Source organism: Schistocerca serialis, chromosome 2 (assembly GCF_023864345.2).
Source record: "Schistocerca serialis cubense isolate TAMUIC-IGC-003099 chromosome 2, iqSchSeri2.2, whole genome shotgun sequence".
Lineage (NCBI taxonomy): Eukaryota > Metazoa > Arthropoda > Insecta > Orthoptera > Acrididae > Schistocerca > Schistocerca serialis.
Window position 1 is genome coordinate 419,978,670 of NC_064639.1, and position 144,179 is coordinate 420,122,848.

Genomic DNA, 144,179 nt, shown 5'->3' on the forward strand with positions numbered 1-144,179 from the left:
ACAAATGCTGGTAAAGCCATCCTATTCACCATATTATAGACACACGTAGCTCCTTCCTCACGTGCAAAGAAAGTTTTAGCTGGAAAAGCTTTGGAGTCCAATGAAGACATGAAAAGATCATGCCAACGGCAGGTGGGTGGATTGCAGGTGTCCCGGAATCTCACTTCAAGGATGGTAAAAAGTCAAAGGACCCAATCCATTGACTTAAAGCGGTTTACGTCGAAAGATACGTGCATTTTTGGCCTGAAAATTGCACCGTTAAACTGCAGACCGCAAACTTTTCACTTTATTCTCACAGTAGAGATGCAAACATCAACAGATTGAAGAAGGCAGAAAAGAACATTGATAGAAATGTACAGTGTATGATCAAAAGTATGCGGACACCTATTAGTGGATATTAGTATGTGTTAGTATTGAAACCTACTGCGCACACTTTCAGTAAGGTGCTCGAATGTCTGTGGTGGAATGTCCGGCCATTTTTCCTCAAAAGCCAATTGCAAAGGAGGTAGGATATTGCTTGATGGGTTCTGGACGAAGCCGATGGTGTAACGCATCGCAAGTGTTTCACTGGGCAGATCGGTAGTCTGGATAGGCCAATCCATTTCGTTCCATATTGTCCATGAACTATAATCTCATACTTGTTCCATTATGACAGGAGGCACTGTAATGCTGGTATAAAAATCATCGTCCCAACATTGTTCCTCTACTGTGCGCATAACAGTGCTTCCGAATGTAGGGTTTTTTAAAGCGCAATAAGTGGACCACACCCTAAACATGAAAACACCCCCCTACCGTAACACCACTTCCTCTGTACTTCATTGCTGACATTACACATGATGGCAGATAAACGTTTTCCAGGCATTCGATAAACCCAAATCCTTCTATCGCATTGCCACACGGTGTATCATCACTCCTAATCAATCGTTTCCACTCATCCAACATTCAGTGGTGTTACTCTGTACACCACCTCAAGTGTCATAAAGCACTGACCACAGAGCTCCTCGACCGTTTACCCCATTACTTTTAACTCCTTATGCACAGTCAGTGTGACAGCTTGACTGCTGGCAGTACTTTGGAGTTCACGAGTGATTCCTTCCGCTGATTTCATGCCGTTTTTTAAGCCATCTACACAATGCCCAATGGTCCATGTCCGTACACTTGGTCTTGGATGGGCTGTGATTGTTCCTTCGAGTTTCCGCTACAGGATCACATCACCAACCAAAGATTCTAGAATATGACGGTAGGGATCACGAAGTGTACACGCTGTGGTAAGCCACACAGCTGATGTCAGAGTGAACCCAACCAGCGCTCAGTAGCCTGCAATTGCCATAACATATTGTGTCGTAATTGCGTTTATGAACGAAAACGAGGTTGTTTACTGGAATGTGAATTTGTATTAATGACTGGCGGTTGAGTACAGAGTTACACCATAATTGCCGGCCGCGGTGGCCGAGCGGTTCCAGGCGCTTCAGTCCGGAGCCGCGTTGCTGCTACAGTCGCAGGTTCGAATCCTGCCTCGGGCATGGACGTGTGTGATGTCCTTAGGTTGGTTAGGTTTAAGTAGTTCTAGGCCTAGGGAACTGATGATCTCAGATATTAAGTCGCATAGTGCTAGGAGCTATTTTTTTTTGAACACCATAATTACTCGTATCAGGTTACTGAGGGACATTTTGGAGTAAGTTCTTAACTGAAAAATAATGGTTTGCTGCGTGATCGCCAATTGTACCAATCACTGCAGACAAGTATGTCACGACTTCAAGATGGATTCAAGATATTCTTGAGAGCTACTTTTCCACAGTGAGAGGACTGGGAAGGTTCTATGACAAACCCTTTGTGCACCACGGTCTCCCAAAGATTTAAGTCTTTGGTTTCGAGCTGTGAAGTCACTGAAATCCTATGTGGTAGTATATGCAAGAAAGAGAGAGAGATTGGTAGTTTAAGTGCTACTAGATTGGTGGAAACTCGACATACGACTGTCATCTTCTGAGAAGTAAGACACTTAGCGTCTGCAGGAAAGTGAACGCAACAAAGAAATTAAAGACTGTTTCAGAGTTGGAAGAAATTTTTAAGAACTGCTCCGAATGTGAGGGGGAAAATGTTCCGATTTGAAGGAAGATGTTGAGCTGTTAGAGACAAAAGTGGTTCAAATGGCTCTGAACACTATGGGACTTAACTGCTGAGGTCATTAGTCCCGTAGAACTTAGAACTACTTAAACCTAACTAACCTAAGGACATCACACACATCCATGCCCTAGGCAGGATTCGAACCTGCGACCGTAGCGGTCGCGCGGTTCCAGACTGTAGCGCCTAAAACCGCTCGTCCACTCTGGCCGGCGAGCTGTTAGAGACGATTACGGTATTTGTTGCGTATAGAGTCAAACGCAAACACCACGAATTAGCACATTGTATTGATTCTATACGTCAGATGAGTGATGATTGCCAAGAAACATTTTTTTCGTTGCTCACTAGAGTAATTTTAGTGAATAAATGGCAACATGCAGTGTACACCGCCGAATATAAAGGAGGTATATTCCTTGAGAGGACAACCAAGGACTGTTACATTCATTTTTCTTAAGCATCTTTTCTTCTTCTGTATGGGCACTATTCAGAGAGTCGAGAAAATATGCAAATAGAGTGGTTTTGATCAATTAATGGATATTTATTTTAACTTATTTTACTACATGGTTGTATTTTAATATCTGGAGACAAAGTCTGATAACACGGAGGAAATAACTGCAAATAAAAGGAGGTTATTACTTAACGACCCACTATAGGTGTTCAGAAGAAGTTTTATTGGTGAAATACACTGGTGTCCAAATTTATAGCAAAATATTGAAAATTTTCAAGGTTGTGTTTATTTTGGCGTAAAACAACATAATCAGTAGATAGTAAAGTAAAAACAAAATAAAGAATACAGAATGTAAAAAAGTGCAACATGCATAACATGCACAACGGTAGACAAAAATTTTTTCGTTTCTTTCCGACTTAACGGATTTACACGCACATTCTGACAACTGATTAATGCGCTCGGTATGGGGGTGTGACCACCTCTGGCAGCAACACAGGCCTGACAAACCGCGAGGCATGCCGTGAATGGTGCCATCAATCTCGGTTGAGGCAATAACGCCCATTCTTCCTGCAGCGCTGCTCGCAAGTCTTGGAGAGTGGTTGGTGGATGCTGAAGTGATGCAGCCCATATATTTAGTGCATCCCAGACGTGCTCCATGGGATTCGAATCGAGAGAGCAAGCAGACCACGTAATGCATGCAATGTCTTCCGTTTCGAAGAAAACATCAACAACGCGTGCTCTATGAGGTCGAGCATTATCGTACATCAGTACGAAGTCTGGACCCACAACTCCTCGCAACAACCGCACATAAGGCACCAAGGTCTCGTCACGGTACCTGACAGCATTTAAGTCTTGGCGATTTAATAGTACAATTTCCCGAAGATGTGTTCGAGTGGTCAACATAACCTCTGCCCACCATTATGGATCATCCTCGATATCAGTATCTTTCCAACATAGTTGGGTCCCGAAATCGTGTTCCACGTCTCTCTCTCTCTCCCCCTCCCCCCCCCCCCCCCCCCCACAGTTGCGAATCCTTCGAGAATCACTGTCTAGACCAAATCCAGACTTGTCTATGTAAAGAACATTGGCCCACTATTCGATCTTATGTGCACCGTTTGCTACTTCAGAACACGTCCAGCGGACGCTGCGAGGTCAGATACCAGTTGTCGTGCGGTACTAAGGCGGTACCGTCGTGCCCTTACACCAAATAACAGTTCTCTCTTTCGGATGATGCACGTGGTGGGCCTAGCCCTGGTCTTCGGGATACAGTTTCGATCTCCATAAAGTGTCGTCACATGCGAAAAACAACAGAAGGACTCACGTTAAGCCATCGGACCACATGAGTTTACGACTGTCTTGCTTCCATTCTTCGTATGGTCCTCCACCGAAGAGAGGCTGGTACATGCCTTATCTGTGTCATACTACACCATCTGTGACAGTGCACACAGCGATTGTGGATGTGAGTCTATTCGACAAACACTACTCCATTTGATAAGTGCCTTGACGTCATCGTTGGCATGGTTTTCCGTTATCCAGAATGCCGTCTTCCGTGCAGAACACGATCGTACGGACATCTGTTGACAGTTTGTATGATTATATCGTGAATTAAACACAGTACGGGGAAATAGTGGTTTGTTGCTTTAATTTGCCCACCAGGGTATTATAAAAATTGTCCACAGGCCTGCTCTGTCTTGGAAAATATTTCATACAAGAAAACAGAATATGCATTACGAACACCTAGGGAACTTACCAACAGCCGTAAATTGTTGTGTTCATCAGAAGTGGAAACCATCACAAAAATTAATTTCCCTCTTTCCACGCTATTATTCAAGAACAAAACACTACACCATTTGTATGGTAAACTGCTCACGAAAATGCTTTAGGAAACAAATGGGTTCAAACAGTTTCAAGAGAATCTTTAATGAAATCAACTGAAAGTTTTACGCCAGTAGCTTTAAACATGGAAAGAAAAGACATTGTAAATGAGAAATATCGTGAAGACACCCACTTTCATCAGAATGAGAGCTATCAACAAGAAAAACAATGCAAAGGTAGCAAGCGAGCTGAGAGTCGACAAATACGGAAACTGAAGAAAATGAAAAAAACTGTTTACATAACTTTCCGCAATTGAAAAAGAAAACCTTTTAATAAACTTACCTTTCCGCTTTCTTGTATTCTGAATTTTATTTCTGTCATACCCAATCCATTTTTGTCAATATATGCCGCTAGATATTTAATGTTTTCTACCTGTTTCATAACTGCTGCTGTGAACAAATTTAGTGTCACTATTCGCTACTAGATATTCGGTTTTTGTCAGACTCACTTGCAGTCCCCGTTTATCATATTCCTGATATAAACGCCGTATCATGAACTCAGAATCGAACTCATCTTGTGCAAGAACAAATTGATCATCAGCAAAACTTAACGAAAATAGCTATACATCGTTAAAAATAATTCCCATTCCTCCACAGCTGTTCTTCCACATTGGAAGACCCACTTCAACACATCGATTTAACAAGATGGATGACATACTGCAACCTTGTCTCAGCCCTTTCGTGACATTAATAGGATCTGGTAATTTTGACCATCTTTGAACCTGTACTTTATTATCTCTCTACATTTCAATAGTAATCTATAAAAGATGGTCATCCATATGTACATCTTTCAAAGCTTCCCGGAGTTTTGCTCCTAGGAACCATGTCATAGGATTTAGCTAAGCTACAGATCATCCGATTTGGGTTTATTTTTTGACAGTAGTAGGCATAAACCCTGATGATGTCTAGCGGCGTGTTTTTCCTTGATGAATAGGGATGATGTATCGTAGGTGTTTTCCGAAGAGGAGGGAGGGGCGGGAAGCATATGGCGATGTGGTAAATGGTGCGCTGTAACAAAGTGGAAGTAATGACGGCGTGAAGCTTTTGTTAGTTTGTAATTAGGAGGAGTCGTGTGTGGTCAGGCGCCTCTCATAAGACTGAGGATAGGTGTGTAACATATCACCTATTTTTGCAATATAGTGCTTAGCGGCTGTAGTATGTTTAATGGAAGACTGCCCCCCCCCCTCCCCCCCCCCCCCCTTCTCTGTGAACTTTATTGAAATATTCGACTAGTTTCGGTCTGTGGTGACCTTCTGGCACTGAACAAAAAGTCGTTTAACACTTCCATTCCGGTGTATTAAATATAGTTTCCTTCATATTCCCTTAAATATGCAGACATGCATATTTATAAGATATGTCACACTTTTGATAACTGAGCACAACTATGACATCATTCCTTACACGAGAGTAGTAACTACACTTTCACTCACAGTCGAGCGGTGTCCATCCCTGTGTGTCCCTTCACTGAATGATAGTACAAGGGTACTTAGGGTTACTCACGCATAGCGAGAAATTCAGATATTGCAGCTGTTCCTGTGTCTGCAGCAGTCTCCTCATAAATCTATGGAGTGATAGTAACAAAGATGTTATTTCGCCTCGCAGTGCATAGTACAGAGCTTCTTGTAATTTGGAAGCTTCAGTGCTCACATCTGCAAGACTATCACAGATAGACTACAGGACTCAAGCAGCAGTGACACGTCGGGTTACTCACAGTGACAAAGCTTTTTTTAAAGTGGCATCCGTCTGCTTAATGTACTACTGCAAAGTAGTTGCAAAGGTGCATAAATTCGTGTTATTCATAATGTCAAGTTCAAGGTTTTCCAGACGGTGTGTATACCTAGTGTAGTAGCTATTTCCTAGCGTACTTGGTTTACAGGGATCTCCACCGTCTCTACGGAGGTAAAATTTATCTCTTTTGCTGGGGAAAGTAGTGCGGTTCGAGCTCCAGAATCTGTCGCAATTGGGGCTGCAATCACGTTAAAGAGATTCATGACATAGGCCACAGTTCCGAATGGATCCTTTAATAAAACCGACACGTTTAGTGTGAGGGCGAGTATCCACTGATGATTGGTCAGTACCCCTTCAGATTGGTGCAAGGAAGTCACGCATCAATCCAGAGGAAGATGTTCGCGGATTCTGTAGGCGCCATGCAACACAACAGTGGCCTGCATCGAGGTGACTGGCGTTGATAGCCCTTGTGACAAAACGAGAGACTTGGCCGGTCTCCTTAGTGCTGTGTAGAGGCGAGCAGCGGAGAACCGGCCTGTTGCTGCGTGTGGCCGGGCAGGTGAGTCAGCAGGGTTGGATGCGCCACAGCGTTATAAGCGAGGGCCGGCAGGCCAACTCAGCTGGCGAGAAGAGGGTGATCGACAAGATGGTATGGCGACTGAAGGAGTTAGACTGAAAACGTTGAATATTCACTAAAATAGTAAAAATGGTTGTAATTCAAAAACAGAGAATATAAGTACATCTTTGAAATCAGAGGAACTCTTAGGACTCAATACAATCGTCACCATAATTGTACAACAGTTTTTTTTTTTTGGAAAATATTGAAGTTTAAATGTTCATTTATTTATTACAAGATAGTAACCATTTAGAGACATTTTATTAATACATGCAACGTACCGACAAAAAGGGCATGATTTCAGCTTCATGGTGAGCAAGATTTGTTCTGTGGTATGCCTGAAATTATATTGTTAAACAAAATATTTGTAATATTTAATTTAGTAGTGATAAAACAAAGAATACCGCACAGGCACACTATTATTTAGCTTCAGCAAGTTCACATTACAATAGGGACTATGAAGTAATAATTTCTGAATAAAGAATATGTTAAGTTTTTTTGGGACAGATGTTGCAGCAATGAGAGGGGGGGGGGGGGGATGTAGGATACCGAAATGCAGTTGACTAGTTTCTGTGACTTTTTCTCAGAACAAATTGAAAAATAATAAATTAAATGGATAAAACATAGACATTTAGATATGGACAAGGGGTAAATACACACTCTAAGACAAAAAAGAAAAAAACAAAAGACGACACACACGAAGGAGTTAAGCAAATTGGGTGCAAATTGATTATCATACAGATGACGACAGAAAATGCAAAACTGTAAACTTTAGCAGCCTGCAGATGAATGCGTGATGCTGAAGTGCAATTTCACTGTGCAGCTGGCAAGCATAGTAATCATTCTTCACACACCCATTTTGCCGTAGCTTTACTGTACTGCCGGCCGGTGTGGCCGAGCGGTTCTAGGCGCTTCAGTCTGGAACCGCGTGACCGCTACGGTCGCAGGTTCGAATGCTGTCTCGGGCATGGATGTGTGTGATGTCCTTAGGTTAGTTACGTTTAAGTAGTTCTAAGTTCTAGGGGACTGATGACCTCAGATATTAAGTCCCATAGTGCTCAGAGCCACTCGAACCATTTTTTTTTTACTGTACTTCTTATTTATTTCGTTCCTAAGTGACCTTTGTTTCCGTACTTCTGATTTTCCCTGAATATTTCTTTGCTTCCTTCTTTCGTCGATCAGCTGAAGTATTTCTTCTGTCGCCCATGGTTTCCTCACAGTTACCTTTCATGTAGCTATATTTCTGATTCATGCTTCTGTGATTGGCCTTTTTAGCGGTATCCATTCCTCTTCAGCTGATCTGCCCACTGAGCAGTATTTACAGCCTCACGGAACTTCAAAAGTATCTCTTCATAACTTAGTATTTCCGTATCCCACTTCTTTGCATGTTGTTTCTTCCTGAACAGTCTCTTAAACTTCATCCTACTCTTCATCATTATTAAATTGTGACCTGAGCTCCAATAATGACTTTATAAACCAACACTTTCTAGAAAGCGTTGGATGTGTTAGTCTATAAAAGAAATGGTCCGCAGCTCGTGGTCGTGCGGTAGAGTTCTCGCTTCCTGCGTCCGGGTTCCCGGGTTCGATTCCCGGCGGGGTCAGGGATTTTCTCTGCCTCATGATGACTGGGTGTTGTGTGATGTCCTTAGGTTAGTTAGGTTTAAGTAGTTCTAAGTTCTAGGGGACTGATGACCATAGATGACCAATAGTGCTCAGAGCCATTTGAACCATTTTTTATGAAAGGAATGACGGAGAACCGTGGCTGCGCGGAGTGGCCGTGCGGTTTGAGGCGTCATGTCTGCGCGGCCCCTCCCGCCGGAGGTTCGAGTTCTCCCTGGAGCATGGGTGTGCGTGTTGTTGTGTTGTTCTTAGCATAAGTTAGTTTAAGCAGTGTGTAAGTCTAGGGACCGATGAACTTAGCAGTTTAGTCCCTCAAGAATTCACATACATTTGAACATTTGGAGAACCGTAAAAGTATTGTGCCGTACTCGTATGCTATCTTTACTGGTATCGATCCTACTCGCGCTAATTACCTCTGGCCGTTGTTTCGCGACGGTATGGACTCTGGTCGCTGGAGGCCGCGCATGAATGGCCGCGTTCGAGATGTGTTCCGGTGCTTGGCTGGCGATAAGACTGGCTCTTGGCAGCCGTAGTTGGCGGTCCGTTCTGATGGACGACATGTGAGCGTTACTCGTTGGCCGAACGCTGCTGGGAGGTGGCGACCTCGCTTTTGAGGAGTGATTGGCAACATCACACTGGTGAGTCTGTTCTATCTGACCTGCGAAGCGAACCTGCTTACGAGTCTGTTGGGTGCACATTATGTGGACCATGGTGAGATACAAGATTACTGGCTCTAAATTCATGCCTTCTGGTTTCTCGTGCCCTTCCGTAACAGTTGTCACTTTATAACTGTCTGACACTGTGGGCCACCGGGTGTTCGTTTGGTTTCATAACTGAGCGCGACTTCGTGATTTGTGGCGATCGCGCTTTAAAGGTATAAACCTACAATTCACTGAGCGCCGTTGCCTTGTGGTGTATGTGGAAGGTTGTTTTCTGCTGCGTGCTTTAGTGTGCTACTGATTCTGCTCTTTGACTCATGTTGCCAATGTGTGGAGGCGTTTAGTATTTGTTTAAACAGTGCTCAAGGCGTAAGCTGTTAAGATCACTTACATTTTGCTGTCTCACATGTTATCCAGCGTTCTGCTTTAATTTGTTTTGCTCATCCTATCAGTGGTCGTTAAACTTACCTTACGCTCTGGCTTTGAATAGCATACTGCCAAGTCTCGCATGTGTGTCACAGGACACATATTCCATTACCAAACGTTTAATATGAAAGACCTCACTGTATACCTCAACCAGTGCTGTGACAGATGTCAAACAGAATTGGTAAGATTGTTCTTTATACTGATCTCTTTTGTTCAGCCAGTTGGTCAACTCAGTACTTTAGATACGTATTACTTGCAGTTCATTATTTTTGAAAAATCTCTGTCTATTAATTATTTGTCAGCTGTTTATTTGGTCGTGTCGTTTGGGCCTTGCTCAGTCTGTCGGTTGTTTGAACGGCTAGTGCCGTTGTCTACCCCATGAAGTTAAGCGTTTGTCTCGCCTAAGGGCTTGTAAAGCTTGTTTAAGTGCCCGACGGCCTTTAACTCAGTGGATGCATGTCTTTTAAAGTCCTGCAAAATTCTTTGCAAATCTTAAAATTGGATTCTAACTACAATTTAAATTTTAGAACATATCTTTAACTGTTCTTGTTAGTCTCACTACGCCGTTTAAGTGACAATTTGTAATTTAGTGCTGCCTATTTTACTTGGGCACTGTGCTAATGAACTTTTGTATCTGGGGGGGATTTCAGACTACCCTTGAAGCAACTCATCCAACAGTAAATTGGTTATCTTGGCCCCCGGCCGTTAATTCAGTTAATCTGTAAACGTTCTCACTTATTCGAATATCACTGAAGCTCAGTGTTTGTGAAAATTTGCATTCCGCTCAATACGTGGAGATGCTTTCATAGTAGTTAGATGGTTTGTTGGGCTAGATATCTTTTGATACAGCTGTCAAGTGTAAATAAGTTCTGGTCTTACGTTAAATCAGTAAGTGGCTCGAAACAGCATATCCAGACACTACGGGATGATGATGGCATTGAAACAGAGGATGACACGCGTAAAGCTGAAATACTAAACACCTTTTTCCAAAGCTGTTTCACAGAGGAAGACCGCACTGCAGTTCCTTCTCTAAATCCTCGCACAAACGAAAAAATGGCTGACATCGAAATAAGTGTCCAAGGAATAGAAAAGCAACTGGAATCACTCAATAGAGGAAAGTCCACTGGACCTGACGGGATACCAATTCGATTCTACACAGAGTACGCGAAAGAACTTGCCCCCCTTCTAACAGCCGTGTACCGCAAGTCTCTAGAGGAACGGAGGGTTCCAAATGATTGGAAAAGAGCACAGATAGTCCCAGTCTTCAAGAAGGGTCGTCGAGCAGATGCGCAAAACTATAGACCTATATCTCTTACGTCGATCTCTTGTAGAATTTTAGAACATGTTTTTTGCTCGCGTATCATGTCATTTCTGGAAACCCAGAATATACTATGTAGGAATCAACATGGATTCCGGAAACAGCGATCGTGTGAGACCCAACTCGCCTTATTTGTTCATGAGACCCAGAAAATATTAGATACAGGCTCCCAGGTAGATGCTATTTTTCTTGACTTCCGGAAGGCGTTCGATACAGTTCCGCACTGTCGCCTGATAAACAAAGTAAGAGCCTACGGAATATCAGACCAGCTGTGTGGTTGGATTGAAGAGTTTTTAGCAAACAGAACACAGCATGTTGTTATCAATGGAGAGACGTCTACAGACGTTAAAGTAACCTCTGGCGTGCCACAGGGGAGTGTTATGGGACCATTGCTTTTCACAATATATATAAATGACTTAGTAGATAGTGTCGGAAGTTCCATGCGGCTTTTCGCGGATGCTGCTGTAGTATACAGAGAAGTTGCAGCATTAGAAAATTGTAGCGAAATGCAGGAAGATCTGCAGCGGATAGGCACTTGGTGCAGGGAGTGGCAACTGACCCTTAACATAGACAAATGTAATGTGTTGCGAATACATAGAAAGAAGGATCCTTTATTGTATGATTATATGATAGCGGAACAAACACTGGTAGCAGTTACATCTGTAAAATATCTGGGAGTATGCGTGCGGAACGATTTGAGGTGGAATGATCATATAAAATTAATTGTTGGTAAGGCGGGTACCAGGTTGAGATTCATTGGGAGAGTGCTTAGAAAATGTAGTCCATCAACAAAGGAGGTGGCTTACAAAACACTCGTTCGACCTATACTTGAGTATTGCTCATCAGTGTGGGATCCGTACCAGGTCGGGTTGACGGAGGAGATAGAGAAGATCCAAAGAAGAGCGGCGCGTTTCGTCACCGGGTTATTTGGTAACCGTGATAGCGTTACGGAGATGTTTAATAAACTCAAGTGGCAGACTCTGCAAGAGAGGCGCTCTGCATCGCGGTGTAGCTTGCTCGCCAGGTTTCGAGAGGGTGCGTTTCTGGATGAGGTATCGAATATATTGCTTCCCCCTACTTATACCTCCCGAGGAGATCACGAATGTAAAATTAGAGAGATTAGAGCGCGCACGGAGGCTTTCAGACAGTCGTTCTTCCCGCGAACCATACGCGACTGGAACAGGAAAGGGAGGTAATGACAGTGGCACGTAAAGTGCCCTCCGCCACACATCGTTGGGTGGCTTGCGGAGTATCAATGTAGATGTAGATGTAGATGTAGATAATTGATTTAAAGTTTTCACGCATTTAATCTGCAGTTGTTGCTTGTATTTCTGTACTTTATTGTACTGTTATTAAGAATATTTCTATTTTGCTTTGTACTGTTATCTTGTTAACTGTATCTGCTTGGAATAGTTTTTTGTCTTTCCGATAAAACATGCCTTTAGTTAGGTCTTAAGCCAATTTTGCTGTTGCTTAGTTTGTCACTTTGATTCTTCAGCCTGTCTATGAACAAAACCGCAAGTCAATTATCTATTTAACGGCAATTTGACTGGTAATTCCTTCTCATATTAGGAGTTTGTTTGTTTGTTGTGCAAAGCAATTCTTATTTCCCCATGAGCTATTAATTTCGTTATTTTTTGTATATGATTTGCTGTTTGCTACTTATACTGCCAGTTGTTTTAAAAACTTCAAAATTTTTCCGTGGGCATTATTCCATAATTCCATTATCACAGAAAAAAATTTTGGTTGTTTTTAATAAAATATTGTTGAAATATACTTTATTTTGGTGGTTCTAGTATCTTTCCATTCCCAACCAACTCCCTACAGCTTCAAGTACCAGTTTCAGATACATAACTTTGGTTGGAAGTTATAGAAGAGAATAAAGAATAAGAAAATTTAGATTGGTCTACAGACAAAATCCATGCAGACATAATTTTGTATTAAGCGCATTTTTCTATTCAACTGGCACGCCACGCTGGATTCACAATAGTCGTTCAATGTGAGGTTATCTATATTCTATGCAGGGATGACTTAGGCGCAGAAATTTTACAGTACCTACTCGAATAACGACGATATGTTTCTAACAACGTCAGGAGACTCTCTTAATCGTCGTCAGGTGGCTGGAACACAAGACGTTTCGTATGAGAAATAGTCCGAAAGTGTTTCTATGACCGTAAATATGAATTACGGACTAATCATGTAGATGTAGCTGTAGATGAGGAGGCTGATGTAAATGCTCCCATAAGATACAAGTAAATTGGATCAGATCAACTGAACTAGCTGAAGCGAAATAGAACTTCTTCCCATCAACCTCCCAGGCAACGTTTAAAGCATGTGTTGAAGGGTTGCCTATCCTACGATGTTAGCAATTACGTGTATAAATACAATTACTTACGTCGTATAAACAACTCTTCCAACGGCAGAATTATCCCATAATACGTTTTGCTTCGTCTTATGGTTCAGTCGTTTCCGGACCAGGGTTAAGTACATCGAATTGATACATGTGCCTATCAGCTCTGAAAGCTTGCGTCATGTGCGTTATGTGCTGATAGCTGCCCACTCTGACTTAGTAAGTGGCAAGACGCTAGTCCCGCTTTCGGGAGAAAGACCAATGATCCACTTTTAGGTTTTCTGTGGTTTTCCTAAGTCATTTGCGGCAAATTCCAGGGTGGTAATTTTGAAAAGCCCCCAGCCACTTTTCTTCCTCTTTGTGGCCTTGTCATAGACTGAGCCTTAAAACGCTAATATTGCTTAATTTCCTCTAGGCCCGACAACTTTTGTTTGCATTTCATATAGGTCGAGGTCATAGATTACGTCAAAGAAGTCCTCGTCCTTGAGAATAGTGCGCACTTGGTGTCTGGCGAATAACAGCCCACGCCCTCTTACTTTGTTCACCTTTCATGTGTTTAATTAGATAAGCTTGTTGCTTTCTTTCCGTTTTACGATCACAATAGTGACATCCTTGCGGGCCATCCTGTTCACCTTGTTTCTAAATCTGCTCTGCCAACGGTTAATGTTCTTTTTCTTTTCAGAACCTGTCTGGCCGCTTTTGTATCTATATCAGTCATTGATCGTATGAGTATCGTAATTAACTGTTACGTTTATTCTATGTTGATTAGCACTTTTGCTTATTCTTATTTCAGGCGTAAACAATGGATACATTTCACCAAGCAACTGGGTTGCGGGCTTGTTCCCATTACCGTTAAGTCTAAGAAATAACTTTTACAGCTTCAGTAGCTTGTTATTAGTATTTAAGATGTTAAAGTTAAGAACAGTGGCAACCTATTGCAGGATATCTCGAATGATCTTGATGTATTACGCAATTAGGGCAAGGGACAACATATGGACTTGTATGAAAGACTAAAAATTTTAATTCATGGCGCAGTACATGATAAAGGGTTGATAAATGTCAAGTTAAAAAGTAGCAATGTAAATTTTTTCAAAAATTTGTCCAGTATCGAATGCTTGTTTTATTACCAACATTATCGATCAATCAAAAATATTAAAGAGTCATGTATTTAAAATACGTCATGATATAAATATGCTTATATAAAACCAGTGTGTTTTCGTTCTTCGTACTTTTTTTGCAACTAAAATAAGTTTATCTTAGCAACCAAGTCTCTTTGGTATTTAAGAATGTGGTAATGGAAGTGTTAAGTGATGGTGTTGTAGCTATTAATGTGCGCCAGACATATAAATTTGCATCAGTAAATTAAGTAAAGACATCAGTGCAATGATTTAAACATACAACTCACTTAATGTATAAACAGAAACAAATAAATACAGGATCTACACAACGTCCAGGAACACTTGTTATTTACTGCACGAGAACCAAACAATGTACAGATATCATACATATCTCCTTTTGAAGAGAAACCCTGAAAGTTTTAGTGTAATTTGGTGGACGTTCCAGTGTGAGTGAAATGAATGCGGAGCATTCATAAGGAGTCCAAAGAAATCGGTGCGTCGTGTATCCCTTTCACTCGAAATGGCTACAATGACAGTGTGGAAAGTTCTGCGGCAGAAGCTGTCTGTGAAATCATTCAAATTAGAGTACCTGAACACGGAGCTGCCTCATCGATGGATCGGCTGTGCTACAGAAGGGGACAGCTGTTTCATGAAATGGTCTCCCCGATCACCAGATCTCACTCCGTGTGACTTTTTCCTGTGGAGACGTATTAAAGATGTATTGCCTCTACCAAGTGATGTAGCAGAACTCCGGGAGAAAATACGGGAAGTGACTGCCACAGTCGATGATGCCATGCTGGGACGGGTATGGCAAGAAGTCGATTACCATATCAATGTCTGCCACGACACTCATGGTTCACATATTGAATGGCTATAAAAAATAAAAAAATAAAAAAAAACATCCGGTGCAATAGACAAAATAGTGTCTTCCGGTTTGTTCGTTTAGTCATGGATGGTGTAACATGAGGAAAGGACTGAGAGTGTATAGCCAGAGCTCGCCGTTTATGATGTGGACAGCCAGAACAAGAGGAGGATCTGGGAAGTCTTCTAGCTACAAAGTGAGTGACAAATTTGTCAGGGAGTAAGACAGGACCATACTGGCTTCAAATATAGCCCACCATGTTTGTTGTACCTAGAATGTGGGAGGCAATGTTCCTACTGGGCTGGAACCAGGTATTGATATACCATTACTCCAAAGTGGAGGTGTTGGAAGTGGTTCGTGTCTTCCAGTGGTCTAACGACTGTTGTCTCCCTCACGGCGCTACAGTCTGGAACCGGGCGACCACTACCGTCGCACGTTCGAATCCTGCCTTGGGCATGGATGTGTGTGATGTCCTTAGGTTAGTTAGGTTTAAGTAATTCTAAGTTCTAGGGGACTGATGACCCCAGCTGTTAAGTCCGATAGTGCTCAGAGCCATTTGAACCATCTTCTTCAGGGAAAAAAACATGTTTATTGTCAATGTCATGACATGGTTGTGTATTGGTCCACGTTGTATGATGGCGCTAAGCCAGTTGTGTTCCACTGACTCATCTACCAACTTCTGTCTCTGAGGCCAGTTTCCACATCACCCGTGGTGCAAGAGAGCATCAGCCAGTCACATCAGTGTCCACCACACATACTTTCTACCTCACTTAGTATGCATTTTATGGCACTGCCATTGACTGAATGTGATGGAAAAGGTGGGAAACTTTACATATGAATTTGGATCCTGTATGAATCGCAGCCTTTAATGAAATGCTGTCCTCAGTTAAACTGCCTCTGCATCGTACGCAGTCATTGGTCGAAGTGGTACTCGCTACATGTACAAGCATGGAAGTGGATCGGAACCTTAATTTGCATCAGCTCACCCTAACTGAGCGTTTATGGAAATTTGGAGTGCCTGTCCAACTGATTTTTGTTGCCAATTGAAAGCAGCCTGCGAAATTTACTTTCAGAGCATAAAGTTGTTTGATGATGTGTGTTTTGGCGGCTTCCAGTTGGTTTTCTATGATGAATGGAAAGAGCACAGCTTTCTGAATGATCAAATGGAGTCTCATCAGAGATTTGCATGTGCTAATTTCTTCTACTGCCTAAGCACTGTTGTGTGTCTGATACCAAAGTTGTCACTGGTTATGTTTGATTCTCATACTTGCCACATGAATGCACAGATCTATTGCATCTACAAGAGAATAGCACAATCACTACGTTACATTGTGCACAATTGTACACTGACTGAAAAAAAGAAGCACCCACATGGACAGGAGAACACGAAATGAAACTTCACGGTTGAGGGGCTACAGGACATCGTTGCAACGATTGCAGAATCGAGTCAAAGTTACGGAAAACCCATTTATCAGTATGGCATTGCACACTCTCTGGATTGGATGCATACACTGAATCCGTTGGAAGGGTCTCATAAAGCCATTGTATCCTTTGCTGAGCCGTGCTTGACATCAACTGTTGTAAGTTGTGCTTGATATCCTGCATACTGGCACTGGGAGTGAATTGATGTCCGACCAGGTGCTACACATGTTCTACTGGACACAGATGTGGGGATCTTGTTAGTCACGGGAATATCCAACATTACGTAGGCATTTCATAGAGCCACTTGCCGCGTGTGAACGAGCACTGTCCTGATGAAAAGTGGCACAACGATATTGTAGTATGTGACATAATACATGAAGAAGCAGGATGTCTGTGATGAACTATTGTACCATCAGAGTTCCCTCACTCATTACGAGCTGTGATCAGAAGATATACCCGATGGCTCCCCTCATCATGACGTGGGGAGTAGCACCACTTTGTTGCTCCAAAAAATGGAAGAATGGAACCTCTCCTCAGGTCGCCGTCATACTCGCTGAGTCGTGCAGAAGCAGGACTCATCACTGAAGACGATATGAGGCCATTCATCAGCAGTCCGTGCTTCCTCGTCAGGTCACCATTACAGTCACAACCATTTGTGTTGTAATATTAGTGGCAGCCTAAGTGTCGGACAGCACTTCTCTTGTCTGGTTGCTTGCCTCCTGCGAATGGTTTATGATGACACAGAATGTTGCAGGGAGCCCAGACTTGTTCTTGGATACATGGCACAGATGTGTACTATGTTCTTGGTTCACAATATGGCGATCCTCCCTTATGGTGGTCAGACATGGTCGACTACAACCTTGATAACCAGTATGCCAGCCGTCACAATCTGATGCACTCGACTATTGGCCCACTGTCACGTTCGAATGCCTGATATATCTGGATACTGTACGATTCGATCTACTGGCCAAATGGAGACCCATGATAATGCCCCGTTTCAATCTCTCTCCAGGTGCTTAAAACGTTGTGTCACACCAATACGCGGCATCTACATGTTCTTAATAGTGATCACTCAACATCTGACGCTGTCCACGCCATCCTTATGTACCCTACAATTCCTGGTAACAACATTAAATTCGAGCAACACTAACGCACTCTGGTGGCGGTTCTACCGTTCTACCTCTCACAGAGAATTGCAACTCTAATCATTCACATACCCATCTATGGTATACGTCTACGAAGTTACGTTGATGGACAAACATGTCTCTGGGTTCTTCATATATTTCGTTAAGAAGTAAACAAGTGTACATGTTATGCAGGAGTGAGAGACTTGAGGATGGCTGACAGAAGTATCACGCGACCTTTGACGGCAGTCAAACGTTCAAGTGATGCATACTTCACTCTTCCATCTTAGCCAGTGCCAATGACCACTAGCGATTCAGATCATACCTTATGCTGCATCCGTCGACAGCTCTTAAGGGTTGTTGTCTTTGGGAATTACCTCTAAATTTTGTCGATGACATTCGACAACAACCCTATTCTCTCTTAGGTCCCAGGAAATGTGTCCCTCTGGAATTTAGTGTCTTATGCTCTCTATAGGGGTACAGATTTGTGAACTCGTGTGTTAGCGCAGTTTTTGATACTTCGTGAACTGAAAGCTACAGCTGTTTCCATTTGTGCATCCCAAGTGGATGTGAAACCTTTATACACAGGTTTTTGCCAATTTCATGAAACGTGCAGCATGGTAGCTGTGGGCTATCATCTACTAATAAAGGATTAGCAGTTTTTTCCTACACCGTTAGTTTCAAACGGTCTTGATTCGGCTGTTGGTGACACTGAAAAGCCAATAAAACGTTTGGTGTCTGGCAGCCAGCGTATTTGTAAGAAGACATCGTCTGGTGTTGGCACGAACGGAACTCGGAGTTTTCCACTCGCCCTGATCGTACTCTGTCATTATGGCTCCTCTTGAGAACCTTCAGACCTGTTCTAAACTACCTTTTAGTGCCATCTAGCGACAATAGATGGTAGGGGATTTTAACGACTCGGGATCGAACAAGAAAAGGTCTGGAGAGACACAGTATCTAGACCATGTAATACTCTGTCTTGATCGCTTTTTTACTGTATAAACCTCACAGTTTTACGCGTTTCGCTTTGATGTCCTGTTCATATGATCCCTAGATGACTTAAAGCCGTGTTGAGTAAAAGTTACTAAGTTTATAAAATAAAATAACGATTAGAGTATTACGTTACGTGAAATGTATTCGCATCTGCGAATATGGACAACTAACAGCTGTATAATGGAATGACTACAATGAAAATTTGTGCCGGACCGGGACTCGAAGCCGGATTTCCCGCCAATCGTGAGCCGTAGCCTTACCATCAAGACATGCGAGCACGACCTACGACTAGCCCAAACTGCCACTTATTGTCAACCATCTGTCTACAACCTGCACTCCAGGCATGCGAGTTCCAAATAAAGTATCTCCCCCGTACGGGAATATACATAATGACATCTGGTTGATCAAATATGGAAGTTTGGGTCTGGCCATAAAACGTGCTCGGGTAGCCTAATCTTAAGACGACAGCTCGTAATAAGCTGGAAATCCGCGTTCGTGTCCCGGTTCGGCACAAATTTTCACTGTCTTCATTCCGTTATACGATTGATGGTTGTCTACATTCGTAAATGCTAATGCATTTCGTGGATCTCGTAACGTCTGTAGTCGCCGCAGTGCCTGTTTCTTCGGACATGCACGCCTGTCGGAAGGAACTTTGCATCGCACTTCTGAACAACACAGTATCGTAAGCATTGCATTGCCTCTTACCCAGCTCTTGCTAATAAATTTAAAATCAAACTGATTCAAATTAATGCGTAGTGTGTAGTGTTGCAACGAATCTAACACACATATATGTCAACGAGAAAACCGGTAAGATTTGGAATTGGGTGACAAAAATACTCTGTATCATCATGAGAACCATCATAAATATGATAAACATCGAACAAATTTTTCGATCAGGTTGAAAATTTTTCCCTGACGCAAATCACAATGCCTATATCCGGCGTGTCGGTCATTTGAATTTGTCGGTTATTTGAAATCGTCGGTTATTTGACATTTTTCTCGCTAAACGCAAGGACTCTGATGCACAGGAACTCGCCGACTGTTTTTGCATTATAATACTTGTGTCTCGAATTTCCTCGAGGAGCCAGATATAGATCGTCTGTCCATAATAATCTAGAGACAGTTTCGCAACTGAAAATGATGAAGAAGAATCTCCATTGAAGCCAGTAATGCAATCAACTGGTAGAAAAAGAGAGTTTTGAAAACTATGCAAAATTAGAAAGAAAATTACTTAAAAATGCAGACTGCTTTGGGACCACATAATTGTGGAAGTGTAATAAATACCAAGTATTGTTTTGTGTAACTTTGACTGGTTTGTAAGTAAAAGCGAAGAAAAAAATATGTGTTTTGCATTCTTCATTTAGTGTCGTTATGTATAAGTGTAGTTAACTTAATTCGCACGAATCACTTTCAACAAAAGAAATTTATTCTACAAAAGAACTGAACAGTGAATCACATGATTAACCTAAATGCTCTTATCACGTTTTAACTTTCGAAAAATTGCACGTGAAATTCGTATTTTGGAAGTAATATATATACTGTGTCTCAAAAAGCACCTTGAGTGAACCACGGTTGGTCTTCCTCATTATCTCATGTGGCATTTACTTCGTGTCCTGACAAATTCCGTCGGTTTCAAAACGTAAATAAACACGAGGAAGGAAGAGCTTGTTGTTTATTTAATTATTTTGTATTATGAGTAATCAGCTTCATTTTGCTTTTTAGTACCCGTTGTAACCATGTCCTCTGTGGCGCATGAATGTTTGGGATGCTTTGCATTGCGTAGTCATCGGTGGTGGTAGGCTATAACGTCTGCTATACAAATGTACCAAAACGGGGTGCACCAAAAGCGAGTGGAACGCTGCTCCAAAGAAGGCGACAGATACAATGGGACGCTAGCTGCCGGTCAGGTAGCAGTGGATTAAGGTGGCCTCATGCATTCAATAATATTGTTAACTAGTCAATATATTTACCGTGTGAGGGTGTGTAATGACCTATTGTGAGTACTAGGAGTATTGACGAACAGTACTGATGGCCCTCAAAATATTTTCAGTATTGTCAAATATACTGAATGTTAGAAGTTAAATATTAGCGATTTCACAATATTCTCGATTCGTATGCTGACAGAGCTTCATGAACCAGCCACAAGGCGTTAGTGTGCGCTGGTTACGTTTTACAATCGCTATTATGCATATGATACATCAAATTCAATTTTTAAGTAGTGTTTTAATGCAAAACAATTATAATAGGCATACGCAAGCGTAGTCAATATACAGATCACTTTAGGATTGTAACGGAGGATGCTTTATGAAGCGCTTTCTGTATTAATTTGAAAATATATCACATATCTGCAATGACTAGTGAGATATCTGCGAACTGAATTTTAATTTCACCGAATTTTTACGAAGCGTAAGAAAATTGTTTTACGTTAATTGCTTGAAGCTGTCCCTGCCTGGCAGGTATAATTGCTTCACAGGTTTCTACAGAATTTTGTTAAATGGGCTTGCTAGTCTTACAAAACTAAACCTCGAGTATTAGAATGATTTGCTCAAAGCCAGAAATCTCGAAGCTACTCCTAACCTCTTGGCGACTGCAACTGCCTCTTTCATTAATGTATTTTCATTCCCTGTTTTATTTCGGATCAATATTAATAATTTGTACGATACAGGTCTCATCCTACACCAACTTATGAAACTTTTCTGGTCCGTGGTTCTGATCTGAGTCAGTAAATTAACGTGTGCCTAGTCACTCCTTTTTCCTTAACCGTTCTCCGACCTATTCGCTCATTTTCGTTGTTTTCTGCTGCTTGCAAGTTACAACTAATATACCTGCAACAACGCATTCTTTAGTTTGTTCAACATATTAACCTTGTAAAGTAGTCACCTGAAAATTTTTGTCAATGTTATTGATAGTGTTAGGTCGGTGATGGCGACGGTTTGACAAACTAGTATTGTCAATAAATACTGAACGTCAGAAGGCCCATTTAAGTTGACAAGAAAAACAGTTATTTGGAAGAAAGCCGGGATTGTCGACTTCCGGGGTGCAGAAAGTCAGTAACCGTTAGCCACGCTTCTGGCATTCGGGCGGCTAAACCGATGGTAAGCAGACGCGGTTGTAATTCACGCTGTGAAGGTCAAGGAGACTGCTCGTTTCTCCTTAAGTGTACCGTCTGGTAGAGATATTTCACTTTCAGCTTTAGGATCTTACTTAATAGAGGAAATAAAAAAATGCGTGAGTGAAATAATTACGGGTGTTTATTTCAAGTTCATTTTCGTGTGAAACCTTGTGTGAGACCATGCTCCCACTCATGGCGAGAAAGGGCATAAAGCGTTTGTAAATTATGATTTATTTCAGGTGGAGATATCAGGCTGTATTGCAATACAAAAGTGTATTTGAAAATATTGTTGCGTGTGGTAATTTTAGGGATGGTTTCGTGTAACTTATAATCAGAGCCAGCAAATAACAGCGACCCAGTGGCTGGAACAGTACTGTCCAATTTTGTATTCTTGTTTCAGTGTGTCTGGCAATGCTCAGTAAGTGATTTCTAAATCAGAGGGGGAGGAGTGATAGTGAGTACTTAAAAGTGAATTTATGTTGAATGTGGGACCCCTGTAGGACTTGATACGCCACTTGGTGTGTGATACAAAGAAACGTTTTCTCTGATGGATATCACGTAAAATTGGGTTTCATACTGGAGTATTCCCTTCAGAATATCAAACTGTGGTAACATAAGGTACTTTTCTTAATACTGTGTGGATGACGGACCGTGCAAAATTAGACTGCCACATGGAAAGCCTTACAGTAGAATCCAATCAGTTAACTTTCCGGGCCAAATAACGTCAATGGCAGCGTTCAGTTAAAACTTCCAGGCTGAGAAGCCTTGGTCGGTGTATAAAATTGCTTCGCAACCTTTCGTCTCCAACTGCGGGAGACATATTCGGAGGTAAAACGTCTACTGCCACTAAGGCCTAAGGGGCTCTCGCATCTACCGGGGGCATAGAGTGCACCACAACAGCGTAATGTGATGGCGACTCTGTGACTACCTAGGGATGGCGTCATCATTCTCGCTTAAAAGCAATCAGTTGTCACTCAGTTGGTGCAAAGTCGACATCTGTATTTTATCTAACTTCAAACCCTCTTTTCTATTAAAATTACTATGGCGTTTATGAATCTCTAGTGCATCTATAGACACGCGTGCGTGACAAAGCGACGTCCTTGCTAAAACGCTCGTCTCACTGAATTTTATTTCGTAGTTCCCATATCGAAAAATATGCTCTGCTCCGGCCCCTATTTCGGGATGTCCTAGACGACAGTTTCTTTTGTACTCGGCTATGTGGCTTTTGACATTTCTTTTATACTACTGATATACACTAGTTCGCAAGTACACGGAATTTTAAATACCCCAAGTGTTTCTAGGGAGTGGCTTGCATCTTTTGCCGTTCTTAAATGTGCATTAATTTTCTTGGTGGACCTGAAGATCTTTTCGACCACATACTTGGCCAAAACTTTCCCAATACGATCCGTAATTTTATTAATCAACCGGAGAAGAAATTTTCCAAATGGCGGCTATTCTTACTCAGTATTTCCTACTTGTTCTCTTTTTTTATGAAGTGCTGGATCAATCGCCTTACTTGTACACTATGTGATCAAAAGTATCCGGACACCTAGCTGAAAATAACTTACAAGTTCGTGGCTCCCTTCATCGGTAACGGTGGAATTCAATATGGTGTTGGCCCGCCCTTAGCTTTGATGACATTTTCCACTATCGCAGGCATACGTACAGTCAGGTGCTGGGAGGTTTCCTGCGGAATGGCAGCCCATTCTTCACTGAGGACAGGTATCGACGTCGATGTCGGTCGGTGAGGCCTGGCACGGAGTCGGCGTTCCAAATCATCCCAAAGGTGTTCTATAAGATTCAGATCAGGACTCTGTGCAGCAGACCAGTCCATTACAGGGATGTTATTGTCGTGTAACCACTCCGCCACAGGCCGTGCACTATGAACAGGTGCTCAATTGTGTTCAAAAATGCAATCGCCATCCACCAATTGCTCATCGACAGTGGGAAGCAAGAAGGTGCTGGCAGATGACATTCACTGGGCATTCGCCATACCCCCCCACCCCCTCCCCATCCCCCAAACGGATCGCCACATTGTGTACTCCACACAACATTTTTCCACTGTTCAATCGTCCAATGTTTACGCTCGTTACAACAAGCGAGCCGTCGTTTGGCATTTACCGGCGTGATGTTTGGCTTATGAGCAGCCGCTCGACCAAGAAATCCAAGTTTTCTCACTTTCCGCCTAACTGCCATAGAACTTGCAGTGGATCGTGATGCAGTTTGGAATTCCTTGTGATGGTCTGGATATATGTCTGCCTGTTACACATTACGACCCTCTTCAACTGTTGGCGGTCTCTGTCAGTCAACAGACGAGGTCGGCCTGTACGCTTTTGTGCTGTACGTGTCCCTTCACGTTTCCACTTCACTATCACATAAGAACAGTGGAGCTTGGGATGTTTAGGAGTGTGGAAACCTCGCGTACTGGCGTATGACACGAGTGACACCCAGTCACCTGACCACGTTCGAAGTCCATGAGTTCCGCGGAGCGCCCCATTGTACTCTCTCACGACGTCTAATGATTCAAAATGGTTCAAATGGCTCTGAGCACTATGGGACTTAACATCTGTGGTCATCAGTCCCCTAGAACTTAGAACTAGTTAAACCTAATTAACCTAAGGACATCACACACATCCATGCCCTAGGCAGGATTCGAAACTGCGACTGTAGCGGTCACGCGGTGCCAGACTGAAGGGCCTAGAACCGCACGGTCACATCGGCCGGCGAAGTCTAATGACGACTGAGGTCGCTGATATGGTGTACCTGGCAGTAGGTGGCAGCACAATGCACGTAACATGAAAAACGTATGGTTTTGTGGGTGTCCGCATACTTTTGATCACATAGTGTATATCCATTTTTCTTGGATGCCGAACATAAGTGATGTAATTCATCCTGCAAATATACCAACTCTGTCCACCAATATTGTAAAGACACCTCTTTTTTGTCCAGAATGATGATTTGATTCCTTGTGGAGATATCGATCAGTGTGTGTGCCCTTTCGTTGTCCCCTATGGCCCAGAATCCCGTCCATTCGTTTAACTACAGATACAGCCAGGAAAGAAAATGGACCATTGCCCTCTGTCTCCATAGTAAACTGTTTCTCTCGATTAATACAGATGAGAGAAACCGAGAAGGCATCTAGCCGTTTTACCTCGAACGATGTCTCCCGCAGTTGGAGACGAAGCATTAGGAAGCAGTTTTTACATTGACTACGGCAATATTAGCAAAGACAGATCGTAAGAATTCGACGTGATCAGGTTATCCACCTCTCGGCATATAACCGCTCCGCTGCTTTCACAGATTTTTGACATTCGTCATAAACGAAAACTTTATCCATTTTTTCAACTGTCGTATAGATTGTGAAAGTCAAGAGCAAGCCATTAAAAAGTATATAGATCCATTCAAAAAATGAAGAACATGTCGTTGCCATAGTTAGGCAGCTATAAGCTGGAAAAATTAGTTACGAACGTCGCAACTCTGTACGTTGTCAGCTACATCTTAGCGAAAACCGCACCTCTTTCTCGTGTACCTGGTTTGGCCGGTTTTAGTTGCCTCATCCTGCTGTGCAGATGGCAGAAGTATCCTCCAGCAGGAGTCGTGCTGTGACCCATCTGTCTTACTGGTAGGCCAGTGTGGGACCTAAGAGCCACGTAGTATGAGAGTGCGTTGACTGCTGCTAAAAGAGCTCTTTCTTTCACGATGACAGATAAGTGTAATGGCGTTGTGGTAAGCGCTACGATTTGGGAGGCTTTAGGTTTAGATTGTGCTCTTGTGATTTTGTTGACTTAACACTTTTTTAACATGTACAAAACGAGACGGACGACGATGGTATTCTCATCCCTCTCTCCATCCCCAGTTATTTTCTCTCAACAATAAAGTTCAAATCCAGACTACTCCCTCCTTGTATCTACAGCTGGAAGGTCCGGAAAGGAACCTTATGAGATATTGTAAAAGGTTACAAATGGATTCACTGCAATCTAATAGTTCCACTATTTCTGTGAAACCACGAAGGATGCAAAATACACTACTGGCCATTAAAATTGCTACACCGTGAAGTAGACGTGCTACAGAAGCGAAATTTAACCGACAGGAAGAAGATGCTGTGATATGCAAATGATTAGCTTTTCAGAGCATTCACACAAGGTTGGCGCCGGTGGCGACACCTACAACGTGCTGACATGACGAAAGTTTCCAACCGATTTCTCATACACAAACAGCAGTTGACCGGCGTTGCCTGGTGAAACGTTGTTGTGATGCCTCGTGTAAGGAGAAGAAATGCGTACCATCACGTTTCCGACTTTGATAAAGGTCGGATTCTAGCTATCGCGATTGCGGTTTATCATATCGCGACACTGCTGCTCGCGTTGGTCGAGATCCAATGACTGTTAGCAGAATATGGAATCGGTGAGTTCAGGAGGGCAATACGGAAAGCCGTGCTGGATCCCAACGGCCTCGTATCACTAGCAGCCGAGATGACAGGCATCTTATCCGCATGGGTGTAACGGATCGTGCAGCCACGTCTCGATCCCTGAGTCAACAGATGGGGACGTTTGCAAGACCACAACCATCTGCACGAACGGTTCGACGACGTTTGCAGCAGCACGGACTATCAGCTCGGAGACCATGGCTGTGGTTACCCTTGACGCTGCATCACAGACAGGAGCGCCTGCGATGGTGTACTCAACGACGAACCTGGGTGCACGAATGGCAAAACGTCATTTCTTCGGATGAATCCAGGTTCTGTTTACAGCATCATGATGGTCGCATCCGTGTTTGGCGACATCGTGGTGAACGCACATTGGAAGCGTGTATTCGTCATCGCCATACGGGCGCATCACTCGGCGTGATGATATGGGGTGCCATTGGTTACACGTCTCGGTCACCTCTTGTTCGCATTGACGGCACTTTGAACAGTGGACGTTACATTTCAGATGTGTTAGGACCCGTGGCTCTACCCTTCATTCGATCCCTGCGAAACCCTACATTTCAGTAGGATAATGCACGACCGTACGTTACAGGTCCTGTACCGACCTTTCTGGATACAGAAAATGTTCGACTGCTGCCCTGCTCACCAATTGAAAACGTCTGGTCAATGGTGGCTGAACAACTGGCTCGTTACAATACTCCAGTCACTACTCTTGATGAACTGTGGTATCGTGTTGAAGCTGCATGGGTAGTTGCACCTTTACACGCCATCCTAGCTCTGTTTCACTCAATGCCCAGGCGTATCGAGGCCGTTATTACGGCCAGACTTGGTTGTTCTGGGTACTGTTTTCTCAGGATCTATGCACCCAAACTGCGTGAAAATGTAATCAAATGTCAGTTCTAGTATAATATATTTGTCCAATGAATACCCGTTTATCATCTGTATTTTTTCTTGGTGTAGCAATTTTAATGGCCAGTAGTGTATATTTAGAGTAGTTTCATTTTAGATGCAGCTGGTACAAGATGGAAGTAGAACACTGGAAACAGACGCGTATATCGCACTCAATCCAAAATAAGCAAAACTACGTGAAACTGAAGTTGCAAAGCTGAGGTACAGAATGGAAACTTCTGTTAAATGTGCGCTGTTGTACAGAAATGAAAAGTCAGTTTTTTTTCTATGGTTCAAATTAATTCAGGTACTTTGTTCATTTTTTCCAAAATGTATGAAATTCGACGAAATATTTGATTAACAGGATAAAAAATAGTAAGCAAATAATTGGAGAACAATATATTTAAAATAGATCCACTTAATAGCTACTCCACATGTTAGGAGATATTCATACAAAATAAACTCAATACAACCGAATTTCAGACTAATTTTTGCCAGGCGAATGAGCTCATTACAAAAATAGGCAGATTTACGCGAGAGGACACTGCATTCCAACCGGTAAGAGGGCGGTGCAATGCGATCGGACGTCACTTCACTTTCAGATTGTGAACCGTAAACATCAACTGACGAAAGTAAATTATTCTTTAGCGAAACATGGCTCCCTATCCTTCTAGAGAAATTGTTGTATGATGTTAATTTTAGGTGAATACCATAACAATTACTCTGCAGCTGAGAAATTGTACGCGGATCGTTTCCCAAACAGACGACATCAAAGCGAAAAAATTATTCGAAATTGCACTCAACGTCCACCTCGTCACCGCGAATACAATGAAAATGACGCCCGTACCCTTACCGTTCTCGCCTGTGTTCAACTGGATCCCGAAATCAGTAGTCGTGCGATTCAGAGACAAAATGGAATACCGAAATCAACTGTTTTGAGGATTTTGAAGGCACATAAATATCATGCATATCATATCACACTGACACAGGCATTAACGCCGAAAGATATGCAAATACGCGTGCATTTCTGTCAATGGGCCTTGGAAATGATAAGAGGTGACAATGATTTTTTTAGATACGTTATGTTCACCGATGAAGCCACATTCAAAAACAATGGCGAATTAAATTCTCATGATTGTCGTTATTGGTCCCCTGTCAATCCACTGTTGACAATCAACACAAATGGTCGTTAATGGTCTGGTGTAGAATTTTAAACGGTTACTTCATAGGACCGTATTTTTTTGACCGAAATGTTACTGGGGAATCTTATTTACAACTTCTCCGCGATGATTTGTTGGAGCTAATGGAAGATGTTGATTTAGAAATTAGTCAACGAATGTGGTTCCAGCAGGATGTAGCAGCTCCCCAGTATGCTAAAAATGTGCGGAGTGTTTTAAATTTATGATACCCTGGTCGGTGGATAGGACGCGGCGGACCAATTGAGTGGCCTCCACGTTCACCAGACGTAACATCTCTTGATTTTTTCTTGTGGGGTTATTTAAAAAATATTGTTTGTGAAAGACAGCCCACAACCAGAAACTATATGGAGCAACGCATTCGAAGAGCGCGTGCAGCCATATCACGGGATGTACTGCTCAAAACTGTGGGCAACTTTCGCAGACGATTGACTTTATGCATTGAAGCAAACGGGGATCATTTTGAACAATTTCTTCGTGGCTAATTTCATTAATTAAGCCCCTCAAATTGTGAAAGGCAAGAGGACTGACACTAATGAAGCATCCCATGCGAACATCATTCTACTACCTCCATGTCGTTGTTCCAGGGTAACGCTAAAAGTAGGATACAGTACATTTTGTTTTAAAGATAGCTTTATTTGGCGTACCTAAAGAATCGGTGCACATTTTTTATCGATTTGATGCGTCTTTCTCGGAAAATTCTAAATAAATAAGAATTCATCCCCAAATTTACTTTTTTCTCGATTTCAACACCATCTGTCAATGGTTTAAAAACATGTTTCAGACAAAACTTGATTAATTTTTTATGGAGAATCCGAATCTGCAATAAAAAATTGGTGTTTCCATTTAAGATTTAAAAGTTGCCCCCGGCCCCACCCAAGGGGGCGGGGGCTAGAGATCACGTGTACTATCATTTGATGTCCCACTTTGAGCTTACGAACTTGTTTTAGCCACTAGTTTTACCCGATGTATAGTTTTCGAGATAATCTCATCTGAAACTTCAGATGGATCACCCTGTATATGAAACTTGAATTCTCACACACACATGCTATCACTACAGTAATGTTCTCAAACACATGTTATCTATGTCTGATACTAATTCAAACATTACTTCATAATTTTTTTTTCATGAAAAGAGAAATGAAAAAAGAGAGATGAAAAAAATATAATAGAGTAATGTTTGAATTGATATCAGACACAGATAATATGTATTTGAGAACATTGTAGTGCTATCAACTAAATCACAATGGCATAAAAAACTTCAAACTCTTTCATCTTGGAACAAAAACAAAATAGAGTAAACAAGTCAATAAGAAAAATCTTGCATCAGAAATAAACAATTTCATACAGCTTTCGTTAAATATGTGAAAACAATGTCCTGTAGTTTTCTTCAAGACATGTAGTACACTTTCAAAGTGAGTTGTGGTGTGACCAGTTTTTTGTGCTTTTAGGTAAATTTTATCAGTTTCAAATGACAATGAAGCTGAATATATATGTCAAAAATCTAAAAGGATTATATGTGTGTAAAATGGGAAATATTTGTTCCAATCAAATATACAAAAATGAAAAATTGGAAATAACATCAATACAGTTAAATACCACTTGTTAATAAAGTATAATATAAATCGAAACTAACAACAAAAAATAAAAACATCTATAGAAAATTTAGAAGTTTATTACAGTACAAATTTGGAAAAGAAATGAACTGAAAATGTTGGCAGCACAAACAGTAACTAGAAAATATGAGGATGCAATAGACTAGAGCAAATGACACACAAATGTTGCAAAGTGTTTCAACAATCTAAGACTCAGAAGTCTCAAATATAAAAACAGATGTTATCATCGTATTTCACGCTGAATTATGTGAGTAAAGGTTTGATAGGATTGTTCTGAAACTATTACAATTGAAATTATAAATGCTACATATATAAATACATTATGAAGCAATTATTTTTGTAAATCATATGCCACATTATATGAATAGCCTATCACTTTGAATCTTAGAGTGATTTACAGTAAAAGATGTTTATGTAATCTGTACTTTATTTCGTAATCTGTGATGATAAGTTCATTGTTTTACCCTTAGTGCATGGAAGGGAAGCAAACATTTTTGCATACATACACATTTCTACAAATAATTTTAAAAATCTAACTATGAAAAACTTTTAATAACTGAGATAGCATCAATTAATTTTTATTATTGAGAACCAATTTTGACAGTTGAAACTGTCATCATCTGATCTTAAATATTTTTTTGGGTATATATCATTTTCTATTATGCATGTAACACTTATGCCAAGTAGCCATTACTGTGGAGAATTTGCATTTGCACCATTACTTCGGCTGAGGAGTATCCATGATGTATATAACATGTCATGTAAATGTAATAATTTGTACAAATGTGCATTTTTGGTCTATATTGTGCACTTGAACAACCAACAAGCATCAGTGGAGTGCTACATGTGACTTGCTCGTTTGCACAAGGTACTTTTCCTCCATATATGGTTTTAATTGTGACAAACCTATGGATAATGTGCTTTATTTTCTCCACCATAGTGACAACAGAATGTGACTAGATGACAAGTGTGATAGATGTATAGTGCAATACAATTTATGACCAAAAATTTTTGGAAGATCAGAAAATGAGAGTTCCAGCAGTCAAAACTGGTCATCAATACTAAAAAATTATTTATGCAATCTCAGCTATGAAAATTTTTTTCTAGTAAATATAGATTGCTCCTTTCAGTTTCTCAATATGAGAAATTCCAATCACACTTTAGTTGAGTACCTATTATACTAAAGGGTGCCTTATGTGTAATGTTTGTTAAAATTATTGAATTGTCAACTGTCTTCAAAACAGTCTTAATCTGAGGTGAATTATGATATGGACAACATATACAGACTAAAAATATTGCAAATATTCTACCTCATAAATGAAAAACTTTGAGATAGTGTTATATCCAAGTTATTTTATTGGCACTCTGTAAGAAATGCAAACTCAAAGTCATAGAGGAATAGAATATTTTTCTGTATAAATATTGGTAAAGACAACTAACTTTATTTTTTCTCGCATTTTAATGAAATTTAATTTAGACTTCACATTTGTATGGGTTTAAAAACAGCAACAGAATAAAAAACACTCAAAAGAATATAAAAAAGAAAAGAAGTACATTATAAATTATATAATCTAGATGTCATTGTGACAATGATTCTATTTGCTTCCATTTCATTTTAGGAACTAGGCTTGCTAAGTCACTTGCTACAGTACAATAATGGCAAAGTTCTTCATAGGAAGACAGGCTTCAGATTGTTAGCGTACTTATTATTATGGCTGTATATAATTTTTTTAAGCCTCAATAAATTTTCCCGTGAAATTGGTCTGCTTTCTTACTTTATGGCATCGTATCGCATTTTATATACTGTTATATTAATAGAAAGACTGAAGGAGGCCTAATAGATGTAGAAAAACTGTGTTGAATGGAATGGACTATACAGACATTTTCTTCTGCACATTATTAAGACATTTCTCGTTTCTTCAATCCTTTTACAAATATTCAAATTTTGTGCGAATTTGCTAATGTTTTTGATATAATTTGCCATGACAGGCAAGTCATCCTTTAGTTGCTGTTGGTGCGATTAAGCGATACAGGTCTTGTCTCGTTATTTGAGTATTAAGATGAAACAGACGAGATGTCTCCAACGAAGTACTCTACTGGCACCTTGTCCAGCAAACGACCCAGAATACTTGTCAGCAAGTCTTCAATAGTTTCTGTGAGCACTGGCTTCAGCGAGTCGAATGCCACCTCCCAGTTGTCATTCAGGTATTTGTTGGTGCTCTCCTCTGAAACAGAAACATATAATAGAGATTCATTTCATAACTGCATGCAGCTGAGATAGGGGATGCAAAGGAGAATTATAGATAACCACTACTGTCCATGTACAGTGCCAAATACTTAATTGCTATACAGTTTTTGTTTATGACCACTGGTATCACAAGACGATCGTTGTAATGTACACGAGTACTATGTTGCAGAGAGCCCACGGTAGACAGACGTTGACAAGTATTTGTTTAGCGGAACAAGAGTAAGCAGAAGCAGAAATGTTGATAAGTCGTGGCGCACGTCCCACGCTACGTCAATTTGAATCATATCTTGGGCGTATTCATGGAGACAATGATTGTTAACGCAATGATTGTTGCTGGTGACAGTGACTAAGTCAGGCAAAGTCGTTGGTGTGTAAACCATGTACCGTTCACCTGCGCGTTACAGAAGTGGGGAACTGTAATTATTCTACAAAACAAATTGTTTACTAGAAGTCTTCTAGAACAGTCGTCTGCGATTTCTTTCTCCACTTGAAGACAATATGTGTTGGGCGGAAGATGGTACGGATGAAAAACGATGTATTCAGCTCTGTATCAATGTTGGAGAAATATTCAACGGCCCGCACTGGAAAAATCCGAAAGGACAGCGTCTACCGTGTTTCGAAACTTCTGTATGGTAATCTGAAATTCTCTGTTAGTGAGTGACTAAGACAACTCCCGTATAAAAGTACATAGTCTTCAGTGTAGGCTGTATATATCAGAAGGGCTAAGACATAGTAGGTTCGTTCATTAATCGGTGCGCTCGTGGAGTATGCTGAAAAAATAACAGTTCCACTTCCTACCACCGGTGAAAATATGGCACTGTAAGGAAAAGGGGAGCGACGATCAAATACATGATTCAAATGGCGGTTCGGCACGTTTATTAGGACATGGTCACAAGTTACGACTTGTGTTCAATATAGTCTCCCGACTCAGCAAACATGCTGCATCCGTCGACATCATGGTCGACAGCCACTCGCAGCATATCCGTTGTAATGGGAGGGATACGTCCGTCGGGAGCGATATGCTTCAGAACAGGAAGAGTCCTAATAAATCCCTGATAGACCTGATCTTTCACATTCCCCTCATCCAGAAGTTACGTGGACTTAAGTCAGAGATCCGAAAGGCAATGCATCTTGCAGTTGCTAGAGATGATGCGGTCGATACCAAAGGTTTCTTACACGAAAATAGTCGTGTGTACTCAGTTGCGTTCTTGCAATGCTGGAATCAGGAGGTCCTTATTACGTGGAGATGATATTGTGCACGTAACAGGCCCGCGAGGCATCATCTCTTAGAAGAAAAGCGAACCGAGAATAAAGAAACTTGTGAAACTACACCACACAGACACAGGCTGCATGCACATCAAGTGGAGAAGTAGAACCCTATACGCGGCAGTTCTGTGAATTCATGGCACCGTTGAGCGTAAAATGTGTCCCGTCTTTCCAACTAATATTCCCTGGCCACATGTCATCTATTTCCATGCTTGCCAAAAAACGAACAGCAAAGTCACGGCGTTGTGATCTAGCTTGGGGCTTCAGTTGGTGTACATTGTGAATCTTGTAGAGATACCAGCGCAAAATATGTCACAAAATCTTTTGAACAATTGACCAGGGGAGAGACGATTCCCGTGATAAACCACGAGAATGGCTGCAGAATTTGAAGCATGTGCTGCACGGTCGGCTACAGCTACAGAAACTTCATTAACAGTTGCCCTGGGAATAGGCTACCTACTTCTTCGTGCTGCAGCACCTAATTCACCCATTTCTTCAGCCAGCCGGGGTGGCCGTGCGGTTCTAGGCGCTACAGGCTGGAACCGAGCGACCGCTACGGTCGTAGGTTCGAATCCTGCCTCGGGCATGGATGTGTGTGATGTCCTTAGGTTAGTTAGGTTTAATTAGTTCTAAGTTCTAGGCGACTGATGACCTCAGAAGTTAAGTCGCATAGTGCTCAGAGCCATTTGAACCTATTTCTTCAAATTCTTGACCATCTTCTTTAGCCCATTTATTGACATGGGGCCTCCTCCAGCTGTTTCTGTCGGCGATATTCCAGAAATGCAGAGCTCCTGTGGCCGCTGTTCTGATGAAAGAACTTTATTAGCAGTGTACGGTCTTTCTTCTCAATAGCTACTGCGTTTCGTATGGAAAACTTGTGAAACTTCAACCTTCGTAATCATTTACAAACAGTCACTTTACAGAAGAAATCAACACGCGACGCTAAGCGACAAATGGCATACTGACGTAAAAACAGGAAATATTTCACATTCTGATTGCCTTCTGCTCCATATTTTCATCTGGTGGCAGAAAGTCCAACTACTATTTTTTCAGCATACTCCGTAGCATACAGATTAATAAACATCTGTACGATGTTTCAACGACCTGTGACGTATACACCTCACAATGCAGCAATTGGAACACCGTCAGTTTAATTATAATCATCCAGTATTATAAAAGTGTGTACGTATGTTTTACTTCTCCGCCTAAACCACTGGATCGATTTTAAACAAACTTGGTACACATACGAATAACTTACAGTTTGGAAAGAACTACTCTGGTGGTTAGGACATCTTTCCTCTCATAGGGATGGGGGTTGGGAGCAAAAAAGTATTGCAGTTCTCGGCGAGCAAATAGCCATACTATATTCATCAAGTATTTGAGAATGAGACTACTCGGTGACTTACAACAAACTTCACACTTAATTTCAAAACTTTAAGAGACTTTTTCTTGCTGTCAGCTCCCCCTCCCCCCACACACGCACAAAATCATGGAAGGAAAAAAGTTTACTACGTTTTCGCTGTTCAAAAAGCAAAACTACCACATCAAGCGTGAAGGTTTAATTTATTACTTCTTTACTACTAACTCTATTCACAACACGCTTTACAGACGTTATACACATATAGCATTGAATGTAACATCAAAAATGTATGACGGTATTCACATGTAGCATTCAGTGCATCTGCAAAAATGTGTGACTGTACGGCACATAGTTGAGGAGATATAACGTCATAAACACTGAGATGCTTCGAAAACAACCGTGTCATACACGACGTTTTAATTTATTATTCGTTTACTACTGGCTCTATTACGAACGCAATATCCAAACATACCACTGGATGTACCTGCAGAATTATGTCATTGTACGATGTGTAGTTCAAGAGATATTAGGTGATAAACATTGTGCTACGTGGAACGAAACTGCAGGGCGCTAGAGATATGGGTGAAATATGTCTACAAATATGAGTGAAACACGGGTCAAACTTCGCATGCATATTCTTAATACATGGAAAAAATTCTATTAGGTTAAAAACAGCAATTTCGTATTGGTGTGGAGTTCATTAGGTGGAATAAGAAGGGGAAGAGGAGGTGGATAGACAGAGAAGAGGAAAGATAAAATAGACATGGCTAGTTGGAGGACACGATGGACAGAGAGGGTGAGGGAGAAATGGACAGAGAAAGGGAAGACGAGGAGATGGACAGGGAGAATGGGCAGAAGAAGAGGGACAGAGAGAGGGGGGATGGCAGAAGATGGTCAAAGAGAGGAGGAGCAGGAGATCGACAGAGAGAATAGGCAGAAGAAGAGGGACAGAGAGAGGGGCGCGGCAGAAGATGGTGAAAGTGGGGAGGAGCAGGAGATGGACAGGGTGAAGAGAATATGGACAGAGAGAGGGGGAGATGAGAATGACAGAGTGGGGATTGGAGGAGGCAGACTAAGAGAGAAGGAAGGAGATGAACAGAGAGAAGGGGGAGTAGGTGATGGACAGAGAGAGGGAAAGAAGGAAATGGAAGGGGGAGGGAGAAGGAGAAGTTGGAGAAAGAGAAGGGAGGATGATATGGCCAGAGAGATGAGGAGCAGCAGAATGACAGAAAACTTGAATTGGAGGAGGGCAGAGAGCAGGGGAGGAGCAAATAGACGGGGCAGGGTGAGGAGGGGGGCTGAAGGAGGTAGGTAGGTAGAGAGAGAGAGAGAGAGAGAGAGAGAGAGAGAGAGAGAGAGACAGATGAAGGGGGGATGAGGAGATGGAGATGGGAAGGAGAGTTGGACAGGGAGAGGGGGCAGATGGACAAGAACAGGGAGAGGAGGAGATGGACACAGAGAGGGGCATGGAGGAGATGCAGTAACAGAAGATTGAATAAATACATACACAGGTAATGCCGAGTAATCAGATGGTTGTTGTTGTGGTCTTGAGTCTGGAGACTGGTTTGATGCAGCTCTCCATGCTACTCTATCATCTGCAAGCTTCTTCGTCTCCCAGTACCTACTGCAACCTACATCCTTCTGAATCTGCTTAGTGTATTCATCACTTGGTCCCTCTCTACGATTTTTACCCTCCTAAATTGGTGATCCCTTGATGCCTCAGAACATGTCCTACCAACCGATCCCTTGTTCTAGTCAAGTTGTGCTACAAATTTCTCTTCTCCTCAATTCGATTCAATACCTCCTTATTAGTTATGTGATCTACCCATCTAATCTTCAGCATTCTTCTGTAGCACCACATTTCGAAAGCTTCTATTATCTTCTTGTTCAAACTATTTATCGTACATGTTTCGCTTCCATACATGGCTACACTCTATACAAATACTTTCAGGAACGACTTCCTGACACTTAAAACTATACTCGATGTTACCAAATTTCTCTTCTTCAGAAACGCTTTTCTTGTTATTGCCAGCCTACATTTTATATTCTCTCTACTCCGACCATCATCAGTTATTTTGCTCCCCAAATAGCAAAACTCATTTATTCTTTTAAGTGCTCATTTCCTAATCTAATTCCCTTAGCATTAATTCGACTGCATTCCATTATCCTGTTTTTGCTTTTGTTGTTGTTCATCTTATATCCTCCTTTCAAGACACTGTCCATTCCGTTCAACTGCTCTTCCAAGTCCTTTGCTGTCTTTGACAGAATTACAATGTCATCGGCAAACCTCAAAGTTTTTATTTCTTCTCCATGGATTTTAATATCTAATCGGAATTTTTCTTTTGTTTCCTTACTGCTTGCTCAATATACGGGTTGAATAACATCGGGTATAGGCTACAACCCTGTCTCACTCCCTTCTCAACCACTGCTTCCCTTTCATGCCCCTCGATTTTTATAACTGCCATCTGGTTTCGGTACAAATTGTAAATAGCCTTTCGCTCCCTGTATTTTACCCTTGCCACCTTCAGAATTTGAAAGAGAGTATTCCAGTCAACACTGTCAAAAGCTTTCTCTAAGTCTACAAATACTAGAAACGTAGGTTTGCCTTTTCTTAACCTATCTTTTAAGATAAGCCGTGGGGTCAGTATTGCCTCACGTGTTCCGACATTTCTACGGAATCCAAATTGATCTTCCCCGAGGTCGGCTTCTACTAGTTTTTCCATTCGTCTGTAAAGAATTCGCGTTACTATTTTGCAGCCTTGACTTATTAAACTGATAGTTCGGTAATTTTCAGATCTGTCAACACCTGCGTTCTATGGGATTGGAATTATTACATCTTCTTGAAGTCTATTGGTATTTTGCCAGTCCCATACATCTTGCTCACTAGATGGTATAGTTTCGTCAGGGCTGGCTCTACCAAGGGTGTCAGTAGCACTAATGCAACGTTGTCTACTCCCGGGGCCTTGTTTCGACTTAGGTCTTTCAGTGCCCTGTCAAACTCTTCACGCAGTATCATATCTCCCATTTCATCTTCATCTACATCCACTTCCATTTCCATAATATTGTACTCAAGTACATCGCCCTTGTATGGATCCTATATATACTCCTTCCACCTTTCTGCTTTCCTTTCTTTGCTTAGAACTTGGTTTCCATCTGAGCTCTTGATATTCATACAAGTGGTTCTGTTTGCTCCAAAGGTCTCTTTAATTTTCCTGTAGGCAGTATCTATCGTACCCCTAGTTAGATATGCCTCTACATCCTTACATTTGTCCTCTAGCCATCTCTGCTTAGCTATTTTGCACTTCCTTTCGATCTCATTTTCAAGACGTTTTTATTCGTTTTTGCCTGCTTCATTTAATGTATTTTTATATTTTCTCCTTTCCTCAATTAAATTCAATATTTCTTCTGTCATCCAAGGATTTCTACTAGCCCTCGTTTTTTACCTACTCGATCCTCTGCTGTCTTCACTACTTCATCCCTCAAAGCTACTCGTACTTCTTCTACTTTATTTCTTTCCCCCATTCTTGTCAATTGTTCCCTTATGCTCTACCTGAAACTCTGTGCAACCTCTGGTTTAGTCAGTTTATCCAGGTCCCATTTCCTTAAATTTCCAGCTTTTTGCAGTTTCTTCAGTTTGAATCTACAGTTCATAACCAATAGATTGTGGTGAGAGTCCACATCTGCCCCTGGAAATGTCTTACAGTTTAAAACCTGGTTCCTAAATCTCTGTCTTACTATTATATTATCTATCTGAAACCTGTCAGTATCTCCAGGCTTCTTCCATGTATACAACCTTCTTTTATGATTCTTGAACCAAGTGTTAGCTATGATTAAGTTATGGTCTGTGCAAAATTCTACCAGGCTGCATTTCTTACCCTCATTCCATATTCACCTACTACGTTTCCTTCTCTTCCTTTTCCTACTATCGAATTCCAGTCACCCACGACTATTAAATTTTCGTCTCCCTTCACTATCTGAATAATTTCTTTTATTTCATCATACATTTCAGCAATCTCTTCGTCATCTACAGAGGTAATTGGCATATAAACTTGTACTACAGTGGTAGGCGTGGGCTTCGTTTCTATGTCGGCCACAATAGTGCATTCACTATGCTGTTGGTAGTAGCTTACCCACACTCCTATTTTTTATTCATTATTAAACCTATTCGAGCATTTCCCCTATTTGAGGATTGGGTTGTTTTGGGGGAAGAGACCAGAGAGCGAGGTCATCGGTCCCATCGGACAAGGGAAGGACGGGGAAGGGAGTCGGCCGTGCCCTTTCAAAGGAACCATCCCGGCATTTGCCTGGAGCTATTTAGGGAAATCACGGAAAACCTAAATCAGGATGGCCGGACGCGTGATTGAACCGTCGTCCTCCCGAATGCGAGTCCAGTGTGTAGCCACTGCGCCACCTCGCTCGGTCCTCCCCTATTTGATTTTGTATTTATACCCCTGTATTCTCCTGACCAGAAGACTTCTTCCTCCTGGCATGAAACATCACTAATTTCCACTATATCTAACTTTAACCTGCCCATTTCCCTTTCTAAATTTTGTAACCTACCTGCCAGATTAAGGGATCTGATATTCGACGCTCCGATCCGCAGAACGCCAGTTTCCTTTCTCCTGATAACGACGTCCTCCTGAGTAGTTCCCGCCCGGAGATCCGAATGGGGGACTCTTTCACCCAAGGGGATTTCGTCATCATTTAACCATACAGTAAAGCTGCATACCCTCGGGAAAAATTACGGCTGTAGTTTCCCCTTGCTTTCAGCCGTTCGTAGTACCAGCGCAGAAAGGCCGTTTTCGTTAGTGTTACAAGGCCAGATCATTCAATCATCCAGACGTCCCTACAACTACTGAAAAGGCTGCTGCCCCTCTTCAGCAACCACAGGTTTGTCTGGCCTCTCAACAGATACCCCCTCCGTTGTGGTTGCACCTACGGTACGGCTATCTGTATAAATGACGCACGTAAGCCTCCCCTTCAACGGCAAGGTCCATGGTTCATGGGGGGTAGGGGGCTCAGAGGGTACTTATGGTCAAATAAGATTAATTACAGATTATGGGTATATATCCAGCCCTCTTTGGCTGTTTATGAGTGGAGGAACATAACCCCCTAGTGTCTAAAAGTTAAACATATTCGGGAAAATAGAAAAAGGAAAGCGGAAAAGTGAACTTTTAACGAAAATGACTGTCAAGATGTGCACTCAGGTGCACTGAATGTGTCACAAGAGATAATTTCAAGGTTTTGACAGTGAATCCGAGACACACGGCCAGTGTTGAGGTTGACCAAGGGTAACCACTCGACAACAGGTCCGAGATCTGAATTTGACGTCTCGACGAAATGCAAGGATGCATTACGAGACAGTAGCCTGGAGAATTTAGAGCTGTGTAAGGAGCCGAAATTTCTAGACAAGAAAATCAGTCGGTGATCACCTGCATGGCTTGTCTGGCACTGTGTGGTCCGACAACGGCAATTTCTTGTGGAGAAACGTTTAAATCGTACTATTTTCACAGGTGAATTCCGCTTTAGATATCTGAATCATTCGCTTTGCACATTTATCTGGAAAGATCAGCCACAGGCACATCGTGGGAAGAGATCGGTGTAGCAGTATTGAGTTCCTGATATGGACAGGCATCACTTTGGATGAGTATATGGTGTTTCGCATCTCCACTAATGATCGGAGGAGTTAGGGCCAGTGGGATGGAAATCAAATAATAGAACTACACATGCAATTTCTCAGAGCTGCTGTTGGTGCTTATATCCGCTTCAGTAGTGAGAAGACCTGACCCTGTCTAAGTGCTGTGTTGGGGGATATCTAACTTGTATAGATGGCTCAAATGGCTCTGAGCACTATGGGACTGAACTGCTGAGGTCATTAGTCCCCTAGAACTTAGAATTAGTTAAGCCTAACTAACCTAAGAACATCACAAACATCCATGCCCGAGGCAGGATTCGAACCTGCGACCGTAGCGGTCTTGCGGTTCCAGACTGCAGCGCCTTTAACCGCACGGCCACTTCGTCCGGCTGTATAGATGGCCACTGCTCCACTGCTTGGACTGTCATGCGAGGCTGCGATGAGAAAAGGAAGGAGGGGTGATTAGAGTTTAACATCCCGTCGACAGTGCAGTCATTAGACACGGAGCACAGGCTCGGATTACGAAAGGACGGTGAAGGAAATCGGCAGTGTCCTTTACAGAGGAACAACACGAGACATGTATCTGCCTGGAAAAATTAAATCTGGATTGCCGGAAGGGGATTTGAACCGCTGTTCTCACCACTGCCCCACCTCACAGAAAAACTGTGCCCCTCCAGGCGCCACTAAGGACTCTTCCAGAATGCCGCACAACTCTTTCTTAGAGCTGGGGTCGTCTGTAATTGGAGTCACATCGCATACAAGGTTGTGTTTCGTTGCAATGAAAAAAAATTTGCTCTGTATTTTTTATGTCAAACGTTATTTAACTAAACTTTGTACGTCAAATGCATTGTTATTAAGTTCTGTCTTGTTCTGTACCCTTCCGACATGGTGTTCGGGAAATATGTTCTCGTCTCTTAACCAAGCTGAAGTTTTAGAGTGTACTGTAATAAGAAATAGTGAAAATTTCTATCTCTTCTGCAGTTCAAAGCACGTCGCAGAGCACAGATACAGATAAATTCCACGAAGAAAATAAAAGACTCGACCAACGACAGCTCATATGTTGCCACTCTTCTCAATCTCCAGTTGCCAATGGATACGAATCACACTTAGAAGAATAGAAAAATAAAAACTGTCATCATCCTTATGTGGATAAAAAGTGTAACCTAATCAAGGAAGTATTAACAGTGTTTCATAATGAAAATTCCTTGCAGATTAAAACTGTGTGCCCTCAGAGACTCGAACCTCGTACCTTAGCCTTACTCCATCAAGTGATCTACATACTTTCTTTTTACATAGTGAATAATTACATCTTTGGACCGACAACAATGTTTTTGAAACTTCCTTGCAGATTGAAACTGTGTGTCATTTAAATCTGGGGCCTTTGTCTTAGGCGATCAAGTGAGCTACAGGTTTTTAAACATAAAAAACACTTCAATCTTTGAGACAATAACAATGTGAAATAATTTAAGCCACTCAAATGCTAAGCTCTTAAACTTCACATATACACAGCATATAGATTCAAAAGATTTGTAATGGTGTACAAAAATCACAACAACAAACGAAAAGAAAGAGAGAGAGAGAGAGAGAGAGAGAGAGAGAGAGAGAGAAGACACACCAGGCAGGAAATATCTGAATGGGACGGACATCGGTAGATGTGATGTAAGAGTAGAGACAAACAAATTATTACAATTTCAGAAAAATTGGATGATCCATTCAAGAGAAAGAGCTTCACAAATTGAGCAAGTCAGTAACGCGCTGGTCTACCTCTTGCCCTTACGCAGGCAGTTAAACGGCTTACCATTGATTGATTGAGTTATTGGATGTTCTTCGGAGTGCTATCGTGCTAAATTCTGTCCAACTTGCACGTTAGACCGTCAAAATCCCGAGTTTGTTGGAGAGTCCTGCCCATAATGCTCCAAACGTTGTCAACTGAGGAGAAATCCGGCGACCTCGTGGATCAAGACAGGGTTTGGCAAGCACGAATACGAGCAGTAGAAACTTCCGCCGTGTACGGGCGGGCTTTAACTTGCTGAAATGTAAGTCCAGGATGGCTTGCCATGAAGTGCAACAACAGGGGGCGTAAGGCTGTAGTGTAAGGGTGCCGCAGATGACAACCTAAGGGGTACCCCCCCCCCCCCCACCCCTCCCCATGAAAGCCTGGACCATCACCCCTGGTTCTCTTGCCATATGGTGGGCTGCAGTCAGTCTGGTATGCCAACGCTGTCCGGTGCAGACCTTTTCACTGGTCGTCGGGGCTCAGTTCGAACAGGACTCATCACTGAAGACAATTTTACTCCAGTCAAGGAGTTTTCAGGCCGAATATGCTCGACGCCACTGCAGACGGGCTTGTTGGTGGACAGAGGTCAACGGTAGTCGGTGCAAGGTGCTCCATGAGTTCAATCGCCTTCCTGTGAGCCACCTGTTAATGCTCTTGGTAACTAAAGCACCAGTTGCCCGTCGGATCGATATAATGATGTATGTGTGGCTCTGTGCGCGTCTCTGACGATTGCTGGGCCCTTGAGTTCTGTCCTCTCTCTAGGCCGACTGCTTCGTTCTTGAAGCTGTGTTCGGCCATGGTTCACCCGTTTCTGCCAACATCGTCGAATATTGGCATCGATCCCATTCAAATGCCGAACGATTTGCCGATTATTTCCTCCGGCTTCTTTAAGCCCAACTCCACCTCCTCTCTCAAAAGCTGACATCTACTTATACTGTTCAAGCGCCTGTTGCGAGCCATAGTTACTTTTCAAGTGAGTACACGGAACAAACTTCGCAAAGAATTTGTTCTGTGGTATCGGTGTGTCCCCCGTTAACAATGCTTGCCAGCTGCGTGGTGGAATTGCGCTGCAGCATTACACATTCAGCCAATTTTGCACTTTCCGTAGATACCAGAATGAATCTTAGTTTGTGACCAATTTTCATAGCTTCTTCGTGGTCTATTCCAGATTATCACTTATGGAATGTATTATAAATTAAACTTATTCCACCAATTAGTTCAGATACTTCAAAAAAATATTAGCACCGTATTTCATAGATGATATTACCTACGTTCTCTGTAGCTGAGCCATTTTATAACATCGTGGTCTGAATAATGCAGTTTTGGTTCAAACACTTCCAAGTAACGAAACCCCACAGAACTTCGGAGAGGATATAAAGGATAAAAGGTTCACTTTGGACCATTAGACTTCTTAATTACGGATTTCGATGAGGCGTAGGTATGTTGTAGAGAGATCTGTTCCGAGTACCTGGCTAGCGGCTTTTCACGCGACGGCCCCTAGTGCCAAGAAAAATTTGAAAAATTAAAAAAGTTTTACGCGTACCTCACATATTCGTTCCGTCAGTTATGTTCGTCCAACGGCTATCACGCTGGTGGTACCGGTTCGAGTCCTGCCTTTTTACTTTAATTTACATTACTAATTCGTTGGAAGGGCAGACTGACCAGACACTTTACGATCAGATTTTTGTAGCTGAAAGAAGAGTATCCTCCTGCACCGTAAAAATTATCCGAACAAAACGTACTCCAGGTCATCAACCCTGTGATATTTATTTTTACAGGTAGGTAAAAATTTTCTCGAAAACCTTCAAATTGTTCCCAACTTGTTAAAGGCTAATATGGAAGTCGCTTCGACGGAAGATTCCACAAAAGCACATTCTTTAATTTTGCATCAATATAATTAATTTTCTTTTACAGGAATGAATTAATACGAGTATTTGACATCAAAATTGATTGAAGAAACACCAATGATTTTGAATGTAAACGTACTTTGTATTCCGGTATCGGTTCGGATAAATCCGTGTGCCTTCAAGGCAATAGCTACAGTTAAATGTGGTGATAATCTACAAATTTGGTTTTCTGTTGTTTCTACGACAAATACCATCGGCAATTTGGTTCTAGGATAGAAAGCGATGCAAGCGATAGCAGGTAAGACGATTCTGTAATCCATTGTGTAACCAACGGAATACACATTTGAAGAAAATTTGCTTCAATGATTGACTAATTAATGCTGGTACTACTACGGAAATAACTATTCTTGAATAACTTTGTATGACATACACTATGTAATGATACTCTTTACTACGAAACTGAAAAGAATTTGAACTTGCACTGCCAGCTTAGTAGGCGTAAATCTTACCCGCTGTGCTATGTTCGGTCGAAACATGACAAGAGTTACGGCTATTGGAGGTAGGCATACAACTTCAACAGCGATTTTCTCGGGATCTAGTGGCCGTATCTAGACAAGCGCCAGCCAGGAGGTCAGAACAGGTCCCTCTACAACATACTTAAGACTCATGGAAATCCGTGATTAACAGCACTTATTATAGATACCACGCGATAATTTTGTTTTCTAAGTACAGAGGTAAACCCACCATCATGTGGTCTTTACTTTTGTTGTAAGTACAACTGTTACACTAAGTGAGTATTCTGGCGAAGAACGAATTCTGAAATGGTACTTTAACCAGTTTAAGTTTTTCAGCTATGAATTTTCTTCGCGGTGAAGAGTACGTCAGATAATGTACATTTTATAACTGCCGTAAGAAATTATGTTTCTATTTCACCTCATACGGATAATAGCTATTGCCTCATACTACGTTTATTTTTCGTATAAGCCAAAAGAATTGTTTTACCCTGATCTATTTACACTTCAGAGTATCGGTGAAGATAAACCTGCAACCAGCCACGCTTGTTGAATGAATGATTTGTTATTAATTTCGGCCCTCAGCCCATCGTCAGATGTCAGTGATATTTCTTTCACAAATTTCACAGTTTTGTCTTGGGGAAAAATGTTCCTTTACACATTGCAGCATCGGGGACTTTATCATTGAAATGGAGCATTCTGTATGGACCCGAAACCATTCGTTCAAAAACTGTGGATTGTTGCAGCTTTTTCTTCAGTGATATTTACGAAAACAGCTGCATTGTCCTCGAACCATCATTGATAAAATAATAACTTCAGAATACTATCGACCTATGTTCGTCTCACACACATGTTAATCGTCTACGTCTACGTCTGCGTGATTACCCGCTATTCACAATGAAGTACCTGGCAGAGGGTTGAATGAACGACCTTCAACTATCCACTCTCGAACGGCGAGCCCTGATTTCTCATATTTTATCGTGATGATCATTGCTACCTATGTAGATGAGTGTCAACAGAACGTTTTCGCAACCGGAGGAGAAAACTTGTGATTGAAATTTCATGACAAGATCCTCTCGCAGCGAAAAACTCCTTTGTTTTAATGATTGCTACTCCAATTCACGTATCGTGTCTGTTGCACGATCTCTCCTTATACGAAACGAGCTGACCTTCATTGAACTTTTTCGATGTCATCTGTCAGTCCCGTCCGATGCGGATCCCACACCGCACAGCAATACTCCCGGATAGGGCGGGCAAGCATGGTGTAAGCAGGCTCTTTAGTAGACTTGTTGCCCCTCCTAAGAGTGCTGCCAATGAATAGTAGTCTTAGGTTTCCTCTATCCACAACAATGTGATCGTTCCAATTTAAGTCATTTGTAGTTGTAATCCCAAAGTATTTATTTGAATTTACAGCCTTCATATTTGTGTGACTTATCGCGTAATCAAAATTTAGCAATTTTCTTTTGGTGCCCATGTGAATAACTTCACATTTTTTTAAAAATTCAAGGCCAACTGCCACTTTTCGCACCATATAGATATCTTTTTCTAAATCATTTTGCAATTAGTTTTGGTCATCTGATGAATTTACAAGGCGGTAAATGACAGCATCATCTGCAAAGAATCTAAGAGGGCTACTCAGACCGTCTCCCATGTCGTTAATAAACACACATCAAAAAAAAATTTTGCATCACCCCGGTCCCCAGAACTCCTGAAGACAGACGTTCCCTGTGGATATTGTATCACAGACACAGTCTGTTTGACTGTTCAGAGGTGTCACTAAACCCGCCCAAAGATGTAAACAACCATGCATGAGCAGTACCTATTACATGGAGGTGGTCCGACAGCCGATCAGTTCCAATCATTCCACCAGGAAAGAGGTTCAAATGGTTCAAATGGCTCTAAGCACTATGGGGCTTAACATCTGGGGTCATCAGTCCCCTAGACTTAGAACTACTTAAGCCTAACTAACATAAGGACATCACACACACCCATGCCCGAGGCAGGATTCGAGCCTGCGACCGTAGTAGCAGCGCGGTTCCGAACTGAAGCGCCTAGAACCGCTCGACCACAGCTGCCGGCCAGGAAGGAGGTACATGGCTAGTGTTGTGTGTAGTTCAACCATGCCCAGACGGTCAGTACCACGGTCCGATCGCGTCCGCATTATTCCTTTGTGCCAGGAAGGGATCTTAACGAGGGGCGTCTCGGAGTGAACCAAGGCGATGTTGCTCGGACATGGAGGAGATACAAAGAGACAGGAACTGTCGATGACATGCCTCGCTCAGGCCGCCCAAGGGCTGCTACTGCAGAGGATGAACGCTACCTACGGATTATGGCTCGGAGGAAATCTGACAGCAACACCACCAGGTTGAATAATGATTTTCGTGCAGCCACAGGACGTCGTGTTAACGACTCAAATTGCGCGCAATAGGCTGCATGGCACGCAACTTCACTCTCCATCTTTGCAACCACGACACCATGCAGCGCGGTACCGATGGGCCCAACAACATGCCGAATGGACCGCTCAGGTTTGGCATCACGTTCTCTTCGCCGATGAGTGTCGCATATGCCTTCAACCAGACAATCGTCGGAGACGTGTTTTGAGGCAACCCAGTCAGGCTGTTCGCCTGGTGCACACTGTCCAGTGAGTGCAGCAAGGTGGAGGTTCCCTGCTGTTTTGGGATTACATTAAGTGGGACCGACGTACGCGTGGTGGTTATGGAAGGCGCCGTAATGGCTGAACGATATGTGAATGCTATCCTCCGACCCATAGTGCAACCATAATAGCAGCAAATTGGCGATGCATTCGTCTTCATGGACGACAATTCGCGCCCCCATCGTACACATCTTGTGAATGACTTCCTTCAGGATAACGTCATCGCTCGACTAGAGTGGTCAGTATGTTCTCCAGACATGAACACGATCGAACATGCCTGGGACAGATTGAAAAGGGCTGTTTATGGACGATGTGACCCACCAGACACTCTGAGGGATATACGCCGAATCGCCGTTGAGGAGCGGGACAATCTGGACCAACAGTGCCATGATGAACTCGTGGATAGTATGCCACGACGAATACAGGCATGCGTCAGTGCAAGAGGACGTGGTACTGGGTGTCAGAGGTACCGGTGTGTACACCAGTTTGAACCACCACCTTTTAAGGTCTCGCTGTATGGCGGTACAACATGCAATGTGTGGTTTTCTTGAGCAATAAAATGGGCGGAAATGATGTTTATGTTGCTATGTATTCCAGTTTTCTGTACAGGTTCCAGAACTCTCGGAACCGAGGTGATGCAAAACTTTTTTTGATTTGTGTTGATAAGGAACAATAGAGAACCTAGAACACTCCCTTGGGGAACGACGTATATTACTTCTGTTTTACTCGATGACTTTCCATCTATTACTACGAACTGTGACATTTCTGATAGGAAATCACGAATCCAGTCCCACAACTTAGGCGATATTCCACAGCACGCACTTTGGTTAGAAGACGCTTGTGAGGAACAGCATCGAAGGCCTTCTGGAAACCTAAAAATATGGAATTAATTTGACATCCCTATCGATATCACTCATTACTTCATGAGTATAAAGAGTTAGTTATGTTTCACGCGAACGATATTTTCTGAATCCGTGCTGACTACGTGTCAATAAATCATTTTCTTCAAGGCAATTGATAATGTTCGAACACAGTATATGTTCCAAAACCCTACTGCAAATCGACGTTAGTGATATGGGCCTGCAATTCAGCGGGTTACTCCTACTTCCCTTTTTCAGTAGTGACGTCTTTAGGTATGGATCTTTCTGTTAGCGAGCGGTTGTATATAATTGCTAAATATCGAGCTATTGTATCAGCATTCTCTCAAAAGAACCTGACTGGTATACAATCTGGATCGTAGGCCTTGGCTTTATTGAGTGATTTAAGCTGCTTTGCTATACCGAGGATATCTACTTCCACGTTTCTCATCTTGGAAGTTGTTCTTGATTGGAATTAAGGAATATTTACATCTTCTCCTTTGTTCAAGGAGTTTTGGAAAACCGTGTTTTACAACTCTGCTTTAGTGGCACTGTCATCAATGTAGGGACAGGAGTCTTTAGAATGTGCTGCACTGTGCGCAATGAATTCAGTTGTTGACTTACGCAACGGTTTTTCCCGGAGGCATTACTTGATAATTGTTTGCACCTTGAGACACGTTAATTTTATGACTGAGCTGTGGGAGTCAGTTAGGAGTGCCAGCCTTGATCTTTCCGCGTTGTTCACTGGCACTATGTCATCTACACCACTCTTATGGTCGCAAGAAATCTATCTATATTTTACATTGCTCTTTGTACTCTATTATTTTAGAATTTGTCATTTACAATTTTAACAATCCTTTCTCACCCAGATTAGCGACTGGTGAGACACTGAGTGATATAAGTGGTATACAGTGACTGTAACACATTCCTGATATTCCACAAAAAATATATTTCAGCATTTGCCGTGCACGTTCCAGAACTTTCCGTTCTCTAGATTAATGTCGGATTCGGAAGTAAGATTAAGAGGTGGAATTCCAGTTAGCAGACAAAAAGTAATTTTCGTACGTGACAATGAAACTCGCTTTCACTAAATTGCAAATTATTCATTATACTCTTAACATATATTCTTCCAAATGGTGAAAATACGGCTACGACGTAACGTGAAGACGTGTACAACATGCAGCATTCATTCCAGGTTCGAGTTCCTGTCCGGCACACAGTTTTATCCGTCAGGTATTTTCAGAATTAGCTCACACTGCGCTGCAGAGTGACAGTAAACAATTCCGAGTGTCCTACAATATTTACGACGATGATGCACAGGCACATATTATTTCGAAAGGGAGCAACAGCGTAAACTGCCCGTCAGTAGGTTTGCTGGTAGTGAAGAAATAAAATAGAACAAGTTTGAAGAATACGTCTTAGAGAGACGAAAAGATTAGGACAACAACAGTCTGCCTCGTTTATTGAATTAAAAGATAATTGATATTAAACAGTAACATCAGACAGTAGTACCCATAAGCAAACAAATAAAACATTGATTTACGGCGTTTCTGAATACTCATGTATATTACTGGACTGTGAGACAAAGTGTACATTCAGGCGACTTGAAGCACAAGTTAAGATGATTAGAGCAAAACATCAACGGCTCTCTTTGTAGTACTGGAAATTGGATGACGTAAATATACGAGAGTGAGCAAAATAAAACTGACTCTGAGAATTTTTTGTGTACCTTAAGAGAAGCAACCAAAGTTATGTCATCTGCACAAATTACATCATCAATAACGGTTCAAACGGCTCTGAGCACTATGGGACTTAACTTCTGAGGTTATCAGTCCCCTAGAACTTACAACTACTTAAGCCTAACTAACATAAGGACATCACACACATCCATGCCCGAGGCAGGATTCGAACCTGCGACCGTAGCGGTCGCACGGTTCCAGACTGTAGCGCCTAGAACGGCTCGGCCGCTCCGGCCAGCTTACATCATCAATCCCAGTGCAGATGATATAAGTTTGGTTGCCTGTCTTAAGGTGCATGAAATATTCTCAGCGCTATTTTTATTTTGCTTGCGTTGTAGAAGTGGAAAATTGTACTAGAATGTCAAATTTCTTGTATCGCACTGTACATTACCGATTATTGAGCTAAATAACGTTGTATTATATTCTTTCTCTGATTACACGTGAACGTAGATTAAACACATCTATCGTTATAGAGGACACGAATATCAACCCTGAAATGTTCGCAAAGTTCAGATACTCGAAGCGTTGTTCACTTGTAAAAAAGAACATTCCATTGTCTACATTTGTTGCATCTTTCTTGAACCACTCCACTTTAATCTGTAAAACACATTCTTTTGAATGTTGCCTTCATTTGTTGGTCTTTCTCAAATCACTCCACTTGAAACTGAAGACTAGTTTCACATGTTATGTGAGATGATTTTCATCGTGAAGGTAGATTGTGTATATAGCACACTGATCGGACAATAATTCAGTGGAAGTAACGTCTTATCAACCGTTAGTCTCAATTTTATTACGATCGTGTGCGGAGAAAACAACAATATTTATTAGCTGAAAACAATAGACACAATCTTATGCGACAGAACCAACTTTAATGAAGAAAGTTGGCTACCTGTGTATGTGAGTTTTCCTCTCATAAAATTATGACACCTCGTAAAATTAGTGAGTGGTGTTTAGTCGAAATACTTGACGTGAGAAAGCAGTGTGGGCTCGAGCCCAAATGTTAGTACGTGCAGTACAACAAATAGTGGACAGTCCACTACATCCACCTGATACCCATCCTATGCCTACAGACATCTATCTTAGCCTACCCAGCATCAGCTCTTCCTCATATCAAGAACGGCACCCTTCCCTTTCTTCCTTCAGAGGTACTAAACTATACCAACAGACGACTGAAATGTTTGTCATAATTTGTTCGTGTAATAACTAGCCAATGTCATAAACTTCGTTGCTACATCAATCCTACATCACACTCTTCACACAATTCAGCCTTTCTAAAACGATGAAACTTGTTGCATGTTCTTTACTTCAGTATAACATTTCTTTTACCACTATCGCCTCCAACTTTTCTTATCATTTTACCAAATCGCCAAAAACAACTACCTCCAATGCACTCAATGTCGACAATGACGTTCATAATTTAACGTTGTTTTAAAGACATGAACGTAATTTATCTATACTGAAGAAAATTATATTTCACTGAGAATCGATGAGCTCCATTTGCCAAACAATATTTCTTCTATTTTCGTTGCACAATCCATTTAAAACACTATGGACACAATTTTAATGCTAATTGAAATTAAAATACAGTTACATGTTCACGCTAAAGCATTTCATCAACTAATGCCAAAGTTCTTACATATAGTGTGCTATTTATAAGACACTTTAACTAGTCTTACGAGCATCTTTGTGTCGGTCTTCAGGTCGAAGACTGGTTTGATACAACTCTCCACGCTGGCCTATCCTGTGCATATCATCGGCTCTGTGTAACTTCTCCAACGTTTGGGGTGAGCCAAAAGTCGTTAAAATTTGAAAATTAAATACTTGACGGACTGACGTAGTGAGGTAAGCATTGAAACACATACTTAAAGTGACAGGTTTTTTTATTAAAACCAAAGAAAGTGCACAAAATGTCCAAAAGACGAATTCCTCTCCTGTGCCACCCTCTTCATCTCAGAGTAGCACTTGCAACCTACGTCCTCAATTATTTGCTGGATGTACCCAGTCTCTGTCTTTCTCTACAGCTTTTGCTTTGTACAACTCCCTCTAGTACCATGGAAATCATTCCCTGATGTCTTAACAAATGTGCTATCACCGTGTCCCTCCTCCTTTCCTCTCCGATTTGGCGCAGAACCTTCTCATTCCTTATTTTATCAGTCCACTTAATTCTCAGCATTCTTCTGTAGCACCACATCTCAGACGATTCGATTCTCTTTCTGTTCCGGTTTTTCCACAGTGCATGTTTCACAACCATACAATGCTGTGCTCCAAACGTACAGTCTCAGAAATTTCTTCCTCAATTTAAGGCCTATGTTTGATACTAGTAGATTTCTTTTGGCCAGGAATGCCCTTTTTGCCAGTTCTAGTCTGCTTTTGAAGTCCTTCTTGCTCCGTCCGTCGTTGGGGTTGGGTTGAGTTGTTTGGGGGAGTAGACCAGACAGCAAGGTCATCGGTCTCATCGGATTATGGAAGGACGGGGAAGGAAGTCGGCCGTGCCCTTTCAAAGAAACCATCCCGGGATTTGTCTGGAGCGATTTATGAAAATCGCGGAAAACCTAAAACAGGAGGGCCGGACGCGGGATTGAACCGTCGTCCTCCCGAACGCGAGTGTCCGTTGTTAGTTACTTTGCTGCCCAGGTAGTAGAATTCCTTAACTTCATCTACTTCGCCACCATCAGTCCTGACGTTAAGTTTCCAGCAGACCTCATTTCCGCTGCTTCTCATTGCCTTCAATCCGTAGTCATTAGACTTTCCATTCCATTCCATTCAGCAGATCCTGTAATTTTTCTTCATTTTCACTCAGGATAGCAATGTCATGAGCGAATCGTATCACTGATAGCTTTTCACCTTCAATTTTAATTCCACTCCTGGACCTTTCTTTTATTTCCATCATTGCTTCTTCGATATACGGGTTGTACAGTAGTGGTGAAAGACTACATCTCTGTCTTACACCTTTTCAATCCAACCACTTCGTTCTTGGTCGTCCACTCTTATTACTCCCTCTCGGCTCTTGTACAAGTTGTATATTACCCACCTCTTCCTGTAGCTTACCTCTATATTCCTTAGAATTTTGAACATCTTGCTCCAGATTACATTGTCGATCGCTTTTTCCAGATCGACAAATCCTATGAACATGGCTTTAGTCTTGCTTCCATTATCAATCGCAACGTCAGAATTGCCTCTCTGGTGCCTTTGCCTTTCCTAAATCCAAACCGATCGTTATCTAACATATCCTCAATTTTCTCTTCCATTCTTCTGTATATTATTCTTGTAAGTAATTCAGACGCATGAGCTGTTCAGCTGATTGTGCGATAGTTCTCGCACTTGTCATCTCTTGTAGTCTTCGGAATTGAGTGGATGATATTTTTTTCCAAAGTCAGACGATATCTCACCAGACACATACATTCTACACACCAACATCAGCCGCGCGGGGTAGCCGTGTGGCGTGAGGCGCCTTGCCACATTTCGCGCGGCTCTCTCCGTCGGAGGTTCGAGTCCTCCCTTGCATATGTGTGTTTGTGTTGTCCTTAGCGTAAGTTAGTTTATGTTAGATTAAGTAGTGTGTAAGCCTAGGGACCGATGACCTTAGGAGTTTGGTCCCACAGTTTTCCACCAACGTGTATAGTCGTTTCGTTGCCAGTTTCCCCAATGAAATTCTGATGGAATGTTATCTATCCCTGCTGCCTTATTTGATCTTAGGTTCAGGTCACCCTACAACCAGCAATCACACGGACTGAGGCTGAGGACCTGGGAGACCAAGAATGACAGAAGCGACGGCTCAGCACGCGATCCTCACCAAACGATGTGCGTAAGAGATCTTTCACAATATGTGGTGGAGCACCATCATTAAAAATCGTACCTTCCAGCAGGTGCTTATCAGCCAAGCTAGGGATGATGTGACCCTATAACATATCGCCATACTCCCAATATCGGCGTACCTCGCGCCCGTCACGCTGACAGTATGAAAAGCAGCATCCTGCATTTCCTTGAAGAAATACGGGTCCGATCACGATTGATGACGTAGATCCAGGCCATGTCATGACTTTCTCATCATGTAGTGGGTTTCCAACGACAGATATAGGGTCTTCGGTAGCCCAAATTCTGCAGTTTTGGGTGTTAATAGACCTACGGAGTGTGACATGGGTTTCGTTGGTCTACAACACTTTAGCAAGCAATCGTCTTCTCACCACACTTTCTGAAGCGCCCACACCGCAAATTCTCTCCGTGTCGCGAAACAGGCGGCTAAAAGTTCATGATGACGCCAGATTTTGTACAGATAGCTTTGGAGGGTACATCTTATTGCCCTCCAAATAGCAGTGCGTGAAATGCGGGTGCGACGTCAGAGTTCATGAACACTGACTTCATTATCCGGAGATGAAACTGCGAAAGTCTCCATTTCGTCCTGAACTGTCCAAGCAACTGTAGCCCACTACTGGGTCGATAGTATAAACAACCCTTGACTTCGAATCTCGTGGTCGATTCCTTCACAGCGACATTTGTCACAGGATTTTCATTGCAGTAGCGGCTACTCCATTCCATAGCAAGGGATCACTAACAGTGCTTTTTCTGGTAAAGACAACTTGTTGCGATTGCTTGCGCATCTGACTCCCTCTCTCGCTACACCTCATTTTGCATACGATTCTCATGCGGCGTCACTGACGTGTCGCTGTCCAGTGCTATCTACTGGCACTCGTCTCTGGTTTCAATAAAACCTCATAACATACTTTCGGGTCACCCTGTACACTATGTGATCGCAAGTATACGGACACCTGGCTGAAAATGAATACGAGTTCGTAGCGCCCTCCATCGGTAATGTTGGAATACAATATAGTGTTGGCCCACTCGCAGCCTTGACGACAACTTCCACTCTGGCATGCATACGTTCAATCAGGCGCTGGAAGATTTATTCACGGAGTGCTGCACTGAGGAGAGGTGTAGAGGTCAGTCGGTGAAGCCTAGCACGAAGTCGGCGTTCCAAAATATCCCAAAGGTGTCAGTCAACAGACGAGGTCGGCCTGTACGCTTCTGTGCTATACGTGTCCCTTCATGTTTCCACTTCACTGTCACATCGTAAACAGTAGACCTCGGGATGTTTAGGAGTATCGAAATTCCGCGTATGACAAGAGTTACATCCAGTCACCTGACTGCGTTCGAAGTCCGTGAATTCCGCGGATGCTCCATTCTGCTCTTTCACGATGTCTAATGATTCCTGAGGTCGCTGATATGGAGTACCTGGCAGTAGGTAGCCGCACAATGGACCTAATATGAAAAACGTATGCTTTTGGGGGTGTCCGGATACTTTTGATTACATAGTGTATATCCATTTGGATCTGCTTCCTGTAGTCATGTCTCAGTTTCCCTCTACAATTTTTACCCTCTCAACGTCCCATCACTACCAAACTAATGATTTCTTGAGCCCTGAGGATGTGTCTTGTCAACCGATCCCTTTTTTTAGCTGAGTTGCAGCATAAATTCCTATTGTCTTCAATTCCATTCAGTGCCTCTTCATTGGTTATCCTAACTATCCATCCGACCTTGAGCATTCTCCTCTAGAATCAAATTAGAAAAGCTTCTATTTCATTGTTGTGTGAACTGTTTAATACTGCGTCTCACTTCCATATAAGCAAAATAATTGCTGACACAAGTTGATTTTCGATGCCAACAAATTTTTCTCTTACTCAGAACCTCTTTTCTAGTTATTGTCGACATACAGTTTAAGTTCTCTCCGCTTCTGCTATCGTCAGTTATTCTGCCCCCAAGTAGAAAAACTCATCTAGTACTTTTAGTGTCTGGATTTCCAAATCTGACTGCCTCAGCATCGCCTGATTTAATTCGACTACATTCGATTCCTCTTGTTTTACCTTCAATATTCTTTGCCGTCTTTAACAGATTTAGTTCACTGAAAAGCTTAAGAGATTTATTTCTCCTACCTTAACTTCAATTTCCTCTGCAAATTTGTCCTTGGTTTCATTCACTGCTTGTTCAATGTACAAATTGCACTGTTTGAGAATTGCTGAGGAACAAGTGACACTTGTTAGGGAACAACTGCCAATTGCAACGGAATAACCGACTAATGAGACGAAAGGGAAATATAGAGAGTGGGACGTGATAACTGCAGCAAAGCCTGTGCACGAAGGTTCTGGATGCGTTCGATAGTCCATACAGTACGGTATTTGACGAAGGTTGTTGTGTAACCGATTAATGCGACATTCCGTATGGTACGCAGCATGTCTGCAAGACATTTGAGTGTTTACGATCGTGGACGAGCGACTGGACGGCTCGAAGCAAATAGCTCTGAGCACTATGGGACTTCACTTCTGAGATCATCAGTCCCCTAGAACTTAGAACTACTTAAACGTAACTAACCTAAGGACATCACACACATCCATGCCAGAGGCAGGATTCGAACCTGCGACCGTAGCGGTCGCGCGGTTCCAGACTGTAGCGCCTAGTGTCAAAGTGGCACTACTGTGGGCACAGTGATTTGTGTTTCCAAAAGTGTCATCTCGCGATTAAAAAAAGTCCGCTCAAGGTGGAAATGTATGCGAAATCATGCCTGTGGCCGTAAACTGACCACCACACGGCAAGAGGATCGGTACGTAGTTCTAGTGGCAAAAAGGAGCAGAAATCTCACTTCCAGGCAGATTTCTGGAGAACTTGCAGCCGCTACCGGTACACGCGTTTGTACCAGAATCATTTCGTGGCGATTAAATCATGCTGGTTTGTACGTTCAAAAGCCTTTTAAATACATCCCACTTCAACCATGCCACGATCAAAAAAGAGTTCTTCGGTGTAGGAGGGATGTTGGTTAGGGTCAGCAACAGTGGTCCAGAGTGATGTTCTGCGACGAATCCTGCTTCACTATGGCAAGTGAGTCTGGCCATCAAATACGAATGTGAAGACAGAGAGAGAGAGTAGAATAATAGAACACGTTACAAAACACTGAAGGTTCATGAACGTCATCAGTACGGCCCACGCTTTATGGTGTGGGCAAGCATTATGAACAATGGTCGAATTTTTCTGCATTTCTTCGCTCGAGGTACCGTTACAGCACAGCGGTATTCCAGGGAGATTATTCTGTATCATGCCGTCCCTTTATGAGCGCGATAGGTCCCGATTTTCTTTTTGTGAACGATAATGCCTCTCCACACTGGACCACTGAGGTGTCGGACATACTGGAAAGTGAAGATACTGAACTAATGGAATGGCCTGCGTAATTGCCAGACATGGGATGCTCTTTACAGAAGTGTTTCTCTACGAACCCCCCACCCTCCCCTCTCTGAACCGTGCAATAACTGAAAACCTCCTTGAGAGAGGAGTGGGGCAACATCTCCCAGAGACTCCTCAACAGTTTGGTAGCAATTATTAACCACAGGTGCAAAATATACCTTAGTCCCCGAGGAGGGCATATTCCTCATTGAAAACCCGATATCGACCGTTACGTTGTGAGTCTGACCAGTGCAAAAAATGAATGATATTTTTGTCTGTTATCGTGCTTTCCAGTGTGGTGAAATCTGTATCATTTTTCGTTATAAATAAAGGATTACACCTATATCAAGCATGTACTGTATTTCGTGTCGTCCATCATTGTGTGTGTTTACTCCTGTCCAACAATGTCTGTGTTCCTTAGAAATTGTTGAGCTGCGTAAATAACATCGGCGATAAGCTAAAACCCTGTTGTAGGGAGGCAGCCTACTCACGCCGTAGTAAATTCACAGCAGTCTTTCCATTGTGTGCCAGCCAGTCCGCTGTAACTAGCTCTGACGTCATAAATGTTGCACAATACTTTAAAAATCAAGTGAATAACCTGAAATGTTTCTAGCATGTCAGGAGTAATACTAAATTAATATGTGTTGAATATCAGTTCGATAACTTTAACTATTTTCGAAATTTGGACGTTTTTCTGTAAAAATCATTGGCGCAACAGAAAAGAGCTAGAGATCTAAAAATTTATACTTAGATTCCTTTTCAATAATAATTTAATAGAAACAGTACTTTGGATCTCACAAATTAAGATTTTAGTTGTAATTCATAATTTTCTGGTTTTTGTCTTAAAACTTAAGGAATCAATAATGATTAAGTAGGCTAATAAATAAGGCTAGGATGTTTAGATTTAAGTAGAATGGAGATCCACTATAACCATAAAGATGTGAGAAGTTTCATTTGAATAACTATAAAACTATAGCGATAGCGTATCTCAAAAGGGCAAGTTCAGAGCTCGTCTACTGCGTGCAGTGTAATTAAATTAATTCTCTCACCCAAAATATTTAACTTAGCCACGTCAAACTTTTATTATGATTACTCACCTGTGTGCTGAATGCACATTTAAATTGAGAGCTTCATCGGCCATCAGCAAAAGAAGCTATGATTTATTCAATGACTTAAAGTGGTGCATTACTAGCCCAGCGGCTAGTCGGGAGAGCCGATTTGATCAGGCGTTCCCCTAGCCGTCCGCACCGCGGCTTTATATATAAGAACGCTGCGCGAGGAAGCAAGGCCCCTGTTCTCGCCAGACGCTGAATAGCACGCCATCTGTGTCGGGAGTCGCGTCGCGTCGCGTCGATATCATTGCTACAAACAGCCTCGGATGCCGTATTAAGTTACTCGGGATACGCGTAACCATGAAATCATTTTCGAGTGAAGTGTTAATTCTGGGATGACTTTAATTATCGATCTTCAGTTTGCGTATTGTCGTATTTTCACGTGCCGCCGCGGGACAAACATTCTACCATTATTTAGCGTGGCGTTTGATGAACCTAATCATCAAATTATGGCGAGCATTCATTTAAACATTTAATTTGGACATTTATAGTTGCATCAGCGCATTAGACTCTGAACAGCTCTGTTAGTTAGATTGTGTGGATTCTTTTGTTTTCATCTGTGACTTTCAGAATACAGAACGTTTTTTCACGACCGTTTTTGATTATAAATCCCAGACAATCTCCTAATTCATTAGAGCTATAAGCTGTAACTATAAGTGTATTCTCAGATGAAGTGGGCACTAGGAATTCTAATTACAGGCTTCACGTTTTGCTAATCACTTTCTGGTTGCCAATATTGTAGTTAGAGAGCCAGTGTTGAGAATGGCGAAAGACAGCATAAATAACCTTCTAAATAATAGGAACTGGTTTTACATTCTACAAACCTAACATTTATATAAACAACATAAAATTGACATAATTCCACCCGCCGACCCACACTGTCTCACTCTCTTTTCAACCACTGCTTCCCTTCCATGCCCTTCAACTCCTGTAATTGCAATCTGGCTTCTGTTAGAAGTCGTAAATAATCTTTCGCTCCCTGTGTTGAATCCCTGCTATCCTCAGAATTTCGAATAGTGTGTTCCAGTCACGATTGTCAAAAGCTTTCTCTAGATTTACAGATGCTAGAGACGTAGATTTACGTTTCTTAAACGTGTCTTCTAAGATAAGTCTTATTGTCAGTGTTCTTACATTTCACCAGAACCCAAACTCATCTTTCCCGAAGTGTGCTTTTGCCAGTCTTTCCATTCTTCTGCAAACATTTTGTGTTAGTATCTTGCAAACACCACTGACTGAACTCGTATTTAGATAATATTCACGTTTACCAGCACCATGCGTCTTTGCAGTTGGGTTTATTAAATTCTTGAAGTCTGAGGGTATTTCACTTGTGTCACATATCTTGAATATTACAGGGTCCAGCATAAAAAACTCCCCGATTACAAAGTAACGTGCAGCGGACAGTAGAAGGAGCAGAGTGGTGGGGGGCGCGTCGTTAAGTAGCTGCCTACGTGCCGTTTTCAGTGTACGCCATGGCGTGGTCTGGTGGACATCGTGCCTTCGTAGTGGAAGATTTTATTCAAAATGGCGAATCGCCTATTAATACTCAACGTGCTTTTCGCGTTCGCTTTGCGCTCGGACGACGGGACCCTGTTCCCGATAAGAAAACAATTTATTCTTGGGTTGCTAACTTTCGTGAGACAGGTTCCGCATTAAAAAGGAAACCACCTGGACGACCACGGACTGCAACAGGCCCCGGAAATGTTGATGCAGTTAGAGCTTCAGTTCAACAATCTCCTCGACGATCCGCTAAAAAGCATGCGGCAGCATTACGGATATCTGATCGAAGTGTGAGAAGAATCTTGCATCGAGATCTTAAAATGCATCCTTACAAACTTGTAACTACGCAGGAACTGAGTGAACGAGACTGTGGTGTCCGTGTAAGTTTGTGCCAAGACCTTCTTCGGAACATTCGTCCCAACGATATTGTGATCTTTTCTGATGAAGCACACTTTCACCTTGCCGGAACAGTGAACAGCCAAAATTGCAGGTACTGGTGTGAACACAATCCCCAAGAACTTCATCAACGACCACTTCATAGCCCTAAAGTAACAGTATGGTGTGCTGTTTACAATTCCGGAGTGATCAGTCCTTACTTTTTCGAAGAAAATGACAGGAATTTAACCGTCGACAGTGAACGCTATTGTGTCATGCTCCGCGACTTTCTCCAACCGCAACTAAGGGAGCTTTTTGGTGAAATAGAGAACGTATGGTTCCAGCAAGATGGTGCTACAGCCCACACAGCGCGGCAGTCACTGGCATTGGTGAAGGAAATGTTTCCTGGACATGTGATCTCGTTGCGTGGAGTCATTGGCTGGCCCCCACGATCGCCGGACTTAACGCCCTGTGATTTCTTTCTTTGGGGCTATTTAAAAGCAAAAGTTTATGAACAACGTCCACAATCTTTACGAGCCCTGAAAGAAGCAATTACACAAGAGGTTGAAGCTATTCCACCTGAAATGACTCAAAGAGTAATGAATAACATCAGGGAAAGACTCAATCAGTGTGTCGACAGTGCAGGAAGCCATTTAAGGGATTTTTATTTAAAAAGTAAGACCATAAGAGTATTTTCTAAAATGGCATAATATGTACTTTTATTTAGTATAAATAAAATTGTTCTAGCTTATTTGTTTTTGTTTTTATTAGCTTTCCTTAAAGGGGAGGTTTTTCTGCCGGACCTTGTATATGGAACAGTTATGTCACAGTATGTCCTCCCAAAAACAATAATCCCGAGGGACTGTCGTCTACAACAGGTACCTTGTTTTAATTGAGGTCTTTCAATGCTGTGTCAAATTCTTCTCGCAGTATCATATCAAGCATCTCATCTTCATAGTTTGTTCTTTCCTTTCTGTAATACTGCCTTCAACTTCAAATTCATTTTCCATCTTTCAACTTCACCTTCTATGCTCAACCTTGCTTGCAGTCTGAGCTCTTTCTCCGAAGATTTCCTTGATTTTTTTAAAGCGACATCTGTCTTTCCCATAGGCTGGCATACTTTTATAGCTTTGCTTTTCTACACTAGCCAATCTTACTTCACCGCATTGTGCTTTCTCTTATTTTACATATCTGTATCTTCTTTTGATTACTTCATTTTTGTGTTTTTATATCTTTTCCTTTTGTCAATCAAATGCAGTATCTCGTGTGATACCAAAGATTTATAATGGACCTTGACTCTTTGCTTAGTTGCTGCTCCGTAGCTTCCACTATATCACCTCCCAAATTTACTCATTTGTCTACTACGGTTTATCCTCTACATACTCCAAACAATAGTTGGCTAATGCTCTTTTCGGATCTCTCAACAACCTCTAAATTCTCTCAGTTTATCCAGGTCTCATCACCTTAAATTCCTACCTTTCTGTAACTTCCTTAGGTTTAATCCGCAATTCATGACCGTTAAGTTATGGTCACGGTCTACAATTTGCCCCAAGAAATGTTTTGCAGCTTACAATTTGATTTCTAAATCTCTGTCTCACCATCTTATAATCTACCTGAACTCGACCGGCGTCTTTAGGTCCGTTCCTCATATACAACAGGCTTTCATGATTGTTAAACCAAGTGTTACCAATGATTAGATTGTACTATGTGCAAATTTCTTATAGGCGGCTTTCCGTTTTATTTCTTTCCACCTGTACACCTTCTATTTTTCCTTCTCTTGCTTTTGCTGCTGTCGATTTCCTGTTCTCTGTCACAATTCAATTTTTGTCTTTCCTAACAATCTGAATAATTTCAAAAAGATGAAGGAAGAATGCTTAATAACTGAAGGAGCTTTAAATTTACACTTACTAACATCACCCGATGGTATGCTCAGCAAAAGAAAAATTGTTTTCATTCCCATAAATATTATTACCAACCTGGAATAAAGTTAATGATGAAACAGGAATATCGAGTAAAGTTCATCTCGAAAGTAATCTTTTCAAAGGAGTTCCTCCAAAAGGGGAAAATCTGTGCAGCAACTAGTTGCACTATCCGTTTTGTCATGTTTATTGAGTGCAGCAAACGACTACCAGAGGCAGGTTTGCTCTTGTGGTTGTTTCAAAACAAGGAAGTACATTTTTTGTGTGAATCAGAATCAAAGAATGGGACCGAGCAAGCGTACCCTATGTACCGCACTATGATCGTGCATTACTCACCCAGGGCCTTCTGGCCATTGTAAAGGTTCGTGAACTCCATCTTGAGACCACCGACAGTGAAGTTGACCTTCGAGCTGTCGACGTGGAAGAAGCGACGACCTTCTCGCTCTACCAAGGACATTTTTTGGTGAACCCTCACGTCCATGTTCTCTGCGGAACGAAGAAAAAACAGATTATCATTACGAAAGTGATGTATGTGTTCGCGCTGCGTAACTACTGACTAGACACTTGTGGAAAATAATGGAATCCGAATGCTTTACGTAGAAACACCAAATTCACATGACTCACTGATTGAAGACCTTGCTAAGAGCGGCGTAGGAGGCACGTACCGAGCAAGGATCACTGAGCGTTTTGCTCGATGAAAGAGCTCACCATTTTTACCAGCGTCGTAATGGGACAAGGACAAGGCAGGACTGGGACGATGAGCACATTCCGTGTACATTCCTGCGAAATCAAAAATGGTTCAAATGGCTCTGAGAACTGTGGGACTTAACATCTTTGGTCATCAGTCCCCTAGAACTTAGAACTACTTAAACCTAACTAACCTAAGGACATCACACACATCCATGCCCAAGGCAGGATTCGAACCTGCGACCGTAGCAGTCGCGCCCTGCGAAATCGTAACGTGCATGGTCCTTTCGAAGAATTGTAGCATGGATGCCTCGAAGCGCCCCCTTGACTTCTACGTCACTCCTTACAATCGTCCGATCGAATTACCTAGGATACTAAAATACCTCGAACTAAAGCTCGGCCGTAAACCGACAGCGAAACTGGTTAATTAGTTAGTTTCGTATTCTATACATCATTTGACGATTAGTCGTAATCACGTGGTACGAGTCATTTCAAACTGACACTGACGTACATGTGTAAATGTAGCTACATGCTGATCATTGCAATTGATTTATTTTTTAAAGACAAAAGTGAGTTAATAATTCCTTCAGACCCCATTTTACACATTACAAAGAGAGAAATTCTTCGTTTGTGTTCAAAGTTAACTTTGCTATCTTTTCAGACATTGAATACCATTGAGTAAGCGGTGAAAAATTTTGTTGCAGAATTTTGAGTCCATTTTTAAGCTAAAGTTAACGTTAATGTGGAGTAATAATGTCATTTTTTTCTATTGATGATGCAATTATGTCCATCATTGTTCTTATTGAACTACAGTTGATTATTTACAACAAACTTCATAAGGGAATAAATGTGCTGTGAGACAGTAGTCAAAAATGCCTTACTCTTTAAACAAATATTTCCACCATGACCGTCGGTGGGCACAAAGTATATGATTCTTAGAATACGTTCTTGACCAATGATGAGTTTATTTCTCAAAGATGAGTTATCGCGGAACACTATTCCATATGACATCGTTGAATGAAAATACGCAAAATATATCTTTTTATTTGTCTCTTTCCAAGATTTGCAATGATTCGAATCACAAATGTAGTTGATCTAAGTTGTTCTGGGAATTCCAAAATGTGTTTTTCCCAGTTTAAATTTTCATGAACAAGGCCATCTAAAAATTTAGAACTTTCCTGCCCAGTTATTAAATCCTCACTATGTGCTACACTTGCCACTTGTATAGTACCTTTAGATGTGCATAGCTTAATATGTTGGGAGTTCCTGAAATTGAGAGTGAGAATGTTTGCATAAATCAACTCAATAATACCTTTAAGAGCATTATTGTTCATTTCTACTACGAAGCACAGAACAACAAGCCGACAGTGTTCAATGAATAAAGCTACTAAGCGTACGAACGTGGGAAATGTATGCCTTCGCCTTACGCCACACTCAAAAAACTTTTATCCACCAACTCTCTTTTATGCCAGTTCATTCCACCAAATTGTACGACTCCTTCCACGTCCTCGAACGCCGCCTACACCGCCTTGCCTTCCGCATCCACGTACTATCTCCCAGTAGGATTTTGTATGAACTTACTAACTTTCCCAGCTCTCCTCTCCCACACAGAACAGTCGGCCGCGGTGGTCTAGCGGTTCTAGGCGCTCAGTCCGGAGCCGCGCAACTGCTACGGTCGCAGGTTCGAATCCTGCCTCGGGAATGGATGTGTGTGATGGCCTTAGGTTAGTTAGGTTTAAGTAGTTCTAAGTTCTAGGGGACTGATGACCATAGATGTTAAGTCCCATAGTGCTCAGAGCCATTTGAACCATTTTGAACCCACACAGAACACATTCAGATTTCTTACATTTCCTGCAAGCATGATGCTAAACTCTCTTTAGTTCCGTTTCTGGTTATCAGCCCTCGTATTCCAACCTCGTATAGCCCTCTAGAACTTAAAGTTAACCATTTCCGCAAAGAAATTACGGTTAAAATCTGTTATTCTATCGGCTAGAGCACTGCAAATGCTTGTATGTATCTGGATGTACAACATCCATTCCACCACATTTTTAAAGCAGATCGAGATTTGAATGGAGCTTTATAAACAATTTTTTTTCAAGTGTCTCCCTTAAACGGTTTCGATTCTGACGTTATATCGACCAGTACTCCAGCGTATGGCTGCTTTCCATTGTTAATTACAGAAAAAATGCTAATATCTTCCTGTGTTTAAAGCAATACATAAACCTTGATTGCGCACGTGAAATAGCTTCTTTTTTTCAAACTGCGGTTTATTTGCAGCTGTCTCCACCATATACTCCAATTTTTTGTTTGTTTACTTCGATGTCCTCCATTTACGGTTTTCTTTTTTCGATTACATAACGCATTAACCGTGTTTATCGATTTATTATCCCAGCGGACAAATTATAGACCACTGTTAACCACCACACAGCAGCTGTTCCACAAGTTATTCGTTAAATGAGGCTACGTGTAAGTAGTACATCTGTAAATATTGTTTGTTGGTCTTTGGACAGAGACGAACACATGATCCATTCTGTTCCTAGCTATAATATTATATTTTGGTGCCCATTCGTTTGCTAAAGTGCTGTCTCTATGCATAGGACGATGAGTACAACACGGTGCATTGCGGCTTCCGTTGTCCATTACACCTACTACGTGCATATTATTTGTGATTCCCGTAGGGGTTCGAATAATATTTGTGCATCGGCACCTAAACATATCCACTATGTGATCAAAAGTATCCTGACACCTGACTGAAAACGACTTACAAGTTCGTGACGCCTTCTATCGGTAATTCTGGAATTCAGTATGGTGTTGGCACACCCTTAGCCTTGATGACAGCTTCCACTCTCGTAGGCATACGTTCAATCAGGTGCTGGAAGGTTTCTTGGGGAGTGGCAGCCCATACTTCACGGAGTGCTGCACTGAGGAGAGGTATCGATGTTGGTTGGTGAGGCCTGGCAGAAAGTCGGCGCTCCAAAACAGCCCTTAGGTGTTCTATAGGATTCAGGTCAGGACTTTGTGCTGCCCAGTCCATTACAGGACTGTTATTGTCGTGTAACCACTCCCCCACAGGCCGTGCATTATGAACAGGTGCTCGATCGTGTTGATAGATGCAATCGCCATCCCCGAATTGCTCATCAATAGTGGAAAGCAAGAAGGCGCTTAAAACATCAGTGTAAGTCTGTGCTGTGATAGTGCCACACAAAACAACAAGGGCTGCAAACCCCCTCCGTGAAAAACACAACCACACCATAACACGACTGCCTCCGAATTTTACTGTTGGCACTACACACGCTGGCAGATGACGTTCACCGGGCATTCGCCACACCTACAACTTGCCATCGGATCGCCACATTGTGTACCGTGATTGATCACACAACGTTTTTCCACTGTTCAATGGTCCAATGTTTACGCTCCTTACACCAAGCGAGGCGTCATTTGGCATTTACCGGCGTGATGCGTTGCTTATGAGCAGCTGATCGACAATGAAATACAAGTTTTCTCACCCCCCACCTAACTGTCATAGTCTGGAATTCGTGTGTGATGGTATGAATAGATGTCTGCCTACTACACATTACGACACTCTTCAATTGTCGGCGATCTCTGTCAGTCAACAGACGAGGTCGGCCTGTATGCTAATGTGCTGTATGAATCCTTTCACGTTTCCATTTCACTATCACATAGGAAACAGTGGACCTAGGGGTGTTCAGAGGTGTGGAAATCTCGCGTACAGACGTATGACACAAGTAACACCCAATCACCTGACCACCTTCGAAGTACGTGAGTTCCGTGGAGCGCCCCATTCTGCCCTATCACGATGTCTAATGACTACTGTGCTCGCTGATATGGAGTACCTGGCAGTAGGTGGCAGCACAGTGCATCTAATATGAAAAAAGTATGTTTTTGGGGGTGTCCATACACATAGTGTACCATACAACCGTGGCTCTCTTGTATGTTAACGTAACCGAGCGTTGGTTTCTACTTAATTTTCTGAAATGGAGGAAGGGGGAAGAAAAAGGAAGGGGTAGTTGGGAATTCATGATTCTCAGCCGAACAGGACATCAAGAATTTGCGAGTGGGCGGCGTAACTGACAAGGGACGCTGCAGTGCAGTGTGCGCTAAGATCAGAATTTGGGTTGCCAAAGCGGAGTATCCTGGTGGTCGGGCTGTTAAGGCAACTGTTCTAGAGAAGCTGAGCATCTGGCTTCAGGGCTGGTCGGACACAATATTTTCAACTTCCGCCATTGCAATACCCTGTGCGCCTGTGAGTAATGATTTTCCGCATACCCCTTTGCCCTTCCTCCCGCTTCCTCCATTCCAGAAAAAGAAGTTGAGGGTGTACCTTCAAGGATATGGAACTCTTAGAGTTAAACGTCCAGTATGTTTGTTCTCCGAGCTGACAACTTTCTCTAATGCATACGCTGAAAACACTCACCCTCAGTTCCCCAACCACTTCTGCGATGCAAAATTATATCTCGTGAGCACTTTAACATGTTAATGCAATGTGGCATAGAAAATGAACAGAACGTTGTCACTAAGACTGGGTAAAAGAGACGTACGAACAGAGAGAGCAAGCTTAGGACTAGGTTGCGTTCTATGGCGGGAGTTGCTGCCCCACTCAGAGGGCTGTACTTACCGGGCTCTATATGTACGTCGCCGTTGCCGTTGATGGGCAGCACCAGGAGGCGCCCGGACAGCTTGTACTTGGAGTCGATGCTCAGCCGAGGGATTTGCAGCCGGCTGTCCAGGCTGAGCGTCTTCGGATTGAACCTGTCACCAACGAGCACAAATCAGTAGTTGGTACATCGCAGAAGAGCACTGCAGCCAAGGCCAGTTTACACTGAGGTGACAAAAGTCATGGGATATGGTTATGCTCATACACAGATGGCGGTAGTATCGCGTACACAAGGTATAAAAAGACACACCATCGGCGGAGTTGTCGTTTTACTCAAGTGATTCATGTGAAAAGGTGTCCGTTGTGATTACTGCCATACGAAAGGAATCAACAAACTTTGAAAGTGGAATGGTAGTTGGAGCTAGACGCGTGGGTCATTCCATTCTTTATGCCTGCCACCTCAAGTGCCGCTTAGCTTTGACTTCATTAAGTTCCTCCGCCCGCAGTGGCCGAGCGGTTCTAGGCGCTTCAGTCTGGAACCGCGTGACCGCTACGGTCACAGGTTCGAATCCTGCCTCGGGCATGGATGTGTGTGATGTCATTAGGTTAGTTAGATTTAAGTAGTTCTAAGTTCTAGGGGACGGATGACCTCACGTGTTAAGTCCCATAGTGCTCAGAGCCATTTCATTAATTTCCTCTAACTTAATAAGTAATGAGCTCAGTCTTATATGTAATGCATTACTGGCACAGGGAATTTATACAGACAGATTAAAATAGAGAACTGCTGAACCGCTTTATAAGAAAGACACCAGATATATTTAAATAACTATCGTCCACATTTTTACGAAAATTCTCGAACAGTAGTGTAGTCAAGAACAGTCTCACATTGAAGTACAAATAATGTAGTTCGCATATCACCGTATGGACTTCAGAATGGTGGCTCGACTGAGAATGCTATTTATACGTTGATCCACCACATCTTACAAGCCTTAAACAATAAAATATCATCAGTTGCTATTTTTTGTGGTCCTTCCAAAGTGTTTGATTGTGTAGGGTATGTTACGCTGTTACAAGAAAAAAAAACTTTATTACCCATTATTAAAGCTGTCAGTGGCTCATAAAGGAAACCAATATGCATAAAAAAATGATCGTTTGTCCAATAACGTAAGATATCTGACAGGTAGCAAAGCAAGTTTTAAATCTAACCTAAAATCATTTCTCGTGGGCAGTTCCTTGTATTCCATGGACGAAATTCTATTTGATACCTGCTAGAGTGTAAAAAATTTGTTTTTTAAGTGTTGTTGCACAAGAAGCATTAAAATAGTATGTGTTACTTAAAGTTAACACTATACATTTACACACATACCGTAACCTGACTCGTTCTACATCATTTCTGTAACAGGATCGTTCAAGTGGTCGATGGAAAATGTAAGTAACTAACGAAGTAACTGAGTAACAGAGATGTTACTGTTTCTCTGCTGACAAAACATTACTCCCCGCCTCCTTTTAAACTGGGGGGCTCCGAGTCGAGTCAGATATAGTCGTCAATTCCTCATTGCAAAGGGATGTTCGGATGCGTTTGATCAGGAAACGTACATGAAACTTTCACTCATTGCTGAATTAACGTGGACAGGAGGAATTACAGGTCATATAGGTTTTTATTTAATTAAAGAAATGGAAATGTGATACAAAGGAGACACTTGTCGTGACTAGTCTGATAAACTAAAGGAAACGATAATGCATATAATTCAGAATTATATAAGTCCGAGATACACAAGTATCTGCAAGATATTCCCACCTGAAGAAGTTAACTCTTCATAAAAGTTTAAACATGAGAACTGTTGCAAGGTGGAGCTATGAGCTGGTACTTCAGACGTGGCAGAGTCGCGTACTGCCCACGAAAGACAGGTCTCCTGGTTCAAGGTTTGGAACGCACACAATTTTTGCCTATCGGTTAAACTGCACGAAAAAGTTTTTGTCTACGCTCATGGCTTGAAGAGTTTTTTATCGGAAACTTCTTTCCGAGTGACCTTTTCCCCTGTACAGTGGAAGTGAAAATAATGTTGCTCTTGAGAATGATATTGCGGGTGGGTACGAGAAATTTTGAAGATTTTCCCTGGCCGGCGACAATGCCAGAGATGGAGCCAAGGCTGATTGGTGTGCAATATCTACATTGGAAAGTCAACAACGAAGAACATCCAATATTGCATGAGCACATCACAGAGTGAATTGCCACACGAGGTGCATGACCAAGGTGGCATGCAACAGAATGACCTCGAGTGGAAAGGAGCATAACGTCATTCTGGCGATCATGCATAGTGACATACCAACATCGAAGGCACATGCAAGACTGGATTTACATCAAACAGACGGAGCAGAGGTAATAAACCTGAAATCCTGAAGGGAAGTGTTGATAGTTTCAGAAAACTAGGATCCATTCAGTTATTCTTACCACACGATAACATCATTGGCATAGACAAGGCGTACAAATACTCTGATTTCCAAAGTCTAGTTCTCAGTTTACAGTTGTTACGATCTGGGACCTATGACAATCAATCCACTGTCGACCTACACTAAGCGCCAAAGTAACTGAATAGGCAAGCGTATTCAAATATAGAGATATGTAAACAGGTAGAATATGGCGCTGCGGTCATCAACGCCTATATAAGACAACAGGTGAAATGAGTTTGAGGGTGGTGTTATAGTCAGCGCACGACCGATGGTACACAGCATCTCCGAGTGCGATGAAGTGGGGATTTTCCCATGCGACTTCCTCACAGGTGTACCGTGAATGTAAGGAATACGGTAAAACGTCAAATCTTCGACATCACTGCGGCCGAAAAAAGATCCTGCACGAACGGGACCAACGACGACTGAAGAGAATCCTCCAACGTGACAGAAGTGCAACGCTTCCGCAAATTGCTGCAGATTTCAATGCTGGGTCATCAACAAGTGTCAGAGTGCTAACCATTCAACGAAACATCATAGATAGCCGATGGCCCACTCGTGTACCCTCGATTTTTGCCCGACGCAAAGATTTACGCCTCACCTGGGCCCGTCAACACCGAAATTGGACTGTTGATGACTGGAAACATGTTGCCTGGGCGGATGAGTCTCGTATAAAAGTGTATTGAGCGGGTGGGTGTGTACGGAATGGAAACAACCTCATGAATCCATGGATCCTGAATGTCAGCAAGGGACCGTTCAAGCTGGTGCAGGCTCTGTAATGGTGTGGGGCGTGTGCAGTTGGAGTGATATGGGATCCCTGAACGTTTAGATACGGTTCTGACAGGTGACAAGTACGGAAGCATCCTGTCTGATCACTTGCACCCATTCATGTCCACTGTGCACACCGACGGAGTTGGGCAATTCCAATAGGACAATGCGACACCCCTAACGTCCAAAATTGTAACAGAGTGGCTCCTGGAAGACTATTCCGAGTTTAAACACTTCAGATGGCCACCAAAATCCCCAGACATGAAATTATTGAGCATATCTGGGATGCCTTGCAACGTGCTGTTCAGAAGAGATCTCCACCCCCTCGTACTCTTACGGATTTAAGGACCGCCCTTCATAATTCATGGTTTCAGTTCCCTCCAGCACTACTTCAGACATTAGTCGAGTCCATGCCACGTCATGTTGCAGCACTTCTGCGTGCTCGCGGGGGCCCTACACCATGTTAGGCAGGTGTACCAGATTCTTTGGCTGATCGGTGAGATGACCTGGATTTACAGTGTAACAGCCAGTCCAGCTTGAAGGACTTGGCTACCGTATGCTGCTGCCGTCTTGTCTCCACCGTCATTGAGAGTTGGGTGTCCCCTACCATCAGGTCCCTGGAGGCCTTGCCAATGGTATCTGGTGAGCTGTCACACACCCATCATCCCAGGGGAGCTCGGTATCAGTTGCCCCACGATCTGCACTATGAACAGACATCAGCACTGCTGACGGTTGTCTAGCTGAGAGACCATGGCGCAGCTCTTCATGACTATAGCAATCTCATGCAGAGCTGTTGTGTGCCTTTCTCGGTACGCCATTTATGACGTAAGCCCTGGTAATCAGCTATCCAAGCTGCTGCGACTGGGACATGTGGACAACATCTGCAGTGCATCGGGTCAGCAACATTCTGTGTCATAGCTGCTCGTTATGTGTGCATCATCATAACTGTATTGGCTGAGTCTGCAAGCCGCACACGCATCAGCACTTGCCAATATTGCTAGCATCTTTCTGTTCATCTGGCTACTGACAGCCTTTAAAGAAGATGACTGTAACCATGAATAATAAATGTGTATGCTGTTAACAATGTCTTATTAGAGCCTTTGGGCATTCGCCAGATCTTTACTGCCGCACTCCACGCTATGGTAGAGACCATAGCTCTGGCCCTCTATAGTAAACACTTGTCATTATAGTTCAATGGGATGGGCTGTGACTCCAATCGTGAACGGGACAATACGGCTGTACTCTATTTAGTCTATAAACATAGTCGTACCCAGAAGGACCATTTCAAGCTGAGTCCCTGTGCGCATTGTCACTGTATGCAATAACCGTAATTGTAATCATTTCGGACAGTTGTGCAGTAGCACTCAGTGAATCACTGGGTTTTGTTAGTGTGTCTTTTGCTCGGTGATGCAGGCATGCCTAAGAAAAACAAATCCTTGGTATATTTTGGTGCCTACGATCTAGTGTTGTTGAATTGCCGCTCTGTTTTCTTTTGTAACGAATAGCTACGAATCTCTCATATGTTTGCTCATGTTGTCGCACATAACGCTGGTTTTGAGTACAAGGCCTAAAACTATTTTGGGAAGTATTTGGAAACATTTTGCCATCTTAAAGTTTCTAACTATAATGAAATTCCTTACGCCTTGTTATACTCTCGATTTCTTATCACTGTGTTATTTGGCAGAGACTGTGGGCATGATTACTCAATACAAAATTTCATGTATATGTTTTCACTGTTATCGTAAGTTGATATTTGGTGCTCTGGACCGTGAAAGTCAATTCATTTTTGAGTCTGATATGCGTTTTTAAATTGCTCTCATTCCGTGGACTGCCCGAGCGTAATTTTATTGCGTCTTTTGTTTTTGATATTACGCAGCCACTTGTATTTTAACGCATTGCTCTTATTAGGTTCTTGAAAGATTGGTGGCAATATGAAATATCTGTGATACTGGTGAATAGAAGTTTTAAAATTCTGATTACTCACCGCCAAACCTAGCCCTATTACTTCCCCTTACGCGAAAAAATATACTGAAATTATTTTGGTTACTGTTTTTTTTTATTTCATAGTAAATTTGTTACTTTAATCTCATAAGACTTAGTTTTCGTTTCCATATTCATCTTGAATCTGATACTACATATCTACTTGGTGCCAAACTTTTTTAGCAGTTTATATTCAGTATAGCATATGATGCGAGTATCTTTAAAAATCTCTACTATGGCTTTAGTTTCACTCAGGAGGCCAGAAGAGCGGGTATGTCATTCTTGGTGCTTGGTGTTACGGCCCGTAATACTGCCACCAACCATATACAGGTAGGCCTTCCGATACTGGGCAGGCGCCATGAAAGGCAGGCTCGCTTCCAGTACTCGCACTGGTATTACTTTCACATCCAGAACCTGCAGATGAGGGAATTACAATCAAATCGCAGCTTTTACCGTGAAAGCAATCCGTCGAACCATGTATGAAAGGACACATGCGTAATTTTCAACATTCAGTAATTAAAAGTACCACAATAGAGCTCAGTGACGCAGAAACCTAGGATCCAGTTAAAAACTAGATCCAGATCAATACAGGAAATTGTTTTTGATGCTAAATCCTGGAGCCAGTATGCTTCGGTGCCTCAGCTTGTCCGTCATCGTGGGAACTACACATTGCTGAACGGTTACGCTGAGCCATTGAGTGACTTCCTATGTTAAACTTAGACAAATGCGAAATTGCGTTAAGCGTCAAACTGACTTGATCTTCTGAGGAACGAACTTTTAATTACTGCTATAACCAGCTAACAAAGGGAGTAATTAAGTAATATATGATCAGTATGCTACTTTAAGAAAGATTATATCTTAAGAAAATTCTTTTTTGTGCTATATTTATTTAATTTCATTTTTATTTTCAGTGTCTGAGTGCTCAGCTGGGATTGTTTGATATCCGGCCCATTGTGGAACGTGATCCCCATTTCACACAAATCCCAGAATCTGTAACGGGGATGCAAATTTTTCCAAATGGAAATACTTGGGAGGGAATTTCCTGTTCCGGAATTTGAGTTGCAACCAAGGAAAACCTCCTGAAAACTGTGATCAGATATAGGGGATTTAATTTCGATGGTCAAGAAGTATTCTACTGAAATTACACGTGTTCCTGGAATAAATGAAGATTATGAGAGTTGAGAGCGTCAAAAAGTCTGTGGCAAAAATACTCAACCCCTTCCAGAAGCATCGGTGAGTGAAACTATGTGAGATCGCTGGGGTTGAAGGAACTCAACAAGCCGTGTTCACCCCATTTCCCACGAATGTCGTATGTTTGTGTGTCTGCCGCATCCATTAGCCACCGAACAAAAGTACTGCAGAAAGGATATGAGAGTGTTTTGATCCGTTTGGACACAATTCCAGTGAGGTTCTCGGCAGGTGCGTAACAGCAGTATATGGGTTAATTATCATAAATCGAGGTACAGTCGAAACAAGAAGAGAAGCTGTAGCAAAGAAAGCAAAATTCATGGCTACACTTTTCTGGGTCTTGCACTGTGTGATGCACTCTAACCATTTCCCAAAACGTCGACCCATTAGTGAATAGTATTACTGCCATTTAGGGTAAACATTGCCTTCTCTCAAAGAAGTAAACTCCCAGATCATTGTTGCAAAACTGCACGAAATTCTCTTCGAAGTGCTTCCACATGAGAAGAAATCTCTGGATTTATCTCCTAAAACTTGAGAAGAGGGCTGTTTGTGCAACGGTTTATATGTAATGAAGATTTTGAAGGTGCGAGTGATGCATGTTTTACATAATTCGACAAAATGTATTGATTTATAAAACGTTTTGTATGTTAAATCTGTCTCTCTGTTGCCTAGATTGTAAATGCATAATTTATTTGTTATTAGACTGTTTTGAAATTTACTGAAGGTTTAAAACTGCATGCAGCACCTGGACTCCAACTTGAAATCTTAGTTTTCACGGCCAGTCAGTATAATTACGAGAGTGATCAGTGATATTTCTGTGCCGATATTTGTGGTTTCGCGTCTACCGCGCCGGCATCATTTGGATTGCAGTGTTGGATTGCAGTGACTGAATTTGCGTGTGACAATAATGAATAGCGAGGAAGCCGGTGCTGAGATTAGCCGTTATTAAATATGTATGACGAAGGCAGTGGCTGTCTCCTTCTTTTTGTGTTTTTGAGACGAATATAGGTTCTTGATTAGTGAAGCTGTGTTGGCGTTTCTTCTTGTCACCGGACATTTCATTATTACAGCATTTGAGAAGGACAAAATGGAATGTAACAACTCCGTAGCAGTCAAATCCGATTGCCAGCCCCATTAGGTACAAGGTCACATTAATTAATAATTATTTGGGCTGCTATCAGATCCGGATCGGATCGAGATACATAAATCGGACTTGTTACACCCTTGGCTTACCGTGACAGGACTAGTGCAATTTTCGGACGAATCGTAAAGAACAATAGGTAATTTTACCTTGCTTAACGCAAGAAAATATTTTTCAATGTTGGATCGGGACAGAGCATAAACTTTAAAATCGCGACAAGAATCAGTGCATTTTTGAACAATACGAAGTAATAATATCTTACGATTGTGACTAAACTGTTTCTTCTCGCCATATTTGATAAGAATAATAGTGTCGATAAACTGTGTTATAATGTGCAAATGCGTAAATCCGCGCGAAAAACTGTGAAAAGTGGACATTAAAGAAAGACACGTGTGAACATTAAAATAGCAAAACGAGCCAAGAATTCGTCACAAAAGTTTTAAAGAAGTGTTTAATAGTAATATTGTGACTGGAATTGGTTTTTAAATAGTGAAAATCGGACAGCTTCATGGGGACCCATAAACTGTTATGCGGACCACAATTCATGTGGCGACGCAATTGTTGAGTGACGTCACGCAGTCCCTTGTAGCAGTTGCGCCAAAGAGCTTCGATCTGCGAAGTGATTTCACACGTCATCCCAACTACCTGTGCAAGGAGTAGTTCAAGCACAGATGCACTACACCGAGCGCCAACCCGGCATCTAGCAGCCGAACTACAACTACGCCCGCCTGCAGCGCCACGGAGCGGCCGGCTGAGAACTACGACGTCCCGCCACAGCGAGCAGCGCGACTTCAAGACACCGAGCGCCAACCCGGCATCTAGCAGCCGAACTACAAACTACGCCCGCCTGCAGCGCTACAGAGCAGCCGACGGAGAACTACGACGACTCGCCACAGATCTTCAGCGCGACTTCACACGGCTCCGGCGGCAGTACAGCGCCACGCCCACTTCAAACGTCAAAACATCGCGATTCGTGGTAACGTCAGTTGGTGAGTGAAGACGACTGGTTGACATAACATTAAATTGTAGTGTGCAGTCTTTGCAGTAAATAAACATTTGTAAACTGAGTTTCACGATAGGAAAAGTGCCCAATTACAGTAATTTCCGAAAAGTTTGCGAAACATACTGTGGAATATAACATACTTATTGATGCATACTGTGCTGTCTAAATGGTAATTATACAGATGTGCTCATTGTTTTTGGGGATTTTACAATCATAGATTTTATAAGTGGTGTGATTTATCTTATTTAAAACATTTTACATAAACTCTGTATATGAGAAGTGATATTTGAAATTATTAGGTTTTGAGGGTTGTTATGTTCGGAATTCATATGTATTGTATCAATTTTGGGATTAACTGAAAATACTGCAGGTACTGTTTGATTAGTTTCATGATAATTAGGAGTGTTTTGGGTTACTAGAGGTTATTTTATATTACTTGCCTGTGTATTAAAAATAAACCAAACATGTCTACTGAAGATAAGCAGGTTTGTGAGGCAATAGTTGAAAGGAAAGGGATAGGACAGGAAGACAGAGATGATTCAGGAATCAGTGATTATGGATTGTCATTAGATAGCCCATTAGCACATTCAACTAGTTATCCCGAGACACCGGGACAAAGGACAAGAGATAAGCCAGTTTCAGAGGATGCAGATATACGATCGATGTTGGCAGCTTTGCTAAAAGAAACTAGAGAGAGGGAAGAAAAATTCCACAAATCAGTAGAGAAGGGTTTACAAGAAACAAGAGAATCACTAAAGGGTTTACAAGAAAATAACGCATCATTAGAGAAAGGTCTCAGAGAATCATTAAAGGAAGATTTACAAGAAGCTAGCGCATCGTTAGAGAAGGGTTTACAAGAAACTAATGCATCGTTAGAGAAGGGTTTACAAGAAACTAGAGAAACCTTAGAAAAATCATTTAAGGAAACCCTAACACAAGAGATCAAAACATCGGAAAGGAAGATCGAATGTAATCTGAAGAAGGATATACCAGAATTACAAGAACGACTGAAGATGGACATCAACGAGAGAGAGAGTAAGCTGCAGAAGAATATAGACCAAGTCCAGGGAGACGTGGAGAAGATGGAAGGAAAGTTAACAAAAAAGATAGAAGACAATATTGAAGAAACGAAAGCTGAATTGGGAGAAAGAATCAACGAAGTGGAAACAAATTGCAATCATCGAATCGCCGAGGTGACGCAGATGCAGAAACAATGCAATGATGTGGTTAAGGGGATAGGAGATAGGCAAAACCAAGTGGCTGTCAATCTGAGAAATGCTATAGCCGTGCAACGAGAAGAGGATAACAAGAGGGTTGCAATGGAGGTCAGGCAATTACAACAGGGAGTGCAGCAATTGAAGAACAAGATAGAAGAAATCGATAAACGAATTAGCAATGCCACTTTAACCGTTGGGGAAGGTAGAGTCGTTACCTCGATGAGCAATGATAATCGGTACGTCGAAAACAATACAGGGCAGAAATTTAGACCGAAAGGAGGGTTGCACCCAATGATATTTATGAAATGGTTAAAAGGAGTTTTCCCAGCACATTTTAAAGACTCAGACAAGATTCAATTTGCAATAGATAGAATGGAAGGTGAGGCCTTCACTTGAGGAGTCAGGAAGAAGGAAGGGACTACTAGTTATAATCAGTTTGAAGAGGAATTCTTGAAGAAATACTGGTCCAAAAGTCATTAGTGTGCAGCAATTGAGGACCTACTCCACTGCAAGTCACTTAGTACATGGAGAGGAACGTTGAGAGAGTTTGCCGAACATTTGTAGGAATTGAACGAGACCTTGGAACAACCCCTGAGTGATGACGTAATGATATCAGCAATAAAAAGAAGAATGAGCCGGAGAATGCAAGAAACTGTATCCAGGAGCCTAATTACAGATAGGGAGGCCTTGATGGAAATACTGGAACAGTTGGAATCTGTTCGATCACAGGAACAGAATCAAGCTAATGATCAAAACCGAGGGGGAAGTAATGACCTAAGGAATCATTTTGGTAATTCGTCTAATTATAGAGGAAGAGGTGGGGGCCATAGGTACAGGAACCATGGTGGTGAACGGCAATGGAGAAATGATTGGAGAAGGAGTGAAGAACCAAGAGATCATGAGAGAGGATGGGATACGCGAATGAATGACACAGTGCATATAGAAGAGGCGGAGAGACCGGAAAACTGAATGACACTCCAGATGAGGTCCGGTCAGGAGTGAGAACTACAAGGACCAGAGTAAACCTACTAAGACACGACAATGGTGGAGGTCTGAGAGAAGATCTACTGGAGGAAAGAAGTAGGATTCCCAAAGAACCCATACTACCCATGATAAGGATCAAGCTATGTGGACTGAATATCGAGGCATTAGTCGATACAGGAAGTGAAGCATGTGCAGTATCCCAGAGGTTATATGAACAGGTACTAAAAGCAAACATTAGCTTGCCTAGTTTCCCGGTGAGTGGAGTGAGAATTGTGAATGCGTTGGGTGCAAGGAGTAAACCTATTAAAGAACAAGTGTTGATTACCTTCGAGATAGAGGGAGAAGAATACGAAGCAACATTTTTGGTGGTGGCTGGATTGAACACATCAATTATTTTAGGGATAGATTGGTTGAATGAAGTTGATGCAGTAGTGAGTTTTGATGAAGGTACTATCAAGGTCCCCCCATGAACCATGGAACTTGCCGTTGGTGGGGAGGCTTGTGTGCCTCAGCGATACAGATAGCCATACCGTAGGTGCAGCCACAACGGAGGGGTATCTGTTGAGAGGCCAGACAAACATGTGGTTCCTGAAGAGGGGCAGCAGCGTTTTCAGTAGTTGCAGGGGCAACAGTCTGGATGATGGACTGATCTGGCCTTGCAACATTAACCAAAACGGCCTTGCCGTGCTGGTACTACGAACGGCTGAAAGCAAGGGGAAACTACAGCCGTAATTTTTCCCGAGGAAATGCAGCTTTACTGTATGATTAAATGATGATGGCGTCCTCTTGGGTAAAATATTCCCGAGGTAAAATAGTCCCCCAATCGGATCTCCGGGCGGGGACTACTCAAGAGGACGTCGTTATCAGGAGAAAGAAAAGTGGCGTTCTACGGATCAGAGCGTGGAATGTCAGATCCCTTAATCGGGCAGGTAGGTTAGAAAATTTGAAAAGGGAAATGGATAGGTTAAAGTTAGATATAGTGGGAATTAGTGAAGTTCGGTGGCAGGAGGAACAAGACTTTTGGTCAGGTGAATACAGGGTTATAAATACAAAATCAAATAGGGGTAATGCAGGAGTAGGTTTTATAATGAATAAAAAAATAGGAGTGCGGGTTAGCTACTACAAACAGCATAGTGAACGCATTATTGTGGCCAAGATAGACACAAAGCCCATGCCTACTACAGTAGTACAAGTTTATATGCCAACTAGCTCTGCAGATGATGAAGAAATAGATGAAATGTATGACGAGATAAAAGAAATTATTCAGGTAGTGAAGGGAGACGAAAATTTAATAGTCATGGGTGACTGGAATTCGTCAGTAGGAAAAGGGAGAGAAGGAAACATAGTAGGAGAATATGGATTGGGGGGAAGAAATGAAAGAGGAAGCCGCCTTGTAGAATTTTGCACAAAGCATGACTTAACCATAGCTAACACTTGGTTCAAGAATCATAAAAGAAAGTTGTATACCTGGAAGAATCCTGGAGATACTAAAAGGTATCAGATAGATTATATGAGGGCCGTTCAGAAAGTAACCTCCGGTTGATTTAAAAAAATACACCAAGTTAAATAAAAATATTTTAATATATACATCTTACAACTACATCTTTGCACTATTTTTCTACATAGTCTCTATAGCGATTGAGGCACTTATCGTATCTCTTCACAAGCTTTGAAATTCCTTCTGCATAAAAATCACCCGCTTGTGCCTGGAGCCAGCCTGTGACCGCATCTTTGAGCTCTTCGTCGTCATCAAACCGCTGTGACCCGAGCCATTTCTTCAAATGCATGAAGAGGTGATAATCACTTGGCGCCAGGTCTGGGCTGTAAGGTGGATGGTTGATAACGTCCCACTTGAAGGACTCAAGAAGGGCCGTTGTTCTGCGAGCAGAGTGAGGACGGGCGTTATCGTGCAAAAAAACGATACCGGAAGTCAGCATACCACGGCGTTTGTTCTGTATAGCCCGTCGTAACTTTTTTATTGTTTCACAGTACACGTCTTGATTAATGGTCGTACCAGGTTCCATGAATTCAACCAACAACACCCCTTTGGCATCCCAAAACACCGTTGCCATCAGTTTTCTGGCAGAAAAATCTTGCGAGGCTTTTCTTGGTTTGGTAGGCGAATTTGAATGTGCCCACATCTTTGATTGTTCTTTTGTCTCAGGGTTCACGTACTTAATCCAGGTTTCGTCACCGGTCACGATTCTGTTTAACAATGGTTCTCCTTCGTCCTCATAACGTGACAGAAAGTCTAATGCAGAGGCCATTCTTTGAGTTTTGTGGTGGTCGGTAAGAATTTTGGGCACCCATCGTGCACAGAACTTTCGGTAACCCAATCTTGCTGTCACTATCTCGTACAAGAGAGTCTTAGAAATCTGTGGAAAACCAGTAGACAACTCCGACATTGAGAAACGTCGATTTTCACGAACTTTTGCATCAACTGTCTGAACGCGTTCGTCAGTCACCAATGATGGTCTACCACTCCTCTCTTCATCATGAACGTTTTCTCGTCCACTTTTAAATAAACGTACCCATTCACGGACAACTCCTTCACTCATAACTCTTGGTCCGTACACGGCACAAAGCTCACGATGAATAGCTGCTGCAGAATATCCTTTGGCTGTAAAAAACCTTATGACAGCACGCACTTCACATTTGGCGGGGTTTTCTATTGCAGCACACATTTCAAACTGCCACAAAAACTAACCTAGCGCAGGTACGACGTTCACTCGACCACGGCTTGATGCAAACTCACCTGTTGAGTGCGTGAACGCACAGATGGCGTCGCTACTCCCCCCACAACCCGCACTGTGAGCAATCGGAGGTTACTTTCTGAACCGCCCTCGTATAATGGTAAGACAGAGATTTAGGAACCAGGTTTTAAATTGTAAGACATTTCCAGGGGCAGATGTGGATTCTGACCACAATCTATTGGTTATGAACTGCAGATTGAAACTGAAGAAACTGAAAAAAGGTGGGAATTTAAGGAGTTGGGACCTGGATAAACTGAAAGAACCAGAGGTTGTAGAGAGTATCAGGGAGAGCATAAGGGAACAATTGACAGGAATGGGGGAAAGAAATACAGTAGAAGAAGAATGGGTAGCTCTGAGGGATGAAGTAGTGAAGGCAGCAGACGATCAAGTAGGTAAAAAGACGAGGGCTAATAGAAATCCTTGGGTAACAGAAGAAATATTGAATTTAATTGATGAAAGGAGAAAATATAAAAATGCAGTAAATGAAGCAGGCAAAAAGGAATACAAATGTCTCAAAAATGAGATCGGCAGGAAGTGCAAAATGGCTATTCAGGGATGGCTAGAGGACAAATGTAAGGATGTAGAGGCTTGTCTCACTAGGGGTAAGATAGATACTGCCTACAGGAAAATGAAAGAGACCTTTGGAGAGAAGAGAACCACTTGTATGAATATCAAGAACTCAGATGGAAACCCAGTTCTAAGCAAAGAAGGGAAGGCAGAAAGGTGGAAGGAGTATATAGAGGGTTTATACAAGGGCGATGTGCTTGAGGACAATATTATGGAAATGGAAGAGGATGTAGATGAAGACGAAATGGGAGATAAGATACTGCGTGAAGAGTTTGACAGAGCACTGAAAGACCTGAGTCGAAACAAGGCCCCGGGAGTAGACAACATTCCATTAGAACTACTGATGGCCTTGGGAGAGCCAGTCATGACAAAACTCTACCATCTGGTGAGTAAGATGTATGAGACAGGCGAAATACCCTCAGACTTCAAGAAGAATATAATAATTCCAATCCCAAAGAAAGCAGGTGTTGACAGATGTGAAAATTACCGAACTATCAGTTTAATAAGTCACAGCTGCAATATACTAACGCGAATTCTTTACAGACGAATGGAAAAACTGGTAGAAGCGGACCTCGGGGAAGATCAGTTTGGATTCCGCAGAAATGTTGGAACACGTGACGCAATACTAACCTTACGACTTATCTTAGAAGAAAGGTTAAGGAAAGGCAAACCTACGTTTCTAGAATTTGCAGACTTAGAGAAAGCTTTTGACAATGTTAACTGGAATACTCTCTTTCAAATTCTGAAGGTGGCAGGGGTAAAATACAGGGAGCGAAAGGCTATTTACAATTTGTACAGAAACCAGATGGCAGTTATAAGAGTCGAGGGGCATGAAAGGGAAGCAGTGGTTGGGAAAGGAGTGAGACAGGGTTGTAGCCTCTCCCCGATGTTATTCAATCTGTATATTGATCAAGCAGTAAAGGAAGCAAAAGAAAAATTCGGAGTAGGTATTAAAATTAATGGAGATGCAGTAAAAACTTTGGGGTTCGCCTATGAGATTGTAATTCTGTCAGAGACAGCAAAGGACTTGGAAGAGCAGTTGAACGGAATGGACAGTGTCTTGAAAGGAGGATATAAGATGAACATCAACAAAAGCAAAACGAGGATAATAGAATGTAGTCAAATTAAATCGGGTGATGCTGAGGGAATTAGATTAGGAAATGAGACACTTAAAGTAGTAAAGGAGTTTTGCTATTTAGGGAGTAAAATAACTGATGATGGTCGAAGTAGAGAGGATATAAAATGTAGACTGGCAATGGCAAGGAAATCGTTTCTGAAGAAGAGAAATTTGTTAACCTCGAGTATAGACTTAAGTGTCGGGAAGTCGTTTCTGAAAGTATTTGTATGGTGTGTAGCCATGTATGGAAGTGAAACATGGGCGATAACTAGTTTGGACAAGAAGAGAATAGAAGCTTTCGAAATGTGGTGCTACAGAAGAATGCTGAAGATTAGATGGGTAGATCACATAACTAATGAGGAGGTGTTGAATAGGATTGGGGAGAAGAGAAGTTTGTGGCACAACTTGACTAGAAGAAGGGATCGGTTGGTAGGACATGTTTTGAGGCATCGAGGGATCACAAATTTAGCATTGGAGGGCAGGGTGGAGGGTAAAAATCGTAGCGGGAGACCAAGAGATGAATACACTAAGCAGATTCAGAAGGATGTAGGTTGCAGTAGGTGCTGGGAGATGAAGAGGCTTGCACAGGATAGAGTAGCGTGGAGAGCTGCATCAAACCAGTCTCAGGACTGAAGACCACAACAACAACAACTATCAAGGTCAAAGGAAGAAAGGGAGAGGAGAAGAGATTAAAGTTTGCTGAGGGGAGTGCAATCGAAGAAGAGGAGGAATTCAGAAGGATAAATTTGTGTCATGAAGAGGGACCCACCACGGGATACGGGGAAGAGGAACTAGAAGAAGAAGTGTTGATATACCTTGAGGGATTAGCACGAAAGAATAGACATAAAGAGAATAAGATCAATAAAAAGTTGGAAGAGATGACACACCTAGATGAGGGGACTAAGAGGAAATTAGCCACAGTATTATACAGGCGTTGTAAGGTATTTTCTCAATGGCCAGACATCATGAAAGGGGTGGAGTGTAAGCTAAAGATAAAGAACCATAAACCGTTCAATATAAAACAGTACTCCATTCCCCAGGCGAAACGAGGAGCAGTAGATGAAGAGATACAGAGGATGATGGACCTTGGTGTTATAGAAAGGGCCAACAGTCAATATAACAACCCCCTATTTGTTGTTGATAAGAAGGATGGAAAGGTGAGGATAGTTTTGGATGCACGAACAGTGAATAAAATCATCGAGCCAGAGCGGGACAAACCTGAGACTATAGAAGAACTGATTCAAAAATTCCGAGGAGCAAAGGTGCTTAGTAGTATCGACTTAACTGCTGGTTACTGGCAAATACCATTGGCCACAGAGTCCTGGCAGTATACAGCATTTACTTATGGAGGGAGGTGCTATCAATTTAGAGTGTTGCCATTTGGGCTTAATGTGTCAGTGTCTGAATTCATAAGAGCGATGGATAAGATACTAGGCGAGGAGTTACTTAAAAAGGTCACCGTCTATGTGGATGACCTCTTCATAGCAAGCGAAACATGGGAAGAATGTTTGAATAGATTGGATGCAATCTTGGCAGCTTTTGAAACCGCAGGGGTAACTGTAAACCTGGACAAGTCGGAATTTGGCAAATCAAAGATAAAATTCCTGGGCCATATAATATCCGAGGAGAGTATCTATCTTGATCCTAGTAAAATGGAGGTTATTAGAAATTTTCCGACCCCCCATAGTAAGAAACAGTTGCGAGCATTCTTTGGGGTTTGTGAGTTTTATAGAAAATTTGTCAATGGATCTGTACTTAATGCCCCGAGTATGAGGGAATTGACCAAGGCGAGGATGCCATGGCATTGGAGTGCAGAGTGCCAAACCGAGTTAGAGAATATCAAGGAAGCACTATATAGTGCAGACATATTGTACCACCCAGATTTTTCCAAGGATTTTTATTTAGGAGCAGACAGCTCTGACTATGGACTAGGAATACATTTGTACCAAATGGAGAGGGGCGAAAATGGTGAGAGTGTAAGAACAATAGCGTTCGGTAGCAGAAGTTTAAATGCTTGGGAGAGGAAATATTCGATTACTGAAAGGGAGGCATTGTGTGGGGGTATAAGCGTTTCCGGTATTATTTGGCCGGGAGGCATGTGAAAGTAGTGACTGACCGTAAGGCCCTTACATTTCTGACCACAAGCAAGTTGAGGCATAACGGACTAACGCGGTGGGCCCTGGCATTACAGGACTCTGACTTCGAGATAATTTATGAACCAGGAGCAACACATATAATACCTGATGCTTTGTCAAGATTACCAGCTGACTCGAGAGGAATGGTGGACAGGCCAGAAGGAGAAGGAGTTAGAATTAACCTGATGAAGGAGTACAGTATGAAGAATTCATAAGGAAATTCCTAAAGAATGTGCGCAGGGAACAGAATGAGGACGAGAAATTAAAGACAATTAAAACCAAATACAGGTGTGCAGGAGAGGAAAGAATTCACACATTTTATTATATTCATAATGGGATACTTAATAAAAGAAACAAGGAGAGTGAGGAGAACTGGAAACTCTGTGTGCCTGAGCATGTGGTAGAAAAATTAATTTGGTATACGCACTATAGTAATGCGCATTATGAACCGAAGAAGTGTCTGAAAAAGTTGAAGTTAGATTGTGCATTCAACAACATGGGAAGGCGTATACGTAAGATACTGAGTACATGTGACACTTGTCAAAAATCTAAAACGACTACAGTACAGCACAAATGATATATGCATCCAATTGTACCAACAGCAATTAAGGACATAGTTGCAGTGGATCTCTTTGGGCCACTTCCTGCCTCACGAGGGAATTACACACAAATCTTAGTAGTGGAAGAACTGGTTTCCAAGTACATAAAATTTTACCCGTTGAAGAAAGCTACTAGTAGAGCCATCATTAACCATTTTGAGAAAGACTATTTTCAAAAGGTGTGTATTCCTAAGCGAATTTTGAGTGATAATGTGTCACAATTTAGGTCAAAGGAGTGGACAGAGATGCTAAATGAGCACAGGATAGAGCAAATTGCCACTTCGAGGTATAGGCCAGCTTCTAACCCTGCAGAATGAACAATGAAGGAATTGAACCGTTTATGCCGAACATACTGTCATAGGAAGCATGGTTCATGAAAAGAATATCTGGAAGAATTTGAGCGGGCCAGGAATCACCTCCCACATGATTCTACAGGGTTTGCACCATGTGAAGTGTTGCTCAATCAAGAACCCGACAGTATTTTTCGTGAGTTGCTAGTCTACCCACCAGGAAGTTCATTGACCCGGGAAAGGAAATTGGAGCTAGTGGATTTAAGTATGAAGGAGAAGGCTAGGAAAAGACAGGAAAGACACGACAAGCTAGTGAAACCGATAACTTACCGAGTGGGAGACTTGGTACTAGTAAAGGTTCATGCAAAATCAAAGAAAATAAACTCTTAAATACATAAATTCAACCACGTTTATAAGGGACCATACAGGATTATAAAAATTGGTCATCCTAACACTGTGGAGTTGGAATATGCACGGACAAAGAGAGTGCATGGTAAGGAACATGTGGAAAACATAAAAAGGTACTACTCACACGAGAACAGGGATAACCCAGATGAGGAAGGGGAACTCGATTAGGGCAAATGTCTGAAATGAGAGTGTTCAAGCTCCTTGATGTAGTTGGGTAGGACATGTTTAGAACATTTGGTTGTTAAACGAACATTTGAAAAAGGGGAATGTTTATTTGCATTGTATTTTCTGATGTATTGTAACTAGAACTTCATATTTCATATCGACAACTACCTGAGAATGGGTGTAAAAACCTGTAACAACTAATTTGTAGCGTAATAATTCATATGTCATATGTTCACGTAATAATTTTTGATTGTATGTTGTGTGTTACATTCAATATGGACTATAGAGGACTACTGCTGTTTGATATAAAAAAATTGTAATTTGGACAATGCCATGTTTATGAGATGTAATAACCTTTTTGTAGAAATTATTGTGGAGGCAGCCCACTAGCGGAGTCGGGGGATTATTTGGCGAATTGTACTTTCATTAATTATTTACACTATGTGTTTAGTTCAGATGTAGCAATGTCTAATTCCCTTGCCGATTCTTTTACGCCAGTGGCTCCAAAGAAATTTTCGAGGGCGGGGATGTAAGGGGTCCGTAGGCCCTTACTATAAGTCTGCACTCGGCACAGGTCGATAGGGCAAACAATCGATAGTGTCGGGTTGCGAGAGCGAGTGTAGAGTTGAGTGAGTTCCCAGGTTGCGAGCCGAGCCGTGCGGAGGCCGGTTGCTGTAATGCAAGGGTTTACCGTCAAAGGGAGTGGCCATCGCCGCGGTTTAACCCCTTTGTGTTAGAACAATACGGGAAAGTGAAAAAGTATAATTACGAGAGCGTTCAGTGATATTTCTGTGCCGATATTTGTGGTTTCGCGTCTACCGCGCCGGCATCATTTGGATTGCAGTGTTGGATTGCAGTGATTGAATTTGCGTGTGACAATAATGAATAGCGAAGAAGCCGGTGCTGAGATTAGCCGTTATTAAATATGTATGACGAATGCAGTGGCTGTCTCCTTCTTTTTGTGTTTTTGAGACGAATATAGGTTCTTGATTAGTGAAGCTGTGTTGGCGTTTCTTCTTGTCACCGGACATTTCATTATTACAGCATTTGAGAAGGACAAAATGGAATGTAACAACTCCGTAGCAGTCAAATCCGATTGCCAGCCCCATTAGGTACACGGTCACATTAATTAATAATTATTTGGGCTGCTATCAGATCCGGATCGGATCGAGATACATAAATCGGACTTGTTACAAGTCCCAGAGTGGCCCATTGTGCAGCAGTCTGAAAGATTAATGCTGGTACTAGACTATTAGAAATAATAATGGTGCAACAAGTTCCAATAGAAGCGAATCCTTCTTAAATACATTCACAGGAAAATAGACCAACGCGAAGAAATTGTACAAATGGGACCGAAATCGGTACATGTGATGTACATGTATAGAAAAACAAATGATTAAATGATTACAGTAATTATAAAAGTCAATAGCGCATTGGTCCACATGCAAACAATTATTCTCCTTGGCATTGATTCATAGAGTTGTTGGATGCCCTTCTGAGGGATGTCGTGCCAAATTCTGTCCAATTGGCGTGTTAGATCATCAAAATCCAGAGATGGTTGGAGAGTGCCGCCCATAATATTCTAAACCTTATTGACTGGGGGGAGATCCGGCGAACTTGCTGGCCAAGGTAGGATTTGGAAGGAACAAAGACACACAGTAGAAACTCTCGCCGTTTGTGGGCGGGCATTATGGTTTGCCAAGAAGGGCAACAAAACGGTGAGTAGAATATCGTCGACGTACGCTCCGCCGTATCGCTGCCACGGATGGCAACCAAAGACGTCGTGATATGAAAACAAATGGCACCCCAAACATCACTCGGTTGTCTGATCCGGCGGGCGACGTTCAGGCTGGTATCCCACCGCTGTCCTAGGTTTCTCCAGAAACGTCTTCCACCGGGAATCAAATTGACTGGAGAAGAATTTTCAAAGGTGATTCCCTCCTCGAATTGAGCCCCCATGACCAGCGAATACGTGTCTGGAGATGCCTCAGACAATGGTGGGACAGCAACTTGAGTGTCATCCGCCATATGGCCCAGAAATCACTAATGATGGTCTGGGGTGTAGTGATCGTCTGGGGTGGCATTTCTTCCTGCAGTAGGGCCCCTGTGGTTATCATCCGCGGCTACGTCCAGTGTTGTTGCTCTTCCTGGCAAGCCACGCTGGGCTTACATTTCAGCAAGATAATACGCTTCTGCATACGCCGAGAGTTTCTTCTGCTGGTCTTCGTGCTTGCCAAACCCTACTTTGGCCAGCAAGGTCACCGGATCCATGCCCAGTTGAGAAAGTTTGGAGCATTACGGGCAGCATTCTCCAACCATCTAGGGATTTTGACGATCTAACTTTCCACTTAGACAGAATTAGGCATGATGCCCCTCAGAAGGACATCCAACAACTCTCGAAATAATGCCAAGCAGAATAACTGCTTGGAGGACCCAGGTGGACCAGCGCTTGAATGACTTCCTCAATTTGCAAAGCTCTTTCTCTTGAATAAATCATCCAATTTTTGGGAAACTTTAATTTGTTAGTCAGAACATATACCTCACATCTACCGATTTCCGTCCCATTTGGATAATTCTTTCGTGGTGCGTAGCTCCTTTTGGCTTAAGAGTGGTTTTGTAAAATGTTTGTATTGGTATTATTCTGCCTGTTAGAGTTATATTTGGAGGTTGGCCATGCCAGCGAAGTGCTACCTGTGCTGGACGGCCTTTGCCTGCGAGAGTCCGCGGATCTTCATGCCGGTGAGCGTCGAGTTGACCGCCACTGGTCCCTCACCGTCGGCCAGCACCGCGACCTGCGTCACCTCCAGGGGGTCCAGCGGCAGTGCGCCGATCTCGGGGAACCCTGCAACACGGCGCGCCAGCGCCTTACACAGAGTCGCCCACAGCAAGGGTGCTCCAAGGCAGCTTCTCTAAAAGAAGAGCAGACAAGCTGCCCGTGGAGTAGAAATCCGCGGTATGAATCCAACTTCTCACCCAGTTTCTCAAGAAAACCTGCTACTCTTTCAAATCACATTGTAGACTACTTACAGCGATCCCCAACTTTTAGTTGTTCTTATTGGGTATGATTTTATTTTGCTTTCATTTATACCACTAATCTCTCAGGACTCATGATACGTAAATGCTCTCTCCACATTGTCTTATTTTCATTTAACTTTCCTTTTACACTGCACATGTTTAGTTCACTTCAGATATCAAAATGACTGATTCTATCCTTTCTTTTAGATCCTTTGCTGTTGTAACCTCCTCTTCGCGCTCTAGATAAGTATTTCTTGCTTCTTGTTTACTACCGATTGTAGTGCAACAGTCCAATAAACTTCTATCTTACGTGTTTCATAGATTTATTTTTCATATGCTGATTATTCCGCAAATATACTACACTTATTTATTTTCTGTGTATTTGTTTCAGTCATATTATACATCGCAAGCACGATATTTAAATTACTTTAGTTCTCAATATTGAGACGAAAGTGACACCAATTAGTGGCAAAATCGGACGTTTGTTGGAGCAAATCTGAATTTTGACTATTGCGTAGTCAGTTACTTCCAGCGTGCTGCTTGGTAATAGGTGGTAACTTACTACGATTCAATAGAATTATAAAACCGTCACAGTTGCGCCGAGGTTATTTTTTATCTAAATGACCTGCGTGCAGTAGTGGACAGTCGCACACAAATAGTATTTTGCTGTCAGCGAATTATACAAACAATGGGGCCAGCATACACACGTAATGATGTTATGATAGAACTTACGTGGATCTTTTGATAATGGACTACATAGGTCCGAAACCAGCCACCTATTAAATAAAAACAAACTTCTGTTTTCGGTTTCGTAGTTTTTTAGTAGACGTCATGGGGGCAGTTGCCAACGGGTGATACAGGTCCCAATGTGTCGGAATGTACATATTAATAAATGACATGAGCATGCATGTGACTGATGTACTCGTAATAGTCAAAATCTATATCTACTCCAACAAACGACAGATTTTACGATTAATTGCTGTCATTTCCTTAATATGGAGAAATAAAGTAATTTATGTATCTTGCTTGTGATATTTCATATGATTAAGACAAATACATGCAAAATAAATAAGTGTAGTATATTTGCGGAATAATCAGCATGTGAAAAATAAATCTATGAAAGACGTAAGATAAAAGTTTATCGGACTGTTGCGCTGTCAACACTACTATACGAAAGTGAAGGTGAAATAGGTAGTAAACAAGAAGCAAGAGATACTCATCCGGAGCACCAAGAGGAGGTTCAGCCAGGGATCTAAAAGAACATAATACTTCAGTTCTCAACGTCGCTGCTCACAGAGACGTCTAATAAATTCCAGTTAACTTGATTTAATCTACTGAAACTCTGTTAACGACAATTTTACCGCTAATTTAGCCATATCAACTGCTTCAAACACTTAAAGCTGCTTGCATATTGATCGCTATCTTTTTAATAAAAGAAATTGAAAGTGGAAGGAATTTATACTGTCCGAGAGAGGGGGAAAGCGAAGCAAAGGGAACAGAATACCAACAAACACTGAAACAGGAGGGAATCCATCAAGAACTGCCTGAAGATGGAAACCTTTTGGTAACAATGAATTTATATGGCTGGCACAGGTATTTCTTAAAATAATGAAACAAACTGTCAGTGATGATACAATGTAAGCTTTCACGGCTGGTATTGACAGCACATAAAATTTCCGCGCTGTTCGGTGAAGCGATGCAAACTGCCAGTGTTTATGAAGAAAACTCCCTAAATTTCATCAGATGTTATGAACATACAAGTTCTGAAGCAGAGTATTGTTGGAAGTGGACGATGGATTGTGGGAAAACTGGAAGAGAAAAGAATCGAAGTGTTTGAGATGTGGTGCTGTAGAAGGACGTTGGAAATTAAAATGGACTGATAAAATAATAAGTAGGTTCTTCGCAGAATCGTACAGGAAAGGAATATATGGAAAACTCTAACAAGAAGAATGGTCGGGGTGACAGGACACGTCTTAAGACATCAGGGAATAACTTCCATTGTACTAGAAGGAGATGTGTTGGATTAAACTGTAAGGAAAGACAGAAATTGGAATATATCCAAAAATTAATTCGCTAGCTGCGAACTCCTTGACATCAGCTGTATTAGGTATAGGTCTACTTCCTTTATAGTCAGTCAGCAGTCAGAGATTAACGTCGCAAATATTTCATGCAAATGTGGATATTATTAGCAACGACTATTCTTTCAGAAATGCAGGTAAAAATTATGAATATAGGCCTATAGGGATCTGTTGGAATGCTTGAAGAAATAGCGCGAAAAAATGATGTACAAACTGCAGAAAGAGACCTAATTTACTTTAAAGCTAACTACGAAATTCTTGTCGCAGTAGCATTGGCATAGCATGTAAGGCAGTAAATACCTATCAGTGTTAGTGTTATGGTTGCTGATGTTTATGACGTAATAAACGTAGCAGAACGAATGTGAGCAATTTTTAACTACCATTAATAATACAGCAGCACGTAGCATAGTTTTATGCTGTACAGAAATGTATACAAAGTATCTAGCAATTACATGCATATGAGTCCTAAATATAAGCAGAAACATTTCTGTTTTAACTATACTTGGGGTTCACAACTGCCAAAAATCTATATTTTCTACAGTTTACAACATAAGTCAGTAATAGATTTTTTGACTGAGCGCACTGTGAATGCCTATATGTCGTAGTATCGCATATATTATCCACAGACTCACCGTCAACAAGCCGTGCGAAGATTGATTGCAGCTGCTTCACGAAACAGTCTTCGAACTGCGGGTCCTTGAGGTAGCATGTCGTCAGAAAAGCCGCTGAAAGCAGAAAACGAAAAATATTTGAGACTCAAGTGAGATATATTGCTTTCATATCTGACGGAATAGCCTGCACTATCGGTATTGCAAGATTGTGTTGTACTGTCTAGTATGTTATTCTTGTGATATTAGATCGTTCCCATAGTAAATGGATGACATTTGATGACATTACAAATTAAAGGAAGAAATACTCCTTTCTCTTCAGTTCCTATCTACTAATTGGTTGTAACACTTTGTCAGTAGCAAGTCTCAGAGAGAAATTCAATTGCTTTATATTTTCATACTTATTTCCACTAACTTCTTGTAATACTTTGTCAGTAGCAGGACTCATAGGGAAATTTAGTTGCCTTACTAGTAAGTATTTTTCACTGATAAAAGGATTCCACCGGTACATTTTAATAAAACTAAATACATGTAAATGAATATACAGTGGCAGTATATTTATTTGGTTCTCTTGATCGCAAAATTTTTTGACTAAAATTACCGGTTTGGCTATGGAATAGTCATTTTCACCATCTGCAATAAAAGTAAAAAAAGTAAATTACTTGCTACTACATTAAAAAATTAAAAACAAATGACAGCAGTTATTAAAAACACGATATACCTGTATTACACTGAACTGCAACAAGTCGTTAGGTGTAAAATAATACTAATCAAACCTGCCATGCATGATTCAACTAGCTAAACAGGGTGTAACGGGTGTAAGCGCACATATTTTTATGTGTGTTACCTTAACATGTGTAGAAATCAGAGTGTTCGTTGTTTTTCCTTCGTGTCAAAGAGTCTTCCCAAAAACACGTCACAAGCCGACTTGATGTTTTCTGCATGGTCGTAATACACTGGTAAGTATAGACTACCCGTTTTGCGTCCATGCGTCAACACTTGAACACCTTCTCTGCTACCTCATGTACTTGGTTGTACTAACCAAGCTAAAAACATATCACTTGTTATGGCTGCAATTATTAGTCTGTAAATGACATAACGTTGGTCAGTACACCGTCCTCAGTCACGAATAGAAATATCTGTACTTGTACCCTGTATATAGGATAGAGATCCTAGAGGTCGTTGATGCGTGCATAACGTACAAATAATCATCCAAAGTAATTAAGAGGAAATTGATTTGACAGTAGGGATCTCTAAAATATTTTCAGCTATATATAAGAAAGCAGAATTTTTTTAAAAAATTGTTTAAACCTACGAAAATTATATTCGTCATCTGACAGCTTAATCCTGGTCAAAATCAAATGAACATTCAAAAAACAAAGATTAGTAACAGAAATCAATCTAAAATTTAATACACCTACATTGCGATGGCCGTAATATTGCTCTTATAAAGGATGAAGACGGAATAAAGATCGGGAACGTGCTTATTGTTTCTCGTACGGAGTTTTATGATTTGATTCGAAAAGTAAGCAATGAAAATGAAAATGATGCAGGAGCAGACACCAAGTAACGATAAGAAGTAAATTAGAAGAGTATTTCATGAAAATAAATAACAGATAGTATAATTTATAGTGGAAACGTAATGAAGTGCAGCGATCGTCGCTAGATCACTTGTTACAGTGCAGCAGAATGAATGATACACTCCTGGAAATGTAAAAAAGAACACATTGACACCGGTGTGTCAGACCCACCATACTTGCTCCGGACACTGCGAGAGGGCTGTACAAGCAATGATCACACGCACTGCACAGCGGACACACCAGGAACCGCGGTGTTGGCCGTTGAATGGCGCTAGCTGCGCAGCATTTGTGCACCGCCGACGTCAGTGTCAGCCAGTTTGCCGTGGCACACGGAGCTCCATCGCAGTCTTTAACACTGGTAGCATGCCGCGACAGCGTGGACGTGAACCGTATGTGCAGTTGACGGACTTTGAGCGAGGGCGTATAGTGGGCATGCGGGAGGCCGGGTGGACGTACCGCCGAATTGCTCAACACGTGGGGCGTGAGGTCTCCACAGTACATCGATGTTGTCGCCAGTGGTCGGCGGAAGGTGCACGTGCCCGTCGACCTGGGACCGGACCGCAGCGACGCACGGATGCACGCCAAGACCGTAGGATCCTACGCAGTGCCGTAGGGGACCGCACCGCCACTTCCCAGCAAATTAGGGACACTGTTGCTCCTGGGGTATCGGCGAGGACCATTCGCAACCGTCTCCATGAAGCTGGGCTACGGTCCCGCACACCGTTAGGCCGTCTTCCGCTCACGCCCCAACATCGTGCAGCCCGCCTCCAGTGGTGTCGCGACAGGCGTGAATGGAGGGACGAATGGAGACGTGTCGTCTTCAGCGATGAGAGTCGCTTCTGCCTTGGTGCCAATGATGGTCGTATGCGTGTTTGGTGCCGTGCAGGTGAGCGCCACAATCAGGACTGCATACGACTGAGGCACACAGGGCCAACACCCGGCATCATGGTGTGGGGAACGATCTCCTACACTGGCCGTACATCACTGGTGATCGTCGAGGGGACACTGAATAGTGCACGGTACATCCAAACCGTCATCGAAACCATCGTTCTACCATTCCTAGACCGGCAAGGGAACTTGCTGTTCCAACAGGACAATGCACGTCCGCATGTATCCCGTGCCACCCAACGTGCTCTAGAAGGTGTAAGTCAACTACCCTGGCCAGCAAGATCTCCGGATCTGTCCCCCATTGAGCATGTTTGGGACTGGATGAAGCGTCGTCTCACGCGGTCTGCACGTCCAGCACGAACGCTGGTCCAACTGAGGCGCCAGGTGGAAATGGCATGGCAAGCCGTTCCACAGGACTACATCCAGCATCTCTACGATCGTCTCCATGGGAGAATAGCAGCCTTCATTGCTGCGAAAGGTGGATATACACTGTACTAGTGCCGACATTGTGCATGCTCTGTTGCCGGTGTCTATGTGCCTGTGGTTCTGTCAGTGTGATCATGTGATGTATCTGACCCCAGGAATGTGTCAATAAAGTTTCCCCTTCCTGGGACAATGAATTCACGGTGTTCTTATTTCAATTTCCAGGAGTGTACATTGTATTTTTGTTATAACTACTGTCATTTGCTTTTAATCTCTTAAAGTAGTAACTAGTAATTTATTTTCTTTTACTTTTATTGCAGATTCTACGGAAGGCTGTTGCATAACCGATACCTGTTATTTTACTAAAAAAGTTTTGGTATCAAGAGAATCATATAAAAATTGTGTAAAATCGTTGTCATTTTATGCCAGATTCTATGCAGTAGTATACGGATGCATGTAAAATACTACCATAACTCAACAGAACATACTCCTGACCGCCTGGTGTATTTTTAGTTTCAGTGAGGTAGGTACCTGATTTGTGTGTTTGCGGGACTGCGAGGACAGCAAGAGCGGATCGAATCGCCGCGTCAGGTGAGTGAGTGTCAGCCTGGCGCAACCGCACCGCCGAGGGCATTTTCTAGGCGGTTACTCACGCCAATCAAGGCAAATGTCGAGGAGGTTCGCGACCTCCACCGCGCAAACATAAGCTTTAGACAGCTAAAACACTTAAACACAGTCAACATGATGCCCACGATTTACGTGCGGCGTGCACGACTTTACCACCTATTACAGGATAAGTACCGACCCAGAGCCAGGAATTGCATCCAGCCATTGACATGTAATAACTCGAAACACCAGAGAGACAGATACCTCAGTAAATATGTCCATGGTAAAGAATATAACACCCTGGAAGGACATATTTTATTTGTAACTGAATTAACATTATGGATGGTCAATAGATTGATGAAAACAAACAAATGAAATAAGATTTATAGAAAGAAACATGTTTTAAATACTTAGCGAAACAAATTCACGAAAGGGAATGCAATTACTCTTTATCGGCAAATTGGTAGTCCTGAACAACAACAAAAACATTGCATTGATGCTGCATGGTGTTAATCTAATCGGTTAGAGGAATACAAGGAAGAAATAGTCGCTAGTTGAATACTTCAGGATATCTGGGATTGGTGTGGAAATGCTCTTTTAATTCGCAAGTTACAAAGTAATAGGAAGAGGTCAATATGGTTCTGAGTTTCACTACCTTGTAATCAGTACACGTTTTCGTGACACTCGACAAAATAAGCGACTGACACTTAGGCTATCGTACAGTGATTCGGCTGGTTTGCTGGATTGGGAACCGCGAATTCGAGATATAGCGTATTTAGTTCTTGAAAATCATGTTTACATAAGCTGAGATCGAAGACTGAATGACTTGCCAACACTAGCAGCCGCGGAAGCATTACCTGAATTATTTCACAAAGCTTCACTTAACATTGTGGTTTTGAAGGTCACGAAATCGAAAGGAGGTATCTTCTCGATCTTATCGTAACAGCGAACAAATCTGTATCATCGAACAACAACTGCAATAATACTTGCCCACAACATATTTCAATGAATTATTCATTTATTTATCGGATTTCGTAAGACCATGACTATTTCAATGAATTATTCATTTGTATAGCAGATATCTTGAGACCATGCTAGCCGATGCTACTTCGCCATGGTCCGAGTCATAGTTTATAGAAAGCTGATTAGAAAATTTATGAACAAAACAATTAATAAAACGAGCAATAAACAACACATTAGGGAGAAAAGTTGTGAACTATGGCGGAGGACAACCATACAGAATATGAATATGCCACATGGGACCTTTCCAGCTTCAGTTTTAATACTTTAGGTTTAAGTTTTTCTGTTAACATCCATTGTGCGCACAGTTCTTTTTTGATTCTTCTCTATACCTCCCGTCAAAGCACTTTGGTAAACGGAAGAGATTGAAGACAAGTACTTAAGAGTTGGTCGAACGAGGGCTTTATACGCTACTTTCTTGGTGGGTCAATTACAATTCCTTGGGAATCTTCCCACAAATCTCAATCTGCTTTCCTCCATGGCTATGTTCATTTTTCTTTTCCCGTTAAGTCTTTACACACCGAGACTTCGAAATAGCTGACGGTGATGACTGATTCCAGAGACTGATCACAGACTATGTTATCAAATTATGTAGGGTGTCTTCATTTTTTTTTCGTGTATTCAATTTATTTTTGTGTGCATGCTGCTACTCTAAACGAAACGATGACTATCTGCATGTTGGAAAATTTTTGTAGCTACTGCAACTGTCAACAGAGAGCTAAATACGTTGTTGTCAGATCACTTATACCGTTACGTATAGTGGGTCGTAACGCTCCAGTCACACCTCTTTGAGGTACGTCGTGGTCGACTTTAGCTTTTGATAACAAATCCTCAGTAATAATGGAGTACTGTCCTCTGTTAACTATTCCTGAAGCACGTGTTTTCTTTAGTAGGCTACAGTGGAACAATACGTATTGAAGTCTTCTTCAGCAGTCGGCTCATCTACTGTATTCTGGATCTCGTTGACGAGTAGAAAAAATGTTAGGTTGGCGCTTGCGGAATAATAGTTGAATACTGCAGGCAGACATTCCTACTTAGGCAAAAGAAGTGAACGGACGTTCGAATTTCCGTCCCTTCCTAATAAGGGTCCAGCGCCTTAACTGACAACTTCGCTCACAAGAGGAAGGACTCACACGCTGACAGCCGATTCGTCCTCTGCTTGGTAAGACCCTTACGTGCGGCATAAAATGAAAGGCTTTAAGATATCTTGGCTTAAGAGCCCTCCTCCGTTTCTGAGAAAAAAGCTCCTAAAGTTCATGACGTGCAGTCGACTCAAAATTTACGGGGTCCGTAGATAAATGAAGATTGAGAATTTTGCATCAACGCATATGGTGTAATGTCCCCACAGAAAATACCCTCTACCACGCACCAATTAATCATTGTCAATCAAACCATCCACATTCATTCACTTTGGAAAAGTATCTGATCTGATTTTCTCGTAACATATGCGGCGACAGCTAGACGACGCCAAAGTATTTTCTAGCGCGTTTATTCTTTGAAATAACAGAGATGCATATATGCATTCTCCATGGTTGTTAGAGTGGTAACTAGGACAGTTTCTGGAGTAGGGATTGAGGCATTGACGTATTTCTGAGAATTACATATTCTGATTTTCTTCTCGCTAAATCGAGCGAATTAACTTTTGTGCCACTAGCGGTTTGTTTGAATAGAAAGAGAGTGTAAACGGAAAATAATTAAGACATGGAATCACCGGAGATCTGGACATGTAACGGAGATGGATTTAATACACAATTTCCTTCATAAATAAGGTTTGTGACTTTTTGTTCCGGAGTGAATGAACGAATGAGTTTTTTCTGAACCATTTGATGATCACGTTGGCCCTGTAATTAGTGGGGAAGTTTCAGCTGTGTCGAAGGGAGCCTGCTATCACTGAGTCTGTGTTAAATCGTCCAAAAAGGCTTCGTACACATCTGGAATTCGCAATCTTTCGTAAAAGGAACAAATTGTCCACACGATTGATTCTCCCGACTGAATACAGTGTTTAATAGTAATAATAAATGTAAAGATCTCTTACAGCAAGCCAGCCGCTGATTACCAAGAGGAAGGACTCCACCAAAGATCCTATTTGGCTAATTTCACGTAAAAACTGTACATAGATAAAGGAGAGAAAGAGAGAGAGCGAATAAAAATAGAGATAATACTAATAATCCTCCATCAGTCTAACCTTTCGCCTGTCTTATCACGGATCAGCCAAGACACGGGAGGCCCTTACATTACTGTGTAGATTTATGTGTAAAGGTGAAAGGGTCTTAAAGGCAACAGATACACGTCTATACCGACAAGACATTACACAAAGTTAGCGGCTAGCTGCATTCATCAGCTATTCATAGAGAAGGAGACGACAACGTATTATTATCTTGTTAAAATGGTATCCGGAAACGTACATGTTCCTAGAAATGGAAGAGACAAACTTTTACGTCTGTCTTTTGTGTGTTCACAAAGTAAATGCAATTCAACAAAAGCACCCAGTGCATATGACTGGGGAGCAAAGAACCTGTGGTCGTTTCCCAAATTCATTCCGCAGTTTTTTCATTTTTATTTGTTTCCGTATTATAAATGATAACACTAGGAGGTTTAATAAGGTAAGTAAATCAGTAAGGAAAAATAGAAAGGTAGAAAAGTAAATTTCGCAAATTTCTTATGTCAGTAAAGAAATAAAATTTTAAGTCTCGTTGTACGAAAACAAGTCCAACTAAAACCGCACAGATGCAATAACAATGCATGGCATAATTCATGATCAGCTTTCAGCACCGATTTTTCAGACCATGTTATCGTATGCATCGTACACACAAATATTAGTCCCCAGAAAATAAATGTTTTTAAACGCAAATCATGCCTATTTCTGCCGATTCTTCGGAAAGAACGATCTAATTATGCGAAGATTACTTTCATTAGATGTTCTTGGTGCCGCGAGAATATTTGATTCGAATGTTTATATCAAACGTACCATCCATCTAGTTGTCCAAAGGAAAGTGGGGGCATGTAGCAGAGTGAACGAAAGCGTCATTGTAAAACTATCAGGATGAAAATTTTAATTCATTAGTATAGTCAGCGATAGCGTTAACGGTTTCTGGGCACACAGCTCATAAGGGATGCTGCGTTGTCAACTCGGCTGAAAGTACAGAGACAACAACTACGATACAGACAGCTGCAATAGCGGATGGTTAACGTACCTCGCTACAGTCTCGTTCATTGTGCTCTAAAAATCGTTTACGATAAATTTACTGAGTGTACCCAATAAGTATGAGATACACATTACAAAACGGGATGTGTATTCAGTCCTTACCAGCCGTAATGACATGGAAAGAAACCAATGATACTGATTTTCGCACTGCACAATGGATTCTATAATAAAATGCATCTTAAAAAGCGGATTATACTTTCAATTGCCTCTTACTTTATTAATGAAACGTCGAAAGAGTCAGTTCTAAAATATCCACGGTACCTGAACAACATTTTAAATTACGTTGTGTTGTAGTCAGAATAGCGAGATAAGCAAAATAAAATTTCCATTACACAACAGATTGTGTTCTGAACTACTTTCCGTCTGTGCAGGCAGCTTGACAAGAAATTAAATGTTCCGTGAAGATTCGCTGGTTGTGGGTACCAGACTGACAATTAATGAATACATTGTTTAGTCTCTAACAACCAAGAATCTCCTTCTTACAGTTTGTCAGTGTGACGTACAAGCGCTCCCCAATCAGCAACGGTGATTTTGTCTATTGCTTCATGGTTCAGTCTTTCAATGTCAGCTACCTTAAACGTAGTATTTTATCCGCCACAAATCTCGTAACCTGTGCCCACACCAACTTTGCTGGATGATATTGGCAATGATAAGGAGGTGCTCGTATCTCACTGTCGGTATGTTGCAGAGCTATGGCATCAGTGCCGTATTTTTACCGCTGCCTTTTGAAATCTCAACGAACTCCGTGAATTCATTGTCCCAGGAAGGGGAAACTTTATTGACACATTCCTGGGGTCAGATACATCACATGATCACACTGACAGAACCACAGGCACATAGACACAGGCAACAGAGCATGCACAATGTCGGCACTAGTACAGTGTATATCCACCTTTCGCAGCAATGAAGGCTGCTATTCTCCCATGGAGACGATCGTAGAGATGCTGGATGTAGTCCTGTCGAACGGCTTGCCATGCCATTTCCACCTGGCGCCTCAGTTGGACCAGCGTTCGTGCTGGACGTGCAGACCGCGTGAGACGACGCTTCATCCAGTCCCAAACATGCTCAATGGGGGACAGATCCGGAGATCTTGCTGGCCAGGGTAGCTGACTTACACCTTCTAGAGCACGTTGGGTGGCACGGGATACATGCGGACGTGCATTGTCCTGTTGGAACAGCAAGTTCCCTTGCCGGTCTAGGAATGGTAGAACGATGGGTTCGATGACGGTTTGGATGTACCGTGCACTATTCAGTGTCCCCTCGACGATCACCAGTGGTGTACGGCCAGTGTAGGAGATCGCTCCCCACACCATGATGCCGGGTGTTGGCCCTGTGTGCCTCGGTCGTATGCAGTCCTGATTGTGGCGCTCACCTGCACGGCGCCAAACACGCATACGACCATCATTGGCACCAAGGCAGAAGCGACTCTCATCGCTGAAGACGACACGTCTCCATTCGTCCCTCCATTCACGCCTGTCGCGACACCACTGGAGGCGGGCTGCACGATGTTGGGGAGTGAGCGGAAGACGGCCTAACGGTGTGCGGGACCGTAGCCCAGCTTCATGGAGACGGTTGCGAATGGTCCTCGCCGATACCCCAGGAACAACAGTGTCCCTAATTTGCTGGGAAGTGGCGGTGCGGTCCCCTACGGCACTGCGTAGGATCCTACGGTCTTGGCGTGCATCCGTGCGTCGCTGCGGTCCGGTCCCAGGTCGACGGGCACGTGCACCTTCCGCCGACCACTGGCGACAACATCAATGTACTGTGGAGACCTCACGCCCCACGTGTTGAGCAATTCGGCGGTACGTCCACCCGGCCTCCCGCATGCCCACTATACGCCCTCGCTCAAAGTCCGTCAACTGCACATACGGTTCACGTCCACGCTGTCGCGGCATGCTACCAGTGTTAAAGACTGCGATGGAGCTCCGTATGCCACGGCAAACTGGCTGACACTGACGGCGGCGGTGCACAAATGCTGCGCAGCTAGCGCCATTCGAGGGCCAACACCGCGGTTCCTGGTGTGTCCGCTGTGCCGTGCGTGTGATCATTGCTTGTACAGTCCTCTCGCAGTGTCCGAAGCAAGTATGGTGGGTCTGACACACCGGTGTCAATGTGTTCTTTTTTCCATTTCCAGAAGTGTATATCACTGTTTAACACACAGTTTATGTGATATGACGTGACAGACATTGAGCTGCGTGAAAACAAAGCTGCAGGGTGAAATTCGCTAGAGACACAGGTGAAATATGTGTACATATGTGTGTGAAATATGTTAAATACATATGAAATGCGTGTATGTGAACAAAGCCGTGGGTGAAAAGCTCCTTCTAAACCCCTGGATTGAGTTCAACCAAACTTCGTACACATATTACTTGCTATCTTGAAAGAAATACTGTGGGCATGTGGGGATAAGAACGACAACCTCCTATTAGGTTTGAGGTGAAGACGTGGAGAGAGAGGGGAGAGCAAGAGATGGACTGACAGAGTGAGAGGAGGATATGGATAGTAACATGCGGGGGTTTGGGAGAGGGGGAGATAGACACAGGTGTGGGGGAGGAGGAAATGAACAAAGAGATGGGAAGGGGGAAAATAGACAGAGGAATGAAAGATGAAGACACGAAGAAGAGGAGTAGTACTGATAGAGGGAAGAGGAGAAGATGGACAGAGAGATTGGGAGGAGGAAATGGACAGAGAAAGGAAAGACGAGATAGACAGAGCAAGGAAATAGTAGGAGATGGACAGAGGCAGAGGCAAGGAGGAGGTGGACAGAGAGAGGGGGTGGAGGAGATTAAGTAATGGAATTGGAATAAATAATACCTCAGCAACGTCGGATTCTCAGAGACTGTAAAATAAAATTTATTATTATTTACCATAGTTTGGTGTTTCTTTTCAGAATGCAGATGTAATAATATGTTCTCGAAATTGGTTACGTAACATTAATTCTACATGTAACAATTTATAAGTTCAAACAAAACGATCAACACGAAATACATACTTCTAACTTAGCCAACGTCTGATAGCGGATCCAAAAAAAGGTTGCCGATATACTGTATGCACTTTATTTCGTGGTGTCTAGTCTCATGACTGACGTCAGTTCGCAGAAACATCACTTCCGTCTACAGCGCAGCGGACGATTCGCTACCTCGTGAGATCACACCATGTGGCTGTCCCCGGATTTAGAGGGTTAATCATATTCATCACTTTCCGAATGGACGAGCAGATGAAACCATGATTTTGGTAATTTGCTTAAAAGCGACCTTGAGTTTCTATGAGCTTTCTGAAAGCAATTACTCGTTGATACTTTCAGCACGATACGAGACAGCACTTAGTTGTGAAACAGTAGTTTCTTCACTGGGCAATAAGAACACGGAAAATTGCCCTCTATGTTAACTTCACGGGATTCCGTTATGTAACCATGAAAAAGCCGCAAACGATTCGCAAGGCTTTCTGCCGCCTAAATTACGCGCCTGAGACACCGCATCTGTTTCGCGAAGGTCAGATAGTTGCTCTCTACCGTTTTCTTTTTCCGTTCTTTATCTCTACATCTTGCTGCACCTCCCTTCTTCTCACCCCTTTTTCCCATATTTCTTCCCTCTCGTAATCTGTGAAGAATCTCTCTCTCTCTCTCTCACTCTCTCTCTCTCTCTCTCTCTCTCTCTCACACACACACACACACACACACACACACACACACACACACACACACGTCTCCTCTCGTGCGAGCTAACTCTCTTTTCTTATCAGATGTTTTCGTGAAATCTGAGTGTTTTGATTGGCTTGCAATTGATTAACACATCTATCTCCGCGTTCATCATTGACATTTACTGCATCCAGTGTACTGAATTATGTGTGACATACGTCGTTGTCCTCCACGCAGCTCCCCTTATTGTCAAATTTACTGTCCCTGTACGTAGTGACAAGTGTCTCTCCAACCTAGACTTTCTCCTGATAAGGCTTCACCATAGATTCGGTTCTCCCTTTATCTGTCTTGGCTACTTCTCTTTTGTTTCAGTTTGTTTCACCACATATTTAATAGCAATACAAAATATCACTAACGAGGAATATGGAACGTATACAAACAGAGTGCTACAATTGGTCACAGATGTGCATGACTGACACCTGCAGCGTCACGGAAATGTTGGAAAACCAGAACTGGCAGACTCTTGAAGATAGAAGCAATTTGTTCTGCGAAAGCCTAGTTGCAAGGTTTCGAGAACCGATATTAAGTGAAGAATAAAGAGATATTTTTCGGCCCTCTACCTTTTGCTCCCATAGCGACTGTGAAGGTAAGATTAGACTAATTACAGCAAGCACGAACACGTTGAAGCACTCATTCTTCCCCGCACCATACACGATTTGAATGGGAATAGACCCAAAGATGTGGTAACATGCTAAACGACCTCTGTCATGCACTTCACAATGGTTTGTTAAGAATATACAGATGTAGATGTAGAAGCTACAAATGCATGAGTTGAAATACAACGGAAGTCGTACTCCATTGAACTTCTTTGTCCGTTAAAATAAAGCCATAAGTAGCTCTTTCAAATGGACGCAAAATTTCTCGGAAACCTTCATGTGGAAGAAAGAATGAGATCATTAATGGACAACGTATGGAAATTGATAACAGCAAGTCTTTGTGAGCTTAACGTAAGAAGAAGAAGGAAATAACTAAGAAGAGACTGGAAACGTATTTGTGTTTATGAAATTTGTACTCTTTTTCTCTGGAGCATTTTCGTCGTCTGGTACTGGAGAGTATACCGCCATCAATCAGCAGCCTCTTGGCATGCATTGTTCGTTCGAAAGATACCCACATGGTGTGACTCATCACTGCAAAATATTTCACTGCTGCAAAGACCAACGGCCATCTTATGTGTTTCTCTTTAATCGATACAGTGCACTCGTTCTATTTATCACAAGGTTCTGAGCAGCTGCATGATGCAATACGCGACTTTATCGCTTCTCAACATTTCGTCTCATTACCCATGTTTGTATGAGGTGCAGTAAAACTAAAGCTGAACCCCTGCCACAACGGCAACGTGGAATGGTTTCATTAAAAAGTAATCACCGCACGCGACCCGCCCTCTTAGCTAAGTGGTCAGCTTGTCTGATTGCCATACAGAGACCCGATATCGATTTCCAGCCGGGTCGGAGATTATCTCCGTTCGGAGACTTGTGTTTTGTTGTCCCCATCATCATCGACACGCAAGTAGCCCAATGAGGCTTCAATTGAAAAGACTTGCAACTCGGTGGCCGAACTTCCTCAGATGGGGACTCCCGGCCATCATTTCCATAGAAACTTTTCATTTCATTTCACCGCGCGCATTAAGACATTTATCCTACTGGAAGATGAAACGATCAATTGCTGTTTGGTAGCATGCGGTCGGCCGCTGATAGATCCACAACTGCACCTACTCTTTCATTTCCTCGACTGACTGAAACCGACGTGTTTCTTCAGGTCAACAAATATGTGAAAACCATACGGCAAAATATCTGGGCTGCAAGGAGGATGTTGCAGTGTTTCGGAACCAAATCGCTGAGTCGTAGCCTTAATTCAGTTGTCAGTGTGTGGGGCAGGCGTAGTAGTGCAACAGGATGATTCCACACGACAGCATTCCGACAGCCCGAGGGCAAGCGGCATAGGGAACAGTGGAAAATCTCACAAGGAAATCCAAAGCTATTCACACAAGCTCCGGTATGGCCATGATGACCTTCATCATGGAACCTCTGCTCGTGGAACCACAATCAATACGCAGCGCTATGAAGACACTTTGCAGAAACTGCGATGCGCCATAAAGTGAAAACGCCCAGGGTTGCTGTCGGAGGCAGTCTTCCTGAGGCACGATAACGCCCACGTCCACTCTGACAATGAGATGTAGACTACGCTTCAGCGTTTTGGTTTGGTAGTTGTTGTGGGTTGGCAGGAGAGCCAACACCGTATTATTAGAGGAAGCCGAAATGCACGCGTTTTAGCTCACGCAGGCTGGCGTGAGGTCTGGAACAGGACAAGGAAATTAGACTTTAGCAAAAAACGGACGTGGCTGGTGGAATACCTAACTTTAATCCATAAATGGTGAACGTCGCTCTTGACGGTACATGTTTTACAGTATCAATAGTAACTGGTAGTGGTGCCTTGCTAGGTCGTAGCAAATGACGTAGCTGAAGGCTATGTTAACTATCGTCGCGGCAAATGAGAGCGTATTTTGTCAGTGAACCATCGCTGGCAAAGTCGGTTGTACAACTGGGGCGAGTGCTAGGAAGTCTCTCTAGACCTGCCGTGTGGCGGCGCTCGGTCTGCAATCACTGATAGTGGCGACACGCGGGTCCGACGTATACTAACGGATCGCGGCCGATTTAAAGGCTACCACCTAGCAAGTGTGGTGTCTGGCGGTGACACCACAGTAGTACTGCAGAATCCTTCGTATAGTTCGGATCTTTCACTGTTTGGTTTTCATGTTTTTGGCGACTTGGAGAAAGACATGCGTGGATGTCGGTTGTAATAGGACGAGGAAGTGCAGGAGTGGGTGAGGTTGTGGATTCGTCAGAGGCCGACTGCGTCCTGCGAAACAGGTGTTGATCATCTCGTCTCCCAGCGGGATAAGTATCGTAATGCGTGTGGTGATTAAGTTTGAATGGAACCATTCCATGGTGCCGTTTTGGGGGGTGTTCGATTTTCATTTGCTTCTCCTTTTTAACTACAAGGCTCTGCAGTAGTTGACATTTACGTATGGTGTTTGGAATGTACAATACACTTTAGCGTTCGCCAATCCCTGTCAGTCCATTTTCCAGGCCTTATAAGAGCGCTAACTGGCTTTAGTACTTCCTTGACGCCTGCACAATCACGTTTCTAACAACGAGCCTAGCCCCATATATCAAAGGTAAAATCTCTCTGTCGACACACACACTGGCGGGAGCTGCAATCAGAGTCCATTCTGTCTCTTTGAGGTTAAATACGTGTAAATGTCGTGTGGATAAGGCCTCTCGTCGGGTAGACAGGTGCCCGGGTGCAAGTCTTTCGATTTGACGCCACTTCGGCGACTTGCACGTCGATGGGGATGAAATGATGATGATTAGGACAATACAACACCCAGTCCCTGAGCGGAGAAAATCTCAGACCCAGCCGGGAATCGAACCCGGGCTCTTAGGATTTACATTCTGTAGCGCTGACCACTGAGCTACCGAGGCAGACCTCTTTGAGTTGACTCACTCTGACAGAAAAACGACTATCATGTCAACACAGCGTCCACACAGACATACATGAGCCAAAACTTATGTTCACTGCCCAGCGAGATCGAATGCCGCCCGCTGACTTAGTGAGTATGCGACGCGGTAAGCATTGGATGTAAGAGGAGCAGAGACGGACTGAGAGTCATTCGCGGATGACATCGGCTAGAAATGTGGAAATTCATTGACATAAGCGAATTTGACAAAGGTGTGACTCTTACGTCACGGCGCCTGGGAGTGAGGATTTCGGAAACGGCGGAGCTGATTGAGTGCCAGTGTGCTCCCGTTGCGAGCAGCCATGGGGAGTGGTTGAAGGAACGTGCAGGGAATTCATGGAGCACATTGCGATCTGGCATACTGGCTAGGCTTAATGTGATTTGCTGGTGGTTCCCTGAATTCCACTTCACAGAATACTAATAGACGAGAAGGTACTGAACATCCACGCCTCATCACAGAGTGTGGAGGTCGGAAGCTTGTCCGCTCTGTGAAGCAGGGTAGGCGGCGTTCTGTGGCAAATCTGACGACGGAGTACAATGCTGACGGGGACACAAGTACTTTGTGGGGTTCCACGGCAGAAGACCCCTACTTACATCAGCAATGAGCATCGGATTATCGAATTTTCGCCCAATGCAACTAACAGATATTTTGTCTATGGCATTCTCGTTTTCGAATGTAGTTAATCGACGGCAAAACTCTGTTTTACAGAGCAACATCATCTGCGAAGGGTCCTAGAGTTTCGCTCACATTGTGTGACCGCGATTGTTCTTGTTCACATCATTTAGAACTCTTAGTGAGCGCTTACCAGATAAATTTCTGAGTAAAAGTATACGACTAGCAGAGTATCGTTTCCCTGCTTTAAATACAGTAAAATGAGCTCAAGTGTTTAAATCATCCGCTTCCAGTGTCTGAGCACTTAACTCTTGTTAACATTCTTGTGAGCAGAGCCTCCTCTGCTTCGGGTGAGAAAGGCTTTATGAATTAAATGTTTGTAGTTGCCCGGTGGATGCCTTCGAGCAAAATTCAATGCGTTGTATGGGAAACTGAATAGTAGATTCTATCAATTATTTCACATGTGTTTGATGGAAAAGAACTCTGTATGTACTTAATACGTGTGATTTGGTTCTGTTGAAATTCCAGCAGAGAAAAAGGGAAATTTTGCGGAGATGTGTTCTTATTCAGAGTGACGACTGCTCAGTGGTCTCTGTAAACGCCAGTTTGTTACAAAGAGAGGTCGTACGTACGTAATCTCACAAGTAACACCAACATTTCACGACCGGTCCAAGCTATTGACAGAATGCTACCGTCGAATGGCAATACGCAGGAGACCCCATATTGGTGAACAGTTAACGCTCGTACCATCGTCGTCTGTCGAAATACTTAACTACCAATTAGAAAGAAAAGGTTATAGTGTTGGTTAATGTATCCAGTAAAACATCGCCAAAAATAGCACAGAAATGTGAAATGTTTGACCCAAGTTACACATCTCAGTGTTGTTTGAGTAGTGAGATTTCTGGTGTTTAATTATCTATGGAGGTGGACCTGTGGTGCCAGCTACAGTCTCCACGTACAGGATGTATCTCTTAGCAGTCATCAGTCGCATTTTCTCTGATGTATTCGGCAGATACTTGCAATTTAGTTTTTGCAACGTCTAGATGGAGTCAGCGTAAACGAATCCTGTACATCACGTCTTTCATGCGACGCTCAGCAAGGATGCAAAGCATAAGCTTGTTTCCTGTTATCAATTAAATGATTTTTTAAGCGGATTTTTGCGTGCCCATTCGACAGAGCGGTCCCAAATTAGTGTAGTGCAAAATTCGTTTTATCGATATACATTAAGAGGGACAGTACAACACGAGGAATAATCAGTACCGTAGCAGCGACTGCACTACTCAGGCCTTTGCTGACTTCTACAGCCGTAAGCAGCGCTGCTCTGTCACTCCTGGAGTAGTGCTTATTATTCGTGTTGTACTGTCCCTCTTAATGTATATCGATAAAACGAATTTTGCACTATACTAATTTGGAACCGCTCTATCGAATGGCCACGCAAAATTTCAATTTACAAACAATTTATTTCGTAACGGGAAACAACCCGACGCTTTCCGTCCACATTGGGTGTCATACGAAAGATGTGACTGCAAGATTTGTTCGAGCTGACTCAGGATACTCGTTGCAAAACTGAAATTGTAAAAATCTGTCGAAAAACCAGAGCACATGCGACTGACGTCCCACAGGAGACACACTTGGTACAGGAAATGTCAAGGCTGTTGCTAAGTAGACAAGAGCTGTATCACTGGACTTGCCTTCCCAAGAAATCTTGACTACCATCAAAGAAGGCAAACATGCCGCTTAAGAAATGTCATAGTGGTTCCCAGTTACTGGCAGATTTCAAGTTACTAGTGTTAACAGCACAGCTTCCGTTGTTCAAAAAATGGCTCTGAGCATTATGGGACTTAACATCTGAGGTCATCAGTCCCCTAGAACTTAGAACTACTTAAACCTAACTATCCTAAGGACATCACACACATCCATGCCCGAGGCAGGATTCAAACCTGCGACCGTAGCAGTCGTGCGGTTCTAGCCACAGTCCGAAGTACAAGAACAAGCTGTAGAATATATTACGAAAAGTCCTTGCTGCCTGAGAGGCCGACCGGAAGACGAGCAGGCCAGCGAGTATCCGAAGGCTCAAATGGCTCTGAGCACTATGGGACTTAACATATGAGGTCATCAGTCCTCTAGAACTCAGAACTACTTAAACATAACTAACCTAAGGACATCACACACATCCATGTCCGAGGCAGGATTCGAACCTGCGACAGTAGCAGCCGCGCGGTTCCGGACTGAAGCGCCTAGAACCGGCCGGCCACAGCGGCCGGCTGAGTATCCGAAGTACTTAGCACTGTCCTAATTTGCAAATGTCTGCTGTCTGATGCAGTCTTTGGTTTAAAAAAAAAAGGTTCAAATGGCTCTGAGCATTATGGGACTTAACATCTGAGGTCATCAGTCCTCTAGAACTTAGAACTACTTAAACCTAACTATCCTAAGGACATCACACACATCCATGCCCGAGGCAGGATTCGAACCTGCGACCGTAGCAGTCGCGCGGTTCCAGACTGAGCGCCTAGAACCGCACGGCCACCGCGGCCGGCCTTTCGTTGTTGTTCAACGACTAAGCGAGCAGCTCTGTTGTCCTATAACGTAGCATTAGTTATGAATATGACTATTACAGCACGCGGTAAGATTTCCGCTTTTAATTTAGGCGCTTGGACACTATATGCTCGCATTTGGATCGGCTCTATTGACGAATTAATAACAGGATAATTGCGCCACCCACAGACACCTATTGTGCTTGAAAATGGGCCAGTTATGCAAGATATACTAAACTAATTTGTTGTCAGAAACAGCCAAGATGGGAAAACTTCAAAATGTCCATTAGTATTGAAAACGTCTGTTGCATTTCTCGTATGCTCTGAAAACTCGATGTGCATCACAGCTATTGCCAAGAATTACGATCGAGTAATATTCACAATATGCAAACAAATTCAGAATTACAAACAATGTAATAACGTTGTGGCGTGCGGAAAGACACCTGGTACGAAGAACTATTCATGTCAAGTAGTCATTTCTCCAGGGGGACATCAAGCGGAGTGATATACTTTGTTGCGGCTCCACAGCCGGTGGAGCGGCGCGCTGTCGTACTCACGTTTCTCCTTCAGGTAGGCAGCGCGCACGGCGACGAGCGCCGCGGACAACAGTAAGAGAGCTGCGCCCCGTGCCGGCATGGTATGCTGCCTGCTGCGTGCCGTCTGGTGGTGGACTACCGGGTCGCCCGGCCGCCGCAGTCCTATAAGAGCTGAGCCGAGGTAAAGCTCGCCGGCCTTGGGCCGTCTGAGAGTACGGCTGCAGCTACAGCCCGGCCCCCCGCATTATCACTGCATCTCGCACCGGCGCCTCGCTCCCAGCGGTCTTGACAATGGCCGCCGTCAAATGGAAACCGTATTTCGTAACATCGCAGCCATTGGTTGGATTCCTGCACGTTCTTCCTGGTGGAAGTAGAGTGGAAATTGCAGGTATAGCCTAAAAAACTCATAGACACTGCTAATGGAGCTAAAGTTTGCATTAGACTTCATTGTAAATCACAAACGGAGGATATTGCCGTTTGGGTCAGGGGTTCTCCTCGTCTTATTGTGCCACAGAGTCTGATTTGGGTCCGCTTGTTTCCTTGTTTTGTTATTTATTTTTGTTTTTTAATTCAATTACGCATTTCTGTCAAGACCAGAAAGTCGAACATTATGATTTGACAGACATGGAACATCTTTTTCGGAAACGAAAGTAATGTAGTAACAATGACAGGAGCGACAACAACAATAATAAATATGCAGTAGAAGAACTTGTTTCATTTTAGAAACCTTATAACGCGGAACGAAAGGGGACAGTGTGGACCGTGGACCGCTAGTGGGAATCACTCTAGCATTCATCTGGAACGGTTTTTGTGAAAAAAACACTTTGGACGGCTTGGAGAACGTCAACAGCGTTTATCCTGTACAATGGTATTTGCACTTTTATGTCAGTTTCAGTGCCTTCAAAGTGCAATAGTACGACAAAATAAGCATAAAGTACATTCCATTACTAGTTGAGTACTTTGCGCTGCTCATGTTCATGCAAACCTTCTACAGACCATTTCCTCCTTCCCCACTCTCTATGTCCATTCCCTCCTTCCCTCTCTCTCTATCCAACTCCTCCTCCCCCTAGCTAAGTCCAACTCCACCTTCCCCTGTCCTCCTTCATTCTCTCTGTACACCACCTACTCCCCCTTCTCTCTGTCAATCCCCTCCTCCCCCTCTTTCCGCCCATGTCCTCCACTCCCCTACCTGTCCATCTCCCCCCCCCCCCCCCATCTCCGTCCATCACCTCCTCTCTCTGTTCCATCACGTCCTCTTCACTCTCCATCTACTCCTCCTATCTCTTTCGACCTCCTCCTCCCCTTTCTGTTCGTCTCCTAGTGCCCTTCTCTATGTCCATTTCCCCCTCCCCTCACTCTGTCCATCGACGACTCTCCCTTCTCTCTGTCTGCCTCCTTCTGCCCCCTCTCTCTGCCAATTTCCTCCGCTCCCATGTCCCTGTACATCTCATTCTCTCCCCCTTTCTCTGACATCACCCCCTCTTCTCTTTCTCTATCCATCTCCTCCTCCTCCTCCTCCTATCTCTGTCCATGTCCTCCTCCCCTCCTCTCTGTCCATCTCCTCCCCCTGCCTGTTGTCATCTCCTCCTTCTCTCTCTCTGCTCTTTCTCTCCATCTCCCATCTCCTCCTCACCCACACACCAATAAGAGGTTGGTGTCCCCCCCCCCGCAATGAGACGTTGGTGCTTCTTCCCCCACGGTATTTCTGGTATTTCTTTCGAGATAGTAAGTAATAAGTGAACCAAATTTGGTAGAAATCTATCCAGGGGCTTACGAGGACCTTTTTTCCCACATATTTTTACACGTAGTTCAGACGTATTTATACCGAACTTCGAGCTGTAGTTTCGTTTGCATGCAGTTCAGTGTTTATCACGTCATATTTCCTGAACTATACGTCGTACAACGATATAATTTTGCGGATACATTGAGTGGTGTATGTGGACACTATCTACAAAATTAGTCGCAAAAACACTAAGTAGTAAAGAAGCTCTTTCACCGCATGAACAGCGAAAACGTATAAGCGTTAAACTTTTTATTTCTCATAATTTTGTGAGTGGTATAATATTTTGGGGTAACTCTTCAAATCAAACAAAAGTTTTCAGAGTCCAAAAGCGTGTAATACGTATTATTTGTGGAGTAAATTCACGGACGTCATGTAGAAACCTCTACAAAGAACTGGGTATACTAACCACTGCCCCTCAGTATATTTACTCCTTAATGAAATTTGTCCTAAATAATATATCTCTTTTTCCAACAAACAGTTCAGTTCATACATACAATACCAGGAACAAAAATTATCTGCACATAGACTTAAAAGCACTTACTTTAGTTCAAAAAGGGGTCCACTACTCAGGAACACTCATCTTCAATAATTTGCCAGCAAACATAAAAAATTTAGTTACAAATAAAGATCAATTTTAATGGAGCCTTAAAGACCTACTAGTGGCCAACTCCTTCTACTCAATTGACGAATTTTTTAATGGAAACAAATGAAGTATTGTATATATTCATACTAATAGTATTGTTATTTCAGCTAAAAAAAGGTTGACATGTTCCACATCCACGTGGATCTCCTCAGCATGGATCTATGGAACGAAAAACTAATCTAATCTAATCTAAGAAGAATTTTCGTAAAGCTTTGAAATTATGTGTACAGTATGTGGGAAGTCACCAAGTTCTCTTATTCTGGATGAATAAACACGCGGTATTAGCGCGCCGTGGGCTAATCTGCATTTTCACCCCAACCTCTTTAGCTCCACAGAGCTTCTATGCAGACAGTAAGCGATATGTCAATGATATGACTCGCTGATGACATTGCTATACTGAGTGAAAGTGCAGGAGAATTACATGATCTGCTGAACGGAATGAACAGTCTATGAGTACAGAGTATGGATTGAGAGTAAATCGAAGAAAGACTACAGTCACATAGCAGTTTTGGTAACGTCTTTATTTTAGTGTTTGTAAAACACAGATTGATTTTCAAAGCTACTGTGTTGTACCTTATTACAGATAACAGGTGGAGCTATTACGTGTGTTTTTAGGATTTCAGAGTGTTTTGCAAGTTATCAGCGCCAAAACTGACGCGTATCCTCTGCTGTTGCTTGAAGGTGGGTGCAGCTCTAACGGTATGCTTTTAGATTTGTTGGATTCTGCTGGTGTTTTAGAGTCGGATGATGACTGATGCACGGGTAGGTACATGTGGATTTGATTTTGCCTTCAGCTGTTCTGTCTTGCGCCTGTCGTAAAACTTGTTACACTTGTATTATTGCTAACCACTTACTCTTCTATTGACATCAGTAAACTTGAGTGAAGCGCCATCCAGTCAAACAGTTCTTGAAACTTCCTGTCAGATAAACCTGCGTGCCGGACCGGGCGTCGAGTCTTACGTCAGTCAGCACCTAATGTCCTACCTTCCACACTACTGGAAACATATAATGTAGCTTTACACAGCCGGTATTAGCTTCCGGTAGGTCATGCGGGATTGGCATGAAAGTCAAGAAGAATTACAGGACCTGCTGGATGGAGTGAACAATCTAATGAGTGCAGAATACGGATTGAGAGTAAATCGAAGAAAGATGAAAGCAATGAGAAGTGGAAGAAATGAGAACAGCCATAAACTTAACATAAGGGTTGATGGTCACGAAGTAGATGACGTTAAAGAATTCTGCTACTTAGACAGTAAAATACACAATGACGGACGGAGCAAGGAGGACATAAAAAACAGACTAGCAACGGCTAGCAAGGGCATTCCTGGCCGAGAGAAGCCTATTAATATCAAATATCGGCCTTAATTAGAGGAAGAAATTTCTGAGAATGTATGCCTGGAGTACAACATTGTATGGCAGTGAAACAAATACAGTGGGAAAAACGGAACACAAGAGAATCGAAGCATTTGAGAAGTGGTGCTACAGACGAATGTTGAAAATTAGGTGGACTGATAAGGTAAGGAATGAGGAGGTTCTGCACAGAATCGGAGAGGAAAGGAACATGTGGAAAACACTGATAAGGAGAAGGACAGTATGATACGACATCTGTTGAGGCTTGGTTCAAATGGCTCTGAACACTATGCGACTTAACTTCGGAGGTCCGCCCACAGAGTAACAGAGAAGCAGACAGAATGATGTGAATTCCCAAGTATCAAATGAACAAATCACCAGAGGAGCCAGCAACAAACGTATCATTGAATCTGTTCCTTTGTTGGCATCAGTCACTAACATTTCGTAGAAAAGGTCTTGCAGGGATACTTCATGGCAGACCACCAAAATCGTAACCTCCTCCGCCCCAACGTGCTGCATCCTACACATCAATAAGCTCTTATTTTGTACTTAGTACTCAATTATTGCCCTGCACGTTTAACCTGTCGGAAGGGTGGTCTCTAGCCACAATCAAGGCCATCCATGGCAGCATGGCAGCTACGTGTGGTGCTACCAGAACCAGCTGTGGCTATCAGTGGTCCAATAAGCCGCCACCACTGTCAGCCAGAGGTCAATAAAACCACCAAAGAGCGTTCAGTGTACAGCAATCCGAGACGCCGCTAGCCATCAAAGTCGACACCAGCTCACCGTCTTCACAACCAAGGGAAACGCACCAACAACTAAAACGAGGTTTCGCAACCAGACTTCCATCCACTGAGGCATGCATCTGTTTGAATCCCCTGATGAAATCTCGATGCGTGCCTTTGGATAGGAAATGTCAGAAAGATATTGCAGATGTGGGCACCCATACGGTGGCCTCACTATCAGCCCGCCAGAGTCACCATCTCCCGTCTCCTGGATCACTTTCGAACCAACGTGCATCCATAGAGGGGAGAGAATTAGTGTGCAGTTGTACTGTCGATAACTAAGCCGAGTAAGGGCTAGTGGTAGAGATGGAGACGGCTACCATCGACGAAACACCAAAGACGGACGAGACCGCCGCTCCCACACCCAGTTCCTCTTGCCCCTTGGTGACACCGGCATATAAAGACTGCATCGCCGGCCGGTGTGGCCAAGCGGTTCTAGGCGGTACAATCTGGAACCGCGCGAACGCTACAGTCGCAGGTTCGAATCCTGCCTCGGGCATGGATGTCTGTGACGTCCTTAGGTTAGTTAGGTTTAAGTAGTTCTAAGTTCTAGGGGACTGATGACCTCAGAAGTTAAGTCCCATAGTACTCAGAACCATTTGAACCATTTTTTTTAAACCAAAGACTGCATCAGACAGCAGACATTTGCAAATTAGAACAGTGCTAAGTACTTCGGATACTCAGCCGGCCGCTGTGGCCGAGCGGTTCTAGGCGCTTCAGTCCGGAACCACGCGGCTGCTACTGTCGCAGGTTCCAATCCTGCCTCGGGCATGGATGTGTGTGATGTCCTTAGGTTGGTTGCGTTTAAGTAGTTCTGAGTTCTAGAGGATGGATGACCTCATATGTTAAGTCCCATAGTGCTCAGAGCCATATGAGCCTTCGTATACTCGCTGGCCTGCACGACTTCCGGTTGATCTCTCAGGCAGCAAGGCCTTTTCGTAATATATTCTACAGCTTGTTCTTGTATTTACTGTTTCGGACTGTGGCTTTCTCAATGAGCTCTCTTTAGTGCCTAGTTGATCGGGATTACAACCTGCTCATGACATAATGAAATAAAGTAGTAGCTGTGTCCTTCCTACGCTGTTCCACAGCGTTTTTAAATTAGTAAACGCCGGCACTCCACCAAAAGAACCCACTTCTGACCTCCCGACTAAAAAATTTAAATATTTGGCAAAATAACAAAAACAAAACAATACTTAATAAGATAATGATATTAGTATGTTTATGTCATAATAAAAGAGCTCCATAGTGATATAACCATCCACTAATCGATATTACCATCGAAAGGGCACAGTTCAACGATTCAACATTCTTCATCTCTCGATACTCAAGAAATCAACAAACAGTTTATGCACGATATACAGAAACCCTACAACAAGAAACGCAGCTACGTATACTACTACAGTCCTATCATTAAGTGGTAAATAAGATGGCAATTTCAGTTAATTAATATACAGACTGAACAGCACACTCATGCAAGAATTATACGTGTGTGTAACGAAAGTAATTAAGCAAGACAGGGAGCGAGAGAGAGAGAGAAAGAGAGAGAGAGAGAAAGTAGAGTGCACAGAAATGAACGCCAGGCGTTAATGGAGGGCACATAATGACATATAACGACTAGGTTACACTTCCGGGCAACATATGAAAAATGAGATACACATAGCACGCCACACGAACAACATAGAGCGAAAAAAAAAATTATCTTTGAAATCAGAAGAAAAAAAGAAAATTAAATCACTTTCTTGTCTAACAGGAGAAACTGTAACGGTATATCTCCTTTTACACTATCAATACAAGGCATCAGGCAGTATTATGCAAGGACTTATTTCTAAAAGCGGTTTGTCAGTCTAATCGTATTACTGAACTTTACATACAGATGTACAATACTACGTAACTTCGCTGCCTAACATTTGACACAACCGTTAACTGCATGTTCAGGTATGAATTACAGTTATTATACTTATTTGCATAAATACTAACGAGTCCCATTCATATGATTTATTTCAGAAGCTTTTATCTCCAGACAACAATGTGTTACGAGAAATGGACCTAATATGATATTAACAGCACTAACGTTACTGAAATACCTATGTTGCAAAGCAAGCAAAATATCTCTGGTTTTTTTGTCGTTGTCATATCATCTATGGCTTACAAGAGCCGCATTGCAAACAAAAATTGATTAAGGCGTTCCAGCAGTTTTCTCGTATGCTCTCGCAAGGTGAATTTATTATTAAGTTTGAAATCCAAGAATTTAACTCTGTCATTCTCTTCTACCTGCGTGACGTTATACATTATGGATATGGTATGGGGAAAACACAAGTGTCCCGAAATTGACCGTTACGAAGAGGAGCACATCCCATCACAGAAAACAATGGGAATCGTATTTCCTTACACCACGTGTCTGCGCATTCGCATCTCCCACGTGCTCTGTCCCGTGTACTTCGCTGAGGCATTACGTCTGAGTGAGTGAGAGGAGCAGACGTAGGCTATTTAGAGAAAAGTTGAATGCAAGAGAAGATAGTGCTCACGACACAATGGCGCGTGTTTAATGTCGATTGTTATATGGAAAACAATTCGTGAAAAAAAGTGTGCGAAACTGTTTGCACCAGAGTTTAAGACTAGAAGTGTTTTGCCAAACACTGCAGCAATGTCCACAATGCAAAACGTAGAGGCAAAATGGCGAGAAAAAGGCTCGGTAGCAAATGAAAACCGCAACTATTGGAAAGGTCTTCAAACACCGGAAAACATTTCTAGAGTGAAGGAAAGCCAGGAGCACAGTTCGACGATCTTTTATCGTCGTATATCTGTGAAAGCGGGAATTAGATCATCGTGTCGGAACAGTGTTAGAAAGAATCTACACCCGTATCTTTGCAAATTCACTGTTGTGCTTGAGTTAAAGCTTCCAAAAGAACTTTTGCGTGTTGAGTTCTGCCGATGGTTTCTGAATGATGTGAAATCAGGACTTTTGGATCCTCAGTTTACATTTCTTCATATGATGCCGGATTGCCTGTCTGGGTATCTACATTCGCAGAACATGTGTTATTATTCGGCCCAAAATCCTCATCTGTACTATTAATAGCCGTTGCATAATCTGAAGATTGTTGTTTGGTGTGAAATACACTATTGGCCATTAAAATTGCTACACCAAGAAGAAATGCAGATGATAAACGGATATTCATTGGACAAATATATTATACTAGCGCTGACATGTGATTACATTTTCACGCAATTTGGGTGCATAGATCTTGAGAAATCAGTGCCCAGAAGAACCATATTTGGCAGTAATAACGGCCTTGATACGCCTGGGCATTGAGTCAAACACAGCTTGGATGGCGTGTACAGGTACAGCTGCCCATGCAGCTTCAGCACGATACCACAGTTCATCAAGAGTAGTGACTGGCGTATTGTGACGAACCAGCTGCTTGGCCACCATTGACCAGACGTTTTCAGTTGGTGAGAGATCTGGAGAATGTGCTGGCCAGGGCAGCAGTCGAACATTTTCTGTATCCAGAAAGGCAAGTAAAGGACCTGCAACATGCAGTCGTGCATTATCCTGCTGAAATGTAGGGTTTCGCAGGGATCGAATGAAGGGTTGAGCCACAGGTCGTAACACATCGGAAATGTAACGGCCACTGTTCAAAGTGCAGTCAATGCGAACAAGAGGTGACCGAGACGTGTAACCAGTGGCACCCCATACCATCACGCCGGGTGATACGCAGTATGGCGATGACGAATACACGCTTCCAATGTGCGTTCAGCGCGATGACGCCAAACACGGATGCAACCATCATGATGCTGTAAACAGAACCTGAATTCATCCGAAAAAATGACGTTTTGCCATTCGTGCACCCAGATTCGTCGTTGAGTACACCATCGCAGGCGCTCCTGTCTGTGATGCAGCGTCAAGGGTAACCACAGCGATGGTCTCCATGCTGCTGCAAACGTCGTCGAACTGTTCGTCCAGATGGTTGTTGTCTTGCAAACGTCGCCATCTGTTGACTCAGGGATCGAGACGTGGCTAAACGATCTCTTACATCCATGCGGATAAGATGCCTGTCGTATCGACTGTTAGTGACACGAGGCCGTTGGGATCCAGCACGGCGTTCCGTATTACCCTCCTGAACCCACCGATCCCATATTCTGCTAACATTCATTGGATCTCGACCAACGCGAGCAGCAATGTCGCGATACGATAAACCGCAATCGCGATAGGCTACAGTCCGGTGTTTATCAAAGTCGGAAACGTGATGGTACGCATGTCTCCTACTTACACGACGCATCACAACAACGTTTCACCAGGCAACGCCGGTCAACTGCTGTTTGTGTATGAGAAATCGGTTGGAAACTTTCCTCATGTCAGCACGTTGTAGGTGTCGCCACCGGCGCCAACCTTGTGTGAATGCTCTGAAAACTAATCATTTGCATATCACAGCATCTTCTTCCTGTCGGTTAAATTTCGAGTCTGTAGCACGTCATCTTCGTGGTGTAGCAATTTTAATGGCCAGTAGTGTATCTGATGCCCGCATCAGAACATGATTATTTTTAGCGAACTATTACTGCTAACCTGTATATTCGGAGACTGCTTAATCCATATGAGGATCAACTTACAGAAGATGCAGAATCTATGGACATCGGAGCAACTGCATACATACGAGTAGGCCCGACAGTCTTGTTAGGAGTGCATCAGGTGTTCGCTGAGCAGAGCACAATCAGCAGAGGCAGTGCAGTCTCCTGGCCACCTCGATCGCCTATTCTCTCTACCTGTAATTTTTAGCTGCGGGACAAATTGGAGAATCAAGTTTACTGAAATAATTCTCACAGACCGGGAGAGCTACAGCAGACGCCAGAGAACGCTACTGCAGCTATCACTCAGGCAGAGCTCCTACGCGTGTCTCACAGTTTGATATATCGAGCGCAGCGCTGTGTCGACGCCAACGATGGCCATTTCCTGCTTCATCTGTGATGTTCATTAACGAAGGTCAATTACGCGTCAGCGTTGTTGATTTTAATAACTTTCATAAACATTTTAATGTAAAGAGCATTTACAGCCAAATAATGAACCTGCCTTCAGGTTGCACTCAGCAGAAACCGTCCATAATGCACGATACCAATGGAGATAACATCGAAGACAGTGCTGCCTAAGCAGAGTTAGTAAACACAGCCTTCCGAAATGCCTTCACAAAAGAAGACGACGTAAATATTCCAGAATTCAAATCGAGAACAGCTGCCAACATGAGTAACGTAGAAGTAAATATCCTCGGAGTAGTGAAGCGACTTAAATCACTTAATAAAAGCAAGTCTTCTGGTCCAGACTGTATACTAATTAGGTTCCTTTCGGAGTATACTGATGCATTAGCTCCATACTTAACAAGCATATACAACCGTTCACTAGACGGAAGATCCGTACCCAAAGACTGGAAAGTTGCACAGGTCACACCAATATTCAAGAAAGGTAGTAGGAGTAATCCACTAAATTACAGGCCCATATCGTTAACGTCGATATGTAGCAGGATTTTAGAACATACACTCCTGGAAATTGAAATAAGAACACTGTGAATTCATTGTCCCAGGAAGGGGAAACTTTATTGACACATTCCTGGGGTCAGATACATCACATGATCACACTGACAGAACCACAGGCACATAGACACAGGCAACAGAGCATGCACAATGTCGGCACTAGTACAGTGTATATCCACCTTTCGCAGCAATGCAGGCTGCTATTCTCCCATGGAGACGATCGTAGAGATGCTGGTTGTAGTCCTGTGGAACGGCTTGCCATGCCATTTCCACCTGGCGCCTCAGTTGGACCAGCGTTCGTGCTGGACGTGCAGACCGCGTGAGACGACGCTTCATCCAGTCCCAAACATGCTCAATGGGGGACAGATCCGGAGATCTTGCTGGCCAGGGTAGTTGACTTACACCTTCTAGAGCACGTTGGGTGGCACGGGATACATGCGGACGTGCATTGTCCTGTTGGAACAGCAAGTTCCCTTGCCGGTCTAGGAATGGTAGAACGATGGGTTCGATGACGGTTTGGATGTACCGTGCACTATTCAGTGTCCCCTCGACGATCACCAGTGGTGTACGGCCAGTGTAGGAGATCGCTCCCCACACCATGATGCCGGGTGTTGGCCCTGTGTGCCTCGGTCGTATGCAGTCCTGATTGTGGCGCTCACCTGCACGGCGCCAAACACGCATACGACCATCATTGGCACCAAGGCAGAAGCGACTCTCATCGCTGAAGACGACACGTCTCCATTCGTCCCTCCATTCACGCCTGTCGCGACACCACTGGAGGCGGGCTGCACGATGTTGGGGCGTGAGCGGAAGACGGCCTAACGGTGTGCGGGACCGTAGCCCAGCTTCGTGGAGACGGTTGCGAATGGTCCTCGCCGATACCCCAGGAGCAACAGTGTCCCTAATTTGCTGGGAAGTGGCGGTGCGGTCCCCTACGGCACTGCGTAGGATCCTACGGTCTTGGCGTGCATCCGTGCGTCGCTGCGGTCCGGTCCCAGGTCGACGGGCACGTGCACCTTCCGCCGACCACTGGCGACAACATCGATGTACTGTGGAGACCTCACGCCCCACGTGTTGAGCAATTCGGCGGTACGTCCACCCGGCCTCCCGCATGCCCACTATACGCCCTCGCTCAAAGTCCGTCAACTGCACATACGGTTCACGTCCACGCTGTCGCGGCATGCTACCAGTGTTAAAGACTGCGATGGAGCTCCGTATGCCACGGCAAACTGGTTGACACTGACGGCGGCGGTGCACAAATGCTGCGCAGCTAGCGCCATTCGACGGCCAACACCGCGGTTCCTGGTGTGTCCGCTGTGCCGTGCGTGTGATCATTGCTTGTACAGCCCCCTCGCAGTGTCCAGAGCAAGTATGGTGGGTCTGACACACCGGTGTCAATGTGTTCTTTTTTCCATTTCCAGGAGTGTATATTGTGTTCGAACATTATGAATTACCTCGAAAGAAACGGTCTATTGACACACAGTCAACATGGGTTTAGACAACATCGTTCCTGTGAAACATAAACTAGCTCTTTATTGACATGAAGTGTTGATGCTATTGACAAGGCCTTTCAGATCGATTCCGTTATTTCTGGATTTCCAGAAGGCTTTTCACACTGTACCACGCAATCGGCTCGTATTGTATTGAAATTGCGTGCTTATGGAATATCGTCTCAGTTATGTGACTGGATCTGTGATATCCTGTCAAAGAGGTCACAATTCGCTGTAATTGAAGGAAAGTCATCGAGTAAAAGACAAGGGATTTCTGGCGTTCCCCAAGATAGTGTTATAGGCCCTTTGCTGTTCCTTATCTATATAAACGATTTGGGAGACAATCTGAGCAGCCGTCTACGGTTGTTTGCAGATGACGCTGTCGTTTATCGACTAATAAAGTCATCAGAAGTTCAAAACAAACTGCAAAACGATTTATCAGAAATATCTGAATGATGCGAAAACTGGCAGTTGACCTTAAACAACGAAAAGTGTGAGGTCATCCACATGAGTGCTAAAACTTTAAACTTTAAACTTCGGTTACACGATAAATCAGTCTAATTCAACTAAGTACCTAGGTATTAGAATTACGAACAATTTAAATTGGAAGGAACACACAGAAAATGTTGTGGGGAAGGCTAACCAAAGACTGCGTTTTATTTGCAGGACACTTAGAATATGTAACAGACCTACTAAGGACACTCCCAACACTGCGCTTATCCGTCCTCTTTTAGTATACTGTTGCGCGGTGTGGGATCCTTACGAGATAGGACTGACTGAGTTCATCGAGAAATTTCAAAGAAAGGCAGCACGTTTTGTATTATCGCGAAATATGGGAGAGAGTGTCACAGAAATGATACAGGATTTGGGATGGACATCATCAAAAGAAAGGCGTTTTTCGTTGCGACGGAATCTTCTCACGAAATTGCAATCACCAACTTTCTCCTCCGAATACGAAAATATTTTGTTGACACCGACTTACATAGGGAGGAACGATCACAAGATAAAATAAGGGAAATCAGATCTCGTACGGAAAGATATAGGTGTTCATTCTTCCCGCGCGCTATACGAGATTGGAATAACAGAGAATTGTGAAGGTGGTTCGATGAACTCTCTGCCAGGCACTTAAACGTGATGTGCAGAGTATCCATGTAGATGTAGATAATATAGAAAGCATTAAGAACAGGATGCATATTCTCCAAACGCACAAAACGGTCATACGCTCGATTTGTCGTAAGAGCCTAAAATTTCTAAAGTAATTAAAAAAACAGTAGTCAGCGAGAGTGCCCAAGCCTCTTTTGCTTTCTTTGACTATGTTTGACACTGATATTTTTTCCTTTAGTGTTATTTCATTCTCCCTCACGCCATATGGGGGAGGAGAGGAGGGCTGTCAGGTGTACAGCCAACCGCTCTTCAGCGAACTGACAAGAAAAATCTAAATGAGATCAAAGAATGATAAACAGAAAGGTGGGGTTGCTGCAATTTTGTCATATGATGACATGGTTGCAGACTGTGCCTCTTATTTGAAGACAAATGTTGAGGGTGTTGAGACAGCAACCAGCCACAAATTTATTTCAAAAATGGCTCTGAGCACTATGGGACTTAACATCTGTGGTCATCAGTCCCCTAGAACTTGGAACTACTTAAACCTAACTAACCTAATGACAGCACACACATCCATGCCCGACGCAGGATTCGAACCTGCGACCGTAGCACCTAGAACCGCACGGCCAAAAATTTATTTCAAGTTCCTTTATTCAAAAGATATCGTTACCGGTTTCGTATCATTACAGTTCATCGGCAGACGACTGTCATGCTTTCATTAGAACATATGGTGCGTTTTTTACTGATTAGTTGTCCTAAAATATAAATAAGACATAATTATAAGCACGTCACACAGATGGTTGTGTTACAGATTTGCATTGGGATGTGACTCACGTGAAATGTCGGTTTGGAGTATATGTTTTCATAGTTTTCGTCCAGCAGACGACGTTCGTAGTTTTCGCCACATTACCATCATTGCACACATAAACTTGTATAATTGAGCGCATCAGATTTATCACTGAATACATTTCCACCACATTCCTACCGTTGCACACGTAAATTTGTATCACTGAGCACTTCATATTTGACACAGGACAGACTTTTAACGTTCACCGCACGTTTTGATAGATACAAAGTGTTTACAAACATGAGTGTCAAAGATGCTATGATATATCGTAACATTATAAAGATAAGCCATATTTGCAAAAAGATCATATTTCCACTTATGCAGCTGAAACGCCTTTTACACCGGTACAGAGAGACATTGACTTTGTGAATATTAGAGCGAAGAGATGAGGTATTTACTATTAATTGTATAACTTTTTAACGTAGAAAATAAAATGGAAGTGTTTATATATAAGTGACACGATTTTTTCGCTTTTAGTTAAAAACAGTTGCTAGAAAATGTAAAAATCAGAAAACACAATAAGATTACTTTTAAAAACATTTAAGGAAATTTTGACGCAGAACACCGTTGCTAAAAAGCATTACACTGGCACTAAAACTGGAATGACCTGCTCTGGGAAATCGAAGGGGAAATGTGGGACATTCAGGAGGGTAGAAGCTAGATGACGTAGGGTGGAGGACTGGCGCGGATTTTTCGAAGGGGTTAGGAGTGGGTGTTGGGATATAAGAGGAGCTGGAGTAGAGGGGTATTAGTGAGGTAAAAATTTGCTGAAGGGGCTGGGAAGAGAAGGGTGGAAGCGGCAAAAATTATGGTAGGGAAAATATGGGGACGCGAGGGAGAAGGTCTATTCATTTCTGAAACCTCTCTTACATCGAAGCGCCAAAGAAACTGGTATAGGTATGCTATTCAAGTATAGGAATATGTAAACAGGCAGAATATGGCTCTGCGGTCGGCAACGCTTATATAAGAAAACAAATGTCTGGCGATGTTGTTAGATCGGTTACCGCTGCTGCAATGGTTGGTTATCAAGATTTACAAGAGTTTGAATGTGATATTACAGTCGGCGCACGAGCGATGGGACACAGCATCTCCGAGGTAGCGATGAACTGGGGATTTTCACGTACGGCCGTTTCACGAGTGTACCGTGAATATCAGGAATTCGGTAAAACGTCAAATCTCTCACATCGGTGCGGCTGGAAAAAGATCCTGCAAGAACAGGACCAACGGCGACTGAAGAGAATCGTTCATCGTGACGGAAGTACTAACCTTCCGCAAATTGCTGTAGATTTCAGTGTTGGGCCATCAGCAAGTGTCAGCATGCGAATATCATCGATATGGGCTTTCGGAGCCGATGGCCCACTCATGTAACCTTGATGACTGCACGACTCCTTGCCTAGGCCAGTCAATACCGTCAATAGACAAATTGTATCGAGCGGATAGACGTGTACGGATATGGAGACAACCTCATGAATCCATGGACACTGCATGTCAGCAGGGGACTGTTCAAGCTGTGTGGAGGCTCTGTTATGGTGTGAGACGTATCCAGCTGGAGTGATATCGGTCCCCTGATACATCTACACACGACTCTGACAGGTGATACGTACTTAAGAATCATGTCTGATCATCTGCATCCATTCATGTCTATTGTGCTTTCCGACGAACTTTGGCAGTTCCAGCAGGAAAATGCGACACCCTACACGTCCAGAATTACTACAGAGTGGCTCCAAGAACACTCTGCTGAGTTTAAACACTTCCACTGGCCCCCAGACTCTCCAGACGAGAACATTATTCAACATATCTGGGATGTCTTGCTACATCCTGTCCAGAGGAAATCTCCAGACCCTCGTACTCTTACGGATTTATGGACAGCCCTGGACGATTCACGGTGTCTGTTCTCTCCAGCACTACTTCAGACATTAGTCGAGTCCACTCCACGTCATACTGCGGCACTTCTGGATGCTCGCGGTGGCCCTACACGATATTAGGCAGATGTACCTGTTTCTTTGGTTCTTTAGTGTATACACATATATCTTGCCCTGTCGTTACCTACTAGATAGTGCATTATATATTTGTTTCACTTTCTTACGTTGATCGTGTTAGCCTTGTGTTTGCTTGTCCCGTTTCTGTTTATGTAGTGTATTTCGCTGATTACCTAATCTTATTAATTAACTGGTACAATATTTTACTCTCCTTTTGTTGACACGACAAGTCACGGGAACCGAGAGACTCTCTGACAGTTAAGTTCCTCCAATAACTTCTCGTCAATACTGAATTCCGGCGGCTACGCCAAGAGAGGGCGCTAATTACTTACTTCAGTCTTTTATTTTAGCCATTTGTCTTCTTTCCCTAGTTATTTTATTATAATATTTTGTTAGCTCCTTTAGCTTCTTCTTGTGCATATTATTATTTTTAATCTAAAGTCACCATAAGAGGGTCACAGAAACACATTACGTCGCTTAACCATGTCCTTCTTAATAATTTAAAATTTAACTTGCTGTTTTTAATTTATCACATTTTATCACTATAATAACTTATATGTTTGATAAACCCATTACAGATATTGTGTTTTTCATTTTACAAATACGTGTGTGTTAACAACAGCGACATCTAACGAATTTATGACAAAAATATCGTAGTTTAATGCGCATGGTTTCCAAATGTATGAAAGTATTACTTTTTATTATGGCGTATTTTATTGTTTTAAGATGTAGAATATCCCCTAGTTGTATTTTATTTTCCCATGTTTTGCTGGAGATCTGAAAATCTACTGAAACCGATAACGTAAGGGCCACAAGTTTCGTGATCATAGACGTTAATGAAAAATGTTTATTAATGCAATTTTTTTCTGGGACTGGTTTATTTTATACGCCTTGTATGCCGCGTGGAAATCTCTTGCATGTTCTGAAATACACCTAACGAAAATTTTAAGTTTAATGAAAATCGACTAGGAAGAAACCACTTATTAATGTCCATAAAAATTAAATTAGTAGCTCTTTCTGAAACCTTTGATTTTGCAGTTATTACAATGTTTGCATCATCTGCAAACAAAACAAAACATATCCCACTCTTACTGCTGAAAGGGCATTAATATACACAAGAAACATTAAAGGTCCTAAGATGTAAACTTTTGGGTTGCTACAGGCTTTAGTAGCGAGTCATATGAGCGATAAGAGCTTCTATCGACAATTATTGGTGCCTGTCAGCCACACGTGGCTTAAAACATATCGTGGGACTTTTTGTAACAACTCTTTTTTTCTAATAGAGTGTTGTGATTAACACGGTCAAATCCGCTTGAGAGATAAAAAAATTGTAATACATTGTCTAATGAATTACATGTGTTCTCATTTTAGATATAATTAGCCCTGTCAATATCAGAACCGTTTAGGAATCCAAACTGTGACTTTGACACTACATTTAAAGCCAGATGGTTACTAAGGCCCTTTAATACAAGTTTTCGGTATTGTTTGAGAATTCTGACAAAAACGAAATAGCCTAAAAATTTTATGGTAGTCCCTTATTCTATTTCTTACACAGTGGATTAAATTCAGCGTATTTCAGCTAAATAGGAAATGTTCCCTGATAAATGATTGATAGACAAGTAGCTATTATTAAGCACAGGATAACATACTTAAACTAATTTTGTTGATATTTTAACGTACTTTTAGAATATTTGACTTTGAAGATTTTATGGAAGTCATTACTTGTTCTGCTGTAGTGAAGTTCATTTTTATGTTAGTGTAGTAACTCGTAAAGATTGATCTCAGGTATTCAGTGATAACATTTCTTGAGCCTTACCGATATATAAAGCTTTTAAAGAGCTTTATGACACCACACATATCTGTCACTAAAGTATGATTCGTTCTTAAAGGCGTCAGTTCCTCTTGACCCACCAAAGAGGAGCTAATTGAGATTTTCAATAAATTCCAAGTAGTAATAGCGAATGCATTATGCAAAAATTACAAGAGGCAGAGGTACACCTGTGAACACGGAAAGCTCCCACATAGATTACATCAGTGTAATAAGAAAATTGAAAATCAAGTAGTGGATTGTAGGGGTATCCAGGAGGAGATTTATGTTCAAATCACAGTTTAGTAATGATGAAAAGTAGACTGAAATTTCAGAAAATCAAAGTCTCAGTATGGAAAGAAGTAAAATACTGATCTACTGAGGAATGATAACGCACGTTTGAAGTTCACTAAGGCTGTAGATGCTGCGATTATGAATACCACAGTAGGTACTTCAGTTGAGAGGCAGTGGACAATTTCAGAAGTTCCACAGACAAATATAAGTACAAGCATGGCAATAAGGAAAAAAATTTGCGTAACAGAAGCCATACTTGAACTGATCGACGAAAGATGGAAGTATAAAAAGGCTCAGAAGAGATAGGAATACAGAAAAAAGCGAAGGGAAGACAAAACGGAATGGTTGCAGGAAAAATGTGAAGAAATCGAAAGAGAAATGGTCATCGGAGGGACTGTTAAAAAAAACATAAAATAACTTTAATTTAAATTTGAAGCAAAGGGGAATTCCATCGTTAAACGATGTTACTGGTGACACGACAGAGGACGAAATGGGAGACAAAAGGGACCCAGCATTCGAGTTGAATAGAGCTTTGACGAGGGAGGGATACATTGTGTTGTCGTGCAAATTAGTCATACATAGCACTCTTAATAGATCAACAAAGTGTACATTCACCATAAACATTGTAACTGCTATGGACTATTAGAACAGGAGATACCAGCTGTCAAAGTTAAGATGAGAATGTTGTAAATGCGAATGATTTATTATGCAAATGGATTATTTGAGACACATAGTCAATAACATGACATGAAACACTCTATCACAGAGTTACTTATTTGACAAAAAATATACAAGCTAGGAATAACAGCATGGTTAGTACATACATAGTTCTCGCAGTGTGCAAATATTATGGAAGCAGGTTGGTCACAGTTTCCATGGAAACACTCTTCCGTTAATCCTTCATCGAAGCTGTACTCGAAGGCTATTTGAAATACACCAAGAAAGTCCTTGATGTAACTGCATTGAAAAAATGCAAGTTTGATAAAGTTGGCAAATCGTGCCTCCGAGAACTGGAAATACGCATACGATAGAAGGTGTAAGAGTGAGTATCTATGCCATATTTTAATGTCAGTATCAGAAGGTACCATAATTTTCTCTGTGATAAATTTCATACAATTTTTGTATGGAATGTCAGTACACTTTGCCGGAACCAGCTTCTTAATGAATTCAGCGCCTTCAGGAACTGCAGAGTTGTTTGCTTCGTTATCTTGAGTCGAACAAAAGAAGGGTTTTAGTTTTTTCTTGTGTATCTGACCATGTTAATTGTTCTAGGAAGAGTTTTAAATTCTTGTTAGTCATATTAGTAGGTTTGCTAGCAAACGTCTTGATGGTCGGTAGATTTATGTTGATACGTGGAGGAAAATGGCCAATGGGCTCCACTATAAAGAAACACAGATGGGGTAGCAGCGTACCATCCCAGGCATTTTCATACAAGAGTGTGTTTGTCACTATGAATCCAACCACACCAAAGACCTGCTTGCCTCCCTTCACTATGAGAGTCTGTCCTGTTCGTAACTCTTCATTAAACCTCAACTGATCGGCATTCATAACTTGACCTGGTGACAGACGGTTTTCCTCAATGAGAGACCTGATTTCTCCCTCGAATTGACACACTTTTTGTTGGATATCGGCATGCCCTTCAACCAGCTGCTTGCTAACTTTGTGGGTTATTTTGCTACAGATAGTCTGTTTCTTGCATTTAAATTTCTTTGCCCACGAGTTGGAATGTTTCAACTGCAGTGAATTGTAGGGGTTAATCCTCTTCTTTATTTTCAAAGCCTTAATGTGCAGTAATGTATTCTTGTGTTTTCATGTCTCTTCGCTATAAAATGATCACTTAATTCACAGTTTATTATGCCCTAAACAATTTTTGGGTTTGAGCAATGACAATGTTTTAGCCTGTTTTCAGGGGTTTTGTAACACAGTCTTGCTCTTTATTTCCTTTTCTGTGCCAACATTGCTGCAATTTTCATAATTATAATTTCAGTTGCTAAATCAGGACACACGGACATGGAGGATCAACGTTTCCATCTTTTCCCTTGGTTGTTACGTCCATATCTTACATGCGTCAACCATATATTCTTCTGGAAATTTCGTTCCTTTTCTTGGAAGTAAAGGCTGATAAGATGAACTGCTGCTTCCCTGGAAATCCGCCACTGATGACACTGCATCAGCCCTCACTGCCATGGTACTATAATTTTCTTCATCTGATGCCTCTTCAGCTATTGAAAGTTTAGTAACCTCTGATATTACTTAATCCTCTTCTGCCAACTGTTGCTTTATTTGTTCATAAATAAGACGATCTTCTCTTGTGGGTAAAGCTGATGGAATACCAAAGTACTCGACCAAGAGTTTCACAATTACTGCTTGTCTCATTGTCCAGAATGAAACATATACTAAATCTGTAAACACACTTCCACACCACAAAGACGGTCTGATCTAATCTAACAGCAAACACAAACCCATCTGACCGGTTGCGACCACCTTCCCACCTGTTCCTCCTTCTCATGTGAATACCGTTACAACGTAACAGTTAAAACTTTATAAAGAGTTTTTCCTTTTAATCAATAACCAAACAAAAATATTTTTGTTCTGTTCTCCGCTACAACTACCGTGACCTTCCCCTGTGAGATCAAATAAACCGGAAGATATAAATAACATTTCGGAATCCCTAAAATAACTGAGGCGAGTGGCCACAAAAGAATTAATCGTAGAAAAATGTGTAGAACCTATGAGAGAGCAGATATACCATCATACTTCAGGAAAAATATCATCCACATAATCCCGTAAATAGCAAGAGCGGATAAGTGCGGAAATTTAACAGCGCATTTACCAAAGTTTCTGACAAGAGTAATTTACAGAAGAAAGAAAAAGAAATTCGAGAATATTTTAGATGATGACCAGACAGACTTCAGGAAAGTTAAAGGGGGCAGGGAGACAGCTTTACAGTTACCCTTGAAAATGAAACAATACTTAAGAAAAATCAAGACACGTTGGTAGGATTTGTTGACCTAAAAAAGCATTCGATAGTGCAAATGTATCTTTTGAGAAACGTGTAATATACAACATGGGTAACGAAAAAAAAAGAAACAATACTAATGGAATTCCAAAAATGGCATACTCAGATTAAAAAGTGTGAAGGCAGAGATGCAGTCTTTCGCCCCTACTATTCAATCTATAAAACTGAAGAAGCAATAACAGAAGTAAAAGAAAGTTTCAAGGGTGGGGATAAAATTGAGGATGAGAGGATATTAATGATTCGCTGATGACACTACTATCTTCAGTGAAAGTGAAGAAGAATTACCGGACCTTTTGAATGTAATGAACAGTCTAATAAGTACAGAATATGGAGAGAAACTCAAAAAAGACGAAAGTAATGAGCAGTAGTAGAAATGACGTTAGCAGTAGACTTAACATCAATCGGTAACGACGAAGTAAATGAAGTGAAGGAATTCTGCTACCTTGGAAACAAAATGATACCTGCTGAACGAAGCAAAGAGGTCCTAAAAAGCAGACTAGCACAGACGAAGAGGGTATTACTGCTCAAAAGAAGTTTTCTTCTATCAAAGAGAGGCCTTTAAATTTCTGGGAATGTACACTATCTGATCAAATGTATGAGGACACCGGTTAGTGGACATTAGTATTGGGTGTGTTCACTCTTAGTTTTTAAGACGGCTTGAACTTTGGTGGGTATACCATTGCCTCACAGATTCTGCTCTGTCACAGGTTGCACTTTCGTGCTAATATAAACAATCGGCTCAGAACTATTCTTCTGCTGTAAACAGGACAGAATGCTGTAAAATGTTTTTACATCCTTCCACTATTCAAATTGTTCATCACTTGCAGGGTGCCTTTCATTTCCTCGATAATATCCTGCTCTTATGTTTCAATCGCTTTTATATCTTGTCAGATCTTTTACTCTTCAGCAACCCTTAGTACAGGTTTTGGTCCCTCTCGCTGTCTTCCTCGAATTTCTGGCTGAATATATCTCAAGAAATTGACGCCAAAGTCATTGAAGTAGAGGAAGAACAGTATCCAATTTCTTGGGCAAAAACAGAAAATGACCTAAAATAGATGAAAGACGGGATGGTGGAAGAATTGAATGAACTGATAGCGGATATGACTAAGACAGCTGGAATCAAGGAAAACGATAGTTGCAGCTGTTGCTGGGGGTGACACAGAAAGAGAGAAAAGTCCCGGATATTGGAAAAGGAGAAATATAATACCATTGTCTAAGAAAGGAAGTAAAAAGAAGTGCACCGACTAGCGAGGAATCTCATTTTTATCCCATTATCTTAAGATAATGGAAAATATAACAGAAAAGAGACAATAACATGGGTTAAGAAGTAACAGGGGAACGTTAGACCTCATTTTTTCCCTTCGTCAGTTAATAGAGAAATATTGGGGGAAACGAAAGGACCTGAAAACAGTGTTCCTGAACTTGGAGAAATCATATGACGGCGTACTAACAAGGGAACCTCCCCATCGCACCCCCCTCAGATTTAGTTATAAGTTGGCACAGTGGATAGGCCTTGAAAAACTGAACACAGATCAATCGAGAAAACAGGAAGAAGTTGTGTGGAACTATGAAAAAAATTAGTAAAATATACAAACTGAGTAGTCCATGCGCAAGATATGCAACATTAAGGAGACCGCGAGTCAAGGATCGCCGTGGTCCCGTGGTTAGCGAGAGCAGCTACGGAACGAGAGGTCCTAGTTTCAAGTCTTCCCTCAAGTGAAAAGTTTAATTTTTTATTTTCAGTTTATGTGACAAACTCTTATGTTTTCATCACTTTTTTGGGAGTGATTATCACATCCACAAGAAAACCTAAATCGGGCAACGTAGAAGAATCTTTTTACCCATTCGCCAAGTGTACAAGTTAGGTGGGTCGACAACATATTCCTGTCATGTGACGCACATGCCGTCACCAGTGTCGTATAGAATATATCAGACGTGTTTTCCTGTGGAGGAATCGGTTGACCTATGACCTTGCGATCAACTGTTCTTGGTTCCCATTGGAGAGGCACGTCCTTTCGTTTACTAATCGCACGGTTTTGCGGTGCGGTCGCAAAATACAGACACTAAACTTATGACAGTGAACAGAGACGTCAATGAACGAACGGACAGATCATAATTTTGCGAAAATAAAGTTTTCAGTGGAGGGAAGACTTGAACCAAGGGCCTCTCGTTCCGTAGTTACTCACGCTAACCAGAGGACTACGACGCACCTGAGCTAATATCCACCTTGATGTTGCTTATCTTGCCCATGGACTACTCAGTTTGTATATTTTACTAATTTTTTTCATAGTTCCACACAACTTCTTCCTGTTTTCTCGATTGATCTGTGTTCAGTTTTTCAAGGCCTATCCACTGTGCCAACTTATAACTAAATCTGAGGGGGGTGCGATGGGGAGGTTCCCTTGTAAGGGATAAAATATGGCAATGCCTGACTGTTCCTGATTCGTTAATTAAGAAAAGTTCATACACCGTATAAAAGTTGTGGCAGCAGTGTACAAGTAGGAATTGGAAGATCACAATGGTTTAAGACAAGGAGAGGTGTTCAGCAGTGCTCTTCTCTTTTCTCATAACTTGAGACTGAATTACTGGAATAAAAATATTAAAGAATTCAAGTTGGCTGTAAGAGCAAGGCAGCGGCATTGAAGACTGTAATGTCATACTGGAAGGAAAGAATGCTGAATGTATGCAAAATCTGAATTATTTGGGTAGATTCAAATCAAGTGATGGAAGTGCCAAACAGAGTAGCAAAAGGCTCCAATGACTTCCACCAATCACGAAATCTAATGTGGAGTAAGAGATAAAGTGACTATGTACAAAATCTGTCTCCTGATAATCACTTTGCATAGTCTGGAGACCTGTGTCGTAAATAAGAGAGTCAAATACAAGGACGTGAAACGATGTTCCTTCGGTCAGCTCTACAAAAATCCAGAAGAAATAATCAGAAACGAATACGTAAGGAGAGACCTGCAGGTGACCTTGACCATGGAGGAAACAATAAGTGTTGGGAGACTGAAAGGGTTATATCATGTGAAGCGAATGCACCCGACTGGAACACCACGTCAGTGTTTGGAGATGGAGGTACCAGGAAAAAGAGCAACTCGGCGGAATAGGAAGAGATGAACGGATCAGGGTAATGAAGATATCAAGAGGATAGGAGGTACGTGGGTTGCTGTGGAGAGCGAAAAGCTATACCAGGACAGAAATCAATGCAGGCATATCGTTCACAAAGTTCCTGCCCTACTCGCTCGAAGGAAATCCTGATGAAGATGGTGATGACGATGATGATGATCCTTCCACAATCAGCATTTTCTTAACCGGGGAAATGGGACCACACTTAAACCCTTAAAAACACTCCCGTGAAGTAACATCTCCTTTGTACTTCACTGTTTGCACTACACGTAATGATAGTTGACGTTCTCCAGAGTTTTGTCAATCCCAAACCCTTCCTTCGGATTGCCACAAAGTACAGCGTGATCGATGACTCCAAATCGTTTGTTTCCAGTCATCCACTGACCAGTGTCGTTGCTCGTTATTCCAACTCAAGTGTCGCTTAGCATTGACTCCATAAATGATTCGCTTATGAAAAGCTGCTAAACCATTGCACTACCTTTTCTGCATTCCCTACTCACACTCATTGTCCCAGGTGAACTGATGGTTGAATGGCGTAACTCACGAGTGATTCTGCGCTGAATTCACGCTGCTTTTTACAACTGCCATCCGAAATGGTCGACGGTTCTTTCCGTCAGTGCATGAGGCCTTCCTGATCTCGGTTTAGCTGAGATTATTCCTTCGCATTTACACTTCACAATCACCTCACCAAAAGTCGTCTTGGGCAGCTTTAGAAGGGTTGATGTGCTACTCAGCTGCTATAACAATGGCCCGTATACGTTGGAGTCAGTGAACTGTACTAACAAGATTCAGTCTGCTGCTACGCACTGTGGGAAAACCAGAATAGAAGATAATCTAAGAGTCTGAGGTATGCTGCTGTAGAACGATTATTAAAATTAGATGAACTAATATCAAATGAGGAGGTTGTTCGCAGATCCAGTGAGTTAAGGAACGCATGGAGAACACTGACAGGAAGAAAGGACAGGATGGTAGGTCATGTGTTAAGACATCAGGGAATAACTTCGATAATACTAGAGGGAGCTGTAGAGGGTAAAAACTGTATGGAAAGACAGAGATTGGAATACATGCATGAAGTAAATCGGGACGTTTGGTGTAAGTGCTACTCTGAGATGAAATACTGACGACCTGAAAATGAATTAAGATCGCAAAGGGATTCAAGGTCATTAGTCATCGCCCTATTTCAACTGAATAAAGTTCGAAGTCGGTCGTGGTTTTATTCAGCGAACCACGTGGAAATTCAGCGGCAAATACGAATGAAAATGACAGGGTTGTGATCAAACTCCGCGTTTTCCAATTACGGAAACAGTGTTTTAATCACAGTGCCGCCTCGCTCATCACCATTTTGTACTTGGATAAATGTATCTCAGTGCCACGTAAGTGCGTTTATTTTCTCACGTGAGACATCTACCTTACTTCTTTGGTGGTTTCCAACGTGTCGCCCTGAAAATTCACTTTAGTTAAAACCATCACTCGCGGGCTACCGTACCTGAACACTAAAATAGGTCACCGACTGTCATCGTCGATGGACGGGGAGCTGGCTTCATTCTTGTGATGTTACACGTAGAGCCCTCTGAGCAGCTCTTAGCTTCGGGAGCCACCCGTAGCCGACGTCCTTGCAAATGGAGCTGTGGGAAAATCCCCAGAAGTCTGACGCACGGGAACGGAGACGCGGAGTAGACCTGATTTTTTTTTCAGCAGGCGTGATTAGCGCTAACCTTGGCTGGTTTAAGCAAACTCGTTTGCAGAAGAGACCGGATCGAAGAGAATAATCGGTGTATCTATGCGGGATGCTACACGAACGCAATGTATAACTTGTTACAACTGGGGAGTGGGGAGGGAGGCTGGGGAGGGAGGGACGGGAACTACAAGAATTGAGAAATTAGATACACCTATGGAGTCTCAGCTTTGTGGGCAGGGGAGAAACACTAAAATCGTTGTGCTAGTACTACAAACCGTAGTAATGAAGACAAAAACAAGCGTACAAAATGCACACAGAAAGCAGAAAAGAGAAAAAAAATGTTCTGTAAAGTAAAATATTTCTGTCAAGGTTGAGTATGGTTATAGTTTGTCTTCAGTGAAATCGTCAATATGTATTCTTTCGCCAGGAAGATTTGCAGCAGTGTGACACAAATTTAGCATCTGTGCTTTTTCTGTAATACTCAACGTAATCAAATATAATTTTAGTAACACTGTAAGACTCAGGAAACAAAGTTCATGTGTAAAAGAAACTGATGATGCAATAAAATATTAAAATTTTCGAGCAGTGCTATTAGATGAGCAAAAATATTTATATATTTTTTCTACATTTTTGCCTTGTCATTCGCATCAAAACATTCCTGCACTGTAGCAACACGGCTGCAACTTCTGCCTTGACAAAGTCAGAAACCTCAAACCTCATCAAGACTGTACAAAAGATCTGTCACACTATATACCCACAATACTGCTACATCTGTAGTTTGATCAACAATAATCCATATTTTTCACTCTTAGATTTCAAGTTTTACAATTCACATATTTAAAAATAATTTATGCACATTGTGAATTCGTCCACCATGCTTTTATTTGTGAGTTTTTCTAAAACTTATCGAAACTATCAGAAGTGACGAAACCATTTTCTACATGAAATGGATTGTTTAATGTGCTGCTTGTAATTCGTCAATCATTGAACTAAAGTAAGATGTATTCTTAGAGCTGTCCTTTTTCCGCGCTGCGTTGACGCGGTGCACATCGTAATTTTTTCCCTCGGAGTAACAGTTTTTACACACACTGCTTTCTCGTCCGTACTGAAAATATAATTTCCTCATTCATTTATTTATTTGATCCCCAGTGCTAACTGAATTTACTGAAGCACTGACCACGTTCTGATATCTGTTTAGACTTCTTAGTCACAATAGAAATATGGTGAACAGTTTTCTTTCTTAACATCGACTAGAGATTTTACTTTTTGCATACATGGACTAGCTTCTCACGTGTTCGACTGGATAAGATTTTAAATGCGAGCTAACAGTGAAAGAAGAGAATCAAAAATTCCAATTTTTATGCCAAATAAGAGTTTATAAACAAAGCAAAAATAACCGTAACTGCTTACGGCAGTGGCGTATTATTCTTAGATTAAACTTTTACTTTCTAAAAAGAGCACGTGAATAAAACTATCACGCCAGAGGTTATGGAAAGATTGTTCAATATCTTCCTTATGTATTATGTTATCATTTGGCTTTTGATACAATTCCTCGCAAAGAATCTGCTCCAGTTCTTTGAGCGATGCCATAGCAGAATAACTGGTGACACATGGCTTCATATTGTAACATAGGCTGAAGTAGTATATCGACAAGAATCAGTATCACAAGCATTCAAGCAATTCAAATCACTGTAATTTCTTTCAGGAGATTCGTAAAAATAATCAAATCGGTTAGAAGTAAAAATTCTCATGCATGTTGACAACATTTCAAGCTGGTTGAAAATATACGTACTTCACAAAACACCATATGATGCCACTACTGTTCAGTTCTTGCCTTTTTCCACTTGCGAATAGAGTGAAGGGACATCTTCAACTTTTGTTGTCCTGTCTTCCTCAGTTGCGTGTAATATTACGGTATATTGATAATTTTCACTTATGGACCGTCTGACAGCAAATGAATAAAACACAATTTTGGTGCCATACGCGTTTCGCCTTTATTTTCTGCAAGGCATCATCAGTGGCCTGGAATATGTACATGTGTTAGCTAGTTTATTTACATTTTTGTCACTGTGCCTATAGGTTATAAAAAGTTCTGGTGGCTGGTATTTCCTATTAAGTAGTAATGTTTTGAACTGTACCTACAGGTTGCGTGGACAATTTCTTACATATTATGCTCCTGTTGCATTTTTGGTGTTGTTCTTCTTCTTATGATCGCCAATTTGCGGTTTTTTCGACATTCCACAGCACCATGCACTGAACGCTTGTTTTAATGCAATGTTTTGGTTTCTGTTGTCGACTGTCAAATGTTTTTGCCAAAGATCGAATGTTATTGCCAAACTTATGAGTGTAACTATTGAAGTATCTGTGGTCTGTTCGTGTATGCATTTACGTGTGCGTTTGTGTATGCATGTGTGTGTGTGTGTGTGTGTGTGTGTGTGTATGTGTGTGTGTGTGTGTTTTGGTGTGATATATATTTTTTGTGCTGTGTGTGTCTGTATTTTGGTATGGTACGATTTTTTTTTTTGATGTGTGTGTGTGTGTGTGTGTGTGTGTGTGTGTGTGTCCAGATGGTGTGGGGAAGAGTTTTTGTTTTATGTTATCATTTCCTTTAATAAGTGTAGTAGGGAGCCTGTGCTGATGTGTGTTTGTTCATTTATCACATGTTTGTTTTCTGCTATGGCTTTCTGGATGTGGAAGTTTTCTTGCGTTTGTATAAGATGTTTGTCATGGTTGCTTATTCTCATTATTTTCATTTCTTGTTCCATGTTTGTAGGATGATGGTTGTAGTGTTTTAAATGCTCTGCAAATGTGGAGTGGTTTGTTTCATACTTCCAACATCTGATATGTTCTTTGTATCTTGTTTCAAAATTCCTGCATGTCATGCCGCTGTATACTGCATCACAACTTTGACATTCAAGTTTATATATTCCTGATTGTTGGAATTTGCCCCTCTTGGTAGCTGGCTGGCTTAGGTGTGATTGAAGGGTTTGCCCAGGCTTATATGCTATTTTGAAGCCCTGTCTCTTTAGGATGTTTGCAACTCTGTGTGTTAGTGTATGTGTGTAGGTCATGGTGTACCATCTGGTTCTTTTCTGTGTGGTGTTGTCATTGTGTGTGTTTCTTGAGTGTGTTTGTACGTTTTCAGCTTGTGAGTTCTTTTGTATTCTGGAAATGTTGTGTTTGTTTTTTATTTGTGTTTTTATTTTTTGATTGAGCCTGTGTACCACATGTGTGTCATACCCGTTGTTCCTAGCTATTTGTATGATTGTACTCATTTCTTGTTCATAGTTTCTCTTGCTGAGTGGGATTCTGTTTAATCTACGTAACATGTGTCTTAGTGCTGCAAGTTTCTGGCTGTGGGGGTGGTTGGATGTGGAATGTATTATTGTGTCTGTGGCTGTTGGTTTTCTAAAGATGTTAAATGTATGTTTGCCATTTTCTTTTTTAATTGTAATGTCGAGAAAATGTATTTAATTTTCTTTTTCTTTTTCAAGTGTGAATTTTATGTTCTGATGAGCTTTGTTTATTTCTGAATGGAATTCATCTATTTTTTCACTTGGCTCATCTACCAGACAAATAATGTCATCCACGTATCTGTACCAATATATGATTTTGAAACTTTCATTTGTGGTTATCTTTTCAAATATCTGATTTTCTAGGTGACTGATGAAAATGTTTGCTAGTGTTCCTGATATTGGGGATCCCATGGGCAGTCCATCAGTTTGTAGATAATATGCTTTCTCAAACTGAAAGTAGTTTTGTTCAGTTGTCAGTCTGAGCATATCTGTTATTTCTTTTATTGTGTCTGTGGTGAGGTTGCTGTGGGATGAGAGATTTTGTTCTATGATTTCTATTGTTTCTGTGATAGGGATGGAGGTATACATATTTTCTATATCGAATGAAATCAGTGATGCTGTGTGTGGTTCCTGTATGTTCTGTATGTTTTCTATTAGGTTTCCTGTGTTTATCACTGTTCTGTTGTTTTCTACTTCATAGTGTTTTGTAACTAACTTTTGGAGGTGTTTGGCTATGCGGTATGTTGGGGCTTTCTTGAAGTTGATAACAGCTCTCATTGGCATTCCGTCTTTATGTACTTTCGGTTGTCTGCAGAGTGTTGGTGCTTGTAGGTTTTTCTGTGTTAAGTAGTATTTCTGTTTGTCTGTGAGTGTGCGTTCAATGTTTTTCAGTGTTCGTTTCACATTTACCTGGAATCGTGTGGTTGGATCTGACTTCAGTTTTTGTATGGCATTGGTGTTTATGTATTCCTTGGTTTTTGTGATGTATTGCTCTTTATCCATGACTACTGTTACATTTCCCTTGTCTGCTCTTGTTATTAATACGTTATTGTTTGTTAAATTTTGTTTTAACCTTTTCATAGTGGTGCTTCTGTTTGGTTGTTCTTATTGTGTGTCTGCTGTGTTTGTTTTATTATGCCTTTTATTTCTTCTTTTACTAGTTCTCTTGTCAGTTCTATGTTTATTTCACAATTATTTTGTTGTTCTTCACGTGTAAGGATGTGTTCAGTTTCTACTATGAGATTTTCTATGTATTGATTGTTCACTTTGCTATTGGTGCTGTGTTTCAAACCTTTTTCCAAGAGCATTTTTTCATTTTCGTGTCGTTCTGTCTCTGTTAGGTTAACTAAGCGTGGCTGGAATGTGTGTTGGTGTTCATGTGGTTTCACATTTAAAATGTAAATGTATGTTTGCGTCTTTTTTACTGTTAGTTTCATTATCTTCTGTTTATGTTTGTTTTGTAAATGTTTCATTGTTGTGTATGTGTTGTGTTCAGTTTTTTCTACTAGTGCCATGAAAACTGCGGCGTTTCCTACGTTTTTTGCCAATTCTAGATGAGTCTCATAGAGCATCATGTTTAGATGCTGTTTTTTCGAATAGAGCATCTTAATTTCATGTAGTAAACAATATCGTTCTGCAAATGATTTCGACTTTTGTGCCACTGTTCTGTCTAAAAGCTTCCGTATAACTCTAATTTCTCGTACTTTACCTTCAAGGTCCTCACACGAAATTTACGTTAGCGGCAGTAGAATCGTCCTGCAGTCGGCATCAACTGTCGTTTCCTTAAATTTGCGCCAGAGTGCCCTGCGGAAAGAGCATCGTCTTCTTTCCAATGGTTTCATTTGAGTTCAGAAGCATCTCCGTGATACATGCGTGCTGAGAGAACCTACCGGTCACAAATCTAGCTGCCCGCCTCTGAATTGCATCGATGTCTTCCTTTAATCGGATCTGGTGGGGATCCCAAATACGCGAACAGTATTCCAGAATGGGTTGCACTATCGTTCTACATGTCGTCTTGGATTCACTTTTCCAAAATTCTCGCACTAAAAGGAAGTCGAAAATCCGTCTTCCCTACTACAATCCTGACGTGCTCGTTCCATTTCATTAGGTATCTTCCCAGACGGACTAAAGGATCCATTATTAGACCATAATCCATGATTAATTAAATTAAAGAGACCTTTGGAGAAAAGAGAGCCACTTGTATGAATATCAAGAGCTCAGATGGAAACCCAGTTCTAAGCAAAGAGGGGAAAGCAGAAAGGTGGAAGGAGTATATAGAGGGTCTATACAAGGGCGATGTACTTGATGACAATATTATGGAAATGGAAGAGGATGTAGATGAAGATGAAATGGGAGATACGATACTGCGTGAAGAGTTTGATAGAGCACTGAGAGACCTGAGTCGAAACAAGGCCCCGGGGGTAGACAACATTCCATTGGAACTACTGATGGCCTTGGGAGACCCAGTCCTGACAAAACTCTACCATCTGGTGAGCAAGATGTACGAGACAGGCGAAATACCCTCAGACTTCAAGAAGAATATAATAATTCCAATCCCAAAGAAAGCAGGTGTTGACAGATGTGAAAATTACCGAACTATCAGTTTAATAAGTCACAGCTGCAAAATACTAACGCGAATTATTTACAGACGAATGGAAAAACTGGTAGAAGCCGACCTCGGCGAAGATCAGTTTGGATTTCGTAGAAATGTTGGAACACGTTTATATTTTGTACAGAAACCAGATGGCAGTTATAAGAGTCGAGGGGCATGAAAGGGAAGCATTGGTTGCGAAGGGAGTAAGACAGGGTTGTAGCCTCTCCCCGATGTTATTAAATCTGTACATTGAGCAAGCAGTAAAGGAAACGAAAGAAAAATTCGGAGTAGGTATTAAAATCCATGGAGAAGAAATAAAAACTTTGAGGTTCGCCGATGACATTGTAATTGTGTCAGAGACAGCAAAGGACTTGGAAGAGCAGTTGAACGGAATGGATGGTGTCTTGAAGGGAGGATATAAGATGAACATCAACAAAAAACGAGGATAATGGAATGTAGTCGAATCAAGTCGGGTGATGCTGAGGGAATTAGATTAGGAAATGAGACACTTAAAGTAGTAAAGGAGTATTGCTATTTGGGGAGCAAAATAACTGACGATGGTCGAAGTAGAGAGGATATAAAATGAAGACTGGCAATGGCTAGGAAAGCGTTTCTGAAGAAGAGAAATTTGTTAACATCGAGTATAGATTTAAATGTCAGAAAGTCGTTCCTGAAAGTATTTGTATGGAGTGTAGCCATGTATGGAAGTGAAACATGGACAATAAATAGTTTGGACAAGAAGAGAATAGAAGCTTTCGAAATGTGGTGCTACAGAAGAATGTTGAAGATTAGGTGGGTAGATCACGTAACTAATGAGGAGGTATTGAATAGGATTGGGGAGAAGAGGAGTTTGTGGCACAACTTGACTAGAAGAAGGGATCGGTTGGTAGGGCATGATCTGAGGCATCAAGAGATCACAAATTTAGCATTGGAGGGCAGTGTGGAAGGGAAAAATTGTAGAGGGAGACCAAGAGAAGAATACACTCAGCAGATTCAGAAGATATAGGTTGCAGTAGGTACTGGGAGATGAAGGAGCTTGCACAGGATAGATTAGCATGGACAGCTGCATCAAACCAGTCTCAGGACTGAAGATCACAACAACAACAATCCATGATAGTAGGACAGGTATTAGTGATAATTGAGCTGTTTCACCATTAACTCTGAAAGATGCCAGTTTCCAGCTGAATTAAATCTAGCAGACGATACAATTTTGAAAGATGTATGTTTTACCAGCTGATATAATGACTGAACTAGCCTTATGTTAGGTAGAATGAAGATTGAACAAAATAACTGATTTAAATGGTTAAGCTCTGGAAGCATACAATATATAACCATAGCTTCAGTGTAAATAATCCATTCCTTGTAGGGGCAATCTGTCAAAGCCTATCTTCATGCTATCTGGATCAGGTAAAAACTACATAAATCATAAGATTTGGTTAAAAGGACATCCGCAACTAAGCTACATAGGAGAATCAGATATTCAGTCACTTCAGTTGTAAACAATTTTTTTGGTTCAAAATCACGGCCGGTTATTAAGAGATAGTACAAGACTTAAGGCTTGTTGTTATAATAACAAGTCTTAAGTCTTATACAATCTCTTATTATAGCTCCTTCATTTTCTCTTTTACACCCAAAGATGGGGTTATAATTGCTTGAATCCGGTTGCGATTTTGAATAAAACAAACTATTAGTAACTGCAGCGGTTGGTTATCTGACTCTAGTATATAAGTCAGTAATTGAAAATATTCACAAATCTGACAACGATAATACCTCGCTACTGATTTGTCTATAAGTCCAACATCCTTGAAGCCTTGATAATATTTTGGCTGTCTCCAAAGGCCTGAACTGAATTCCACTCCTTACACACCCCTAGAGGTTTATAGCATAAACTTCACACCATACGTTGTCGTAGCATGCTGAACTTTGCTTTAACGAACCTGAAAATTAGAAAAAAATACAGCTTTGCTACTGCATGAAGTTAAAGCAAGGAGCGAACTGCACAATAAATTAAGTTTTTGGGCTACTCAGAGCAAGGAATAAGCTGGTAATGGTGAGGAAGGAAATGTTACTATACTTCTGGGAAAATCACTCGTGGAGCAGATATCAATTGGTGGACACCTATTTTTTGAAACAAGAAGTTACACGTGTGGACACTTACGGTGATTTTCAACCAGCAATGGAAATCATTTCTACTCATGAGTCCGCTGACCAAATTCACGATATAAAATTCCAGTCTCTCCCATAAAAAAGTATAAAAACATCGAGGAATTTACATTAGCAACAAGTTTCTATTAGCACTTCCTAGCAAACGGGTGCAGTGCGGTACAAAGGGAAATGAACTTGCAATTCACATTGTTACTGACCACACCATACATAAGAATATCACAAAGCGTACTGGGATAAAACCTACAAGTTATTCGCACATACAGGCGAATGCAAACGAGAGTTTACTCTCATTTCGATTTTAAAGAGGCTAGTTAGACCTGATATAGATGCAGGTGGGTAAATATCAGGTGGAAACACTTGTTACTGTGTCCGCTTTGTGCGAAACAATTCA

At 42.2% G+C, this 144,179-nt stretch overlaps 1 protein-coding gene across 1 annotated transcript; it reads right to left on the reverse strand.

Annotated features, from left to right (window-relative positions):
- Positions 1-29,960: 29,960 nt before the first annotated feature.
- On the reverse strand, positions 29,961-110,450 carry LOC126457276 (circadian clock-controlled protein daywake-like). The gene is made up of 6 exons (XM_050093439.1): positions 110,327-110,450; positions 91,711-91,803; positions 88,677-88,827; positions 67,244-67,377; positions 62,257-62,406; positions 29,961-32,142 (listed from the first exon to the last, which is right to left on the reverse strand). The coding sequence occupies exons 1-6, from the start codon at positions 110,403-110,405 to the stop codon at positions 31,973-31,975; spliced, it is 777 nt and encodes a 258-aa protein (XP_049949396.1). The 5' UTR covers positions 110,406-110,450; the 3' UTR covers positions 29,961-31,972.
- Between the last annotated feature and the right edge of the window lie 33,729 nt (positions 110,451-144,179).

What these genes read in the sequence shown, in the direction of transcription:
- LOC126457276 (XM_050093439.1), bottom strand. Translation starts at nt 110,405, where the DNA reads ATGCCGGCACGGGGCGCAGCTCTCTTACTGTTGTCCGCGGCGCTCGTC. An exon ending in TGCCTACCTGAAGGAGAAAC is followed by an intron (nt 91,804 to 110,326) that starts GTGAGTACGACA and finishes TTCTGCTTTCAG; the next exon opens with CGGCTTTTCTGACGACATGC. An exon ending in GCAAAGGCCGTCCAGCACAG is followed by an intron (nt 67,378 to 88,676) that starts GTAGCACTTCGC and finishes CGTTGGTGACAG; the next exon opens with GTTCAATCCGAAGACGCTCA.